General features: G+C 37.1%; 5 protein-coding genes across 8 annotated transcripts in view; 4 read left to right on the top strand and 1 right to left on the bottom strand.

Annotated features, from left to right (window-relative positions):
* Window positions 1-15,730: 15,730 nt before the first annotated feature.
* snama (something that sticks like glue) lies at window positions 15,731-55,550 on the bottom strand. Of its 2 annotated transcripts, XM_089244944.1 has the most exons (16): window positions 55,348-55,539; window positions 52,090-52,461; window positions 42,335-42,422; window positions 41,075-41,108; window positions 40,737-40,775; window positions 40,499-40,587; window positions 38,483-38,585; window positions 37,695-37,813; window positions 36,825-36,994; window positions 32,972-33,326; window positions 30,871-31,114; window positions 24,208-24,262; window positions 22,354-22,438; window positions 21,919-22,241; window positions 19,791-19,938; window positions 15,731-19,351 (listed from the first exon to the last, which is right to left on the bottom strand). In XM_089244944.1, exons 2-16 carry the CDS (start codon window positions 52,253-52,255, stop codon window positions 15,856-15,858), a joined length of 5,514 nt encoding a protein of 1,837 aa, XP_089101070.1. In that variant the 5' UTR covers window positions 52,256-52,461; window positions 55,348-55,539; the 3' UTR covers window positions 15,731-15,855. The 2 variants fall into 2 exon arrangements, with proteins under 2 accessions (XP_089101070.1, XP_089101071.1); XM_089244945.1 differs by lacking the exons at window positions 37,695-37,813; window positions 38,483-38,585 and having other exon boundaries at window positions 55,348-55,550.
* Window positions 55,551-70,915: 15,365 nt separating this feature from the next.
* LOC149077198 (retinol dehydrogenase 7-like) lies at window positions 70,916-92,801 on the top strand. 3 transcript variants are annotated; one of them, XM_089244941.1, is made up of 5 exons: window positions 70,916-71,353; window positions 79,712-79,924; window positions 80,116-80,298; window positions 80,749-80,881; window positions 83,164-83,755. In XM_089244941.1, the coding sequence occupies exons 1-5, from the start codon at window positions 71,137-71,139 to the stop codon at window positions 83,516-83,518; spliced, it is 1,101 nt and encodes a 366-aa protein (XP_089101067.1). In that variant the 5' UTR covers window positions 70,916-71,136; the 3' UTR covers window positions 83,519-83,755. The 3 variants fall into 3 exon arrangements, with proteins under 3 accessions (XP_089101067.1, XP_089101068.1, XP_089101069.1); XM_089244942.1 differs by lacking the exon at window positions 83,164-83,755 and adding an exon at window positions 89,339-91,159 and having other exon boundaries at window positions 70,958-71,353; XM_089244943.1 differs by lacking the exon at window positions 83,164-83,755 and adding an exon at window positions 92,374-92,801 and having other exon boundaries at window positions 71,021-71,353.
* Window positions 92,802-109,538: 16,737 nt separating this feature from the next.
* Window positions 109,539-124,565, top strand: LOC149077197 (retinol dehydrogenase 5-like). The gene is made up of 5 exons (XM_089244940.1): window positions 109,539-109,853; window positions 117,248-117,460; window positions 117,583-117,765; window positions 118,756-118,888; window positions 124,161-124,565. Exons 1-5 carry the CDS (start codon window positions 109,637-109,639, stop codon window positions 124,498-124,500), a joined length of 1,086 nt encoding a protein of 361 aa, XP_089101066.1. The 5' UTR covers window positions 109,539-109,636; the 3' UTR covers window positions 124,501-124,565.
* A 4,489-nt stretch (window positions 124,566-129,054) lies between these two features.
* On the top strand, window positions 129,055-136,110 carry LOC149077196 (short-chain dehydrogenase/reductase family 9C member 7-like). The gene is made up of 5 exons (XM_089244939.1): window positions 129,055-129,324; window positions 132,566-132,778; window positions 132,901-133,083; window positions 134,879-135,011; window positions 135,124-136,110. Exons 1-5 carry the CDS (start codon window positions 129,117-129,119, stop codon window positions 135,470-135,472), a joined length of 1,086 nt encoding a protein of 361 aa, XP_089101065.1. The 5' UTR covers window positions 129,055-129,116; the 3' UTR covers window positions 135,473-136,110.
* Window positions 136,111-144,108: 7,998 nt separating this feature from the next.
* LOC149077195 (17-beta-hydroxysteroid dehydrogenase type 6-like) overlaps window positions 144,109-144,179 on the top strand; it is an 8,832-nt gene continuing 8,761 nt past the window's right edge. Inside the window, exon 1 of the mRNA XM_089242714.1 lies at window positions 144,109-144,179. This exon is cut by the window's right edge and continues 241 nt beyond it. The gene's annotated coding sequence lies outside the window, so the exon portion shown is untranslated.

Genomic DNA, 144,179 nt, shown 5'->3' with positions numbered 1-144,179 from the left:
GGACATTGATACACTCAAGTCAAAAAAAGTAGTACGTGAATTTTTAGGTGGTGCGTTCTATGCGACAGAGTTATTTCGTCACCGTTCGTGTCCAATGCTTTTTGTTAAAATTCTCAATTTTTTTATGCCCCTTTAAAATTTTCTTCGTATATTTCTGTGTTCTGTAAAAATGTCATTTTAAAAAAAATTGACTCATCGTTACAACGACAGAGAGAGAAAAAAACTTGAACATTTTGGGTGAAGCTTGGTGATTACCGCGAATGTAAACGATCCGCAAGATTCGATACGCTTAAGGAGATGGAAACAAGGGACACCGCACAGGTAAAGAAGTGGTACAACGTTTCAAAATTGTCGCTGTGGTCGTCGAGTGCTCATAGTGACGGATAGTGAGGTCCAGGGTCCGAACCCCACGATCGGCTGAAGTTGGTTTTCTGTGGTTATACCAACTTTGGTGCGTGAATGCGAACCGGTCTTCCAGTTAAAAAGTCTCGTCAGGGGAGAGCAACAGGCCTACAAATGGTACGAATATTCGATCATTGCACTTCACTCTCTTCACTTTTGAATTATAGATGGCAGCAATCAGCGCCGCAACTAGGGAGGGAGCAGGCGGCTCTCGTGTTCCGGGCGCTAGACCCGAGGAGGCGCAAGTTCCATTCTGAAACCTCTTCTTTAACATTACAAGGGGGGGGGGGTGTCAAAATGCGCGCTTGCCCCGGGTGACCAATGTTAGTTGCGGCCCTGGCCGCAATCAGAGGTGCCGACATGAAAAAAAACATTGAAAGGCAAGGGCGTAGCGGGGGAGGGGGGGCTTGGGGGTCTGGTTTCCCCCCCCTCCCGAAATGTGAGAAAATGACCGAAAAAAGGGAAAAAGATGGCCCGATCTGTTGTTATATCACTTTGGTTCCCCCCGGAACGAAATTTCTGGCTACGCCCCTGTTTGAAGGGCTGAAACTTACTGATCATCCTTTATATAAGGGACTCAAGTGCGTGCACGGGAGGAGGAAGGGGAAGGTGCAATGCATTGTTTTTTTCAGAAATTTTTGGGGATTGATCAAATTGCCTCAACCGTTAAGCTCCGGTTCCTATGCCAAGAGTGAAACATCAGACACTATAAAACATACGCACTCAGACTGTTAGATACGCACACTTACACTTCCGGCCACACTTACACTTACACATCAGATAGTAAATTGCCCATCGCAATATGGGCAATTTACTATCTGATGAGTTTTACTATCTCTGAGTTTTCTCGGTTTGAAAGGAAGGAAAGAAAAAAAGAGTGACGTCACACTAACTTCGCGCGGAGATCTTCTGCTATAGATGGTGTTGCCTCAACCCCCACAACCTATAGGACCCTACACTAAACCCTAAAAGCTTCTACCGCCTTACTGGACCATTCCATCGCCCTCTGGGGGTGATATTGCCCACTTTGGGAAACACCTGGTCCAATATCACCCAGATTGTGACTAAAGATATAGTCCTCCTACCACGAGATGAGATTTGGCTACGGCACGTCATGTCACGTCAAACGATTCCATTTTATCCTAGAAGGACATGCCAATCATGAAAGCTCAGTCACTGATGAACTTTTCTCGATTCTTTTACCAAAACAAAATTGAATAAAATCATCCGACGTGACGTGACATGACGCAGCGAAAATTCATCTCGTGGTCGGCGGACTATATATGTATTGTCACAAGCATATCATAACAAGTAACTTTGTAGATAACGAAATTGTAATTGAGAAATACACAAAACAATATCCCAAAAGCTCTCCAATTTCGATTGATTTCGATCCCCACCAATATGCACCATCATATTCAGTCAAACTCGGTTATAACGATATCAAAGATTCTGCGGAATTTATTTTGTCGTTGTAACCAAAGTGTCTCGTTACAATCAAGATTTGCAAGATATTTTAAGGATAGAAAAAATATTCAGATGCAATCAAATAGCGTGAACGAAGTTGTTTTATACTTAAAATGACCATATTTGATCAAGGAAAACGCGAAAATTGAGCCAATTGATACGAGACATCACTTACTAATACGAACTTCTCTCTAAAAACGTTGCCAATTTTTGACCAAATCGCCAATTATTTCTTATGAATAATTTTTGGTGAGAAATACAGTGCTACAGCAAATTTGCAGTGATGTAAAATTTAGTCCACGGGGAAACAAAAGTTGGGCACAGCTAGGTCCGTCTTAACGATATCCAAGACCTCTGCGAGAAAAATGATTTTTCTAGGAGTCCTACCCCTGGCTAGAAAAGAACGGCTACCCGATTTGCATTCTCACTGTCGAAAATTTGACCGGATCCCATTTTCGTTAGTCCCCCTCTGCATTTGCGAGCAGGTGGGCCCCATGTGTTGAGACAGAATTGAAAACACGGCATGTATGCCAGATTAATATTGATATAGTCACAATTACCATAATAAAATCGATAAAAATTGTGTATCATCCTCGACTTTAGTAAGGGTTATCAATTAGAGTAAGGTTCGTTGAAAAAGAAAGGACTCTTTTTTTCAAACGAGAAGTCAAAAAGGTCGAAATTAGTAAATTTTTCGTAGAAGTGTCATATCATCACTCAATGCGATGAATAATGCGGAATAACGACGAAAAATGCGCCGTTATATCCGAGGTCACTGCGTTTTCATTGACGTTACAAGTGAAGTTCGTTAATATGATTTTCTATAGGAATTAGTCTTTGAATGCTCCCTCCGGGAAACCCCCGTATGGCGAATATAATTCGGGGTAAGTAACTCATAAGAATTAGTAGGACACTTCAATTATTGACGTTTTCACTAGTGTCATTACAACCGAGGTCGTTATAACCGAGTTCAACTGTACGTCTTTACAGAATCAAGACAACGATCTACTGACATAAAAAAACATACTAATAATCCAACAATAGCAACCCAACTGGCACTCACCGTGGCGTTCAACTGCAACAAAGGCATCAGTGCGGACGCCAATCTCCAACCGTGGGTCGTGCTGAAAGAGGAAGGCATGTAGAAGTCTCCGGTCCCGATCACGAGCACATTCTTCACCTTGGACTTTATTTCCTTTATCTGTAACATAAATACACAAATTTTCGTCACCTAAGACCGAGAGGGGGGTTTCTTCAGGCTTATTATTAATTATATCAATTTGAATAATCACGCAAAAAATTTTTTTTTAGCCAAATGAAAAGATAGGTTTAGCCAACGTCTAGCGATATTAACAGATGGACAGCCGCTACATTCGGCCTGCAAATTCGATCTTCTACTTTGCTAAATGTTCGATGCTTGTGTCCGGTTCCGATGAATCGTCCCAATCAGGGGTTCTCAATCTTATAATAAGATTATAATGATTAGTTATTATAATCTCATACTGACCTCCAAGTATGATACAATGGAGCAAGCACGGATTCTTGAATTGTGATTTGCGACGACTCTCTAGACAGAGCAATGGGATTCAAACTGGGCCACATGGCCTCCGAGAGTAAGAAAGAGAACAATTGCTTATATGGCGGGGCTCAGGGGGCACTGTCAAGCGACAAGTGTCTATGCGGCGCAGCTTCCGCCCTCTCACATGTAGGGTGCATAATAAGACAGTCTTGGTTTCGGTACAGCACAGTTTAATTCTGCTCTAGATTCAGATCTCGCCTACCGGTGCTGGGACCGATCAAATGAGCTTAGTTTTCATCAGCGAGGATCCTTCTGGTGGATCGCTTATGGTATCTGCTTGTCTCATTCTGTATTCTGTATAGTCTTGTAATTGCGGTCTGGTCCATGTGGGGCCCCTCAGGTGGCTCTGCTTGGCTAGCGCTCTATTCATTCAGCTTAGCACTTGGCAGCCGGCACTGGACTCGGCCAAAGGGACTTCTTTCCATGAGTTTCCATCTATGAAGAGACCCCCCCCCCCCCAGGTGGGACCTCTGTGGACTCTGCTTGTTTCGCTCAATACCTTGTTTAAGTGATCGTGCCGTGGCCGTGACCACGTTATGAAATCAGTATGGAGGGGGCCCACCGAAGGTTCTCTGGTTGGGCAGACGTCACAAGTGGAGTTCCTCTAGGAAGTGTCCTTGGCCACATATTTTTTTCACTTTTTATCGATAAACTCGATCAGGGTATCGATGGGATTACTAGCAAATTCGCAGATGATGTGAAGCTAATGGGGGTAATCGGGAATGAAAGCGATAGGGAGTTGCTCCAGACCAACTTAAACAGGAATGCAGCATGGGCAAATGAATGGAGCATGACGTTTAGTTTTGATAAGTGCATGGTCGCTCATTTTGGTTCGAACAACCCACGGTTCTCTTACGAGTTGAGTGGTGTCACTATCCCGGATGCAACTGGGGTCACCGATTTGGGAGTTCTCATTGACGAGCGACTTAGGTTTTCTGAACATTGTTCAGCGGTGGTCAAAAAATCGAATAGAATGCTTGGTCTCATTTTCAAAAAGGTCTCTTCGCGTTCTCCTAAAGTCATTCTTCCGCTTTTTCGAGGATTAGTTTTTTCCAGTTCGTCCCGGACTGGAGTATGCTATAAGGTTTTGGAGACCATACCTACAGAGGGACATGGACTTGGTTGAAGGGGTGCAGAGAAGAGCTACGCGTGTCCTTATTGGCACACAGGGCTTGAGTTATGAAGAGAGACTTCATTTTTTGAATATGTTCACATTGGATGAACGCAGGTGTCGAGGAGATAATGATCGAAGTGTTCAAAATTTTCAATGGGATGGATAGGACGGACCATGAACTTTTAGTACACCGCCAATCGACTACTTTTACAAGGGGACACCAGGGAAAATGCAAGGTTATGGTGTCGCAGGGAATTTTTCTCGAATAGGGTTGTTAATAAATGGAATAGTTTACCCCCGGAGGTAGTAAATTGTAACACAATTGACACGTTTAAAAAGAAGTACGATAAACATGTTGGGGTAAATCGAGAAGCTATCCATTCTTAGAATAAGACAACCATAAGTATTCTTTATGGACATCGTGTAATATTTTATCATGTGTATATATTGTTTATAATTTGTGTTAATTGCATTTTTAATTGGGTTGCTGTATTTTTGAAATATATAACATCCATATTTTTATGGGCATCTTTTTATCAGCCACCTCGTTGGGCATTTTGCCTGTTGTGGCGTTGTATTTGTATTTGTAAGGATAGTAAGATAGTCCGGACCTAAATGCGGGACGGTTTTTTTCCAAAGCGGGAGATGTGGTCACGACCATTTTGTTCGGTATGCAATGGTGTGTGGCTTTTTACTAAAAAATAAGATTTGTTACAGGGTCAACTAGGCTAAAACCCTGTCAGCCTCCCGCCAGGGTCAACTTTAAGGTTAAGGGGCGGCCACTGCTCTAGATCGCTCTTTTGGTAATTCCCTGTTTTTGTCGTTCATTGACTTAGCCCCTCGTCTCTGCGTAGAGAGCGAGGGACGAGATCAGTGAGTGACTAAGAAAGTGCTCAAGCATGTGAGTGAAGTAGTCTACTTGTACACAGGGAAAGTTTTTTGGAAAAGACTAGAGAGAAAAAAAAATAGATAACTTTTTCCAACTAAATAGCCGAAAAAAAAGACCAGATCTAGTTGGAAAATAACTGAGTTGGCAACACTGCCAGGGGTGCTGTTCTAGATCAGTGTTTCTCAACCGCCTGGCCGGGGCCCGGTGCCGGGGCCTAACATCAGTCAAACCGGCCCCTGAATAATTTACTGTCTCATTTTCCCCATTTATTTCCCATTAGTCGTGTGTATGGCCGGGCCTCTCCCCCCCCTCCAAGGCCGAAAAACGTGCCTTCGCAGGGCAGACTTTTTCTTGGAGCCCCCCTGGAAAGGTTATGTCCGAAAAGGAAGGGTTTGTCCCTCCCCTCATTTTTTTTCAATGGTTCGTTTTGGAAGTGTCTCTCTCTTACAGATTATTTCAAACAAGAAACTCAAAATTTCTAAGAAATAAGCAAAATAAGAGAACTTTTTTTCTTTGTGGGGCCCCAATTCATCTCGGTGCCCGGGGGCATCATCCCGGTTGCCCCACTCATAGCTCCCACAAGGGTGGGGCCGACAAGGCTGGGCACCCGGGACAGTTGCCATCATTTTATTTTCACACTATAAATTAATTACAGAGGGGGTTACCGTGAAAAGGCTGGAATGAGGGCCAGTCAAAGGTCCTAGGAGCCCTCCTCCAGTATGTGGGGGCCATGGCCCTATTCTATTTACGGGCCTGCTTCCCCCAACAAAAGATAAACAAACCAGGCCACGGGCAACAGTTGAGAACCACTCTTCTAAACCACATAAGTTACCCGCGGCGCATTGCCAGACCACTTATGGACTCGCAACACATTCCCAGACGCCTAAAGTGACCCATGGCACATTCCCATATCCCTTTAATATCCCGCGGCACATTCCCGGATCCCTTTGTTAGCCCGTGACATGTTTTCAAACCAATGAAGTTGCCAGCATTCTTCAAGAAAAAGGTTGAGCACCCTTGGTCTAAAACTATTTAAAGTTAATGAAACGTTGATAATCAAGTAAGTATATAATAAGCATGATGATGTATATAAGAGGTAGTTTATGACCTAAAAACCGTCAGAATAGGCTCCATAATAAATGCAATTATGCCCTAAAAAAAAATTATAATATACTGTAAAAACCTAAAAGTATGCTTTTATAAATGGGCTGGCCATATTACTTCAAAAAAATTACGAAATTTACTGGAAATCGCCAATTATTGTCAATGATGATGCCAAAGGTACAGAAAATTTGCCAACAGTTGTCAAAAAAAAATCGCTAGTCGTTAACCAAAAACGGTGTCAAAAATACGTAAAATCGCCAATTGCGGGAAATGAAGCTAGGGAAAAACAGAGTTTGGAGGGGGGGGGGGGAATCTCCCTTCTTGTTATGCTGAAATATGCAAAATAATGCTCCAAAACATGAAAATATGTCTTAAATTCTGAAAATCATGAAAAATGCCCTAAAAATTATTGAAAATCAAGAAAAGAAAAGCTCTATTGCGTAAAAATATCGAAATATGCAAAATGCATAAAATTAAGCAAAGTAATAAATATCTTGGCCCCACGGGCCCCATATCAAGGAACAGGACCCCTATGCTGGGATCTTTGACGTTTCTCCCCTCCCCGCAAGCCAGACTTTTCACGGGAGCCCTCCTATAGTGAATTTATAATGTGAAAACACGAAAAGTTATGGTAATTGTCCCGTGCCCCGGGGCTGAAGCCCTGAAAGCCCCCACCCTTATGGGGGGAGGGGGAAGCCCATGCCTAGCCCTAGTGATGAAAGAGAGACTCACCTTCGTGACCATCCGAGCGATTCCTCCAAAGCAAGGTGCATGTTCGGTCTCGTGAGGACACAGCTCTCCGTTCGGTCCAGTTTTGAAGTAATTCGAATGCAAGTCACCGAGATGGATGATGTTGAGTTCGACTCCCGGCGGTGACGACGACCACGAATTGGACTCGGCTCCACCTCCTGTCGCATTGAGTGTTGACGGCGACGACGACGAATTGGACTCGGCTCCACCTCCTGTCGCATTGAGTGCTGACGGCGACGACGACGAATTGGACTCGGCTCCACCTCCTGTCGCATTGAGTGGTGATGACGACGACGACGAAGACGGCAACTTCTGGCTCGCGACCAATGGCACCAGTAACAGCAGGTACCACCGGGCTAACATCGTTGTCGATGGTGTCAAATTAGAAGAAAATATATATAAGAGAGTTCTTATCGCAACCTTTTTTTTCCGAATATTTGATGTATTATATCTCGGCGAGAAAGAGGGGAGTACACAGTATTAAAGTGAACGATTCACACACGCACAAACACACACACTCTATGTGAAGATGCAATACTGGACAATATTGAGATTCGAATGATAACCTTTTTCAATTAGAACCCCTACGAGTACGAGATTATTTGCTCGTGCGGCGCGTGAGCGATTATTTATTTGTTTCCTATCACGGCCGTCAATGACGGCGAAATCAAAAGAAATAATAATTCGGTTGAAAAACCGTATATATGCGGACCTGTCAAGAAAATTGAAATATATAGCCACGTTATTTTTAGTCAGCACCAGAAGTTTATTTACGGGGGAAGATGAATATATTAAGTTCGGAGGGTTAGACTGAGACGTCAAGAAAAGTAGTAGAATAGGAGAAGGGCGGCATGGGAGTAGGCATGGGAGTGACCAAAATAGTGACCTAGAAAGCATGGGGAGTAACCAACAGTTTGCAATCAATCAATGAATTGAATGATCAACGACCAGGTCAGTGAGTGATCAAAAGAGTGACCTAGAAAGTGCGTAAGCATGGGAATGACAAATAAGTCACCTAAAGAGTTTGAAAGCATGGGACTGATCGAAAGAGTGACGTAGAGAGAGTGTGTGTGCAAGCATGGGGGAGTGACCAAAAGAATTTATAAGCATGAGAGTAACCAAGAGAATGTGCAAGAACGGGAGTGATCAAGATAGGGGCCTAGAGGGCAAAGTTACAGGTCAGTGAACAGCCGCTGTGGTGGTCGAATGGTCATTGTGACGGACTTGTGTTGCGAGGTCTCGGGTTCGAACCCCACCGTCACCACCAGGGCCGCAACTAGGGGGGAGCAAGCGGGTCTCGTGCCCCGGGAGCTGGACCAGAGGGGGCAAAAATTTTGTTCTCAAACTTCTCCTTCAACATTACTAGGGGGCGCCGAAATGCGCACTTGCTGCCGCCGGGGAAGTCATCTAGTTGCGGCCCTGGTTGCCACAGTGGTGGTCGGCTGAAGTTGGTTTTCTGTGGTTCCCAATTTCAAGGCACGAATGCGAGCTGATCTCCCCTTTAAAAAGTCTCGCCACAGAGAGCAACAGACCTACAAACAGTACAAATGTAATTCAATCATAACACATCACTCACTTCACTTCTGAAATATACAAATACAAATACAACGCCCAACAGGCAAATTGCCCAACGAGGTGGCTGACCTAAGAACATCATGGATCCCCGAGCCATTTTTTGGAGGCCCTACCTACTACTGCTACACCACACATGCCCCCCCCCCCCCGCGGAACCCCCCAACGAACCCCCAACGAATCGGTACATGCGGGAATGTGCGTGTACGTGTAGTGCAACCTGACGTAAGTTTGTTTCTGTGTAATGCTTGTTATCTGTAGTGCTGTCATCTGCCCCCTGTTTTTCTAACTATGAGTGAAGTGTTATGATTGAATGATTTACCGTTGTAGGACTGTTGCTCTCTGTGGCGAGACTTTTTAACGGGGAGATCGGCTCGCATTTGCGCCTTGAAGTTGGGAACCACATAAAACCAACTTCAGCCGACCACCACTGTGGGGTTCGAACCCGGATCCTCGCATCACGAGTCCGGCACTATAACCACTCGACCACCACAGCGGCCATAGATGGTGACACTGAAAAATCAGAACACAACACTACATACACACTCAGACTGTTAGGTACACACACAGTTACACTTCCGGCACAACTCATTAGATAGTAAATCGGCCATAGATGGTGATAGACCTGAGTTGTTCTCGGTTTGAAAGAAAGAAAGGTCAGTGAACGGCCAGAAGTCGTCGTCATCTAACGTGTTTTTAAACATATGGGAGTAGGGGGAGTGACTTGCGGAGTTTGAAAGCATGTAAGTGACTAAAAAGATTTTTCAAGCACAATGATCAAAAGAGTGCCCTGAACAGCAAGGGTGTAGGTTTACCAAAAGAGGGACCAAGGGCACGGGGTGTTTCGTGTAATCCTGGGGATCCGCATGATCAAACGCCAACGTAACCCTTAAAAATCCTGGAACCCGGAGAGCGTTCAAAGAAGAAAACTTTTTTTTCTGGTTACTAATACTCTTCTTCTTTTAAAGAGATAGTATCTCTTTAAAAGAATCAGCAGATTGAAAGAATAGCATAAATCAGGGAAAGAAGCGTTGTCCGTTAGTTTATGCTGTTTTTTTTCCTGAATTTCCCTCGATTTTTGAATTCAAATATTTCTGCGATTATTGCATTTAGAAACGTAATTTTTTTTTCTAAGTTTCTAATTGAGTTTTAGGGGATAGGGTGCTCGTATATAGAAAAAGTTAATTTTTTTTTTATAACCATACAACCTCTTGCAACATGAATGACGTATCTGAGTTCTACACGTTGTTTGGATACTTTCTCTAATTGGAAGTATGTCTCTAGAGAATAAACAGTTTGTCAATAAAATACGGCAAGGGGAAATTGGCTAATCATCCTAAATATATAGTATATGAAAGAAACATCACTCAACTAGAACTGCTGCCACCTATGAAATAAAATATACAACTGTTGTGCTTCTTCAATTGAAATGATCGATTTTTGATTTATTCGCCGCATAAAGATCAATATAGCATGATGTTGATAAATATTTTTCAAGCAATAATATCAGTTGAATCGTCAAGTTTGCTTACAAATTTTGACAGTTGATGCTATTATAATCAAAAGATATATGGACCTCAATAGATATTTCTTGCACATCTTACTAATGTTAATTCAACCCAGAGACATGATTCGAATTTAAAAAATGCTCAAAGTGTGTTAAAAAATTACTGTTTTGAAAGCCAAAATACAATGTTCCACAAAATGAAAAAATCTAAATTTTTATACGGTCCCAACAGCTATAACATAGCTATTCTAACTAGTTGACCTGTCTTTTCTGGCCAACATAAAAAAAATCCACGTTTCTAAGTGCAATATTCGCTGAGATATTCGAATTCGTAAAGTTGGGAAAGAACAGCATAAGTGAGGGAAAGGGGCGTTGCGTCAGTTAGTTTATGCTGTTCTTTCATAACTTTTCTCCAATTTTTGAATCTAAATATCTCAGCGAATATTGAAGAAAGAAATAGAAGCATTGGAATTTTTTCTGTTGGTTTTAGAAGTGACAGGGCAACAACTTTTTAATTGGAAGTTAGAGGACAGTGGGAACATATAAAAATTTAGATTTTGTGACACACCGTATTTTCGCTGTCAAAACTAGTACAAATTTCTGAACGAATTTTGAACAATTTTTAAACTGGAATCACACGTCTACGACGAACGGTTGATGTGATGAAGGCAGCATAAGCACTTGCAGGACACCCTGTAATTATGTCATATCTAAAGAAATCCAACAGATTTTGTCATTTTAATTGTCAAAACTCTAATTTACACACCCATTTTCAGGACTAAAATCCAACAATATACCAAATTTCGCGGGCCGCAATTTCTGAAGTTTTTGAAACCCCGGTATAGCGAAATCGCGTAATGCGAAACCGCGTAAGGCGAGAGATACCTCTATTTTGAAAAAATAGATGTCAATGCCCTCCTCACCCTACAAAATATATTAAATCAGGGTATGAAGAGGGATCCAGAACATTTTTGGTGCCTCGAGATTGTTGAGGCGCATCGGGTCCTGCGTCTGGTAAGGACGGTTTTTACTATGAAAATATCCCTAAAATGTTTTAAAATATCCTTTTTTATATTTATTTTCGTACGTAATATGGATCCGCGCGAAAACCTCCCGAATTTTCATTCTCAAAAGTTGGCAGCTATATGACTTAACCGTACACACACGCGCGCGACCATATTTTACAACTGAAAGATATCTTTTTATACACCAGGGTCGGTACTGCGAGGGGGGGGGGCAGGGGCGTACGTAAGATTGACATTTGGATGGGGACAAAAGCTTTCTTACCGAGGATTTTTGTTACCATCAAAAAGCATTTGAAGGGTGGTAAATTAACAGAAATTGGTTTATATAGCATATAAAGGGTATTTCTTTCGATATTTAAATTTTTCACCGAAATGTTTTCTATTTTTTGGTCGACTTGGTGAGGGGGCCCTGCGCACGCCTCTGCTTGGGGGTTTAATTGCTCTGGGCAGCAAAAGTTGGGGGTGGGGCGACTTTAGTGGAAGCAGAATACCGTTATAAAATCAAATTTTAAATGAAGCAGCAAAATCATGTGTTCATCCTCCCCCACAAAAATCCATGCTGCAGTCTTTTCCCTTCATACCTGGTTTTTAACGTAATCCAGGGGTTTTCAAACTTTTACCTTTGCAAACTTTCACAAGCTTCCAAAATATTCATGTATCCATTTAGCCTCCAACATTTTCTCGCCTTCCCATCCCATATGCTATTTCTGAAGTTTGCCTGTAAGGGGCTCAAAAAAGTATTAAAAATAAACAAACTATTATAACTGAAGTAATTAAAAATTGTTAGTTCTTGGACCTTTCTGCAAGAAACTTTGGTGCTTTTCTGTTTGAAAACCAACTTGAATACAAATACATAATTCAAACACAGAGAAAATCAAATTAGACTGGTCATAAATTAATTCAAATATCATTTATTTTCATTATATTTTACATGGATATTCATATTCACACATAATAATTGAGCACGTCGTGTAGGCAATTTTGTAACATATAACTACATAGGATTCACATTATCACCGATGAACCCACTGCTACGCTACAAGAACAGAAACACAAGTGTTGTATTTTATTAGCATAATTATTTTTTTCAAACTTTGAATGAACTAGCATGAGAATGATGGCAATTAATAAGTCTCCACATAAATTTAGTTTTTAATACATATTTTCTAGATAGTTTATGAGAAGGAAACAATCGTAATGACGTAAGAAAAACTAGTCTATTCCCATTCTTGCATGAAGTCAATCACAATAACTAGAGATGTCATGAAAGGAAGCTGTGAACCTCGTGCAGAAAAGTGAAATATCAATATATGGTGCCAATATTTGGATATTACAAAAAAAAAATCTGATAAGATTTTATTTGTTCTAAAAAAAGTAATAAGTAGTAAAAAGTAAGTGTAATTATTTCACTGATCTGTGAAATTAAATAATAATAGTTCGAATAATTAGAAGTCCTAGTACATGTTACCCTCCAAATCCGAGTTGAAAGAGTAAAAAAAGAATAATAAAAATAAAAAAAAACCTTGGTTGGAGGAGCCAAAAATAGGTCCCACACGGGTAGAAATTTTTGTCTCAAGTCGCCCCTCTGCAAATGATGATAAAAATGTCGTAAGTGAATACACAGTCTCTACTGAGTCAGTCTTTGCTGAGGTGAATCAACCAAAACAATGATAAAAACTAATAATATAAAGTTCTATGAATATTGATGCAACAATATTATTTTAAGATTACTGTCATGTTTTAGAATTAATATTCAACAATCTATAATGAGGAGCGACTTCTACAGCACATATTAACACAGAATAATTTCAGTACTTCGAATACCACATTGTGAAAGTTAAGGGTTACCAAATTGTGAAACCTGCAAATAGACAAGACAGGCTGCTGAATCACTTGAAGATTTGAGATTTCGGAAAAAACTTTTCTCATCTTGCATGTATAAACGATATGTTTCTGACTATTTGTGCAGTTTAACACATTGACCACCATGTGATTCCTAAATGAGATGCACGTTTTCATTTCAACGACTACCTTCCTACACGTGAGCTGACAGCATGAATGAAAATTATGAAAAAAAGAGTGGGTCTCTGACAGAAAAAGTTTTTTTCCCTTATGGTAATAGTTGAAGCATTAAAGTTTTAGCAACATATTGTTCATGATATTTTAGAAATTTGTCAGAGTACCTTATTACAATATGGGGATTTTTTTTTCCGCACAAAAAAAAAAAAAATGTTAAGCACACGAAGGATTCTATGTGCCCATCTAAATGCCCATATTTTATAAACTTATTCACCATGAAAAAAATGGTGCTTTTCTTGGCTACTCTTATCCATAAACAATAAACCGGTAAAAATAAAATTTCATCAGCAAAAAAAAATGTGATCTAGAAAATATAATATTACTTGCATGTAAAAAACATCATCAAACTAGAACTCCTGCTGACACCTATTAAATAAAAAACACAACTGTTATAATTCTTCGGTGACCAGTTTTCAAATTTATGTGGCGAAAGAAAAAATCAATATGGAATGATATTCATAAATATTTTTTGAGCAATAATATAAATTGAATTATCAAGTTTGCCACCAAACTTTTAACAGTTGTTGTTTGTTTGTTGTAAAATAACACAAATAAAACCCACACAGAGCAATCAGCCCTCCTTGGGTTTATGTGATTGTAGTCAAAGAGGATCCAGACTGGAATCAAAGTGTTTCTGGTCTAGATCCTCTTCAACAATCAAATTATGTTATCAAATCAGGATCTCAAAATCTCATCCGGATTAAACTTTGTATTTTTCTACACAACAAATAAGCAACTATTCAAATTTCAAAGCAAATTCTTTAATTTAACTAATATTATTGCTCATAAAATATTTATTTAATATCGTAGCATATTCTTTTTTTTTATGAGGTACATAAATCGAAAACTGGTAACTGATCAAAAGAATCATAACAGTTGTTTTTTATTTCATGTCCCAGTTTAATGATGGTTCATATATGTAATATAATACTGTACTGTTTAGTTATTTTCAATATTTTCTAACACGCATATTTTTGCTGATAAAATTTTATTTTTTCCAGAATTTTTTCACGCCAAATAATGATATTACTGATGTCATAAAGCAATAGTTTTTATGGATATGGTACAGCTGTAGATTTTCTGTCTGCGAACGCACATATAAGATCCCTCTTTTTTGAAAGTTTCACACATGTATCATTTCAGAAACTGAAATAGTAATTAGAAGCTGCAGATCTTCCTGTATATGAACAGTGCAAAAAACATACAACAATCAAATTATGTTACCAAATCAGGATCTCAAAATCTCTGCTCATACTAAATGGAACTGGGTCAAGTTCACCGAATTCATTTACACTGGCACTCTTAAGATTCCCCCCCCCCCCAAATATCCCTTTCAGACCCTGTATGCACAAACGAGGGGTTGTTTTTCTTTTTTCTCAATGTATATATTCTTTTAATCTCAGGGTGTTCAGCCTTGATTTAAGGATTATGGATGTTTTATCATTGAAGTCATAGCTGAACCAAGAGTTCAGCTCTGAAACACTGTTTGTGCATATTGTGTTTGAAAGGGTTACATACACCTCCTAGAAATGATACCAGGTATAAACTGTGAGGCATTTTCCCCCATGTTGGATAAGTCACAGTCAAGTCGCATTGTGAACATTAGGGTTGGTCAAGCTGTAGTGATACAGGCACACGCCATTCAAACATTGTTAAAACACATGTATGCCAAAGAGACTAAGAATGGTAAATAGCACATAGGAAAAGCACCAAGTAGCAGATTTTGACCAATTCACACCCATGAGAGAGAGGCAACCAAAGTTCAATGATCAGAGAATGCTCTGGATATTCTTTCAGTAATATGTCACGAATTCACAGAATAATCTTAACAAAACTTTCATCATACTTGTGATATATTACAACAATCATAATGCATTCTTGCCTCATGTATCACCACAACCCAACTAACTACAATCTCCATGCAACTAAAATCTCCTACTGTAGCCTTGCTTATCCAACGAGAAGGAAAAACTGCATGCAATATAAAATACTATTCTTCTAAGAAATTATGTCTCCTCATTTCGCTCTTTGCAAAAATCTCATTCGAACAGTTTTCAAAACTATTCCCTAAGCACATGACAGCTTAATAAAATTGTTGTATATTTCCTCTATACAGTGAAATCATTATAAATTCACTTTTCTTTCTCACAAAAATAACTGACATACATTCATATGGATACCGTTTGTAGCCCGAATTTACTAAAAAATATTTACAATATTTATGAACTTTTACATTTTTTTTTTACAATTATAAATCAATATTTGATCAAATATCGTCAATATGTTGAGTCAGACAAAACAAGAAAAACACTAACGTATTATATAGTCAATAATATACATTCACATATCCCTCTCAAATGGATGAATTCAAGATTTTTGCTTTGCTTTGTGACTTTTTTTCTTCTTATGTTTGTGCTTATGTTTCTTGTGTTTCTTGTGCTTAGACTTCTTATGTTTCTTGCGTTCGGTTTCTGTAACCTTTGATTTTCCCTTAGTATCCGACTCTGATGAGTCGCTGTCGCTGCTGGAAGAAGACGAGCTTGAGCTGCTACTACTGCTGCTGCTGCTGGTCTTTTCCACCACTTTGCGCCGTTTCTCTTTTTTGGGAGCAACAGCTACAACAGCTGATGAAGCTAGGCTTTTCTCGGTTTGCTCTACTTTGATTTTCTTACGTGGGGATTTTGGTGGTTCAACAGCTCCCCTCTTCAATTTCTTCCTATCGTTATCACTATACTCATCGTAATCAGGAACAAAGTGAGACTCGTCATGAGGAACGACTACTTTAGAATGAGATCTGATCATTTCTTTGGAAGTCTCACTCTTCAAAGATGCTTTTCTTTCTTCCTGTTTAGAAGTTTTTTGAGATGAAGACTTATGACTAAGGCGTTCCCGTAAATCAAAAGAACTACTACCGCCACTAGCATGATCTTTTTTATCTCTGTGATCTGAAGAATCAGTACGTCTCTTTCTAGATTGGTGATGGCGATTCTCTGTTGAATCGTAGCTATGTGAGCGTGATCGTCGCCGAACACTTCGGTCACTGGCTCCATGACTATCACGACTAACTACACGACGCCTGTCATTATTTTGTACCTGATCTGATGAATGCTTGCCAACTCTTTCTTTCGGAGATCTATCTCTTTCAACTCTTCTTCTGTCTTTTGATTCTGGTAACTTCTCGGCCACGACTATACTTTCCTGCTTTTTATTATCTCTTGATGACTTTTGTTCATGGCGAGATGATTCTTTTGTATCATCAGATTTCTTTTCAGTTCTAGATCGCAAGTGTTTTGTCTGAGTTTCTTGAACATCTTGTTTTTTGGACCAGTTTTCTATTACAACTGTTCTATGTAATGATTGAGATTGCTTCTGTTCAACAGACTCTGGATTATGGAATTTTGAACGGTCTAGTTTCACTCTTTTTGATAAGTGGCTATCTTTCGAACTGTTTTTCTGTTCATCCTTTGCTAGCACTGATCGTTTCTCTTTGTCGGTCATTACAATGACTTGCAAGGATGAAGACGTTGAACTAACTTCTCCAACAGATTCGGATGCCTCTTTTAGCTTGGCATTACTCACAGACTTGACCTGAGGAGATAACGATCTTGTGTTGGACCTAGAAGATGGTCTATCATCTTTATCGGATGAAGATGATGTAGACTTATCTCTACTGGATGAGATAACAATGGCAGTCTTGAGCGGCTTGTGTAACAACACATTCTCAGCTCGTTGTATTATATCGGATGATAAGGCAGCCTTTTCTTCTTTTGGTACAATCACTGAACTTTTTTTGTAATGCTTTGTAGTGATTTCGTCATCATATTCTTCCCGCTCCCACTTGGAAATCTCAGGCACAGATACGTGCAATTCATCCTCTCGACCAATTTTTTCATTTTCTTCATCCAATTCAGCAGACTCATCGTTTGCATATAGCTGCAAATGGTTGTCTTCATAAGCACCCAAAACCAACTCTTCTTCAGAAGGTTTGTCATGCAGCAACAGCTCTGCATTCTCTGTTGTTGCTTCTACCACTGCATCATCATCATTTGGATTTGTAGTATCATCCAAAATTCTACTGTCTCTTATAACATACCCAGGTGAGCCTTCGGTAACAACTTTTTCATTCTCCTCTGGTTGCATACCTTGAACTTGGTTATCTACAGGGTCAGCAATTACATTTTCATCTTGTTTGATAACCAATGGAATTCCATCAGTTTTCTCCGCTTCAGACGGAGCAACAGTTTCAGTCTGAAGTTTTGTGTTCTCTATCATCAATCGTTTTGCCTTTTTTGAGCTTTTTTCTTTCTTCTTCCCCTCTTCTCCAGTTTTCGTCTTGATTTTCTTTTTCTTCGTTTTAACTTTGACAGTAGCATCAGCTTCGGCTCCGTCAGGCTTCTCTTTTTTTGCCAGTTTCTTCTTTTTCACTGTAGGATCAGCAGTTTTATGCTTTTTATGCTTGTGCTTTTTCTCCTTTGGTTTGTCGACTTGCCTTTGTTCTTCGCTGACTTTCTTGTCTAGATTATTGCTTTCTGCCCCAACTTCAACACTTACTGGATTCTTAGTAGTGGGAATTCCACTCTCAGGATGGACAGATATTGTCTTGGATTCTTGCTTTTTGCTCTCTTTAGAATGGTGATGGTGGTGATGATGGTGTTTTTTATGTTTGGATGTTTTTTCTTCTTTCTTTTTAGGCTGTGATTCTTCTTTTATTTCTTTAACTCGAGTCTCAGACTCTTGCAGCTTGGGAAGTTCTTTTATTTCTTTCCTTTGTATATCTCTAGCTGTTCTATACCTTGGTTTGTAATCTCTGGATCTATCTCCAACCCACCCTGGGATTCGATGAGTTACCTCTTCGCTTCGCCTATGGTACTCCCTCTGATATTCCCTAGGATCAGTGTGAACACGGACGCACCTCTGTTCTCGATCATATCTTGGATGAATATACGTTTTAGTCTGGTGATGATGCTGATAAATGTCAAAATAAGTATATTGTTCACTGTATTGATAGCGTTGCCTTTCTTGAGGATAATGATCCATTGGATGTGGAACAGCTGCGGTCTGAACTGTATGTATAGATTGAGGAACTTGAGTTGCTGGGTGAGGAACTCTCATAACTGGTAATGGCATTGAAGGTTGCTGTACTTGAGCAGAAGTTACTGGATAGGGTTCTGAGTAAGAGCTGGTTATCTGTTGCATCCCATATTCACGTCTAACAGGGTATGGGGCTCTGTGAATGCGATTTTGATAATTGCGAGGCGATGGAGAATGAGGAGCTGAATGAGTTCTAGAGGAAGAGATGTGCTCACGTGGAGATGAATGCTGCCTCTCTCTGGAATCCATTCTGTGATGCTCATGAGAATCAGGTCTAAGACGCTCCCGAGAATCAGTTCTGCGATGTTCACGAGCATCAATTCTGAGACGCTCATGATAATCAATTCTGTGACGTTCTCGAGAATCTGCTCTGCGTCTTTCCCTGGAATCTGTCCGGCGTCTATCTCGAGATAGGCTTCTCCTCCTTTCTCTGGATCTTGATCTAGACATACTTCTAGATCTTGACAATGATCTTGAATATGACCTTGATTTGGATCTTGAACGGGATCTCGAGCGGGAAAAAGAAGATGTACGAGAGCGGCTAGAGAACGGAGTTCGTGACCTGGATTTTGAACGTGTAATGCTTCTCGAAACTGATCGGCTCCATGACTTTGACCTGTAAGACCTAGAATGTGATGATCGAGAAGAAGATCTCGATGACTTTTTACGTACTGAGCTCCGACTACTACTTCTAGAAGACCGTTCTCCTCTCTGCTCTCTGTCTCTTTCAGCTAGTTTTCTTTGGAACTCTTCCATTTTGTCATCTATACTCCTGAAAAATAGAGAAACATTAATATCTCTAAAATAAATTTTGATTATGTGTATTTTATGTGCCACAAAAACAAACGTCTTGCATAATGTTGACCCTACATTGAATAGAAATTTTTTTGATTTCAATTTAACCCCTTTACATAGACTTTTGACATTAAATTTTGTATCTCCTCATCTGTACTTTGTATAATTAGCAGAGAGGTTCATTACATTCACATTGCCATTTGGGGCACTCTGTACAAAATACAGAGAACTGGATAGAATTTATTCCACTGGTGTTCAGACAAAATATTTTGTCTGTGATCATAAATAGGTGAATATGTGTAATTTTTTCTAATTTAAAAATAACAAATCTGAACAGAATATCAATGGAAAATATTGCAATGTAAACAGTACATCAAGAAAAATGCACATCATTAGTAACATAAATAATGACTCACTTTTCCTCTGTTTTGATAACTTCTGGCTTGAAACCCTGGTTAGAATAAGGTGCATCTACAAGAGAAGACGGAGGCGTTGGCAAAAGAGGATCAACACCTGGTGGTGGAGGCTGTGGAGGAATATGAGACGTATCTACTGGTGATGCACCTGAAATGAAAATATCATTAGATTATATCACAGATTATATAAACAAGAAACAAAACAATGCTGACTCAAATATTTCTGGATTTTGTTTTCAAGAGAATCGTTAACCGTGGATCATATTTAAATTTTAAAATCATATAGATAAGCATATGGTAAATAATATTATGGTCACAGTTGTAGAAATCAGTAAAACTATTGATTTCTTTTCATCACCAATTTCAATTTGATCAATGCGGGTAGCTGCCAACTTTTGAAAATGCAAATTCGGGAGATTTTTGTGTGGACCCTTATTTTATGCTAAAAACCACTCCCTAATAAATACAAAAGGGATTTTTCCAAATAAAATATGGATTTTACACACATGGAAGTTAAACCCTTAGTACAGCGGAGAAAATGTTTCTTTTTTTTAAAATAAGTCCAGACTTGTTTCACCGTGGGAATAAAATCCCTATGCACAAAAACAAGTGAAATTGGGGGCAGAAACATCAAAATGGTGATCTAAAAAAATAAATATTATGTTCACAATCATAAACGATGTGAACAAACATTATGCGCGAATGACTCCAAAATCATCTGAAAATGAAGGGGGAAAAAGCATCAATTTTTGAAGAACACTGACTTTTTGTGACACTTGCTTGATGTTTTTTTTTTCTTTTCACATGAGTGATGTCAGTCTTTCCACCATGACCAATGTTTATGTCTGTAGCACAACTTGTACAAAAAGGAAAAGTCAGCCCTTTTCTGGAACGTGTAATTAAAGGAAATTCATCGGGGAATATCTTTAAAATTGATTAAATATGTTTTTGCTTATCAGTATTCATGTTTTGTTCTATCGCACGTCATAACTTTAACAAAAGAAATTTTTACCATATGTGCATCACTATAATCTTCAATTATTATCCAGGACTATTGGCTATTTCCTGCACAATAAGACAAACAACATTCTTGTTACCATCAGAGGGTTTGTAAAATTTCCTTAAAAGAGAATTTCCCCATTTACGATGCGTGACGTCATTTCGAAAGGGGAAAAAAACAGGCAAAAGATTTCATGCCCACAAGAAATTCCTTAGGGATTATTTTCAGAAGCAGGGATTTTTTTTAGTGAAGTAGGGAATTTTTGGGGACAATTAGGATTTTTTTGTGATTTTCGTAAAAATTCAGGAGATTTAAGAAGTTTTCAGGAGGTCAAGGGAAGAAGCTAAAATTCGGGAGATGTGGCAGCCATGAATCTGGCATGCTTCAGTTGCAATACAGGGTGTCTGGATCAAATTTTCCTATCGTAATTAGTCCCTACACTTTATGGGAAGTTAAAAGCAATGAGAAAAAAACATAAATCGGAAACAACACTCAAAAGGTTTTAAAAAAACCCAATGGCTTTCCATATGTACTCCTTTTGTTTCCCTGGGCTCAATAACCTTATCAGCGAGCACCACACATTGATTTTGAGATTGTTTCTTTCCACCTAAAAAATTACACGGGATTTTCTGAGACATGAATTCAGCAATTGTGCTTATCAACCCTGTTGGATACTTGAAATTTTGTCTCATCTGAAAAAATTATTCTGGTGAAGACATCGGGTTCATCATAGATGAGAGACAGCTAAAATTTCCATAGAACAATTCGCGATTTCTCCCATGTGGTGACACCATTTTTTAATTTGTTTGCTGTAGAAATGGCAGTATACTGACTAAGGCTTTCAGAAATAAAGGAACAATACTATGAGTAATTACAAATACAAAGGTCTCCCTCCCTTTGCAATTTTGAGATTTCAATTCCCCCCCCCCCCCCGGAAAATCAGTTTTCAGTAATCAGAGGAGGCCTCGATTCCGTTCACCATGGATTATCGAGACTATACTGTGAAAGCTAGGAATTACATGTAATCTGCTTTAATGGATTGAGGAACTTCACAAATAATTTCAAAATTTTTCTTCCTTGGAATAATTATATATTATAGCTCCCAATCATAAGTACAAACTTTCTCACCAGGAGGAGGAGGTTGAGGTGGAAATGGTTGAGGATTTGACATAAGATGAGAACGTGTATCTGGAGGCACAGACGCTGAAGCAACTGGAAGCATGGGTGGCGACGATGATGGAGTATGCCTGCTGCTTGGTTGCTGAGTAGGTGCGGCTACATAATGAGGTGGAACTTCAAGAGTAGACGAAGAAGTTTGCATATTGGATGGCTGGGAACGAGGTGGGGGAGTCGATCTGTAACAAGACTGAGAGTCCACATTTCCCAGTGATGAATAATGCATATCCCTGCCATTTTCTCGATCAGACGCATAGTCACGATAACTGCGTTGGCTACAAAGAAAACCAGACATTTTGAAAATGATATCAAGTCACAAAAATACATGGCTAAGCTTTAGTTCATTAATAGCTTTGGATTTTGTATATAATTGATAATTTTTTATACCCCGATCTCATTTTGCTGGATCTGTCATCATGTCTTCGATCATATCTTCCATGGTAGTCATGTCTATCTCGATAATCAGAGCGTTCTGGAAAGACAGAAGAGTAAGACTTGAAAGACACACACACACACACACACACACACACAATTAATTTTAAGTACAAGCAAGCAATATTAAGTTTAATATTTTATCATTTTGAAATGAATGAAGGTGATTTCACATGTGTGAAAATCCATTTCAACCTGTGTTATCAGGTTATACAGTGAAATTCTTATATAAGCCTACCCCAGGACCGGACAAATCCCAGGTGCCAGGTCGCAACTAAAATTGGCACGATGCTTAAAATTGTTTTTCTGTGCTTACTAAATTACACGCTGAGAGCAGCACAAAATGTTTGGAATTTCGACCAGAATATCTCAACATGGAAGAGAATTACTATGCCTTGAAAAAGTCAAAAGCAGCATTATTTTGAAGCCTTTTTCTTTGAATAAAATGTTTTTGGAGCATCGATTTTTTTTTTTTTTTTTGTCTGTTTAGTCCTGCCCTACTCAAGGAGAAAAATATATGTATCATTATAAAGGTCTTACCGTTACACTATGAAAAGTGCATTGAAATCAGCGAATACTATAAAATAGGATTTTCACTGCATACAAGTTTTTTTTCCTCTCATGATATTAATGTGGATAAATTTATATTGATGATATCAAAAATGTAAGGCAAGCGACAATAGGTATGAATTGAGTTGATATTCGCCTGCCAAATGACAGTATCTCAATAATCCAAGGTGAACAGGACCGCGCAAGACCACCCGATTGAAAACTCATATTTTCTGGAAAATAATAGGAAACATCTTTTGGGAGGGAGTTTCTTAGTTGATTTTATGGGTATAAATGGCAAAAAATTAAGAAAGTAGGACCGTTCTCTAGAATTAAGCCCCATCTCTCAGCTCCATTTGAAGAAATATAATTGTCCTAACTTGTTTTCTTTGGAGCTATGTATTTGTACTCTCTTATCAGTTTTGTTCTTAATTCAATAGCCGAATTATTTACAGCAGTGATTTTCAAACTTTTGCCACTCGTGACTCTCTTCCCTTATCATCATTAATCCACAGCTCCCCAAAATAGAAGGAACCACTTCATAGCACACATCAACATTGACAGCTTACAGCAACACCTCTAACAAAGGTTGGCGATGCCCCCTAAGAGCCATAACGCACACTTTGAGAAACACTGCTTTACAGAGTTAGCAGGACCCATGTCCTCTTTAAAGAGAGGCTGATTGGTGCTCTAGCCCTGGCAGCCTGATATGAATTAGTTTTGGTTGTTTTCTTTTACACTGTAAATATACAAGAAGAGCCTGGGAAAATTCTGTCCCAGGGGTCCACTGAAGGCTTAACCCTCTGGCTGCTCATCCCGCGGTTTCCACGGGCAACTCAAATGTAGCAAAATCTGATCATCCCGCGATTTCTGCGGGCATGTGTTTTTCTTCCTTTATTGAGAAGCGCAACCCGTTTTTTCCCCGTTTAACCACTGAAATAAATTATATACAGTATTAGACGTTTCATTTACGTTTTGGCCAACAGATGTCGTTAGTTGTCCACTAAATTGCGGCATTTGAAGGCACGTGGTATTACCGCTCAAACTTCACTTTTTGAGTGAAAAAAATTACACAATTTTTGAAGCAATTTCGGTCCACAAATTGAGCGGTCAGAGGGTAAATCTGGCGATCAAGGCTCCCTTCAAACAAACTAATTGCATTCAGAAGGGAAAAAATTGGCAAAATGATATCAAACTCCTTCTCACCAAAAAACAGTTTTGAGATAAAAATTATAAAATGATAAAAATTACTTCACTCACCATGATGAGAACCTGAATGCATATACATCTGGCGAGGGGGTGGCAATGGTAAGCGCTATAAAAAAAAGTAAAGGAAAAAGTTAATCATAATTATACAAAGTGAAAATATTTTTTGTTCTTCTTGTTTCTGCTGTTCAACCTTGTGATGGAATAATCATTGTTGAATGGAATGAGAAAATAAAAAATCTTTGGAATTGTTTACCAAACTGCATATATCAGAACCTGAAATAAAGTTTAACACCTAGTCATTCTGATTTCTGGTGTTTCCAAGAGTGTTTTTTAGTGTTTATCAGTTTAAGTGTGGGGGAAACAGAATTAGCTTTATTAGTATTTGTTTTGGCAAGGCAGACATCAAACCCCAACTCCCACTTTTTTATAACTTGAGTAAAAAAAACTTCCTTAAAGAAATAAATGAAAATAATACCCACTGAGACTAGTGCTTGGAATAAACTATCATTGATAACTGATTCCAAGATTCTAGACCATCCCAAAATAGAGATTACTCTTGAAACTGAAATGCTAATTAGAAAACTATTCTAATTTTTTCCCCCAGTTTTTTTCCATTCACACCATTTTTCCATGCAACTCTTGCTTCATGTTGCAAGTAAATATTTTGCCACTGTATATGAATGGTTTAACTTTCTAAAACCCTTTTTAACAACAGTACATGCAATATTCTATGAAAAATACCAGAGAAATAAGCTGAGTTGTAACTTTTTGTCATGACATATATGTGATGAAAAGAAGGAACAATGTAAAAATGAGCGATTTATTTCATGCTTATTTTGGAAAAATGTAATTTAACAAAACAGCACAGTACATATCAGAATTACAGCAATTTGTTTCCAATACAATCTGAAATTAAAACAATCAGTTTGATAACTATTTTCAGTGCAAATGCATGCCAACTTTCACACCACTGCAGATTTGTGAAAAAGAGTGAATAAGAGATCTCAAACGTAGTTCCCACACAATTTAGTCCACATTTAAGAAGACTTTTCAAAAACTTTGAAATATATATACATCTTTAAGATAGACAAAAGGGAAGAGAACCTTAACCTTTTTGATGTTATATAGCTTAAGATACATATCTCACAATACAAAATGAGAGATAAAAATTGTGTCAGAGAGGCAGACATCAAACGATTGATTTTCAAGATATTCATTACTCCAGTTAGAACTAAAACATGGAGCATTTCATGATGATTCTACTAAAATTCAATTTATTTGTGCTTTCTTATGAAATCATGTATCATACCTAAGAACTATTACTGTCCATTCCAATCAAAAATTTAAAAAAATTATCACTGTACAGTTGATAATTTCAGCAATGGGTCATTCTCATAAAACTGGACAAAATCATACACAGTTTGCATGAAATATAAGTACAGAACTTTTGTCATTATTATCATTATTTTGTAATTTTCTACTTTTACTTCTGTCTCCAATGTTTATTATTTCTATTTATGTTTTCCATCAATAGATTTTTAAACTCACCTCACCAAGTGTCTCCAGACCACTTTTCATCCTCCAGTACAAAAATATATTTAAATTTTCAATAATATATAGCTTTAGGACTAGTATACTTTCATATTCTTTTATAATAATTTTAAATCCTTTCCATCAATATAATGTATAGCTAAGCCGAAGCGAGTACAAATAAAAAAAAAAAATTCCAGATATTATGACACTTTATTTCATACATTTTTTTTATTTACGACCCTTATAAATATTGGCTCTGCTGCCCTGGTAAATTAGGGCATAAACATTTTTGTTTTTTTTATTGGGCTGAGAAAAAGCCGTCTCACTCCCTCTACCATCCCATCAGAGGAGCCTATTCACTGAGGTTAAGGAAGGCATCAATAGCCTCAGTGTCTTCACGACATAGCGTGTGAAATAAGGAAGGCAGGACTGTCTCTATAGTGGAGTATATGGTAACGGATATGTCAGGTTTGCAAGAGGACCTGAAGACCAGAGGTTATACCTTCCCGAGTTCATCTCAGCATAATATCCAGCAAAGGTTTATTTCATTGTTTTATGTATAATTTTTTTATTTTATTCCAAAAATTAAGGTAGAGGACAAATTTTTTCTGTAGAGGACAGCGAGTCCGCTGACCTCTCCAGGTACCTCACCAAAAAAAAAAACTGGACTGAGAAAAAGCCACCTTAGCTCCTTTTTTTGCAGAAAATGTAGAGAAAAACAGCTATTAGCAGTGTTGTTCAAAAGCAACATCAATTGAAAAAATTTAACAAACTGGACATAATCAGGGAAAAACAAGAGTATTTTGATCACATCTTTCTTCAGACTTACTTTTTCTCCTTCTAAACTGTATGAGAATAAAACATTTTCATTTCACAATATCAAGTGGTGCAGAAGCTTGATTCATTTGCGATGAAAAGCACATGAACAAGTTATAAATCTGTTGTCCCTCCATAGTCAAAGAAAGAAGAGACAGACAAAAAGAGAAAAAAAATAAGAGTGCAAGTGATAATTAAAATTTTTGAGAGTAACAAAAGTGCTTGCCATATTGAAAATAGAACACCAAAAGAGATTGAAAAAATTTTTGAATGTCGAGAATAAATATCAAGTTGGTTCTGAAATAAGCAAATCCCTTGACAGTTTACATACCTCTTAACCTCCTTATGTATACAGTTGATTTAATTATTATTTTTCTACTATATTTTGTTTTTAAAGCAAGTGAATAAGTCCAAGTACTTTCGGGGATTTTTTAGTTGACATTCATTTTTGAGAATTTTTTTGTCCACTTTCATTAGAATGACCCATATAGAGTATAATTTTTAAGGACTTCAATCATTTTTACCGATCTGACCTGAGATTTACCTTTCTACTGGTTGAAGCGTAAGCAGAATAACAAAACATCACAATGACTATCTTACGCACAATCAAATCAGACACCAGAAACAGTGACCAATGTTAATTGACCATCATGTACATACATATTTACAAATCGCACAAACCCTTCATAAAGAAAGAGTGAGTGGAGAAGAAGAAACAAACCCAAGTTTACCAAGTGAGCAGTATATTTTATCAGTCACTGCTCATCACTTTGAAGACATCCAGTGGAGAAAAAAATTTGAAAAAGTAACTAAAGATATAAACAACTATGAAAATATAACACACTGTTTGGACAGACAATAATAGCAAGATAAAGTTTTATCCTATTTACGTAAAGCTTCAATAATCCAGTATCATAGGATACCAAACATATCACAAAATCAAAATAGATTTTTGTGAAAAATCACAAGCATTTACAAATAACTACAAATTTAAATGAACATCCATATAAACATATGATTTTTTTCCATGAACTTTTTTTTCCTGTAAAAATGTAGAAACTATAGCATGTTTCCTGAATCCATTTTTAATATTCTCGCTCAACCAAATGATAATCACAATCAATATCAAACAACAGCAGATTTATAATGCAGTATTGATATACAGAACTGACCCATCTTTATATATACTACCACAACTATAACAAACTTAAAATTCAATTTTAATCGATCAAAGATCAACATACATGAACAATTATTGGAAGTGAAATCATGAAAAGTTCACAAAAGATATGTAGCACAACAGAACTATATATATACAGCTCTTAACTTAAACAGAATTTAGCAATAGAAATTTCAACATTAATAACACTACATAACAGCAATGTTTCGATCTTTGACATGGCTATAATATTTCCAATTCTGATTTTTTTTAACATACAAAATTTCGGATGGTGTATTAGCAGAGGTGGTGAATTGGAAGTATGCTAACGATATGCGGCCTGCAATGTAACGATGTGCAATTCCCAATAAAATAAAAAATGTATTAAATATGTGTATGACAAATTTAACTATCATTTTCAAAGCATACTTTCTTAAAACTGCATTAATTACATTATTTTATAACTATTTTACATTATTTCTGATGACAGAAACCAACTTATTTTCTCATCACACACATTGCTTTATATAAAAAGAGATTACTCAATTTAAAAATATCTACAGTTTTTCTGTGCGAGTTAGACTAGTAGGAGCGATAGATTTCAAGTAAAAGGATTTAGTAAAGGCAATACTTTGATAGATATCACTTATCACCTATTGTCTTGAAAAATTACTGAGTTTATATTTATTTAATTTCGGCCTCAACCTCTTCAATCCCTGCATTGCCTATAGGAGAAACTACTACTTAACCATATACACATTCTCTGTGGCATTTCTAATGAATCTGTGCATATTGGAACATTTGTTGTGAGTGCACATGTGGCCCTGACCCCCGCCCCTAACATATTTATGTTGTCAGAGTTGTGCTTGTTTGTGTTCTGCTGGTGCTGACATCCAATTGTCATATTTTCTTTCATAAAAGTGAAGATAGTAAATGTTTGAATTTCAATGTTATGTAAGTATCATGTTGAAGGACTGGATGCTCTATGTCGTCAGACTTTTTAAATAGCAAACTGACTCACATTCCTGCCTCAAAATTGGAAAACTGCAAAAAACCAACTTCAGCCAAACACCACCTGCTTCCAATGGGGGTTGGAACTTAAATCCTCACAATGAAAGTCAAGCACATTTTTTACCGCACTTTTTAAAAAAAGTTATATCAACCTAAATGAACTGCCCACAGAGACGTCAAAATTGGTTCTACATGCTGTAAACATTTGGTAGTAGATTTTTCATACTAATTTGTCAGCAGAAACAAATTTTAGGCAGTCTCATAGTTTTACAGTTAAAAATAATCGTGAAAAATGAAATATTCAAAATAACCTTGAGGGCTGCGGAGGTTAAGCATGGGCGGAGATGTGGGGGGGGGGGGAGCGCAATACCTTCCCAGCATCAAAGGTAAAACCGACTGATCTAATGTATTTGTGTATATATGAATTGACATCATCATCATGTCCTCCAGCAAATCATCGTGCCCCCCCCACCCCAGACATTCTCAAGAATATTTGTTAGATTCACTGTCATTTGATTGAATAATTGTTTTGAAATTTTTAATTACCTTTTTTTATATTCAACTTTACCTGAACATGAAATTTGAAATGATTAAGAGTAATAAATTTGAGAGGGAGAGAGAGGAGCTTGTTAGAATTATATGAACATAGTCCCACTTGAGCTGGTGAGAAACAATCAGCTAATAAAAACTACAAACCACACTTGCACTTTGTTCATATTGGTACAAACTCTGATGAATTGGTACATGTTGGAATGTGCCCATGTTTTGAACTGGTCAAAGTCTGTTTCTGTGTAATGCTTGTTATGTGTAGTGCTACCATCAATTTTTCTAACTGTGAGTAAAGTGTAATGACTGGAGATTTTACTATTGTGGGGCTGTTGATCTCTGTGGTGAGACTTTTAACAGGAAGATCGGATTGAACTAATAAAAACTGCTGGATACAATTAGAAGCTGCCAAAGTAGTTGAAAAATAAAAACAAAAGGAAAAGTTGGAAGAACAGAACCATGGAATTGTTGACCCAGAAACATTAAAAAAACGTGTGTATTGTGTAAAAATATTACATATTTTTACATATGTAATATTTTAAAAAACTCAGTACAAAACTTAGCTCTGGCATTTTGTTAAATCACAAAATACCTGGAGATGACAGGAAAAAAAGAGACAAAAATACAGGCAGATTTAAGAAAGATCCTGGAGGATTTTGCAGGCTATGAACAAATGTAAATGAAAAACAAATATACATACTGTTTAGTCTCGATAGGACATGGGTAAACATTCTGTTTCTAAATGAAACTGTTCGATTTCGAACTCTCAAATTTAAAGTGATTATGACTTATGAACAAGTTCCATCTCCACGTCTGAGAGTGGCTGAACATGTAAAAACATATAACTAATGTATTAAGATGATTCAAAGAACTATCCAGACAAATTGGAGTCAAATAAATGGCACAACAAATATCATTATTGTTGTTCAATATGTACAAACTAGAACTAGAAATAAAAATAAATTTCCTCATGAATCATAAAAAAAGTAATGAAGATCAGATGGAAAACTTTTTGCTACCAAAGGCAAATTTAATAAATCATATATAAAGGTATACCACTTGATGAAATTGGAATCTTTAGAAAAAGGCTTAGAACACAAATGGAAAAAGTGTTTTCTTTAAATTTTATTTTTCACTCAAAATTAACAGAAAATTATATTTCCTCTGATTTTTTGACCAGCAAACCTTCATTATATTTACAGAATATAAGACTAGATAACTTCTCAGAAGGAGCCAATGAAAAAAGGCAAATAAATAGATATAATAATAATAAATAATATTATTTATTCTTCCCATAAGACTAGATATCTCACTTTTTTTTCATAGACTGTAATAAAAATATGTATTAAAAATGAAATATAGTCAGGTATAAATTACAGGCAATACAAAACATACACTGAATTCATCTCAATATATACACTAAAATATTTTTTTTGTATAACTTTACAGCTGAAGAAAGGAAATGATTACAAAGAGATGATATTAGTCAACAAAATAACATGACATCATCTCACATACTTTATGAATCTTAATTTGCAACTCTTATCACAAGTTCTTACAGTGATGTGTTTTGGCATACACGATGAGTCACACAATACACACGAGAGTGTGAACACAAATGAATAAAAGCACAAAGAAAGAAAACCTACTCCAGGAAATTTCACTTTTCTCGTATTTGTAATAGTCTCAATGATACTAATATGTCTAGGCTCTGAGGGTTCCGGATTTCTATAACGATGATGGTCATATGAATCACGAATATGTCGAGAACTTTGTTGCGCAATGTTATGGTCATCATACTGATGGCTACCAATTGTCTTTATAGGGAGATATTCCGCATTGTCATCCACTGGTTCATCTGCCAAGGGAGTTCCTGGACGGACACTTTCTTGCCTGGAAATAATGCAAACATTAAAATTAAATTTTTTTTTAGCAATGTTTGTCAACATGTGTAAAGATTAGAACATAAATGATTCACCCTTTGGTGAAGGGGATCATGATTTTGTTTATTACTGCACTGAAAGTATCAGGGTATAAAAACATTTTCTTTCCTTTCGACCACATTATTCAAGCAATAAAAAAGCAAATTTACAATTGCAACAAAACTTTTGCTCAAAATAAGAAATCACAGCAGTTATACTACTTAACATACAATTTTAGAACCTGCACTTGCATTGAGAAATGCAGTATGTAAAATAATTTTCATTAAAAAAAACATTTTTGATATATTGAGAAAAACAGGACCCAAAATTATCAATGATTATTACCTCAAGACAGTCAAATATCTGTTTGCTGAACTGTTTTTACCAAGCACTCCAAATAGATATTAATCCTTAACCAAACACCTTCTAACAATAACAAATTTTTGGACTGGATTAAAGTAAATGTTTACATCTTCCTCACTCGCTTAATAGTGTCTTAGAAGAAGTAATCTGAACAGGGCAACAAGGTTTGGTTTTCATCAAAAACCTGTGTCAAATTTTGATATCTTCAAAGTCTCACAGTAACAGAAGAAAACAATTGAGATAAAGACGAAAGAAAGTAGGTCACTAATAGAAATTTTAAAAATTTCAAGTGGGATAGACAGAAGATGAAATAGTTTCGGACATCAAATCTATTTTTTTTAACATAGTTCCTGCTAGTGTTAATGCATTTGTCATATTTCTGCATCCATGTTTTAAAATCTTGATGGTAGAAATGTTGGTTATGTTAATGAAACAGCTCAAATCATCTTCCTCACTCGCTTAATAGTGTCTTCTGAAGTAATCTGAACAGGGCAACCAGGTTTGGTTTTCATCAAAAACCTGTGTCTCACTCCATCGAATATATGTGGTTGTAAACCTTAGTTGCACAATCATTTATTTATTTCTTATTGCAGGAAAGTCAATTTATGGGAAATCAGACCATAGTAATAAATCAGTCTTCTTTTTCAAACATCTCACACTCCAGTCTATGGCCTCGTGGCAAAATTTATCATGCTACACTCGAATCATGAGACAAAAGTGAAAAACTAGACATTTTAAAGGGCATGCAATAATTCAACAAGAGTTTCCTGGTTTTCCTGAAGTGAATCAAAACAAGTAAAATGTAAGACAAAAGGTCTAGGACCAACAGTCTTAAACTGATTCTATATAGGCTAGCTTAAGCTTCTATATTTTCCATCAGGATTCAAACCAGAAGTTTTTGTATTAAACCAGTATTTCTATGGTCTGCAAGGATCAACACGTGGTCTTTGGGCAGATTCAAAAATGCAGTTTCAATTGGAATAAAATAAAATGAAAATTATTTGATTGCATGTCAGAAATATCTATGGTTGAAACAAAAAATTAGAATCATATACTATAAGTTGGTATGTTGAACTGTCTCAAACATTTTACTACTACTTCACCAAGCACCAACTCTGGCCATATCACTATATTGCAATTTACTGCCATTAATGAGATGGGTTGGAAATGAAGGTGCTGTTCATTGGTGATCTCCCCAAGTTCGTTAGGGAAAATATCTTATCTATTTCCTCCCTCGGGTTCGAACCCAGCACAGTGACAGCAACCTCCATGGTGGTAGACAAGCATCTTACCACCACACCACTCAGGCGTTTCCAACATCTTACTGGTCCTCGGTTCAGAAAGGTTGGGAAACACTTTATTAAACCATTTACCAGCCAAGCAGCACAAACACATCAATATACATAATAAATATATGACAACAAAAATTTGATGCTATTAATATTCAAAATAAAAAATAACTTACTCTTCTGAAGGCTCTTTTTTCACTATAGCTGGAGGCGGGTCCATACTTGCGAAGGTGTTTTGAGGAATCTCTGTAGAAGACTCCTCACGTTCTTGTTTAATTTCAGGAACTGAATTCTCAGCTGAGGAGGCAGGTTGACTTTCTACAGTGGAATCAGGTGAGGGTTGTGGGGATTCGATTCTGGTTTCCTGAGATGCAAAAAGCCTTTTTGCATGAGTATAACCAGTTTCATTCTTGAAGTTTGACACAGCAGTTCTGAGAAATCTATTTGGTATCACAGTATCCGGGGAAATATCTAACTCATGACAAACTGGGCACTCATGGTTATCAGAATCGAGAAGAGCTTGCCTGACACCTATTTTAAAAAAAAAGAAATCATTTTAGAGTGATTAATAAAATACTCTATTCTGTTTGCTCCCAAATGAGAGAAAGAACTATGGGTACTTCATTAAGAAAAGAATATAAGAACATATTGCTGAGGTGGCATTCGTATAGAAATTTGGTAAAACAAGAATTACTAAAACGAGCTAGTAAAAGTTTAAAAAAGAATAGTAAACATTCCCATTCGGGAGCTTTTGCCAAATCAGTTTTGCGAATGGCACATTTACCAATATCAATCAGAAAAAGTGTCAAATTAAATTCTTTATAAATTTTTTACACATTAAATAGTTAACTTATTACTACTTAACACTCATTATACAGTAGACTCCCACTAATGTGGCACATATAACACAAGGATGTGCCGTGTTCCAAAATCATAGGATTACTGGAAGTTAGTTGAAAAAACCATTTGAAAATAATGTAACGTAGACATGTAGTGTGTCTTCCCTTGTCTACTCTAGAAAAAACTAGAGATGGGATGAATATTCGGCCACTATTGGTATTCAGCCCTTTTGCCAAATATTTGGTTCGGCCGAATAATGCTGAGGTATTCAACCGAATATCTGTATGGATCTAAGCACAACAAACTAACTAAGCACTTTAAAATTTTGGCAGTAGATAAAATAGAGTTGTTATATACATATATGCGGTAGCGTACACAGGATTACTTTTTAGTTTAAAAAACAGTGTTATCTCAGCTCAGAAGAAAGGGGTATCCACCCCCCCCACAAGATACAAAAAAAATTTAATTTTTAAATCATAAAAAATTTTGAGAGAGAGAGACTTCTTGATATGTATATATTTTTACATTCTCTACTATATCCACAAATAAGAGGATAGCATATGGTATTTCAGATTTCAAAAATAATTTGAAAATGAGTGTTTTTAGATTTAGCTTGTAGACCACCTGGTAATCATTAATTTAAAAAAATCACAACAGGAGTGACTTGAAACACTCATTAGAAAAGTTATTATTTTTCTTGTTTTTGGCGCTGATGCAAGTCTAAGTTGTGTCTTTATTCTCTTCAGTTTCAAGCATTTTTGAACGTTTGATCTTGATTCCAGACGTGCTAACTTTTGGAATCCAGAAATCCTGAGATTCTCCCGAAAGGGGTACCCCCCCCCTCCGGCACCCATAGACTTGATCAAAAAAAAATAAAATTAATCATTCAAGAAAAAGTTCAGCCCCCCCCCCCAGGCAGATTATGCTTTGCCCCTGAGCAGAATATAATTGCATATCAGTTTTTTCATGCAGAATAGAGAAATCACATCTACATACTGTTCATAAAACATAAGTGTTTCTTGCTATCAGTGATTGATAACTTAGGTATATAAACTCTTAAAAGCTTTATGTATAGCTTAGAGTTTTATATTTTCTTTCTGAAGACACATTTAATCAGAGGAAACAATTAAAAACCTCAAAATACAAAGCTGCTGACGAAAAAACTTGTTTACCGCACGGCTGTTAATGGAATACAATAACAATTTTACAGGAATTTTGGCAACCAAGGTCTTACCCCCTGATAAATGATGACAGATAAACGCTATGTAAACAAAGTCGCGTCTTTGCCAGCTGCTTCAATGCAGTCATCAAGACTTGTTTATGGCTGCTCGATGGAAATGGCCACAGCTGTCGCCTGGGTGTTTTCCCTCATGACCATGGCAGCATTGACGTCACAACATGAAAGCTTGAGTAAAATCTAATTTTCTGCCAAAATCTGGAGAAATTGTAACAAATCCGGAGAGCAAGAGGAAGGATGAAAAATCCGGAGTCTCCCGCCTAAATCCGGAGAGTTGGCAGGTCTGTGCTTCTTTTACCAAAATTTACCATTTCATATTTAAGATGATAAATGTTTCCTTTTGAGTTTGCTCTTGATCATCATCTCAGTTTGATTCAACATACTTTGAGATAACTTCTTTTGCTGGACCATTCTTAGAATATTTATTAGAAAGTCTGAGAAATTTAATAGTGATTAAAAACTATAGACTTAAGTTATTTTTTTAACTTAAACTACAGAAATAAAAACTATGAAACAATGATTAAACTATTAGAAACTTAAATAGAATGATTCTATTTTCACAAAAAATTCAATCCGAGTACATCTGTTTTCACTCCCTGTTTCTCACTGATTTGTGATTGCTCCATGTATTTCATTTTCCAGCATCTTTAACAGATGTTCAGTCTTTCATTTTGCTTACAAGTTTTCTATTATTAGTTTTCTGTGTGTATGTGTATAAATATACATACATTCAACCTTATGAAATGGAATAATTGGTATGAAATTAATTTTACAAAAGATCCTTTCTTAACTCCTTGAAAAATAAGAAATTTTCCAATAAAAACCTAAGGCAATAGTTAGTTTAAGACTAAGTAAAAACATATGGAGAATTTAAGCTCTGTGCATTAGCTGAAAATTAATTAGAAGAAAAAAGAATCAGATTAATTGAAAGAAATTTAAAAAAAAAACTGAGTTTGAAAGTATAAATCTAAATTAATATTTCTTAAACTTCTGACATCCACCAATGAGCTACTTAAAAATTTAATGAATTAGAGAAAAAAAGTACTACTGAAAAGTTCAATAATTTTTTTTTATTTCTGCTTTTGAATTTATGATCAATGTTATGATAATTTTTAATCCTGAAAGAATTACTGTTGGATAAAAATATTCTGGGTTTTTTTTCGCAATTCATCTCTTATTTTAATCCTCAAACAAACAAAAATGACTTCTATAAAATATATTTGCACAGCACAACATAAAACTTAAAATTTTCATCACAATTCAAAAGCTTAAACCAGAGAGCATAATTAAAAATTCATGACTAACAGAAGACCTACCAAAGGATATCTTTACAGAATTAATCAACCAAGTTACACTCAACTGCATTTGTCACAACATTTGTGAATCCAATGATCACTTCCTATTTACATGTTCTAAATGGTTAATTTTTTCAGAAATCCATTTAGAAAATGTAGGAACTTATGATAATCCAGATATTTGACTATATATTACTCACTTATTGATTTTTCTCTGGGGTTTTTTTTAATCAAGAATTCAAATTATTTATGACAAAACGTAATAGATTTTAATCTCTAGTGTCCATATTTTGTCTCTCGATTTGCAAAAGATATTTTATCGACAGATTTACTGATGGATCTTTTAAGGATGTAGTTGTTTTTGATTGATTTACATTGTTTTTGTTTTGACTATTAAATTCTAAGACTGTTTTTGTATTACGTATGTTTGTTTTGCATCTTTCGCTTTTGCCCTGATCTCCTTGTTGAGAATTATGTCTAGCCGATTCTTTGACATTATTTTTAAAAGCTGTAGCTCTAAAGAGTGCCTGAAGCTCATGGCAAGCATAGAGGATATATATATATGTGTGTGTGTGTGTGTGTGTTGATCTGTATTAAAAACATAATTTCGACATTTGATTTCTATATTAAAAAGAATCAACTCAAAGAATTACATACACTCATCACAGAAGCTATTTCCACAGCAAGGAATAAGCACAGCATCTTGTAGAAGGCTTTTACAAAACATGCATAATAGTTCACTGGGAATTTCTGCCTCAGGTGGTGCAGGAGTTTCAGCTTCCTGAAGAAAAGGAGGCTTCTCTTTCTTGACTTCTTTGTATGCTTGGCTGTGAGGAAGAAAGAAAAAAAATGAAAATTTTACGATACATACGCCAATGTTACACCAAACTTTGAGAATAATTTTGTGCACTAAAGCACAACAAAAATACTATATCTCAGCAACTTTTTTAATTTTTTGTTTTACTTCTGTGAAAGAAAGTTAAATGAAGAAACGCATTTGATTTTCCAGTTAATTTATATTCAATTTTTTTTCTCACTCAAGAATATACAAGTACTTATATAAATAAGGTAAAAAAGACAAAAATAATGAACAATCAAAACCGCTTTTAGAGACCAAACGATAGAAAGAAAAATTTAATTATGCAAATGTAAAGAGTAAGAAAATGCATAAAAAAATGCAATATTGCACAATAAAACAAGAGGAAGCAAAAATTCAAATTTATGGATTTATTCTGGAGAAAGCGTATAGGCTATGAATGTCAATCTATATCAATCTTGATATAACTAACCAACGACTGAGCACAACTGATCATCTGGATGATTTACAACTAATCAATCTTGGCACAATAAAATAAAGTTTTTAATAATTTTAACTCTATTGTCACATTATTTTTGAAAGAAAATCGATCATAAATCTGACTAAATAATAACATTGAAAGAATAATCACATTTAATCAAGGATTTTTTTCTTGTTTTAATAAACTGAAAAAAAAAAATAAATAAATAAACCAAACAAACAAAACTTACTGGTCGATTATTGGTACAGCAAATGCTCCAGAACTTGTAAGAAGAGCCCCTTTATGCTCAGGACCATCCACTGGTACCATAAAACTACGAGGTATTCCAGTGCTACGTTTTACATCCATCTGTGGTATGACATTAGAAGAATTTTGAGTCAGAAGATGAGAAAGAGTTTTAATTTCGAATCAATCTCAACAAAATTAAAAGTTTATACATTTTAAAATCGGGGCATAGTAGCCAAGGTTGATAAAGCATCTATCTGTTTTTCCTAACAGCCCAAGGTTTCGCGAGTTAAAAATTAGCCTAGCCCTTGCCAGAACCTTTCCTGATACGAAGGTACAACTTCTGTATAAGAAAAACAGACGGTGCTAAAATAACTGCACATTGCCATATGTGGCTACAACGAAAATGTCTCAACTCAGAGTTTGACATAGTAAACTCTTGGCGAGACATGGGAAAGAAAAATCATTCAGAATTGACTTGGTCCCTCTCCTATCAGCCTCCATGAGCATGAAATGACAGAAGTGGGACAGAAGTCATAATTAACAAAAAATCATATAAAAAAAATATTTTTTTTAATTTATTGAAAATGTCATTCAACCGAAGAGATTTATATTGGAAATCTGCTGTTGCTTAAGAATAAAGTTTGTTGCCCGGCAATGGTGTCATAACGACTTGACTGCCAGGTACAATTTCATTTTTACGCAAACTTATACAAATTTAATTGGAGAGTTTTTAACTGTTCAGCAGAAACCAAAATATTCAATAATATAATGAATTATTAGAGATCTTACAGTATTAGTTGGACAGTTTTTAATCCAATGACCTTGTTTACCACATCTATAGCATACATATGTTGGGGGTAATGGTCCTGTCATACTGCGGCTCTTCACATATCTAATTTAAAAAAATAAAAATAATGGAAAAAAAATTATGGTGAGATAACATTGTTTAGATATTGAAGAATCAATGGTGTAATTTCAAGAGCGCTGATTTATTTATTTGATGGAAAAATAATTTCTCAGTCGTTTTGAGTAAAATAGAACAAATGTTTGACCATTTTTATATGCAATAATTTACCGACAGAATAATCGGGTTGTGAAATTTGTGCATATAAATCTAAATATTTGAATATTTCTGAATTTCACCATTTAAATTTCTTTTTCAACTGTAAACACTTCACTACAAAAGTTTTTCAAAAAATAAGAAAAAACAATGTAGGTTATGTTTAAACATGTGTGAATAGCACTAATGCAGGGCTCCCACTCCAAAAATTAGAAAAAGTTGGACGGGGGTAGGGGGTGTACCCCTCTTAGACAACGTAATTATAGCATACCTTGTTATTACAAAATCCTTGAATTTTTTTTTCAATTGCACTATCCTGTAAGATTGGCTCGAGTCAAAGCAAACAGACAGAAATGACTTGGTAACAAAAACAATTTTTGGCTAAAATAGGGTACTAGCAACCACAGATAATTTTTTTCTGTTTCCCTTCACAATATATACATATTATTATTATTATTATTTATTTTTGGAGTCTTTCACAGTCCAGTCCATCAACTCTCTTTGACAATACACACAGAAAATTATGAAGACATGCAAGTTTTTTTTAAGAATGATACTCTTTTGAGGCCACTTCCAAGACTACAGTGCAAAATATGTAAATTACAAGGTCCAATATAAATAAGTCAAGGTGGTCCAGATAGTTTTACTGGATTGTCCATCCATTTTCAAAAGGATTTGTTTAAATTTTAAAACTCAATGCCAGTATAATTGTTTTTCACAAATGAAGCACTTTTTTTTTTCTTTTTCAAATTCAAATTTCCTTTATTTAAGATTTTTAAACACAGTTTCAAAACATTTAGGGGCTAAGCAAGCTTGTGAGCCCACATTTTATTTCTAGCTCTTTGCTGAGCATTGTAAATATTGTTTATGCCTCTATATGTCCTAAAAATACATAAGAAAATTGAATGTTATTGGGTATCACCCGAGTCACAAAACCTAGAATAGGCAACTGCTTTGTAATGCAGACTATTGTTTCACCTATACCCAAATGTGCATCATAATTTTGAATGGTGTTACTGCCCAAGACCACAAAAGTAAGTACAAAATTATTATTTTTTCAACCAGATAGAATTTTTCAATCACTACTCCACTTGAACGCTCAAACAGAGCAAATGAAAAATTAATAAACCAGTAAATGGTCCACATACACCCCCCCCCCACCACAAATAACTTCAAAAACAATACCATTTCTGCTTTGGCATAATCATTAATTGCAATCTACTAAATTTGTATTATTTGGCATTATATTGATGATTCCCTCCTCAATTAAAATCAATTATATGAATTTTGTTGATAAATTTTGATTAAAAAAAAGTAGGTTAACAAACTTAAAAATATGATTGTATATTGCATAGATGTTGTGTATATGTACATATTTAATATTTGTGTGTAATTAAAAAAAAAAAAAAAGTAGGGCAAAACACAGAAAGTAGGACATTTCACCAAAAAGTAAGAAAAGTAGGATGAGTGGGAGCCCTGCTACTACAGATGTGCCAACTTTTGAAATCCAGAGATTCTCGCGGGGGGGGGGGGGGGGGGGGGGGGCCCAACACGCATACTCAATCAAAAAAAAATTGCGAATTATTATTTTTTTTAAATCAATTAAGAAAAAGTTACGTTACGGAGTATCCAGCCTAAATCAGGAGAGTTGGCAGGTCTGCTATTATAATAAACAGCACATGCTAAGCCTGCAACAGCTGACATGTAAAAATGAAACACAAGCGATATCAATAGTAGCTACATACTTAGATGGGTCATATTCTTGACTCGACTGGTTTATCATGGCTTTCACCTTGTCATCTTCAGATACATTGGCATTAACAAGGTCTGAGCCCTGTAGTGAAATGATAAAAAAACATCATACATTCATAAAAAGTAATTTTTCTTTCTAAAATCAATCTTATTCAAGGAAAAGCATGAAGAAAAAAAAAAGATCTTAAATTTATAAGTCACATATTTAACAGAAATACAAAACACACTTACCTTAACCAATTTATCAAAATGCATTTGTCCAGAATCATCCTATGTTAAGAAGTAGAGAGAAAAATAATCATCTCAATTAAAATGAGAGCTTAGGATAAAAAAAAAACTATCAATGTATGAAGCATCATATCAGGAATTAAGCTCAAATTGTCCACAAGCACATGCGACCAAATATTTATGAATACATAATTTGAAGACCTACATGATATTTTGGGGACAAATCATATTCAAAATATTAATGAAGATGCTTTATTGTGAACATAAAAAATTTGGAAATCTCTGCTCTAAGATGCCCGTGAAAAATCGTTAACTTATAGTAAAACAGAAACATTACTTACATCATCCAGTGGTAGTGGTAAGTCTGGCTTGTCCCTGTGAGTATTAAATAAAAATTAATGCTATATATGCTGAAGACATATAAATAGCAGTATACAGTCAACGCTCGTTATAATGGCCTCCCATTATAGCGACCATTCCATTATAACAACCAGTAGGTCCTTGTTTTTAGTCCGAAATATTTCACTATAACAACTATCACAGTTTTCTTTTTGATATAACATCTGTTTTTGACAGGATGATTGGGGAAGGGTTTATAACAAGCGTCAACTATATTTGTGTGAAGAATCAGTTAAGTTACAAAGAAAATGTAAATCAGATTCTTTCTAGCAGCATTACAAAGTTCACTAACTCTTTTTTTTTTATTTTTTTAGAATTACTAAAATATACAGCAATACCCATAAGTTACAACTTTCACTGAAAGGTTGAAATGAATTGAGAGTTGCAGACCAGTGCAGTGTCATAAACTGTCATCATTCTGCAAAATAGCAGATGAAATATAATTCTTGTGATTACATTTCTACGTCATGATAAAGTTTCCATGTTTTACAGTTTCTTCAACTTATACTGCAGGTATCCAGTGGTTTTCAAAGTGGACATGGCCAATTTTCATTAGGGAAGTCAGGGTAACCCCCAAAGCAGAATAAACCGAAATCTGCAACGTACGTCGCAGAACAATCAGTGGCACTGCAGAACAATCTGGAAGAATTTTAATGAAAAGTGTAGAAAACACTATCATGGTAATTTTTACTGCAGAGCGTTTCCAGTCAGACAAGGGATCGTTGCAGAACAATGCAAAACATGCACACAATGATGCACACCTGATCAGTGCTTTGAGGTGTTCCCTTCCTTTATTATTCAAGAAAACTGCGGATAAGTGATCAGAACAAGATAGTCATGGTTTGCAGAAGCTTTGAAATCACTACTCTCTCAAAAACCAAAACCATGTTTGTTACACATGGTATTTCTGATTGGCTAAACAATTACTACTTCATTATCATTCAATGATTTTTACTATCTTCAGCAGTAATCATGTGATTACGCTTGAATTTGATGAACATGAACATCTGTTTTCCACAGAAAAATCATACAAGTTTGTGCTGGTTGTAGTATTACTGTATTTATAAATATTTTTAATTCTGTATGGAATTATAGTTTTTGATAATTTTTATTGAATAAATAACACTTATAATTTAATGGAATTAACTTCAATATTGCATTTATAAATTTGTTAATAATATAACAATCTATGTTACACTCACCAATTTTTTTTATTTCCAGAAACCACAGGAACTCGAGCAACAATAACAGAGGTATTCTTCGGAACCAGAGTATCATCATTTTCATAAACTGCAAACAATATAGGAAAGAGTCAGTGACTAAAAACTAAATATATCTTGTCCAAATTAGTTAAAATTTATCAACTTAATTACGAAGTACAACAAGGCTATTTTAAAGGCCAGATCACAATCATAAATTGCTTGTCATCACGAGAGGCTTATAGTACCTCGCCGGTGATTTGGAATAAATAATTCCAACTTGACATCAAGTGTTACAAAACACAACTGAAAATAAAAAAAATTCATTTTTGTCTTATGTTCCATAATTAGAGCTGAGTTAAAGCTAAGCTTCATAATGATAGGCAAAGTTAATTCTGAACTGTGGTATTTATTCGTTGAACTATACAATGAAGTCAATTTTAGATTAAACTAAAAACTCTCATGATTTTTTCAAAGAAGAGTTAAAAAATTTTTGTTGAGGAAGATAAAATAACAAATAATTCAAACCATTTGACGCATCTAGAGCAATTCAATCAGGTCTTCCACGCATATTACAAGGGGAATCATGAGAGATGATGACGCATAACAGCATCAAATGGTTCTGGTAATGTTCTAGAGCTGTGGTCTTCAACCTTTCTTGAGTCGCAAGCACTGGCTACGCATCAAATGAAGAACACTTCTTATGGCAACGAAGACATGCATATGTCTGAAATCTGCATAACTAATTCTTGAATGTAATTTTTACAGGGTGTTTAATTGAAACATTGATAACGAGCACAAAATCTGACACTAGCATTGAGCACTCTTGGGGCTTCATGGAGCACAACAGTGCTTGCAAACAAGTTGAAGATGACTGTTATAGCAAAATTTTGTGGTGCAGGGATTTTTAAGAACATGGATATATCAAAATTGAACAGGTCGAGGACAGCTTGTCTATAGACCAGTGTTTTTAATGACTTATGTGAGGACTACCCCTGGTAAAATATCAGGGGCTTCCTCTGCTATGTTAAAATTACTCACTATATGTTTATTTAATTCAATTTACACTATGTTCTAAATCAGACATGGACTCCTTAGTAACCTCCACTAACACCCAAGAATCATTTTCAGAAAACCACTAATCTTTAGAAGCCAACTATATTTGTATAGGTTTGCATTAGGGTTCATACTAATCATAGAATATATATAGGCCTCGCTATTCTTATATCCATTCAAAGTTGAATTCACAAACCACAGGTACAAAACTAATTAGCTTTTAAGAGTACATAAATTGTGGGAAAATGAATCCTTTTTATGTTACCATACTGTTCTGTAAACCATAGGTTACGACCCCAACAAAAACACTGAATTATTTTAAAGTAACTTCTTTGTATCTGCAACCCTGCTAACACATAAAAACATTGAACATAAAGTTCAGCCCATTTTTCAGCGTTACTCTTAATAGAGAGGAAAAAATAGACTTTCCCCATTTATAAATTTTTTTTCCCCTCTTTTTATATCAAGCAATAAAATATCAATGCCAGCTTCAATTGATATGCAATGAAACAAGAAAAGTGACTTTCCTCCCCTGAGAAAAATCTAAATCAGTGCAATACATATGTGGAAAAAATCTAGGTGCCAAACTAGGTGTGGAAAAATATTTTAAGAGCAGCAAGCATTTCGTTTGCGAGAACCAGTAATCACGCAGACAATTTTAGGTACCAATACCATTTTTCCAATCGTCATAGCGACCTGAGATCTGGAAAGCCCTGATCTAAATTACACCTGAAAAATAAGGTACTTTAGCAATCTAGAGTAAAAAATACCAAAACCTGTGACGTATGTCAGAGAACAATCTCAGGAAAGAATTTAACCCCTTTAGGTACAGTCTTTTCGCAACAAATATGGATGATGAGCAGTTTAACTAACATGACAGCATCAGCACATGAAACAAGCACGATTTTGACAACATAAATACATCCAAGCCACACATACACTCAGACCATATACTTCGACATGCATCGAATTGTTCGAAATTCAGCTGAGGAATGTGTGTGCAAGGTGCATGTGTACAGTTAAGTAGTCACCTCACTGTCTTCTCAGTACCTCCTTGTTTTGTGACTTCTGGTGATGGCATAGCTTCACCACGGTGTAACTGATCCACGTGCCTGAAGACAGAACCCGGTTTTTCAAGATGCACCATGGATCTAGGCATAGTACCAACAACAGTTTCTTTAATCCAACCTCCTGGTGTCCTCTGCCAAAGTTCCTGGCCCACACTTCATCTCCAGGATGAAAACTTGTTGCGGGACTAGGATCATCTGAAACTGGTATACAGTTTCCCTCTGATCAAATCAAGTCCAAATGAGATCTCAACTGCCTTCTATATATGGCCATCGCTGGAGAAACACCTGAAGAAGCAAGAGGTGTTCTGCCTAAGTACGAAGAGTACTCTTTCCAACCTCTTTTTGAAAGAACCAAACTTTTGCAAACCCAACCTTGGCAGTTCTCACTGATTGTTCAGCCAATCCATTTGAGTTTGGATGATGGGAGGCTGTTCAAATATGTACAATACCACAACTATGCAAAAACAAAGAAAATTCTTCACTAGTGAATGACGGTCCATTGTCAGACACTATGCTTTTTGGAAGCCTAAAATAAGAAAACAAGTTAGGCAATACAGAAACATTATCAGCTGAAGAAGTTGAGGGCACAGTAATCGCTTCTATCCACTTCCAAGCTGCATCTATAACAAGGAGAAGTGTATGGCCTTCCACTGGACCAGCATGTTTTATATGTATTCTGTCCCATGGAACTCTGGTCACTGGCCAAGGAACATGCAGGAGGCATAGATACATTTTCAAACTCTATTTCCACGTAATATCACACCTTGGTCTACGAAGAGTTCATGTCGGCTGAGCCAAAATGGATGTAACTCTTCTCAGACAGCCTTTGGCCAACAATGCCGGATGTATTTCTTGACCTCAAACAAAATATGATTTTCATCGATAATAGCAGCGATTCAGTGAGAAGTTAATGAACTGTCATCAAACTGTCTCAATAGCAATACCACATCTGTTGGCACAAGTCCTTCATTATCCTTGATATCCATAGGTAGACGGCTGAATGTATCTGAATCACCAAGTTGTGAACCTTTCCTGTACAGAGTATTTTGTATGAGTACGCCAACAAAATGAATGCCTAGTGTTGGATATGTGCAGCTGCAACAGCAGGAACTGGTTTTGTTTTTGACAACAAACTGAGCAGGGGTCGATGATCTGTAACCAACAAATATTTTCTGAAGCGCATCACTATAAAGACTAGAGCCAAGGTTTCTCTCTCAATTTGACTATAGTTCTTTCCAGCCCTACACAAGGATGTAGAAGCAAAAGCAATATGCCTTTTTCCTTTTGTCTGATGAAACAATACAGTCCATCCCCAAAGCAGAATGTTTAGCACTGTTCTGCGACGAGCCCTCGGCTGACTGGAAATGTTCTGCGGTAAAAATCCCCATACATATAATAGTGTTTTTGCACTTTTTCTTAGAATTCTTCCAAATTGTTCTGCAGTAGCGATAATTGTTCTGCGACGCACGTCGCAGATTTCGGCACATTCTGCTTTGGGGCAGTCCATATCCACAAGGGCTAGCATAGCATGCTTAGATAACTGGCTTATTCTCCTCAAAGTACAAAAGATCAGATGAACTTTGTAACACACCTTTAGCTCTTTGGAAAGCCTTCTCCTTCAGGCTGGTCCATTTCCATGATTGTTGTTGCTGTAAGAGCTTGTAAAGTAGTGCTGGCTTAGTTGATATGTTTGGTAAGAACTTGAAATAGTTAGGTGGTCAATCCAAGGATGGATCTAAGCTCATTCACATCTTTAGGAGATGGAGCTTTTCAATCACTTCCATCTTAGATGCAACTGGATGCAAACCTTCTTTATCAGCACGATGGCCTAAATGCTCCACAGAGGATAGGGGAAAATGACACTTTGCAGGATGCAACTTTGCTCCAGTGTCTTTCAATCTGGTCAGAACTTGATCTAGATGCAACAAATGTTCTGCTCTTGTAGTGCCCGTCACTAAAAGATCATCCAGGTAAACAGATACTCCAGCCTGGTTTTGAAGTATTTTCTCCACTTCTTGCTGAAAAATTGCAGGTGCTGAAGTGACTACAAATGGCAACCTATTGTATAGCAAAAGGTGTCTTTACAGGTATTAATTACAATGAGCTGTCAGAATTCCTTGTCCAACTCCAGCTGGCAAAAAGCATCTTGTAAATCCAGTTTTGAGAAACTTTCACCCCCTCCCCCGACACAATTAAACAAATAAATCTTCAATATTTGGCAAGGGATACTGATGATACCGATTTAAACGAAATGATCCAGTTCTTTCTCCACTTTTTCTTTTAATGTGTATGACACTGGTCTCACTTTGAAAAACTTGGGAGAAACATCAGAACGTACCTTAAGGGGAACTTTCACTCCCTTGACATGACCCAGTCCAGGAGAAAAAATGTCACTATGTTTCCGCTGCAACATTTCCAATGTGCTAGGTACTGACTTGACTTGGTTTACACTTCCAGCTGACTGCTCAAGAAAAGACAATAGACCTAAAGGCCTGATCCAATTTCGACTAGTAGAGGTAGCTTCGCAATGTGTGATTGATCCATGGAGACCTTCACTTGCATTACCCCAAGTTCTTGACAGGATGTTTCGTAAATGACTGCAGTCGAATTTCAGTTTTTGTAGCTTCAGAAAAACGTTTTGTACTTACAGTACACTGCTACAGGCATTAATGAAAATGGTGCTTCAGAGTCGACGTCCATGGTGATTTCTTTCCCTTTGATATAGCAATATATTTGAAACGGTGGTGGAGCCTGTCCCACAGGATCGAGATGAAGCAAACTGTAATTTCTCATGACCTCAGTAGGAGAACAGTCCCACTCTGGATGACTGTTTGCAGTTTGTTAACTTCTGGGGAATTATTTTTTGATTTCGATCGACATGCCAGATTGTCTTTCAACTGAAGTAAGTTGAGTTTTTGAACCGGCAGGCATTAGACAAATGTTGCAGGTCTCCACAATGGTAGCAGCTTTTGCTCAAACACTTCTTGATGTCAAAACTATGGATGCGTCGGACGTTGGTTTCTATATATGAGTCGATGAAAAACCTCGGATCCATTGTCTGGTTTCTTCCTGGGAGGTCTTTGCATCTGAATTTGGTGAACATTTTCCATTGTTGGTTACCCAAGTCCAGCATCTCTCTCCACCATTTCCATCAAAACTGCTATTTCCGTTGCGAGAGCGAGCGTTAAATTAACCTCAGACAACAACCTCTGCTGTATAGATTCATCTTGTATGCTGCAAACGATACAGCCACAGAGCATGACACACAACATTATGCCAAAATTGCAAAATTCTGCTAGACGTCATAATTTTGCAACTGGAAACCGACTCACCCACTCATCTCATGGGACTGTTAAACTTGAATCTTTCTATGATATCGGACGGTACTGAATCGAAGTGCTAATTCAATGCTTGAATCAGTCCATTCAACGTCTTCGATGTGGGCGAATAGACCTACAAAGTTCATCCATTGATTCACCAACGAATATCCAGAATATCACACGTTTTAATCATCATTTCTGACATTGCTGTTTGCAATGAAAAATTGCTTTAAACGTTCTGTACATCGAGTCCATGACTCCAGCGCCAGATCGAAACTAGTCACGTTGCCAAAATTCATCATCAGGAGAGAAACCTAAGCAGATTGTTAAGTCACTGGACGAGAGGGAGCAAAAAAAAAACAAAAAAAAACAGGGGAAAACATCCCAACTCGTCGCCAATGTAGAATAATCACTTAGAAGTTCTCTAATTGAACATTTAATTAGCACAAAAACATTGCTATCTCGACATCACTCACTATCCTGTAAAACATGCTTCTTGGAGATCAAGGTCCTGTTGCCATCTGTTAGTCACTTTTTGAGTTAGCCATATTTACAACAGTTGTATCACGTTCTTTTAAAGCAATCCTGAGCTCAGCACAATTCTGACAACATAAATACATTAAGGGGCCACACATACACACATTCTTCCTATGTGATTTTGGATTGTTATTGTATTTCTGAATTACCCTTTCATTTTGTCAATGTGTTTCGAATCACCTACACATTACTGTATAATGTACTGTACTTTTTTATCGTCAAACCATAGTGAAAAAAAAAAAAAGATTAACCCCAGAGAAAAAAACCTTTATAGATGGAACACATTATCTAGATTAATGTTCCCATAGTGAATAACATTCTTTTTCAGGAAGGGAAAGAAAAAACCATGGAAACAATATTATCTGTAAGTACACTATATGGTGTTGCTTTAAGAAAGAGGTGGATGGGATACTGAGAGGTATTCCCCCCCCCCTTTAAAAATGATACATAAATTAAGTTGAATCACTTGCTGGATCCAACTATTTCCTCTAAAATTCCTTGCATTGAAATGTTTTCTCAGTATAACTAACATCCCACATATAAATTTATCTGGAGGATATACTGAGCTGACTGGCAAGTGTATGCATATTAAATTGTCCAAATTATGCCTCATTTTTTCAGCGGGAAGAATGACTTTTTTCCATGGTATTGACATTGTGACAACAATTCTACACTTACATGAATCAGTGTATCGATTTGAGTAAATGAAATTGGCTAACAGTTCTGAAAGAGGTTAAATGAACTACGGTGGATTATCGATAATCTGACTGTGAAATAGTCCGACGTTTTTTCTTTGAGCACAGAAGAAAACCATGTCACTGCACGTTTATGCATAGAAGTTTATTTAATTTACATAGGCTTTTTCAATCAACTTCCAGTAATCCAGCTATTTCAGTTTTCCAGCCCACCCTGGTTTGATATGTACCAGATTAGCAAGTTGGGTGCGGTAGCCCAGGTCGATAAGATACTCACCTAAAGTACCAACAGATGTTTAGAGGTGTCACAAGTTCGATACCCGGTTCGTCCTTGTAAGAAAACTTTCCTGACACAAGGGTACAACAGAAATGGCAACATGACCACAGAATAAATTGTTACCGCAGGGAGTACCCCATCAAGGGGTTAACACAACAACCTTTCGATGAGTATAAAAACAAACCCGCCGCTCGGAATCAGTAATAAATTGTAGGTCCCAGTCTAATTAGCCCTCATGGGCAGAAAATGACAGTGGTGCAACAGAAATGATTAGCAAGTCTACAACATTTCGAACATTGAACTAAAGTTTCCTGAATACAATAAACTTGGGCTTTTAAGACTGTATTAAGTGATCTGTATATATATAATTTAGTTTTTTTTTAAATGTTATATCCAAAACATCTAATCCCATATTTTATTAAGAAAGGTGAAATGAGTACGAGATTAATCAGTTTCCCAAAGTTCCAAAGTTGGCTGCGCGTGGGGGGGGGGGGGGGGCTTAGACCTATCGCATAGGATCTTATGGGCTGGCTTAGGTTCAAGGGAGATGAGGGAAAAGCATTCTGAAGACAGAGATGATGTAACAAAAAGTTTGAAAACTATGATTTAAATCACTGTTTCCTAAAATGGTAGATGGAAGTTATGGGCATAACACAGGATCCTATGAGTTAGGGGGAGGATGGGTGATGAGGAAAAAAAAAAGAATTCTGAAGGGGGGGGGGCAGCAATGTTTGGGAACCTCTGATCAAAACTTAAGAACTTTTCGATACAAGGTTTAAGCCTAAGGTCTTGAACCAAGTGTCGCAAATTATTGAAAGCTTTCACTAATTCTGAATTTTTTTTTTCTAAATCCCGAATTTTCGCTTATTTTGCAAGTTCTTTCCTGAATTATGGATTTCTATTCATCTTGGACTTATTTCTTGCCCAAGTACTGAATTTTTATAATTTTGAAATCCCACTCATTCTGGAATTATTTCTTTCTAAAATTCTAGATTTTTGTGCATTCTGCAATAACACTATGCTATTTCGGATGCAGACTTGTCCATAAAAATACTGTATATAAATTTATAGCTCAAGAGGACCCCAAAAATATCAGGAATGAAAATCAACGAGATCGTTGAAATGCCTCTGAAACCAGTGGTGCAACAAATGAATTCAAAACTGTATTACAAGTAGGTTCACATGACTCATCTCAGGAACTCTTATGACCCACAGGTTAAGAATCCCTAATTTAGATAAATTTCACCAAACAAATCAGGATATTGTCCAAATGATTTTTTCTTGATATATATATAAAGCAGCTTATCATATCCCTCATTTTAATTAAGAAAGGCAAGTGAATCAAGAGATCATTCATCTAAAGCAGTGTTTTTTTTCCAAAGTGTTCAATTTTTATTTTAAAAAAAGTGTGTTAGCTTTCATTGAATAAATACAATGTATCAGAATACATGTGACTTAGCTGTGAAGTCCCAATTTCCTACAGCACTAACTAGCACAAACTTCCATGGGTCAATCTAGCCCAACAGACAATTACATTGCTTACTAAATTATAACACTTTACCTCCATGATACAGGAACTGGATAAAGGCATTCGGAAAAATCTCCAGCTGACTTTTCATAGGTCTGCAAACAAACCGAACAAGGCTGTGCCTATTATTGTTCATCACATACGACTCGATCTTTTATGGACATTTAACTCTTTTACACAGCTGGTTCCCCCCTCAAAGTAGATTCGTTAAAGTTTTGACTACTCTTTTTTCTCTTCACTCTTCCATGCGACTTTGACTTGTTTTTCAGGTTTTCATATCTGACAAGACCTTCCATTTTCTTCCTCATCCTTCACAAATCCAAAACGTACCCATACTACCTATCTGGGCCCATCTTAGAATTTAAAGAGTTAGATTGAAAGATTTATGTAAATGTGTTTTATCCCAAACAAATGGATTGCCAGATATTTTCTTCCCAAGTTAAAAAATGTATCCAAGCTATTAGTAAAGTTTTACTTTGCTGAAATATAGTCTACATTTTCATGGCTGGCCAAGTCCTATGGCAGATAAGTACTGAACACGAAACAAGCATGACTCGACAACATAAAATGCACTAAGGCAACACAAACACTCAGAACACACATTCTGACAGGCATGTGTCGATTCGTTAGAAATTCTGTAGAGAAATGTGTATGAGGTGTGTGTACGGTTTTAGTAGTAGGTACTCCATACACATATATATATCCATAGTACCCTAAGATTTGGTAATGTTACTCCCCTGCAACACTTCCGCCCCCCACAATATTGAGACAAACCTCTCATGAATTTCGTATAACAATTAATCGCCGATTCTTTCCCATAATGAGAAAAGTTTCTTTGAAGATTATAGTATAGTACAGCCAAAACATGCAAGATATATTATTCTATTAGCATCTTTTCAAAGCGTATTACACCAATTAAGTTCTTTTCTCCTCGCCATTCCACTGAGGCAATACGTAACTATACCTTGAACACAAATCTTTGGATTCAGAGATCACATTTTTTAGTAAAACATGATTAAATATAAAAAGAAATAGTGTCCGAATAACTACACAAATAATCAGATTAAATTCAATTCAAATACTCATCAAGCTCATAACACGATTCACACACGCACACTCTAACAAACCATAAAAATGAGCAATAACATCTACACAACGATTTCCCTCACAGTTTATTAAATAAAAAGTAAAAAGTTTATTATGGAATGAAAGTAAAGTAAAAGAAGAACAAAATGTAATGTTGTCTACAAACATTATTTTTCTTCTATATCTCACCTTCTTTAGTTTGAGCATTAGTTATTTGTAGGTCAAAATCTGAACTTTTCCCGATTTTCTTCTGTTGCATGATACATTTTTTCAACTCTGTGACTGATATATGAAGTCCGTCAAAGGTGACTGTATCAAAGTTCAAATTACTTTTGAATTTATAATGAACAGACATCGTTTTTACAGTTCAAGTGCAATTATTTAAGTGTCACAAACACATATTTTGTTGAATATCTCCACATCTCTATCACATTGTCTAATCCAATTTTGATTACTCAGCTCTTTCATAAATCAAGGCAGCTTCCTCACACAGGTGTATTATCAGTTCGTTGACAATGAACATGATTAATACTGGATCATTATAAAGAGAACCATACAAGCCTGAAAAAAAACAAACAAAATTCATTTAAATACAGCAATAGACTATGATGAGCAAATATTCACAGCTATTTACAATTTGAAACAAAATAATAATTACTAAATATGATCAATCTGTACTAATTATTGTAAGGGGTGTTGTTCAAATGTTCCGACATTCAAAATTATGACACCATTAAGAAATTTTGCAATCCTCTGTTATACATGATCCTTCAAAGAATTTAAATCTCTGAAATGTTCAATAATCACAGAATTTATAGTTCACTACTAACAATGAAAGTTTGCACCATTTTAAATTTTATTTGGTTAATCCTAATAGAAATGTTTAGCTCAAAATCAATCTTCAGTTTTACATCATATAATTAGAGCCGATTTCCAGGGATAATTTTAGAAATATCAACAAGTGACACTCACACTGATTGTGGAATATTCCACTTACATTTTCTTGGTGATCCTTTTAATATTTCATTTACAGTGAAGCCCACTTATGTTTCCTCATACCTTTTCCTACTTGGTAACTTTAATTTTAATATACTGTGGATGTGCACACGGAGCTGGACATTTGTTTGCTGTACAGCGGAACAAGTGATGTCACTACAGTGTGTCGAATATTTGTGCATACGTGCATTAGTGACAAGTAGCTGGTCAAGAATTAATGAATTAGGATTCCACAAGGGTGGGGGGTGACAGGACTTCAGCCTGGGGACCCAGAATGATTATTAATCATTGTTTTTGCATGGTATATAGAAGGTTTCAGCCTAGGAGCCCTCTGCTACAGGTTGTGGGGGGGGGGGGGGGGTTGGTGGTGGCGTGGTGCGAGCTAGAGACACTAGAATATACCTTCAAAGACACCTTAGCACGAGCTATCATAATCATTGATTCATTTTCAATGGCTTGCATTTGGAGGGAGAAGGGTCATGATGCGCTTGCTGCAAGGGATAATGGATCAGTGAGCAAAACAGACACATCAGCACCCGGAGCGAACCAAAATGACAAAATAAAAGCAAAATCAAACAACACTAATTATAGCATGGATGCAATAATTATTTCATTTATTTTCAAAAAGTACCATAAGCTCAATCAAATCTGCCATGCATCAAATAAACGTCTAGTGTCACGAGACTCCAAAAGATCTGGTAAGGAGTGTGGTGCCACTGCAAGCCTTACACCGAATAAACATCTTTCTCCATCTACATATGCTCTCCTCCTTTTTTAAAAAAACAACCCTCCCCCCAATTTTTTTCTATGCCGATTATACTGATCCAATCTCCAGCCTAGAAAGTTTGTTTCTATCTGTTGGGACTCTAGTTTACCCACTTAAAATAGGAAATACTGAAAGACACACTTAAAGAAAACTGCAAAATTGTATGTCATCCATAGACCCCCCAATAAAGCATGTAGAAAATTTTAGGTGTGCATACCAATTTTCTAGTCTGCCTGACTGACGAGTGGAATCAACTATACTGTAATTTTCTAAAGAGTGTTTTTGTATTCAACGTCATTGGTGTGAATTTGTCTCTGCTTCTTCAGTGGTTATTTTATGTCACCATAAAAATGAGACTGAAATAACCAGTACTGCAACTAGTGGGAGGGCAGGCCATTGGGTAGGAACACCAAAAATACATAGTGCTGGCCATACCCAGCGATAGACAAATTACCGGCATCAGGGCAACTAAAAAATTGGTGTCGTGGCAAAAATTCTCTACATGTGCTTGCTAAATAGGAGTTTAGGGGCTACACCAAATTTTCTCATTTCATTATGTCGTCTTTTGACATGGGGAAAGTAAAAGGAAAAACATTATTTGGTACTGTTTTTCTTGAGAAAAATACTGTGCTTGGCTCCAAAGGAATTGGTATTTTATTTTATTTAATCTCCTATATACTCTGAGAATATTGTTCATTTTTCTAGTAACTTTTTTAGTTTTAACAGCCATAATGTTATACTTTTTAGACAATGTTTTTCTTTGAAAAGAAAAACTGTCAGAAACAATGGCTTTTTCACTCCTGGCAACTACGCCCCATGCTTTCTGATGTTTTTCTCGCCAATGAAAACATCGCCTGATTAGATAGACTATAGCTATTACATTTTCATAAGAAGTTATTACATAAAGTGGACTTTAGACTAATTTATCAACAACAGTGAAATGAATTTAATGTTTTTTTAAAAATGATCGCCGCCTGGCAGTCGAGTGGTTAGCGAACTAGCTTCTCACTGTGCAAGTCTGGGTTCGAATCCAGATTCGGGCATGGATGTCTACTAACACTAACAAATTCCCTGGACGGATAATGCTGATCCCTTGAAAATACGTGAAGATCACGTTATTATTATTATCATCTTGAAATCAGTTGCCATAAGTTTGGCGAGTATTTGCTCACTTAGCATTTAATGCATGATATAAAAGTTTATAAAGCGTATTGAAACTATAATCACGGTTAGTACACGCAATCAAATTACAAAAAATACATTAAAAAAGCACAAACGATTCATCGAAGAAAATGGCACACAGAGCGCCAACTAGCCAAATTTAAATCGACCCAATCAGCAGTAAACCCATCACTGCTGCATGAACACGCCAACACCTTCACGAATACATGATATCGCAATTGGAAATGTCTCAATTAAAACTTACATTTCCTCCACACAAAAAAAAAACTAGGCATCTATATCTAATTATAGCGAAATCGATTCAGTGGGTGACGCTAACATTGAAAAGATCTCTAACGGTCTCGAACCATTTGTACATTTTAAACCATCGATAGCCTTTGAATCGAGTAATAAACACAGAGGCATCGGAAAGATTGGATTCAATTATTAAATGTTACTGTTTCAACTGAACGTAATTATGATATAATCTGAAACATATGATAAGGCTTACGATCAAAACTCACCTTTGAAAAGGTCTTAATTTCATTTCGACGCTTTTTTCCTCATTAAAAAGTTCTTTTAACTTGAAATAATTCAAAAGTTTAGGAAGCCGTCTATTTTTCGACGAAGATCAGACGATGATACAGTTAGGATAAACACTGTGATCCTAATTACGTTTACACGAAGCACACTTCACAACAAACATGGCCGCTTATGAGGAAAAACACAACGACGCATGCGCGTTATATATGTTAGCGTTGCCGTATTCTAGTATTCAAATATATTACAAACAACACATGGAAAATATATGAGCCTTTTTGAATAGACGTCATAATTGTCATCAGCATCACTTTGAGGGACAAGCACAGGATGATCCCCCTCATAGAAATCAGTGTTAAAATCGCCAATTTTACCGCTAATGACCATATGACCCGCATTTCCCGGGACAGTCCCGGTTTTCTTTGTTTTTCTTGCCGTCCCGGTTTTTCCCGTCTTTTACATGATGCCTACTTGGATTTTTATTCTTCATTGAAGTCAAAGATTGAAATTATTTTTCAACTCATCAATTAGATTATGATAATTATAACTATAAATAAGAACATTAATCTCTCACATTTGTCTTGTTGAACGTTTTATTTCGTGGAATTCATTTTCATACACTGCAATTTTTAGTAACGCTTCGTTTCCCACCATCGCGATTTTTTACGTAATTTCAGCAATATTTGGCAACTTTGTGCATTTTTGGCGTTGTTCTTAGCAATAATTGGCGATGTCCCTTATTTTCCCGTATTTCTCTCGAGGAAATATGTTCAGCCCAGTTTTACCGTAGAAATGCGGAAATTTGGTGGACTCTTCCACCACATCAATAATTTTAAAAATAATTAATTGAATTAATAATTTTAAAATTCTCGATTTTTGAATTATTAATTTTGCTTACAGGTGCAAAGCCCAGAAAATTAAATATAAAATAATTAGCCAGAGCTATACTTTTGAGTTGGATATCCACGCAATAACATTGATTTCGAATTTTTATTTATATCTTCTCAAGTACAAAAATGAAAATTAATGTCTCCATGTTGTCTTATAATATCCAACTGCATTATCCATGGTCGGAATTAAGTGGGGGGGGCGGTCATGCCCCCTGACCCCCCCCCCCCCCGTATCTTTGCCCATAGCTCCGCCCCTTCGAACTCTTCAGCGTCGAATGTAAAGCCGACTGATATAATATATTTGCGCATGTGTGAATTGAAATCATCATCATCATCATGCCCACCCAACAATTATCTCGCCCCCCCCCAGACTTTCAAGTCTATTTCCACCTACTCATTTCAATCTATTTTAATGCATTTAATTTAGATTTGTTTCTTTCATGAGTGGCGCAGGAAGTCGCCATATTGGTTACCTTGTTTACGGTTTGTATGTCCCTCTCAAGAAAGGGGGATACAGCACGTGATCCAAAAAGCCTCATTGAAAAAATTTGAAAACTTTGTTACACTGATGTGACCACATGACATGAACTTTACGAGACACATTTCCTTAAGAGCCGTTTAATTATAAGAACTCAAAATTTATTTTTCAGAAATTCATTCTGACCACTCTAAGCCATATATGCTAAATCTATGGCTTGCGGACCAAATGTGTTGGTCCAGGGTTATCTGATGTGGCCTGCAACTTCAAGCCTAATTTTGCATGAATGAAGCAAGTGTCAAGTATTTACAGTAATTATTATTATAAGTGACCCGTGGCACAAACAATTCCAGAGCTTTTAAGTGACTCGCGACACAGTTCCAGAACAATTAAGTGGTCTGTGGCACATTAAGAGATTTCTTCAGTGACATGTGGAACAGTTTTAGAGCAATTAAGCGGCCATAAGTGCAGTTCTGCATCACTCAAGTTACCCACGGCACATCCCCAGATTACTTAAGTGATCCGCGACATGATTACGGATCACTTGAGTGACGTGTGGCACAGTTAAATAGTGCAACACATTCTGGAGCACTTAAGCCGCATGGACACATTTCCAGATTACTTGAAGGATCCGCGGAACATTTAAGTCCCCAGTTCACATGTGCAAGTATTGAGGTAGCATTGGGAGTTCTAGCACCCACTTGACGACTTTTTTCTGCTCATTCTGCTCTGGAGTTCTAGGGACCGTGAGCTGCCTCGATATTCCATTCTTGTTCAAAAAATCGTCAAATTCACGACTGATGTATTCCCCTCCATTGTCGCTTCGTAGAGTAGCGATTTTAACTCCATGGAAATTTTCAACAGTCCTTTTGAACTCAATAAATTTCTCGAGGACTTGACATTTGGATTTCATAGGCTTCACTACTGCATACCTTGAGTAGTCGTCAACAAAAGTGACAATATACCTTGACCCTCCTTTAGATGTAGGCAAGATAGGTCCTGTGACATCACTATGAATGAGCTGAAGTGGCCTCGATGCACGTTTGGTCTCTCCTTTAGGGAAAGGAATTTTTCTCATCTTTCCAAGGACACAAGTAGAGCAAATATTTCCATCTTCTATTGCTTCTGCACAACTGTTGACAGTGTCATCCTGCTTCATGAGCTTCTTCACTGCATTCAAATGAAAATGTCCTAAGCGTCGGTGGATAAGATCCTCATGCCTTGAGATATGCGCTTTATAAGTCCTCGCTTCTTCAACCTTATAAAGTCTCCCACTTCTATATGCAGTAAGGATTACTCTATTTCTTTCATTAGGGTCCTTGACGATGGCCTTGCCTCCTTGAAATGAAACAGTCATTCCCATCTCCTCGATTCTTCCCACTGAAAGGAGGTTACTGTCGAGCTCTGGTACGTACAGAACGTCGGCTAGATAGAATGTTTCTTTACCACAGGATTTAACAGGCTTCAAAACAACGTCACCTTTTCCAACCACTTCCATTTTTTCGGAATTAGCTATTTCCACTTCGGACTTCACAGTTGTCAAGTTGAGAAACTTATATTTTTGTGAACACATGTGCTCCGTTGCACCACTGTCTAGATACCAAGCAGTCAGTGTTCGATTCGCGTTCTGCGAAACCTTATCGGCCCGATGGGACGTGTTCTTCGACGGGCAGTTTCTGGCTATGTGTCCCCAAACACCACAGGAAAAACACCGAATTCTTCTCTCATTATTTCTGGAGTATCTCCCTGATTGTACGCGAGTTTTTCCTATATCGTCAGTTTTAAGAGCTCTATCGCCCACAGCTACGCGATTCGTTTGCGTATAGTCACGCAGTAACTTCTTCTCTTCCACAATCAGACGCGATTTTACCATTTTTGTGAACAGTTCGTTCTCATCGCGCTCCAAGTTCAGTATCAGACCTTCGTACTCTTTGGGTAGACCCATTAACATCACAAGAGCGACTTCCCTGTCGGTGAAACCATATCCACAGGACGCTACCTTTCGATGTAAGTCCATCAATCTTCCCAAGTATGCACTTACGCATTCGTCAGGCCTCATCGACACATTAAAAAAGTCTCTAAGAAGCTGCAGTGCGTGTAATAATCCGAACTTCGTGTGAATGTCCCTCAAGGATGCCCAAGCGTCCCTCGCTCTCGCACAGTCCGCGATATCGTCTAAAAAGTCATCTTCGACCACTAAAAACAGAAACGTGAGGGCCCTTTCATTGGTTTTCCTCTCGTCCTCCCTCAGTTCTGGTTCGTATCCGGGTTCTATGGCATCCCAGCAGTCTTTCTGCACCAGTGCGGCGCGCGTTCGTATACTCCACGCGTTGTAATTGTCCCTATTGAGCTTTGGAATCTTCAATTCCTCCATCTCTGTTAGGCTTAGTTCCGCGCGTGTAGAATTTTTTTTTCGATCCTTTGTGAAATTAGATTTAACTTATCTACTTCCCACTTACCGATGAAACGCCTATCCAGGAGCCTTCGTGCTGATAACGTGTTGCGAAACAACGGGGTGGGTGGACTGGATACATCGTGTAAGTGAAATACACTAATCGCACAAGGAAACGCACGTCCTTCATCATCACACTTTATTTACGGGAAACATTCCACTTAACATGTTGCCAAAGGGAGAACAACAATACTCTTCATGCTTTTGGCATAACCAGCCATTATAAAGGCTTCACATTTATATCGTAATACCATGTCCCCTCCCCCCAAGCTGAGATCTTTATTGGATCTCCCGAGTCAGACTTGTGTGAAAAACAAAAACAGGTGAGACTCATCTTAGGGGCCCTGGATAGAAGCTCTGTCAGACGCACCCAGTTTTGGGGGTCATACAGGGGCCCCAGTTGAATAGGAGCTTCCACAATATGATCTGGCAGAATATGATTTATGAGAATAAATATGTTAATTAATAGGCGGTGCTAAGCCTTCTTTCATTTCACCCTGGGAATATGATGAGAGGGAATACTGTTGTGAGACGGCAGCAGGATCACACTTTTTTTTTGGATAAATATTCAGAAATTTGTTTAATATAACCATCACATGAATAAGAGCCCCATTCAAGAACTCTGACATATGCTTTAACTGAAATAATCATGATGCTACTCATTGAATCATGGGGTGCTCATCTGTGTTGTCGATGAATATCTCCTCAGTACGAAATCAAGTATCTAATTCTCAATGGTTTAAGTGAGCACCACGACCCCTGCAAGGGTAAGGCTGGCAGGGCACTAAGGCACGAAAGCTCTGGACAAATCTCATTATTATTATTTTACCCTATAAACTCAATACAGTGGAGACCCCAACAAACATCTCAATCTGGGGGATGGGCCCATAATGAGCACAGAGATACTCTCAGGAAAAGAATGATTATAATTCCTGTACATGAAATGTGCCCTTCTACTTTTCTTTTTTCCAGATGGCGGCACATTGTCTTTTATTTCACCTGCACTGGCTTGTTTCTCTGCCCACAGAATTTCGATACACTCCTTTCCAAAATTTTAAGGAATAATTTTGTGAAAACAGGTTTTTTTTTTTCTCAAACAGAGAAATAACTGTGTTTGAAAAAATTATCTAAAACTTGAAGCAGGGGGTCGTCATTTCAACTTTTCTAGGGGAGGGGCAAAGAACATGTATGAAATGGTATATAATATATAAAATACACTAGAAATGATATATATATATCATTTCTAGTGTATTTTCTAAAGCCAGGATGGCAACGCCCCCCCCCTTCCCCGAACCCCGTAAATGACGGGCCTGACTTGAAGGAGTATTTTCACTGCTCAACAGAATCTGGAGAAATAAAATTGAATTTCGATGCGTGAATCACACATACACACAACAACACATCTAGATACGTATTGGCGAACATTGCTGATGATGCTTCCGTGTATACAGAGTTTTTGCTGAGCAGGAAAAAAAAAATTCCCCATATTGTATAAGGCAGCATGATATTTTTTATTCCACACAGATATCGAAATTCTGTGCTCAGAGAAACAATAGGTCTGCACAGGCGAAATTATAGAGAATGTGCGTACTATCTGCAAAATAAAAAGGATCCTTGTTACTACAGAAATAAAACTTTTTATTCAGCTAAGCAAGATTTTTTAAGCAGGCTGATGATTAGTATTTCTTATATTTCATATATGAATGACAGCAGGAGTTCTTATGTGTACGATATTATTTATTCATTATTTACGCACTCAATATGCGAAAAGAAGCGTTGAATAGGGTTACCAGAAATTCTTAAACTTGGACATGAGGATGCATGCGCTCTCATCTTTGGCTATGTTTCTTACATAGAGATGGCGTTCCTTTACTAGAGATAGTGCCACTACACCAACAATGAACAACAATTGCTTTCCAAAAAAAGAGAACCTCAATTGTCGTGCTTTTGAATGAAGGGTTAATAATAAATAAATTAATTATCAAGCATTGATGCAGTTTCACTCATGAGCACGGTAGCCCAGATCGATAAGATACTCGGCTAAATTAAATTATGTTTAGAGGTACCGTGCGTTCGATAGCCGGTTTGCCCATGTCAGAAACTTTTCTGGCGAGGATGTATGACAGAAACGGCGCCATGATCATGGAAACAGATTGCCTCCCGCAGAGAATCTTACAAAGAGGGGTTAGCGCACCAACCTCTCCGTGAGTATAAAATGCCGTTCAGAATCGACAATAAATTGTAGGTCATGATCTAATTCATCTTCGTGTGCAGAAAAAGACAGTGGTGTGACAAAGATGATAAAAGTTTCACTCATTTTGTTTGTTTCTGAACTGAGGAAATATATATTGCTTGATTCTTTGATAAACTATTCCAGAGTCGTCTTAACGCATGAGCCTGCCAAGCACGGCCCGGTGGGCCTTCTCTGGACCCTGTGTGCCAGAGAAATCCCACCGGGCCGTGCTGTAAGATCATGGGATCCATTGCTATGATAAACTGCAGGTGCCAACTTGGGCAAATGTCTTGTTTTTCCATGTGGAAATTCGGGTAATTGGCAAGGCCTACATAATCTTCCAAGGCGGATTCCGTACGCAGCATTGCTTGCGTACTCCATCGATCACTTCCATGCTTGCGTACACTTTTGGGCACTCACAAGTTCACACAATTTATAAGTCACTCTCACATTTTCGCACACTCTCTAGGTCATTCTTTTGGCCATTCACATGCTTTCACGCTTTTTCAGACACTCACATTCTTGCACACTGCTTCAGTCACCCATATGCTTGCACACAGTTTCAATGACCTATATGATTGCACACAATTTCAATGACCTATATGATTGTCATACCTCACTCTTTCAATCATTGACATGCTTGCACACTCTTTCAATCATTCACATACTTGCACACGCTCTAGGTCACTCTTTCTGTCTTTCATACGCTTTACGTCACTCTTTCTGTCTTTCATACGCTTTACGTCACTCTTTCTGTCTTTCATACGCTTTACGTCACTCTTTTGGTCTTCACATGCTTGCGCACGATTCAGGTCACTCTTATGTTCATTCATTGCTTGCCCACTCTTTTTTTTACTCACATGCTTGCAAACTCTCTAAGTCACTCACTGACCTAGTCTTTCGCTCTCTGGGCAGAAGCGGATTCGTGGTTATAAAATTTTGCCGCCCTTCTCCCATTATGTACTAATTTTCTTATCCACTCATTCACTAAAATTTGACGCCCCCCCCCCCCCCGAACTTTTCGCCTGGGCTATAGCCCGCCAAGTCCCCCTCCCCGTGAATACGTCACTGCAACCTACCCGTATGACAAGGAGTCTTCCCCAACCCGATTTGAAGTTTCAATACAGACAAATTTGTGACTTGATAAATTATAGTTTTCAAGAGAGTGCATTATGTTTCATGTCGTGATTCAAAATAGCCTTGAAAAACCAGAAATACGAAAAAAAAAACAAACATGTTTTCAATTGATTTTATACGAGTAATTACTTATCATTAATAATATCGACCATTTCAAATTTCCTCGAGCAATCGAAAAAAAAGAGGAAAAAAGAAACAAACTGTGTTTGGCCTGAACGCAAAAACAAATTTGAAATGAATTATCGATCTCGGCTGAATGTTTCCTCTTCCCTTGTACAGATTTTCCCCTTAATGAATTATTAATGGAGGAGATACACAGAGCAGGGTGATTCAAAATTATAATTCAAAATTTATATGCAGGGTGATTCAAAATTAATGACAGAAATAAAACATTCTCGCGTGTGTTTTGTGACTGCTGTAAAGGAGGAGGATTCCAGATTCCTTATTGTGTATGTTACTGTCAAAGCCCGAAACTAGCCAATTCACGATGAGGCTGGCCATTTCGTGAATTGGCCAATTTCGTTAAATATTGACCCGGCCAATGCCTGAATTTCGAACAGTGGCCGGCCAGTTCGTGAATTGGCCAATTTCGTTAAATATTGACCCGGCCAATGCCTGAATTTCGGACAGTGGCCGGTGATCCCTGGTCAAAGTCCGGTAACAAAAGAAAAGATTCGATCATCATCATCATCAAGTCTTTTTGCTTATTTCTTCGTGATAATTATGTCGACGTTAGTTATAGCAACCCACCTAACCGTATGTGTATAGTCACGATGCGGTAATCATTTTTTTCTCCAAAATTTGGTAGGAAAAACTACATGTTCATATACACTGAAGAGCCAAAAAAACTGGTACACCTGCCTAATATCGTGTGGGGCCCCTGCGAGCCCGCAGAAGTGCCGCAACACGACGGGGCATGGACTCGACTAATGTCTGAAGTAGTGCTGGAGGTAATTGACACCATGAATCCTGCAGGGATGTCCATAAATCCGTAGGAGTAAGAGGGGGGGTGGAGATCTCTTCTGAACAGCACGTTGCAAGGCATCCCAGATATGTTCAATAATGTTCATGTCTGGGGATTTTGGTGGCCAGTGGAAGTGTCTAAAGTCAGAAGAGTGTTCCTGGAGCCACTTTGTAGCAATTCTGGAGGTGTGGGGTGTCGCATTGTCCTGCTGAAATTGTCCAAGTCCGTCGGAATGCACAATGGACATGAATGGGTGCAGGTGATCAGACAGGATGCTTACGTACCTGTCACCTGTCAGAGTCGAATCTAGACGTATCAGGGGTCCCATATCACGCCAACTGCACACGCCCCATACGATCACAGAGCCTCCACCAGCTTGAACAGTCCCCTGTTGACATGTAGGATCAATGGATTCACGAGATTGTCTCCATACCCGTACACGTCCATCAGCTCGAAGCAATTGGAACCGAGACTCGTCAGACCAGGCAACGTGTTTCCAGTCCTCAACAGTCCAATGTCGGTTTTGTCGGGCCCAGGCGAGGCGTAAAGCTTTGTGTCGTGCAGTCATCAAGGGTACACGAGTGGGCCTTCGGCTCCGAAAGCCCATATAGATGATGTTTCGTTGAATGCTTCGCACGCTGACACTTGTTGATGGCCCAGAATTGAAATCTGCAGCAATTTGCGGAAGGGTTGCACGTCTGTCACGTTTAATGATTCTCGTCAGTCCCGTTCTTGCATGATCTTTTTCCGGCCGCAGCGATGTCATAGATTTAATTTTTTACCGAATTCCCGATATTCACGGTACACTCGTGAAATGGTCGTACGTGAAAATCCAAATTTCATCGCTACCTCGGAGATGCTATGTCCCATCTCTCGTGCGCCGACTATAACACCACGTTCAAAGTCACTTAAATCTTGATAACCTGCAATTGCAGCAGCAATAACCGATCTAACAACTATGTCAGACACTTGTTGTGTTATATAGGCGTTGCCGACCGCAGCACCTCACTCTGATTGGTTCCATATCCCTTTATTTGCATACGCATGCCTGTACCAGTTTTTTTTACTCTTCAGTTTATTATATTTACAGTGTTTTCTCTAAACTTGACTTTCTTTCCTCTCGTCACGTGGAGCTAATCCAATACAGCTGCTATATATATAGACATGTATCAGATGTTGGCAATTTTAAAAAAAATGGATTTGGCTCCTACCGGCCCGTCTTACATCAGCACATCGAGCTTTGGCCAGGAATCTCCCGGGCACTTCGTGAAATGGCCAGTCAAAGTCCGAATCATTTCTGAAGTTCGGACTGCAGAAACGAATGGCCGCCCCCGTTACGAATCGGCCGCATTTTAGGCTTTAGTAACACATACATGAAATATCGTTGTTTGTTATTTTCACATAAATTAACAAATTTCCGGATACACCCATCCGCCGGGAACGCTTCGATATCTCTCTGAGATTGGAAGCGGGATGTGTTCGGTCCCTCAACGTTCAGAGGGGTAATTAAGGGGTAAAGGCGCACACAAATTTAGCGAAAAAAATAAAAAATATTTTTGTATTTTTCGATGTTCAAATACTACGAAATTATCTGCATCTAACTGTGCTAAAGTTTTTGTTCTTACCCCCCCCCCCCCCACCGTACTAGACATATTTTTAAAATATTTTAATATAAACTGCTGACAGACATTATACACATGCTAATTTTTTCCGCAAAAACTCTCTTTCCTCTAAACTAAGTTTCTGTTAGATAAGGAAGGAACGTTTTTTCGAACAAAACTCATCCAAATGTCTTGAAACTTTGTGTGTCTCTCAACACTATGGTGTTACATACTTTAAGGAGAGGATTTTTTATTTAAAAAAATATTTTATGACATAAAATATGGGAAGATTCTAGTGGATTTTTGAAAAATTTGCATGTTAAAATTCGAAAAAAAAGTAACCAACAATTAAAATCCTAAATGCTCGAGTTTAGTTCTATAAAAATATCTATAATATTTGAGAACAAAAAAAAAATTGAGTATCTAAGAGGCCTTTCACACGAAGCGGATGCGGACGCGGGTCCGGAAGAAGTTTTAACAATTGGAATATACTGAGCCTTTCAGACGAGCCGAAATTTCTCCGCACCTGGAATGCAAATTCGTCCGCATCTTTGGTAACTTGTTAAAGATGATTTTGCACGGAATTTTTTAAATTATCTATATATATGCCATAAATACCCTTAAAAACACCATATGAAGGTCCGTGTTCATCAATAGGATGTACCAAAACCTCCTAGATACTACTCTAGGAGGCTTTGGATGGCTATCCCTCCGTTTCCTTCTCATATATAGCAACTTTAACTGCCTTTTGTCCATACTTTACAATTTTATACAATAAAACCTGCTAACAACGGCCACTGACGGGACCAAAATTATAAGCCGTTCTGTTCATTACGGATATTTAATTGACTAAATGTTTCAATAATTTTTAAATTTAATTAAAAAAAAGTAATTTTTTTCTTTTAAATATTTGAAATTATTTAAAAAATATAAATATTTAAAATTATTTTAAATATTTATTAGTTTTTAAATTTTTAATCTTTTAATTTTTTTAAACTTTAAAAAAAATACTTTTATTGAACAATGTTATTCACGTACGGTGTTCACTCAGAGCCGGATTACGACGTTTGAAGGCCCTAAGCACTTGAATATTTTTGGGGGTTCCCCCGATATCTACAAGTTTATTTTACTTGATATTCAGTCCATAAACTGAAAAAAATGAAATTTTATGTTTCAGAAGTGACTAATCTAAGGATGGGACTTCACTCTAAAAGGTTTATGAAAGTTATTTTATAAAACTTGAAAAAAGCAACCAATTAATTTATCGATTGCATTCGAGCAAATGCAACCGATCAGCTTACTGGTTGAATTTTTAAAAGAATTATTGTAAAATTTTTTTAGTGTAATCCGGACTTAAAGCCGAGATTACATTATAAAGTATTATAAAAGATCTTTTATAAAAGTTGAAAATTCAACCTATAGGCGCAGCAAATGCAACCGGTGATCCTATTGCTTGAATTTTTCACGTTTTATCAAAGAGCTTTTACAAAACTTTTAAAGTGTAATCCCGGCCAAAGGCTGGTATTACCCTATGAAACTTTGATTAAAAATTCTTTTATAAAACTTGAAAAATGTAACCAATAAACACATCTATTACATTTGAGCGAACTTGACTGATCGGCCTATTGGTTGCATTTTTCAAGTTTTATAAACGAACTTTTATCAAACTTTTCTAGTGTAATCTCGGCCTACGACAGAATTGTGATGTGAACATTTCTAAGCGCAGACATTTTGAAAGTCTCCACCCCTCCCCTTTTTTTCTACTTGCAAATGCTTTGATATCTTCTAAAAAATTTTTTTTGGAACATCGAATGTTTTGGATGTTTTTGATTGGATTTTCCGAACATTGGATGTTTTTGGAGTTTTTCTTTCATATTTTTCTGAAAACACAGATTATTTTTTCAAAATCTTTTAAAAATATTTTAAGACATTTTCCCCCATCGACTACTTGTGAGGATCGGAATGTTTCTGATAACAATAACCAAATGATAACTACATCCGAAAAAAATACTGGTTTGCAAGTACTACGGTGACCATACATCCCGTTTGGTCGAACGGAACGTATGGTAAACGGATGTTGGTAAAATGGGACAATTCTGTTCTATATTACAATGATTAGTTCCGAAAAATAATAACTTCTTACTGTATTCTAAAACAGGAATTTTGTTTCCACTTTGATTTAAAATTCTTAATTTTTGTTGTTGTGACACAAAATTGTGACGCGTTAGAATGAAACTATCAAATGTACATCCCGAATTACGATATTTTTTTATTATGCAGATAGATTCCTTGATAAAGTCTCTCAAAAAAAGAAATTTGAATCTGGTTAACTGAAAGAAACTGATCAAGGAAAGGGTGTTTATTCGCAACATTTCGCAATAAGAAAGCCATTGCAAAAGCAACTCCACACGTACATGGATCAAACAGAATCTTACGGACTGATTGCGCATTAAGTACGGCAATATTTGTCATCAAGTGAGGCTGGAAAAATCCCCCATCCTCCTACAGTCTTGCAGCCTGATAATGATAACTTACAGGGAAAAAAACTGGTTAAACCTTAGCCTCAGAATGCGCAAAACAAACTTCCGACGTAAAAAAAATTTGATAACGTTATCCGAAGTCCCGATAACTATCAAACGAATTTTTTTCCATGTTGTGGGAAAATATTGGACCGTTCTGTTCTGTGCTAAAGTGGTAACAATACCAGAATGATAACATTATCCGTGATTCTAATACGTGGTCTCGAATGTAAAGCAATTTTAGAATCGATATGATTCGAAATGAAATAAAAAGCTTACAGAATGCTAGAATATGCAAAAAAACTTCTACGTCTTGATTCTTTTTTTTTTAATAAACAAATCACAAAAACACAGACATATAATACAAATACAAACATACACATAGGCAAACATAAAAACACATAAATACCAACACTTTGTGATCTCAAGGGACTTAATATGTCCTTCCAGCAGGTCTAAAGGGGGGGGGGGTTATAATTACATGATAGATTAGACATGTTATATTGTATCTATATTTATCTATTTACGATTACGATTTTTTCAAATTTGAATATTATGCAGTATTTTTGAATTTGGGATTATGCGGAAAAAATTAACTTTTCCACAGGACTTGCAACAGGTAAAGCAGCGGATAGGTTTTGCGGTCGACTCAATTACCCGATCAATGTGGTATTTCAAGTAGCTTTAGATCAGAGGCCATATTGGCACAGTTGTGGCATAAGTTTTTCTGAAAAACACCGTCTCTAATGATCATGTGGGAGATGACAGCTTATCAGTGTTGCCAACTGAAGCTTGGAGAATTTACCTTCTACACTATGTTGATATACGTAAAATATGTAAATTAATTACAGCAGCCACACGGGAACTTTATCTTTTTTTTTTACCATTCATTTTGAATTACACTGTATTTGTTCTTCGAACATTGCAAAACAAAATATGCTTCACAAATGCAGAGATTTAGAATGTGTGTCGATCTTCCCACTGAAAAGTCTCGCCACGAAGAGCAACAAGCCTGCAATGGTACACATATTCAATCATTACACTGCACTTACTTCACTTCTGAAATATAGATGGCAGCACTGAAAAAACAGACAAAATTTTATATACGCACTCAGACTGTTAGATACAAACACTCACAGTTCCCGCACAGCTCACTCGGTAATAAATTGCATATGGTAATAGGCTGGAGTTGTGTGTGCTCGGTTTGAAAGAAGGAAAGAGATTTAGTATGACACTGATAGAATTCCAGGTTTGCGTGAGCTCTCACAGCTTGTTTTTGATTGAAAGTTGAAATTTTCCGGCTGCTATTTGATTGTGGTGTTCTAACCTAATTCCCTTAACTGTTTCCACCCACTAATACGGTGAGCATCTTTAGAGGTGGCATCACGCTACAGTGTCTTTACGGAGTAAGCTCTCACAATGTCGTGATTAGCAGTGGGTGAAACATCATGGGAGAATGAGATGACCACCACCAAACACCCTAGAAATTTTCAGTCATTTTAAAGTTCTTTATTCAGACATTACATCGTCTTGCTCATGCGCGTTTCTGTGCTCAACTCTTACGACAAACGAATCAATTGAAAAATTTATTATCTTTCTCCTTTGTTTAAATTGTATTTCGATTTGGATCAATCCTTTTGTACCATACGAAAAAGTTATCTTTTTCATTCATGAAATACATTACTAAACCATAAGTGCACCTTGTAAACGTTCATCTGGAGAATTCCCAACAAGTTGATGCATGTCGGAAAGTTTTGTATCATGTGTGGCTTTAACGTATTAATGATGTCAGAGTTGCGTGCGAGAAGTGCTTTAGTGCGGAAGTGAGAGAGAGTTGCAGATGCCAGAATTCCATGAAGTACGCTAATGATCTTAATTTTCTCAGCGCTATTTTGTTCAAACTGAGATAATCGACAAAAGGAAAAAAATATATTATTCGGCGCAAAGTTGGTGGATTGTAATTTTTCCACTTTTGGTTTATGGAAATTTCTGTTCACTCTTCCCATTTTATATTTTTTTCCCATCATATATCTGAAAATAATATCACTGTACTATATTTTTTAAACCTATTCATTGTAACAACCAGTATGGGACATCTGTCTCCTTGGTTGCCAATAACATCATATAACATGTATTCACACAAATTTTAAAATAAATTTGAATTGAAAAAAAAAATTTGAAAAATAATGGAATTTTGTTGAGCACCTATATCCCAAACTTACCGCTCATCCAAACTTTCCACCCTGGGTCAGGGTGGTCCCGAAAAGTTTCTTACGAGACTGAAAGTGCAACAGCCTAAAACTCACTTTGATTTCAGGTGCCGCCGTATTTTTTAAGTCAACGTGGTCCCGATAGAAACGAGATTGAAATATCAAATATCTCGTGGCAGCATCCAACAGAACCGTGACGTACCGATTTGGAATAACAGCTCTCCATGATAAACCAGATTATCATATTGCCTACTTCTAAATCATTCATGCACCTCGCAAACATTTCCCTGGGTAATTTCTAACGAATTGGTACGTGTTGGAATGTGCGTGTACGTACTGTGAACTTAACGTGAAGTTTGATACTGTGTAATGCTTGTTATGTGTAGTGTGTGAGTGTGCTGCCATCTGCCATCAATTTCTGTAGCTATGAGTGAAGTGCAGTGATTGAATAATTACACCGTTGTGGGCCTGTTTATTTCTTTGGCGAGACTTTTTGAAGGGGAGATCGGTTCCCATTCGCATCTCGAAGTTGGGAACCACAGAAAACTAACTTCCACCGACCACCACTGTAGCGACGGTGGGGTTCGAACACTATGTCCACTCGACCACCACAGCGTTTATTATACTAAAAAACATCAGTAAATGTGCACACAATTTGGTGGAATACGAATAAAAATAAATCATCAGCGGCGAGAGATGAGAATTAACACACTCTGTCACGATATTATTTCAAAACTTTTTCCTAAACACAGCACGTCACTTTCATATAGAAACCCCTGTTTATTTGTCACCAGTTTTAAGTCACAATGATGGTCCTAGCATCTCGCAATCACGTGTCGTCACCAGCTACCGATACGAGCACGCAACACACACACACACACGCACGCATGCAGGTGTATTCAAACGTTATCGTAATCATTTAACCCATATCCATTCTACGAGAAACAACTGATAAAAATTCTGTCACAGCCGAATCGACGTTCATGAAGGGACCAAAGGTCAAATCACTATCGGCAAAAATTATTCGGAAAATAATAACTAATTTTTTATCTTCTTTTTTTTTTCTCGAAATAATTTCGTATCATATCATTGGATGACAGCTTTGAACTGATTCCACCACGGACTTTACTAAGGGGGAAAAGAAACCATTCTCATTATTATCTTTGACGTTGGGAAATAACTAGGTGAGGGGAAAAGTAGGAAAAAGAAAGCCACAGAGCAAGAGGAAGTCGAGCCGGGACTATATACTAAAAAATCTCTCCATCTAAGCTTTTGAAGCCCGACCTGAGATGAAGAACAGCTTGTTTGTCTTGTTGTACTGCCTGTCGTGGCCGGCATTGCTTAGGATACTGCATGCCGTGCTGCCGCAATGTGCATCATGCGCGTTCAGTTTCACTGGAAGTTGTTTACTCGGAGCGATAATCGCTTATTATTTCTATCCGATATTCAAGAGGAGTTATTTTGATGGACAAGTGTTGCCACACAACAAGGCTGTCTTCATTACAGGTAAGATCTTAATGTGCATGTCACGGTAAAGGCTCGAGGATTAGTAAATACTAAGTTTTACAGAAGCTAGGTTCACATCCATATTTTTATGGGCATCTTTTTATCAGCCACCTCGTTGGGCATTTTGCCTGTTGTGGCGTTGTATTTGTATTTGTATTTGTAAAGAAATGTTTATTGAGCATCATTATTATTAATTAACAGTTAATAAAATTTTTCAAGCGTGATTCGAGGCGTGCATAAAAAACTTGTAATGATATTAAGTAATAATATAATATGATAATAAATATTTCATATCAAGTAGTGATAAGTTTGTGATGTTTAATTAATAACAGTTTCATAAAAACGCGTTCTGTTCACTGGTGGAACGAACAGAATGACCTTTTACCGATTGGTTTTGGCAATTCGTTTAGTAAAAATAAGAATGCTAATGAGCATTTTATGATGCATAATCAGCGATTCTCTTTGGTAAATTCTGGGTCGTACAGGCGTTTTTCGGACTGTAATAAATCCGCTTATTATGCAGGAGTACCGATAGTTTCGGTAAGTTTGATAAATATTTATCACATTGTACACTATTTTATCTGCGATTATGCATCATTCCCAAATTAAATTGGTAAGCTAGATTAATTTGAAATAATCATATGCAGATACATTGACGTATGCACAGGGGAGAAGATTTTGGGTTCTAATCCCCCAAGCCGAGATTATAATTTTATTTTGTAGGGCAAAACGTAAACCCCCCCTCGAAAAAATTCTGCGTACTCCCATTGAATTTACTTATTCTGCGTGCGTGCAGATATATAATAACCTTTGCTTAACTACTTATCAGTTTTGGGTGCATTACGTGACGAGTGTACTAAATGTCTTTTACGACTAAAATTAAATTAAAATAAGAGTAAAGAAGACGAAAACCTACATAAAAATTATCATTAGTGCAGTTGCGCTGGCTTTCTTCATACATACCCAGGGCTGCAGCAGGGGGGGCGGGGAGTAGCTGGATCTGATGCCTCGAGTGCTGGACCGTGGGGAAGGGGAAGCAAATTTCATCCTTTAAATGCTCCTTCAACATTGCAAGGTTATGCCCAAAATGCGTGCTTGCCAAGCATCTAGTTAGCCCTGTACGTATCAGCATAACCAATATTAACGATCAAATTCCTCATTTTTGACTGAAATTTATGCATTTGACATATTCATCGATTTTATCGTATTTATTAATATGAGCTGGGAGTTATATATAAATAATAGTATGTGTATGATAAATTTCCGGTTTATGAACAAAATTTAAACCTACCAGAATGTGGCTGGCGATTATGTGTTATTACCGAATTAAAAAACCATAATATTCAAACCCGTATCATACTCAGAGAAATTTAGTCTTTTGAAAAAAAAGAACTTTTAACTTATATACATTTCTTTGAAAAAGTTGATTTTGTGATTCACATTAATATTGATTGGAGCTAAGATGGATTAAACAATATCTTCAAATCAGGTAATTACGTAAATGACAATTTGAGAATTCAAATGATTCTATAGAAGAAATCTGAGTAATATGATATTGCAAAAGTTTCACTGAATCTTTATTAATTAAATTTTTAATTCGACTTAACATTTATAAAACTTATCATCCCAAGATGATAAGTCATAAACAATGACCATCCCAAGATGGTCTCTCTGGTTAGTAGTGCCGTACACAGAAAATAGCAATACCTATTACGTACTTCCTTAGAGCTTTCGATGTGGTGAAAAATACCGATGTAAAAATATACTACTACGCAATGTAGAAAAAAACTTTAAGAGGACCATGTTTCAACCCTTCATGCGGCAATGACGAGATATCTCGCCTCCATAAAATCCTCTTATTTTAGCATTGACATGCTCAGATAGTTTGAAAAAATTTCTCAATAGAAAACTTTTCCCTATATCCCTTAGTTTGCACCTGCTGAGAATGGGAAGGAAGCCTACTTCGTTAAAAAAGTATGGCATTTTTAAGGGGGTTTAGTGATTATGGCTTAAAGGGTTAACCGAATATCGTGAATCAAGTAACCAATTACAGTTTCTTGCGGTGACTAAACAAATAAAAGGGCATTTTCTAGTGGTACTAACAATGCCGATTTAAAAAGATGGCAACAACAGCATAAATTTGATGACATGTGATGTTAATGTTGCCTCTAGATATAACGATAATCCCTCTAAAACGATATTTCTTCTTGTTCCACCGAGTATCATTGTATTGAGGTTTCACTGCATATAATTCGAAATGGCTGACAATTATTGAATCATTCATTACAATCACACAAATTTCCATGTTTTTGAAATCATCGTGAAAATAATAATATATGTATATTTTATTAATGAATTTCAAAAAAGAAATTAATACATTCTAAAAATAAGTCATAAATTTTGAAAATAAATTTGAATCTGAAAATTGAAATAATGAATCGAAAAAAAAAGAAATGGTGAATCTAATAAATGAGCTACACAGTTTAAAATGAATTAATCAATTTTTAACCCTTCATCTACCACATTCTGAAAAGAAAAATAAGAAGAAAGAAATAATAAATTAATATAAAAATATAAGTATAATGATATAATAATAATTAACTATCATGTAAATTATTTGGTTGGCCATTTTAGTTCTATTTAAAGACAAACAAAAAAATACTGTTTTTCAAACAATTATTTAGTACAAAACAAATTATCTAACCTGGTACCTTAAAGTACCGTCAGTAGGTAAAGATTAAGTGAATTAATTGATTTCAAAAATTGAATTATCAATATCAGTAGCAAATTAATCAATTTCAAAAATTGAATTATCAATTTCAAAAATTGAATTATCAATTTCAAAAATTGAATTATCAATTTCAAAAATTGAATTATCAATTTCAAAAATTGAATTATCAATTTCAAAAATTGAATTATCAATTTTAGTAGTAGTTTAATGAATTTAATGAAAATTTTAAATGAATAGAATATAATGCAATTAAAAAAATTTATAACCTCAACTTATTTTCATGATATAATTTTCTCCCTTATTTGAGTGACAACGGAAATAAATTAAATTTTTTATTGTTTTTCCTCTGGATTATTACGATGTTTTGATTGTATTCTGGCCTATTTCATTGAATTGTCTCCTTCCTCGATGAGACAAGAAACTGGTGACACATGGGTAACGATGTCAAATTTGAGATTCCATAAGCCTCTGACGAATGACTTATTTCCTTTCTGCTAAAAAAAGAAAAATTTCTTCGTTGCTTTTCCTTTCATAACAATAAAATAGTTAGGAGTGAGGAAAAAAAGAGTGTCATAATGATCATTTGGTTTCAGAGCACGTGATTTTCGGCCTCCATTTCGTAAAGATATCTTCTTCTACGCATTGTCTTCTTCGTCTTTTTTTTTTACTTTATAAATGCTTATATTGTGCAACCTTCTTCTTTGGGTCGTAGAAGAAAAAGGACAATAGGAAAATACCGGAAATGCAGAAAATATTAAATGGTTGCCGGCTGTTGTAGGAAAGATGTTTATGTTAAAAAATCATGTATATATTTGATGTTACATGCATGTTCCTGTATTAGGAAACGAAACGAAGCATGATTGAAAACATACAATGAGGATTTGAAAAGTTTCTTACGCTTCTATTTCCTTTTAAAACACTTCTCATTATTTATTTATTTAAAAATACAAACTACACGCAAAAGCCCAGTTACGGTTTGCATATATGAATATAAGATAAAGATAAAAACATATGTATATACAAGATAAAAATTTAAATATATACATCATCATTATTACTGCATCTTAGAAATCGGTAGAGTGGAGAATTTTTCAAAACATTAGAACTTAATGGAGGAACATAAAAAGATTACGGCATCTAAGATTGATTCATAGGCGATAAAAAGTAATAAGATTTAGAATATCAGGTGCATCAATATCAAAGTAAAGAATTTTTACAAAAAATCTAGAAAGGGCCCGGAGACGGCGCGCGAGTACCATGATAATCATAACTGAACGATGAGCGAAGTATTTCGTTTGGTAAGTAATGATTACGTGACTGATGTTTCTTAAAATACATACAGCGTAAAAACCTGTTTTGAACACGTTCAATTTTAACTATATTAAATAAGCAATGTGAATTCTGAATTATGCTACAGTATTCCAAAACAGATCGAACATAGGAATTGAAAAGTAACGATAGTTTCAACATTGTGGAAAAGCTTACTATTACGAATTACAAAACCAAGACCGCTGGATGCTTTAGACACAATATAATTAATATGTTGGTTAAATGAAAAAGAACTATGAAATATTACACCTAAATCCTTCACACAATCAACACTTAGAAGTAATTGACCATCAATACTGTAATCATATATAAGTGGGGAATGTCTCCTACTGGTAATAAATTTACACTTATCAATGTTTAAATATAAATTATTATTTACGCACCATAAATTAAGTTTGTTAATAGATTCTTGTCATTTAGCAGCGTCATCGACATAATTAATAACGTGAAAATTTTTTACATCATCAGCAAACATTAAGCATGTAGTATCAATACACAATCAGGTAAATCATTTATAAATAAAATAAAAAGTAAGGGACCCAAAATCGACCCCTGGGGAACACCAGAATAACATGCATAACAAGAGAATTTACAACCATTAACAAGTACTCTCTGAGATCTCCCAGTAAGGTATGACTCAATCCACTTGAGCAGATGTCCAGAAAAGCCCCAACCCCTGATCTTCTGAAAAAGAATAACATGATTGATTGAATCGAAAGCCTTTGAGAAATCAGTATAAACAACATCAATTTGCTGCATATTATCTATAGTTTGTGCTATAACTTGAGGAAATTCGACTAAATTGGTTAATGAAGATCTGTTGGCAATAAAATCATGTTGGCAATAAAATCATGCTGACAATGAAAAAACGAGGAACGAACGTGGCTATAAATTCTTTCACGGATGATAAGTTCAAATACCTTACAAATGGAATTAATTTCAACTATATGACGATAATTTAAAACATCAGATTTATCACCATTTTTGAAGACAGGCAACACTGAGCAAGTCTTCCAAATTGTAGGAAAGACACTTGAACTACTAATAGAGATATTAAAATGATAGACAGAGGGACAGCTAAATATGAGCCGCTTATTACAAATAAGTTTCCCAAAAACATCAGTAATTTTCAGCAGGAATAGACGAAAAATTAAGGTGAACGTACAGAGGTATGGGCATATAAGAGACTTCATTCTTATCAGATTTGTGAGCGCATTTGATGGGCATGCAAATGACAACTTTGGCTATATACCAGACCGAAATCAGCATAATGTGAATTCATGATACCCTTGTACAAGAATCATTGTACACGACATTTTTAATTAGCGAGTTCACTAATATCTCAGGAGAATAATGTTGAGTATAAACATGGAAACTCTGCAGTGCTCACGGTTGAATGTGTTCGGTATAGATGGTGGGAATATAGGAACTTTGAAAGAGGAAGAAGTTTTCCTACTTTTTCACTGCAGGTTTGAGATTCAGATTGGAATTACTAATATCTTGCGCTATCCTAAAGTGGGAATCTTAGTCCTAACTACTATTTGAAATTTTTATTTTTCCAGTAAAATAGACTTGAAGTGGTAATTGAATTTCGCAGCACCCTAAAAAGCCATGCACCTGAGTTGGAAATCATTTAACTCGGTTGTAAAGGGTCTACAGGTCTAAATTCATGGGACTAACTTCAAGAGGTAATATAAGACTCCTAAACAAGCATTTTCGGTCATAAAATGTGCGGTTGAATCGTAATAGCAAATGCGGTAGACGGTGCTCTTAGAACAGTAATTCCCAACATGGGTGTTAACGCCCCCTTGGGGGCGATGTAATGTCCCAGGGGGACGGTAGAAGCTACAAGCATAAGATAGGATCCTATGGGTTAGATTGCGTTGGGCGGCGATGGGAGAAAAAAAAATTCCGAAGAAGGGGCGATGGGACAAAAAAGGTTGGGAGACTGTTTTACCGATGGATTTGCTGCGATATCAGCTATCAACCATTCGAAGGTGCATATACATCTTCGAATTGGATTGTAGTTAGTTTTTAATTAGTGCAAGGACCATCAAGGTTATGCTGCGCCAAGCAAGGATCAACCACAGTACAATGACTTGTGGTGGAATTTGCGTTACCCAAGTTGCACCATGAGAAGGTCTACCGCATTAAAATACCCTGCACTCTCGAATGGTTGATTGCACTTATTAAAGAAAATCCGTCAGAAATATATACAGTATTTGCTTTTGGTAAAGTGCTGTTGTGGTCTCTCTAAACACACTCTCTTCCGCCTTTGCTATTGCAATACAACTGCACATTTTATGATCGGAAATGCTTGTTTAGGAGTCATATCACCTCTTAAAGTTTGCCCATGAATTCAGAATAATCCTGTGTATTACCATTACAAAAACTTCGGCCGGGCGCCAAATGTGGCCTGCCAAAGGGGTTTCATTCGGTCCGTGAAAGGTGTTCCGCTAGAAAAGTATCAATGCACACAACACGATAAATACCTTTTTATTCTAGCGCATGACCACATTTCCTTCTTAAAAGACGGAAAATTGGGATCCATATGGGACGTTGCCAATCACCGCAAAAAACTGCCAAAGGCAAGTGAAGTTGTCAATGACACTAAAAAATAAATAAAATGCAAAGTTGTGAATTACAGTCAAAATAATTGTCAAAGGTAAATAAAGTAGCAAACTATCACTAAAATTGCTGTAAAATCGCCAATGACGGGAAATAGAGCGCGACTGCAAGTTGCAATGGGTAAAAACGTAATTTACAAAACAAGTACATGTTTGACAAATATGTGAAATGAATAATTTTATATGACTATAACCATGACTATAACTTTATATGACTATAACCTATATTATTTCCATGAAGATTATGATAATTATGACTCTGTCATAATTATCATAATCTTCATGGAAATAATCTTAATTCTTGATTTCAAAAATTTCAGATAGCCTCTTTGAAAATAAGGGAAAAACGGGACATTTGACGGTCAAAATTACGGGAATGTCGCGTAAAATACAGGAAAACAGGTCACCTATATTCAACAAAGACCCTCCTCCAAAACCTTGTGCCTGTTTGAAATTACATATAGGGACTATATTTCAACTTACATTTGGTGCCTGTTTCACACAAATTTGACTTCATCTTCTTATATTACGTCACAAACAAGGATAAAATACTAAATTTTTTTTATCTATGTATTTATATTGGGTGATGAAGTAGATTTATCATTACATTATAGTAATTTTTAGTTTGTTGTCACCGTTATTACTTGAAAATACGATTTGTTTTTCATAGTATTTGAATGCTTCTAATATTTGCTATAAAAAATAAATTTCAGCGCAATCCTAATAAACCTTGAACTCTTTACTTTAAATGCTACAAGAAAGTCAGTAAAATGGCTATAATATACGGTTGATAAATATGAACCGTTACTATTGTTTCTTCAGTAATGTCGCAACCTAAAATTGCTTATAAAAGCGTATTTTTCCTCAAGCAACGATGGCAAATTCGCTAAGCAATCGTTGAGTAATTGTTTAATTGGTGTTGTTTTCTGGGGTTTTTCTGTCCGCTGAAATAAAGTGAAACCGATTTAGGATGGTCCATGTTTTTCCTGTTCCTTTTTTTTTTCTGAATAAAACCCCTTCATTAAACGTCTTTAATGGACCCCAAGTGCATAAAAATTATGGTTAAAAAAAAGTATTTGCGTCATTTTGAGATAGCAGCTCCGACCATGTTGCCACGCGTGTCCATCGATAGTCTGAAGGTTTATGAAAAATGTCGATAGATCGTTTGAAATGATGAAATTTATCTAATGGCTGTAATTTTGATAAGGAATTTCCTGGTGTTGATGTTTCGTAAACATTTCGTTGTTTTTATGAAATCCGGCCGAGGTGTGTAGTCAGTATAAATACAGTGAAGTATCCGTCAAAAACATACCACAGTTATTTCAGGACTGGCACACTGAAACTTTAGTTCTTACGTAAAGCTGTGGGACATCTCTATGAATATTATATATTTCAACTCAATCCTTCTTGTATGTTTTTAACCCTTTAAGCGGCATTGATGAGATATCTCGCCTCCTTGAAAGACCCGTATTTTATCATGGACAAGCCCAGATATTTTGTAAAGTTGATTTCTCAATAGTACACTTTCCCTATACCACTTAGTTTGCACCTGCTGAAAATCGGAATAAATCATACTTAATTTTAAAAGCCATGGCTAATTGAAAGGGGTTTAGGGATATCTTCTGTGCCGCTTAAAGGGTAAGGATATATCGTCTCTCTGAATTCATTCAGGTTGTGACACTGGATTCGGACATGAACTGGCAAAGCGATTGGATTCCAAAGGCTTCATCGTGTTCGCGAGCTGCTTGTTTCCAGAAGGGGAAGGAGCCAAGAAGCTCAGAGAGATTTCTTCCGATCGGCTGCACGTGCTTGGACTGGATGTTGGCAAGGATGAAAGCGTCAGCAAAGCTCTGGAGTACGTCAAGAGCAACTTGGGAAACGCAGGTTAGTCAGTTTCTGCCCGGTCACTACGATTCAGATTACTATTTTCTAAACGATACGATTTCTAAAACTATTAGTTCTGTTGCCGACCAACTTTAATTGAAATAAAAGATTGTAATGCGTTTCATAAAGTTACCTTGTTTATAGATGTCCCACCCGATTCCACACTTAATCATTTTCTTTGGTTTCATTAGAACTATGGGCGCTGGTGAATAACGCAGGTATCTTGAAAGGATTTGACATCGCACTGACAAAGACCGAATACTTCAGTGACGTATTGAACATCAATACTTTGGGACATGTCCGGACCACCAAGGCTTTCTTACCTTTGCTCATCAAGTCGACAGGACGCGTCGTGAATGTCACCAGTCTTGCAAGTATGTATGAGATCACCCAATTACACGCGTGGTCAATATAGTCCCAGTAAAAATGCACTAATGAGCAAATTCAGGTTTTATTTGAAAATAACACTGCTAAAAAAAAAACATGTTCTTGAGGAAATTTTAATGGTTTTAGGGTATATTGGGGCTCCTGATTTCAAAACTGATGTTTTGCCGAATTTGCCCTAGTTTTTGAGATAATGCATACTTCTTTCAACAATGCTATTTGTATGCTGCTTATGTATTACCATTGAAATTTAATTTTCACTTTATCTTAAAAACTACAGCCAACCTGACAAAACCAATACCAGATTCGAAATCAGCGCATCAAAATCATCAAAAAAAATCATTAAAATATCTGTGAGCAAAATCAGTGAAAAGCAGTGTATCAATTATTCTTGTGTTATAAGTATATTCACCCGTTATTTTTTTATGTTTCATGCACAGGTAGGTCTTGCCTCCCACACATGGCTGCATACAGTATGAGCAAATACGCCGCCAGGGCATTCAGCGAAACCCTCCGGCAAGAAATGCATCCATGGGGTGTCAAAGTCATAGAGATTGAACCCGAAGGATTCAGGCAAGTAATCTCGAATTTTTTCCAGAGTTAACGATAGCCAGTAAAAATAGCATGTATGCAATAAGTACATGTTTTAAAATGTTTTATCTCTCTGTAGATTACATTATCACGCGGAATCATTGTAGTTTATCACTGATCTGATACTATTATATGTTCATGGTTTCATGTTTTATCATTTCACGAAGCTTGCTTACGTTCCAGTATATCACCTATGCATTATATCCTACCAATACCATTCTATAATTACTAACAAATTACAATATTAACAGCTTTTGTGTGTGCGTGTTTTTTTTTTCGCTGCTTTTCCTCTGTGCTGTTATCGTCAAAAATGCTTTGAGGTTATGTGTCTTTTTTGCATAGTTGATTATTTTGACTAGAGGGCTAGACCAAAAACCTAAAGATTGTTATAATAAAGAACATTCGTATACACGTTTTCAATAAAATCTCATTGACGTAAATACACAAATTTCAATAATAACACCATATACCAATAATCATCAGGCCACCTCAGTATATCAGGATTGGATTGGATTTATTGTCGCAAGGACCAATTTGGTCAAACTGCGCCAAACAAATGCTTAGTATATCAGAAACGCTTAGCTTCGGTCTTTAATGATCACTGGATGTTGTTCATACTAACATAATGGGGCGAATGAGTACAAACTATTAATCCTTACTGAATGTTAGTCTAACGCAACCGACGATTGTTTTTAATAGGATGACAATGCACAGGGCCACAGAAATGCAGATGTTACCCAGTGGTGCAAAAAACTCGGATACAGAACGATTACTCCGATTGGATCTTGCCTTGATTTCGACATAATCGAGACGAATTCAACAATCCGAGTTCAGTATTTGAAATTTTTTTTTATGACTCGTGCAAATCGAATGACAACTATTTGAGCTGCTAAGCTCTTACGTGTTGATAAGAACTGCAAGATACCACAGTTGGAACCACGTGCTGCCCTTTCCGATTCATCCCGTAACTGCTAGATTTGGTTTAGATTGGGTCTCTCAAAGAATAATGAGATTGGGAGAGATATACAGACGGTTTTATTCTCAGCTCAATATATCAAGGAAACAGATATTTTCTGGATATAATGCCGAGATGAACTCAGAAAGAAAAGTCATCTGGATTCTGCCGGGACTCGAACCCAGACCCTCTCGCAAACAGGGCAAGCATGTTGCCATTCACGCCACCGGAGAAATGACCTTGCCTTCCTTATATCACGCACTGTAGCGCGAAGCGCTGAAATAGGGACATTAGTAGTCTCTTCTAACTTCAGCAAAATGCCCTAGAAAATGTCTGTTTCTTTGATACTTCTACTTCAGCACCTCACGCCACAGTGCGTGAAATAAGGAAGGCAGGACATTGTGTTTTCAGTGACAGATGGCAGCTTGCTTACCAGGTTTGCAAGAGGGTTTGGGTTCGAGTCCTGGCGGGGATTATATGACTTTTCATTACGACTTCACCTCGGCATAATACCCAGAAAATATGTTTCTTTAATAATGCAATTGTTTGGGATATTCAATTTATCTATCGTGAGTTATGGTAATACACACACACACAATATGGCTGTAAAAAACGAAACTTAATCAAATGTCCGAGACCGTATTAGCAGAAAATGCCTCAGACACACTGCTCATATAGTAAGGGATTCAAACAATTATTGTTAAATGTGGAATTCGTTTTAGAAGGCGACCATAAATTATGTTTGTTACTCATCGTCGAAGTCAGTAGCTTCCAAAGAGCACGTTTTGCCACGCAACGAGGTAAATATCATTCCGGAATAGTAGAAAAGAAGAATGGTGAAATGTTTTTTTGAGCTGTTTGTCTATCGGGATTTAGAACATACACTCAACGTTTCACTAGAAGTTTGAGGTTGGTCACCTTGAGGAATTAATAGTTCCAGCAGAACGTCGGTGTTCATACAAAATGTCAAGGAAAAACTGCGCTTTTCAGGAACCAAAAAAAAAAAAAAAGCAGTAAACTTTTGGCATAAAAAAAAAATTGAGAATTTTGGTATATTCATGACATTTTGTATGAACACTGACGATGAGTTTCTTGGCGATCTACAACTTTCACTTTACAATGACACACAAACTCCTGAAGATGCCCATCATTCAAGAGATGTATAATCTCAATTACGGGGGCCAAAAAGCTCGAAAATCTTCCACTATTCTGTTAACGATGGCATGACACACTTCAGAATTGGGGAAAAAACTTAAATTTCTTTTATAGATTCCCCCCGCCTATGAAATATTTCGATTCTCACCATTAGGACGCAGATTGCCGAAGAAACCGTCATTTTATCCGGCTACGAAAAGATGATGCAAGAGTTAGACGAAGAGACAAAAGCCAGTTACGGAAACTTTTACTTCGAAGAGTTCAGGAAACAGTTGCACAAAACCATCACATTGTACTCGCCAAGAGTCTATAAAGTCCTGGACAGCCTGGAAGACGCCGTGTGTCTCGTCGAGCCCTGCAGCATCTACAAACCTTGCAGGAGTCCCATCTATGGATTATGCATCTTCGTAGACGTCAACCTACCGGTTCCTATCCATGATTTCATTATTTGGCTGCACAGGTTGAAGAATGGTTTCCCGATTCCCGAAGAAGCAGAATGTAAATTATGACTTGCCTCATAAATTTAACTCTTTATTGTACATACAAAAAAAAATTGCTTGTTTTATGTCCTGACTTGTGGTGTGCATACCGTCAATAAACCGTTGATGGTTTTGCGTAATCGTTGTTTGCTGTTTCTCAGAAGCTTTTGATGCTTGCGTAGATCCCAAATTAAAACTGTACTGCTTGAAGCGTTTTTTTCCATGCAATATGTGCAATATATTTTCAATAAACCCATGCATATCTGTTCTGTGTGCTTTTTCTTTTGTGATACCATGTCATTTTCGAAAGGAGAGAACTGAGAAATATTTTCAGTCAATACATCTATTGATACTATAACCACCGAGGATTTTTTTACTCAGAAAAACTTCGTTCTGTTGCTACAGGACAATTCAGTAAGTACTCCTTGATCAACTTAACTTGCCCGTAAAAATTTAACTTCCGTTGCTGACCTATCCTAAAAAAGGAGGACTCAAAAGTCATAATCACTGCATAGTCAAACATTAAAAATGAGATAAAGGGGATATTTTCATCCCGTAGTCAGCAAAAGTGGCGCTATAAATCTGCGGTTGCAATGTAAAGGTAGAGACTGGAATACTTTGGCAACCAAAAGTTTCAGCAATGAAGAGGCACGTGGAATATACGAAAGTCATTTTCAGAAAATTGGCCAACACTGATTGGCTTCTGAGCTCTCCAAATAATGGCTGCTGCCTTGCCATACGAATAATTCATTCGCTGCTGCCTTTACATACAAATAGAGTTCGCCCTAAAAAAATTTACTCACTGCTCTGCTGCATTTCCAATAATACACTCAATACTCCCTGGCCATACAAATAACTCACTCGCTCCTCCCTTGTCCTACAAATAATTTACTCCCTGATCCTTTGCCCTACAAATACACTCGTTGCTGCCTTGCTTCACAAGCTACTTCACCATTACTCGCTCCTCTCTTGTCCTACGAAAGATAATTTACTTGTTACTTCTATGCCCTTCGATTAATTTAATGGCTGTTCCCTTACCCATCAAATAATTTACTCGCTGCCTCCTGGCCTCACAAATAATTTACTTGCCGCTTCCTTGCCCTACAAATAGGTTACTCGCTGCTGCCTCGCCCCCACAAATTATTTACTTGCTGCTTCCTTGCCTGTATCCTGTGCATATAATATGGCAAGTGTAAGATAACAGATGAGATGGCACGCCCCCCCCCCTCCAATTGCTTTTAAAATATACCTTCATCCTAATATGTGTACGTTCATCCCTTCTTAACAAAACCCCGAAAAACCCCATCTCGTTTGTAATCACCACAAAATTTGTTAATCGCGACAGTACCCGATTGTCCGGGGAAAACATGTAAAAATTTTGTATGTCCTTATATTTGCTTCTTTTTTCTTTTTTGTCTCAAAATGAAATATTCCGGACTCTACCTCGAAGCTGGGCTAGAAGAGATCTCGGCAACGGGATAAGTCCAGTGGCAAAGTTCTGGCGTTCATTCATTCATTTGTCCCTTGCCGTGGAAATAATTTGCTCACTCTGCTCCTATGTCCTTCAAATAGTTTAATGGCTGTTCCCATCAAATAGTTTAATGGCTGTTCCCATCAAATAATTTACTCGCTGCTTCCTTGTCCCGCAAATAATTTACTTTCTGCTGCTGCCTTGCCATACAAATAACTCATTCGCTGCTTCCCCACACTTCAGGTAATACAGTCGCTGCTGCCTTGCCCTACAAATAGTTCACTCACTGCTGCCTTGCCCTACAAATAGTTCACTCACTGCTCCTTTGCCCTATTAAAAATTTACTCACTGCTCCTCTGCATTTCGAATAGTAGGATCGCCACTCCCCTTCGCCATACAAATAATTTATCTGCCTTGCCTCTGAAATAATTTACGTACTGCTCCCTTGCCCTACAAATGATTTGATCATTGGAAATAAACTAATGGCTGTTCCCTTGCCCTTCAAATAATTTAATAGCTGAGTAAATTATTTACTCACTGCTTCCTTGTCCTACAAATAATTCACTCGCTACTCCTTTGCCCTACAAATAACTTACTCGCTGCTTTGTTCTTCAAATAACTTACTCGAAGCTCCCTTGCCCTTCAACTACTCCCTGCTACCTTGCCCTGCATATTATTTACTCGTGATTTCCTTGCCCTTCAACTACTCCCTGTTACCTTGCCCTACAGATAATTTACAATTGCTCCATCCCTTGTGTGTGTCCATTACTCGCTTGTCTCTTATCCTACAAATGATTTACTTGCTGCGCCTTTGACCTTTAAATAATTTACTCATTCTTCTTTTGTTCTTTAAGTGATTTATTCACCACAGCCTTGCTTTAAAAATAATTGACTCTCCTTAACCCGAATCCTCGTTCACCAGTGAAACACTTACCAGTACTGCTCCTCCCTTCTTCCGATTCTCTCATTTACGGTCGTCTCGTAGCCATCGGCGGATCTCTTTTCCTAACGGTTGTATACCGTTGGGTTTTTTATCCTATAAACACCCTTTTGACTTTGTGTACCCCCCCCCCCCCAAATGTATTTTGATTCAAAATTTCTTTTGTACCAAAATACATTTGAATATACTTGATACAAAAGAAATTTTATCAATTATCAAAGAAAAGATTGGCATATGCTCTTCGCAGTAGTTAGTAAGTTGTCAGATAGCGTCTGAGGGCTAGGAAACGATGTAAAAGTTGTACGTGGTAATGTTTCTTGATCTTCCTTCGCCCTTGGAGAACTGCTGACCATACTTTTTTCTCGCAAAATCCCTTGTTCAGCAGCAGGACCCTTTCTACCTTTAAACCCATTTTTTGATTAAATTTATGGTGAGCAAAAATTTCATAAATAAGGTCTCAGGACCCCCCCCCCCCTCCCGGACTCAGTGAGAGTTCTTGAGGAGAAGAGAACATAATGCACATAAGAAGTCTTCAAAACCGTGGACTCTCTATGAAAATGATGTTTTGAGCCACGATTTGATCTTTTAGTTTTTCGAGGGACACACATTATGCTGGGCTTATACGTTAAGGAGTTCTTGATTCTATGCAGGGCCATCTTAATAGCATCAGGGACTGCCACGAGGGTAGAAACACCTACCTACCAATTTACTTACTTATTCTCAAAAATATAGTGTCAGACCTAATTTTCATTACCCCCACCTGCGCACAAGAGGCCTCCTGGGCTATGTCCAGTCAAGCCCAGGAGGTAAGTTTTGAGAGAGCACTGGTTCTAGGGGTGGCAGGTCTTCTAGATTTAGAAAGTAATCACTTCTTACAGAGCGAGGGCGTCTTAATTAACACATAGGCCTAACCGGGGAACGTCAGGCGTCCCGACTGAGTATTTAGTTTTGCTGCGCTTTCCCAACTTTCCTCTGATATTTAAATTCAAATAACTGCGAATATTCCACTTGGGAATAATTCGGTTTTTATGTACAGGGGTATCCGAATAAAAAAATTACTATTTTTATTTCGATAGCTATACAACCCCTTACAACACGAATGACGTACTTGAGTTCTACACGTTATTTGGGCACTTTTTCTCACTGGAAGTATGCCTCTAGGATCAAAGGTTCACCAGTAAAATGTTCACCGGCTAGGGAAATTGAGTATTCACCCTGTATATAAGACGTATATATGTCACCACCATCCTATTTCTCAAGCCTCATCGCCATTAGAAATCCGTATGGTACGGTCCCCTAACAAGACACTTTCCTGATTGTTGTGTAAAAACTGTGTGAAACCTCCAGCTGAGAAAAAAAAATTAGCATACACTTATCTGAATCGATTCGAATAGGTTACACGAAAATGCAGTGTATTACTACAGTCGAATCCCGTTATAACGAATGCCAAGAGACCGGAGGAATCACTTCGTTAAAACGAAATTTCGTTATAAAGGAATTCCAGGTTACCTAGCATTGTTCCTATGTAAACTTATTTGGGGAATTAGAAAAGTGTTCGTTAAAACGAGATTTTTCGCTGTAACGGTATTCGACTGTATAAGTAAATACTCAATGGGAAACGAAACTTTAAGGATTTCACATAAAGGAAAAATTGGGAACTAAATGAAAATTTAAAAAAATTTTAAGCAATATTTAGTTTGCTGTAAAAAAATAAGTAAAATAAATAAAATTAAAAAATTAATGTTTTTTTTTTCTTCAAGAGCTCGAAAGAATTGGACGGTATAGTAAAATGAATATTGCACCCTAAAGCCTCCTTTGAAAATTTTCTTCGACCGTTTACTTGACGCGAACGAGATATATCGCCATAGCCTGGCTGGAATAAACATATGTAAGCCACCTTAGATGATGTCGCTTGAGGTAACCACAGGCTGTGGTAATATATTTACTGATTCTTATTAATTGGTACATATATTGCCGCCACAGAGAATGCGGAAATTTTGTCTAAGTGAATATAAAAGAGATAGTGAAAGAAATGTGGTGTTGCGTGCGTGCCAAGAATGCGTGTGGTTGTAATCGGTGACATTACCCCCCCCCCCCATTTCTGAAATGTTGCTGAAAACATTACTTTTGGCGACATTTAATGGGATGAAATTTATACATCGCCCAAATTTATAGCCAAAAATTCATCAGGAAAGAAGTTTATTTCGTATAAATTTTTCATTCATTTCATTTCTGTTAGTGATATTAAATGCGAATATAGCTTTTAGCTTATTTGAAAAAAAAAAAAGCCCCGAAATTTACCCCCCTCCATATCATTATCAGGGTATGTTTGCAAGACTAACGCCCTATTTACACATGGAACGCTCAAATCAGTCTCGATTAGCCCGAGAAAATGAAATTTTCAAATATATCTCAAATTGCCCGCTTTTGCTACTAAAAGCACTCCAAAGCCTAGGGGACTAATGAAAAAAGGAGCAGTATTTAATTTCTTACCTTCTCACGATCTCGATATTGGCCAATACTGCGTAGTGAGGGCATAGATAAGACATTTATTAAAAACTTAACGATTTAATAGTGTATATAAAGACAGGAGGGGTATTTTGTCACAACCACAGTGAACGATCAAATAAAAACAAGCTGGTTATTGCAACGTACGAAAGAAGCATGGAACGGAGTGCGTCCTCTGTATGTGAAAGGGTGCACTATGAATATAAAGGAACATTTCAGAATCGCGATACTGGTGCAGCGAGGCAATAAGCTCGTGAAGTCCCACGGTATCGCTCAAAACATTATAAAACATGTATAAAAAAACGAGCGGCAGAGTGCAATTGTTAAATCTGCAATAAAAAACCTATTAGATATGACAACAGTTCACTACTCATCACCTCTCGCGCTTCTTGGCAATATCTATGGGAAAACTTTTTTTCCCTTCCGTTTCCTTTCTTTCCTCCCGCTTCTCTGTTTCTAGAAACTAATTATTTCTCTCTCTCTCTTTTTGTCTGTGCTGTACTTGATCATGTATTGATTGAATGACGTCACTCTAACTTTCTGGGATTGCGGGATTTTTATATTTATTCTTGGTTTCTTTCTGTTGGCGTTCAAAATATTTATATTTACATTTTTTTTGAGTGACTCATAATAATTCCGCCAAATTTTTTTACATTTATTTGCGCATTTAAATGAGTAGAATAAATGGCAATATTTTCAAAACATTTGAAGACGTGACTTTGAGACCCTGTCCTTGTTAGCTGCGCATCCCGAATGTTGTCCAAAATTATCGTTTTCACAAGGAATAAAAGCTATTTATATGATTTACTAGCTAAATCGCCATAATCAACAATAAATCCAGAACTATTTACAAATATTTCGTGACATTATTGATAGTTTGCTTGAACGGAATCCCTTAGCCCGTCGTTGTTTTTTTTTTTATCACGTGTAGGACAAATCTAAGCGACCCTGACCTGGTCACTTCGAAATTCGACAGTGAAATCAGCGAAGTTCCAGAAGATGTCAAAGTCCTTCACGGAGAAGATTATCTCAGGCAGTTCAGGTCAAAAATCCGTACTGCATCGAGCCTTTGTTCACCGAGAATCTTCAAGGTACCGGAAGCCATGGAAGACGCCGTTTGTCTCCTGGAACCTTGTCACGTCTATAATCCTGCCAGAAACGCGTTTGCTGGCTTTCTCGTCTTCGTGATCAGGTTCTCACACTCATCAGTTATTGATCAAGTAGTTCGCATTTACAAATGGCTTTACAGTCATCCATCACCTGCCAAAAGGTCTCGGCAATAATTGTTCTTAAAGCGGTCGTATTACGATCACTGTGAACGGGGGAATTTTGATCAAATATATAAAAAATTCGTTGATTTTTTTCATTTTGTACAAATTTTTTTTGTGAATAAATCTATTGAAAAAAAAAATGTTTTAGATTCCAATTGACGTTCGAATTGTTTTCCTGAATCAATCCTGAATCCTGAATCAATGGAATGTTTGATACATTAGCAGAAGCTTTCGTAAAGCCAACAAAATGCTATGGAATGATTGTTAACCCTTAGGGGTCGTTCAAGTATTACGTAAGCAAATTTTTAGCCATTTTTGTCTCCCCCCCCCCTTGTCAGCAAAATTTCGTCATCAACTCTGCCCCTCTGAATCATATTTTTATACAGGGGTGGTTGATGACGTAAGCATTATCCAAACCCCCTCCCACCCCCTTGTCATCCAAAGTCAGCAAATCGGAAACTCCCTCCCCCCCCCATCGATGATGACGTAATACTTGAACGGCCCCTTGCAGTGGTAATCCGCTCAAAACACCGACCCCGAGCCCACATACCGTTGTGTTTTCTTCTGTTAATATAATGTTCCTGATAACATGCTTTCCTTTCTCCCGTCCAGTCAATTAACTGCCGTTGCCGCAATGGTGGTCGGCTGAAGTTGGTTTTCTATGGTGACCAACTACGAGGCACGAATGTGAGCTGGTCTTCCCGTTGAAAAGCCTCGCCTCAAAGAGCGATAGGCCTACAACGTTACAATCATTACACTTCACTCATAGTTATAAAAATTGACGGCAGATGGCAAGCACAACAAGCATTGCACGGAAACAAACTTCATATTAAATTTACAACACGTACATGCACAGCAGCTTCCAGCATGGCCCTGGTCTTCTTCGACCACCTGCTAAAATCTCTTCATTGAGACAGAGCAGGCCATGATCTGGTTAGGAGGTCAGTCAACTGCGATCAAGTGAGAGGAGTCAGCTTCTGATAACAGAATTGGGGAGAGTAAGGATGTTTTTCCTTTCCCTAAGAGGGTGTATACGATTATGCCTACAGCATAAATAACAGAAAACTATTGTTTTTTCCCTTGTTTATTGTTATTGCTATTTTGTGTTAGGGGAGCATTTATCAACTCGTAATTGAAAAAAAAAGTATTCTTCTTGAAAATAGATGAAAATTTCTAGAAAGTATAGTGATTTCTACTGTGGCAGTTGTAATGCTGATTAGGAAAATTTTAAAAACCTCTCAAAGAGTCAAGTTCTACTTTGCCATTTATCATACAAGGAGATTCAGTAAAACATATTTCAGAAATTACTTTCCAAATTTATAAAAAATAATTTGTAAAAGTTCATAATTTGTAATGTTTTGTTCAATGTTTTGTTCAATAATTTGAATTAATTGAATTAATTATTGTTAATGTTTCGTTCAATAATTTGTAAAAAATTCTTAGATTTCTTCATGTCAATAAATGCCACGCTATGTCATAATGCAATATGGCACATCAAGTGCCAACTGAATTAATGAATTGTTGCCATTTATGTAATACATAGTTGTTACACTTCTGGCATGACGCATCGAAACCAACGGCTAAAGTCCTTGACGCATCATGATATCATATAAGGACGTCGAGAATTTATATTCGTATTGCTGCTTTTCAGAGATGACGTGTTCATCTCCTACAAACCGATTCGAAGTTTCTGTACATTTTTGAAATTATATTTTTTGGTTGTAGTTGCCCATTTTCTTGGTTCCACTTGAACGATTGCACCCAGAAAATACCACTACAGTATTTCTATTGTTGGCAAAAGCAGCGTTAAGGCCATTTCGGAAAGAAGTAATGTTGATAGGTTAAAGAGTGAAACTTGCGCTCCCTTTGGTCCAGCGCTAGGCACCATACCCCCACCCCCAGTTGTGGCTTCGGCAGCAACCAACCGTTGCAGTTTGGATAAGTTGTCGCAATCCAGTGAGCACTTCCTCTCCCAAAGGGCAAATATTTGTTTATCCCCACCCTCACCCCATTCTTTCTGGGCTCTGAGGCTCAAATTTCATGTGAACATGCGCTGAAAATAAATATCATTTGCGACCCAAGGTTACATGGCAAAAGTTTTTATTTTTCTGTATTTACGTGAGTACTATCAACCCTTTTCTTTTGGCGATAGGGTTCTTGGCCATTCCGTGCATGTGTGGGTATTTTTTCTCATATGCCGTATCGAGGTGGGCCAAGGAAAAATTGAGTATTGTAAGCCCATACTGAGTTGGCCTCTGTGACCTTGATGCGCGAAGGGAGGGTTCATTTTCCAAGAAGGGGGAAACGGGAGGAAAAAGGGAAGAAAAAAACTCGATAAAATAGCGCAAAAGACGCGAACGGAAAATACCAACCTGCTTCTTTTCCGTGCGACCTTTTTTCCGAAAGAAGATAAATGGAATCGCCCATCGCGTGACGTTTTATGACGTAACTAGAGACCAACTCAGCATGGGTGTACAATATATGTTTGCTTATTCCATACACTAACTTTCCCCTATTATAACCACCAACTAATACTTCCAATATAGCCAAAATTAACTAACCGTGTCAACTACTACTACTACTACATCCTTGGTGGCTTGTGCATGCGATTTCGATTGATAAATGAAGGTGTATTTACATGTGTGCATAAATAATTCACATAATCTATGATGTTGAAACTTTTTCCGGCATACAGGACTGGTCTTATAGCAGATGGTATAAGACAACGTGAATACGACTCAATTATTAACGAACTTGACGGTGAGACAAAGTTCTTCTTCGGAGAAAGGTATTTCGAAGAACTTAAGAAACGAACCGTGGAAGTCGAGAACCACTGCAGTTCGAGAGTATACAAGGTCATTGATGACTTGGATGACGCCGTATGTCTCTCACAACCCTGCGAGGTGTACATGCCCTGCGAAAACCAACTGCACGGGGTCGTTTTATTCGCGGCAAAGCTGGTGCCTTCATTCGTCATTGACGTCGCGATGAGATGGTACAAATGGAAAAATAATTTTCCGGTTCCCAAGGAGGCCAGAAAATAGGTTGTCACAATTCAGTCGAATCATTTTTCTCATGTACTCCAAGCGTGTGAATGCCCAATAAAACATTATAAATCCTTTTATCATTTATCTGATATTATTACTATCATTTTATCACATGAGAGCTTATTATACCGAGATAAGCTTGAAACTGATTTCGAGTAGCTATGTCTACTAACCACGATCCAAACTCGGAACTCTCTACCTTTAAGACACAATTGCTATTGAGTTCAAGATCTGTCGAACCGAAGGTTGATGTTCGATCGGTTGATGCTTTTTATTTTTTCATAAGGACTACCATGAGGTATATCGCACATCAATTGCTCTGCGTTAATGTCATAGAAAACATTTATTCAATCCCGCCCCGGCTCCCTAACGATCAGGGATGAGATGTTTCGTCCAAACGTAAATGTAAGAATTTAATTCCAGCTCTCCCTGGTTTTTTTACACTTTTCTCATCATCGCGAAGTGTTATTGTATCCCTATGAATGGAAGTTGTTTTTTCCTCTCCTTGTTCTTTTTATAATTTTTTTTTTTTTTTGGTGATTTCCTGCACAAATATGATGTACCTTTCAATTATATGCATATGTAAGAGAGAAAAAGAACACATAGGGAAAGTTAAAGAAGAAAAATCTGCTGTACTCTATTATCTACTTATAGGCTGTGCACACTGTTTTCCCCTTCTATTTATTAATTTATTTCTTCTTCCGTTTTGTAACATGCGAACAAAGAAACCATTTTTTTTTCAGAATTATCACCGATACTTCAAATAAAAATTGTACAAATTTGTAGCCAAAAACCTGTACGTGAGGGGATTTAGTACCATTGCGAGCTCAAATCATCGCCTATTCACAATTTGCACTCTGTCTCTCGATTATAGTGTATTCTCAACCGCTGATGATTATGATTATGACTGATCACTATTTAGCTTATTTATGTTCTAAATCAGTGTTTCCTAAAGTTGGTGATAGAATGGTCCAAGGGGGTGATAGAAGCTATCGGTATAACATAGGACCATATGAGTACACTTGAGTTGAGGGACGATGAGAGGAAAAAATTTCTGAAGAAGGAAGCGATGGAACCAAGAGTTTGGGAAACTATGTTTTTATTTATCGAACTAATGTTTCTCAATTATCACTTACTCAAGCACCCCACCGTGACACACTGAGAAAATAGAAACCCCCAGCACTATACGTGTGTGTGATACTTTACCAGAGAAAAATGACGATATATCAAAGAATCTCTTTTGAATGGAGAAAATTATCACACACACAGCCCAAATAAGATACACCAATTGCATTACATATTGTATTTCTCGCCTGTTATGCAATTTAAAATCCATCAGCTGAGGACACCTGTGTGTTCCAGATCAGTGTTCTTCAACCTTCTTCACAACTGTAGACCGATGAAAAGAGTTTAACAATTTCAGGAACTGGAAAAATTATAAATGGGAAAAAATCACAGACCTCCTGATTGCCGACGGAAATAAAAACGAAATAGAGCTCTGGTATAATATTTAAATTATATCTAAAGTTATATATATATATATATACTAGGGGGGCTCTGCCCCCCTGCCGCCTTTGGCGGCCAACCCCCCCCCCCCACTTCTCTCCCGGACATATCTTGTTTATTTCGTCCCACTTCATCAGCGTGCTATGGAAAAGGGGAAAGGGACGTGTGAAAGCACCAGCCTACTAAAGAAGCGAATTTTAATGAAAATAATAATAAAGCAACAAAAAACAAATGAGATTCATCAAGTACCCCCAGAAAACTTCCCCATGGGGGTCCCCAGATTCAATTCGCTGAATTTCAGTGGGGCCCCACACTGGATATATCTTGGGCTACCGATGTGTTGCAAATTTTACAATGTTAAACCACAAAAATCAATGAGATACATTCAGGGGCACCGAATTACAACCTGCCAACATTTCCATGAAGCCCTGACCTGCAAGCTTGTCGGACACCCCCCTGTGAGAATTTTTCATTTTTATCAATTTTACAACGAATAAAATCCAGGGCCCCACATACAGTAGCGGGGACACAATACGCAGATTTTTAGTGGGGCCCCAGACTGGCTATATCTCGGGTTTCGGCTGTGGCAAATTCTACAACAGAAAAGAATGAGATTCATCCAGGGCCCCCAAAATCAAACCTGTAAACATGGGGCCCCCCGACTTGGAAGCTTGTCGGTCATCCCCCGGAGCGAGTGCCATGAAAAATTTTCATTTGTATTCGTTTTGCCAACGAATAAAATCCAGGGCCCCCAACAAATTACCCGGGACACCAATTCGTATACTTTTGGTGGGGCCCCAGACTGGCTTTATCTCGGGTTTCGGCTGTTGCAAATTCTAAAACAGAAAAGAATGAGATTCATCCAGGGCCCCCAAAACGAAACCTGTAAACATAGGGCCCCCAAAACGAAACCTGTAAACATAGGGCCCCCGACTTGGAAGCTTGTCGGTCATCCCCCGGAGCGAGTGCCATGAAAAATTTTCATTTGTATTCGTTTTACCAACGAATAAAATCCAGGGCCCCCAAAATGAAACCTGTAAACATGGGGCCCCCGACTTGGAAGCTTGTCGGTCATCCCCCGGAGCGAGTGCCATGAAAAATTTTCATTTGTATTCGTTTTACCAACGAATAAAATCCAGGGCCCCCAAAATGAAACCTGTAAACATGGGGCCCCCGACTTGGAAGCTTGTCGGTCATCCCCCGGAGCGAGTGCAATGAAAAATTTCCATTTGTATTCGTTTTACCAACGAATAAAATCCAGGGCCCCCAACCAATTACCCGGGACACCAATTCGCATACTTTTGGTGGGGCCCCAGACTGGATATATCTTTTGCTTCCGCTATCGAAATTTTTCAACGTTAAAGCAGCAAGAAAACAATGAGATCCATCAAGGGCCCCTGGAAATGAAAACTTTTTACTTATACGTGAAATCTTCCCCGGGTACCCCGACCTTGTGTTGGGAGCACTGCTGTTGTGTGTGTATATCACACATATATATACCTCTCGGCATGGACCTCCCCCCCCCCCCACAAAGGAAGGGCTGACAGGGGCCACAACGATTCTTTTCACTTTTTGATTTTTCACACTATAAATTAATCACAGGGGGGCCCCTGAAAAGCTGGTTTGGGGGTTCGAAATCTAAATTCCAGCCTAAGGGCTCTGCTGTAGGATGTAGGAGCCTCTTGGTACATGCACATAACATGGTCCCGATGGGTCAAATGGGTCCCGATATGTGAATATCGACCCAATATCGATATATGATATATGATATCATATCGATATATGAATGTGAATATCGATATATCAATCGAACCCACTTCCGTAACAGAGTTTCCGTCACTCGGTTGCTTAGCAACAGGCCCTTTTCGAGTTTGTTTGTGATTTTATATTATAGAATAGATATATGCAGTGGCTATACGAAGTGGTTGAATTTTTGTCTTGGAAGGCAGGTACTTTTTTACGGACCGGCCCCGGTTCGTGGATCAGGGGTTAAAGAACACTGTTTTAGATATGTCTTCTCTTCCACAAATGATTACATTTTTATCCTCCATAAGAGATGGTTTCGCTACAATTTCCGCATTGAAAGCTGTCTAATGCTTGGATATATGACTTGAAACGCAACGTAGCTGGTGGGTATGACTTTAGAGTAGGTATTGAGGACTTGTAGGTATTGGGGACTTAGGAGATTTGACCCTTTTATCGCGTGATGTTAGGCCATGGTGGGATGGGTCAGATCAAGGGCGTAGCAAGGGGGGAGAGGGAGTTGTGGGTCTGGTCCCCCCCCCCCCCGAAATGTGAGAAAATGACCGAAAAAAGGGAAAAAGATGGCCAAATTCATTGTTCTGCCACTTTGGTCCCCCCCCCCCCGAACAAAATTTCTGGCTACGCCCCTGGGTCAGATGGACATGAAGGAAAAATTGGGGGTGGGGGCTGAAAGTTGCTGGTCATCCCATACATACGAGACGCAAGCGCGTACGCAAGATAGGGAAAGTGAACTGTATTTTTTTTCCAGAAATTATTGGGAGGGCTCATCCCCCCTTACAACATTCATTGGAAAGGAGAGCTCAAAGTGCCTCAGCCTCTAAGTTCCGTTGCCTATGGGATGAATACATAAACCATATCAAGAAAAATGATCGAAAGAACAAAAAAAAAATCGTAGAAATGTGTCGTGACGTTTCTCACTATACGAGTATTTTTATTTTATATTTTTCATCTACATTTATACAGGGTGACGTGACATGTTCTGCCAAACGAAAGAGGGTGATAGACGGGCCAAAGCGGAACATGAAACACCCCACCAACCCTGGTGGATAAAATGCGGATTATGGAAAAAATGCGCGAGGTCTGGATAAACCAAAATTTGTGAAATTTCTAAAAGACACGCAAACTAAGCACATGGGCCATTTCCAAAAAACATTCCACTTTTTTGAAACGAATGATTCAAAGTTGAATTTTCAAAGTGAAATTGATCCTAAATTACAGCCAATGACTTGAAGTTTAATATTTCATAAATATTTTATGACTGAAAGTCATGGATTTTGTCCACTCTGTTACGAAAACAAATATCACTGTGAAAAAATGAATAATGTTATTTCTGGTGTTATTTACTGATAAAAGAAGACTGCTGAGGAAAGCGATAAGGGATAGTAAAAAGGAAGTTGAATCTCTAGGTTGGCAGATAACATTGGCTCTGACCCAAAATCATTTTTTCGATACGTCAATAATGGATGTAAGGGGACAGTTGGCCCCCCTCTCGATAGGAGGCTCTAGGGTAGAGAGCAATGTAGGCATGTGTAGTGCTTTCAATGACTTTTTCGCGTCGGTTTTTAATGGAGCTAATGATATTCGATATACGGATGTTGCATGGGGTAATAAAACCCTCAACGATATTCAAGTAGAAGACGTGGAGGTCCTGAATCTTCTAAGAAATGTATGTGCAAGCAAAGCACCAGGACCAGATGATATCTATCCCAGGGTCCTCAGGGAATGTGCTAATGAATTGTTGGGGCCAGTCACACAGATATACTGGAGTTGTGTTGCTGAGGGTATCATCCCAAGAGATTGGAAACTTGCTAACGTTGTTCCGATATTTAAGAAGGGTAGTAGAGAAGCTGTGTCCAATTATCGTCCAGTGAGTTTGACGAATTCCCTCTCGAAAATTTTGGAAATTATCATCAAAAGGCAGTTTGTGAACTGGATAGACGAGAATAATGTATTGTCGGATAATCAGCATTGGTTCAGGAAGGGGAAGTCATGTGTAACTAACCTCCTTTGCTTCTATGATCACGTGACGAAGGCTTTGGGTAAGGGCAAAAATGTAGATGTTGTTTACCTTGATTTCCAGAAGGCATTCGATCGTGTCCAACATGGTAAACTCTTGAAGCGTTTACACGAGATTGGAATTTGGTGCAACTTGCTGAATTGGATAGAATCGGGGTTAAGAGATAGGTCCCATGGGGGTCTAATGGGGGTAATCGGGAATGAAAGCGATAGGGAGTTGCTCCAGACCAACTTAAACAGGATTGCAGCATGGGCAATTGAATGGAGCATGACGTTTAGCGTTGATAAGTGCATGGTCGCTCATTTTGGTTTGAACAACCCACAGTTCTCTTACGAGTTGAATGGTGTCACTATCCCGGATGCAACTAGGGTCACCGATTTGGGAATTCTCATTGACGAGCAACTTAGGTTTTCTGAACATTGTTCAGCGGTGGCCAAAAAATCGAATAGAATGCTTGGTCTCATTTTGAAAAAGGTCTCTTCGCGTTCTCCTAAAGTCATTCTTCCGCTTTTTCGAGGCTTAGTTCGTCCTGGACTGGAGTATGCTGTAAGGTTTTGGAGACCATACCTACAGAGGGACATAGACTTGGTTGAAGGGGTGCAGAGAAGAGATACGCGTGTCCTTATTGGCACACAGGACTTGAGTTATGAAGAGAGACCTCATTTTTTGAATATGTTTACATTGGATGAACGCAGGTGTCGAGGAGATATGATCGAAGTGTTCAAAATTTTCAATGGGATGGATAGGATGGACCATGAACTTTTAGTACACCGACAATCGACTGCTTTTACAAGGGGACACCAGTATCGATTGGTGAGGGACAATTCAAGGCTATGGTGTCGCAGGGAATTTTTCTCTAACAGGGTTGTTGATAAATGGAATAGCTTACCCCCGGAGGTAGTAAATTGTAACACAATTGACACGTTTAAAAAGAAATACGATAAACATGTTGGGGTAAATCGAGAAGCTATCCATACTTAGAATAAGACAACCATAAGTATTCTTTATGGGCGTTGTATAATATTTTATCATGTGTATATATTAAGGAAACAGTTATTTTCCGGATATTATGCTGAGGTGAGCTCGGAAAGAAAAGTCATCACGTCTCCGCCGGGACTCGAACCCAGGCCCTCTTGCATACCGGGCCTGGGTTCGAGTCCCGGCGGAGACGTGATGACTTTTCTTTCCGAGCTCACCTCAGCATAATATCCGGAAAATAACTGTTTCCTTGATATGTCTGGCTGAGAAAAAAGCCATCTATATCTCTCTATGTGTATATATTGTTTATAATTTGTGTTAATTGCATTTTTAATTGGGTTGCTGTATTTTTTAAATATATGACATCCATATTTTTATGGGCATCTTTTTATCAGCCACCTCGTTGGGCATTTTGCCTGTTGTGGCGTTGTATTTGTATTTGTATGTCTTAAAATAATGAAATAAGCTTATTTCCTACACACCTATGCTGAAAAAAAACCAGTTTTTAAAAAATCTTGACTTTTTTTTCTGTCATTTTGATGGGCTTTTTATGATTTTTCGTGGCCGTGAATTTAACGATCTGTATTATTTACTTTTGTATTTAACTGAAAAAATAAAATGGAGAATGTTTTAAACGGTTCAAAATGAACAGATAACTTATTAAATTTAACTTAAAACTTCAGAACCTCGTAACTACGAAGACTTTACTGTAAATCATAGTTTTCATTCGTTGCGTTGCTTGAGTTTTTGGAAGATGTAACAGAGTGGAAAAATCAGCCTAAATTATTATTTTTTCATTATAAATTTAAATGTGATTGATGAAAACTTTTTATTATATTTTGAAGCATATCTACATGTACTATCACTTAATGCTAATATAGATAAAAAAAAAATTTATTATTTATTATAATGGACTAACAAACGTAAACTAACGTGACAGACGTGGACTAACTAACGTAAGAGATTGCACATCCGACAGAGAAAAATCTGGTACTGAAGACAAAACGTGAATATTAAGAAGTTTTGCGAAAGTCATACTCAAAATTTTTGATCAAGCATTAAAAGTGAACCTTTCGAGGAGTTCAAAAGTGCTATCAGATTTAATCTAGTATAAAAATATATTTCCCAAATGACCGTAACAGAGTGGACATTTTAAAATGGGAAAAATTTCGGGACACGAATAAAAAAATAGTTTTTCATAAGAAAACAATTTTTTTTTCAAAATTTTATTGCCAGTTTTGTTCATCTATGGCACATATATAAAATGTGATTCCAAGTTTTTTGAAAAAAAAATCTAGATTTGCACCAAGTCTCTTTGTTTAACACTTTTTTGAAACTGGAACAGCCAAATTTTGAGGTTTTGCTACAAACAATTATTAAAAAAAAAGTACCATCTGAAACAAATTATGACAGAGAATTAAATGAAGAGAACTAGAAAAAAAAATTAAAATTACTACCAGAGTGATCTGAAATTTTGTAAAAAAAATTATTAAGTCTCGTAAACAGTTTGTACTTTTTTTGGGAATGAACCACATATGTGAAAAGAACAGAAAAAATCCTGTAAGGCGACACCAATTTCATTGAAATATTCGGATTTAATGGTGAGCTACAAGCGCTGAAAGATTGGTAAAGTTCAAAATCGAATTGTCGCCTACATTTTTATCCACCAATTACGCGAACACCCTTCTAGATACTATCGGTGAAATTTACCAAAAACATCCATTGCATCAGTTTTAGAGAGTTTACAATAAACCGTATCAGTACTCTGGCTCAGTAGAAATTTTGCTTTTTGTTCACAATACATCACTGAAATCAGAGTTTGTCGAAGCAGATATTCGACGGAAATTCGGAATTGGCGGATAGGAAACAGGTATTTTCAGATATAGCGGATAGGAAACAGATATTTTCAGATATAGCGGATAGGAAACAGATATTTTCAGATATAGCGGATAGGAAACAGATATTTTCAGATATAGCGGATAGGAAACAGATATTTTCAGATATAGCGGATAGGAAACAGATAATCAAGGAAACAGATATTTTCTGAAATTTATGCTGGGGGGAACTCGGAAACGAAAGTCACCTGGAGACCAGATGACCAAGCTGCTAATGCCTCTACTTTAGCACCTCATAATGCGTTGAATAAGGAAGGCAGGGTCGTGTGTCCAGTGGTGTAGATGCTTTCTCGGGTTCAAATCCAGGCAAAAACATTAGAAACAATTTCTTTACCTACCGAGCCTGGACGACCACCGATTGATGGCACCTCATTTCCCACCAAACTCCACTGGTTGGAAATTACCATATTGCGGTAAAGTAGTGGTGTGGATGGGAGCATACTTGCCCGGAATGCAAGAGGCCCTGGGTTCCAGTCCCGGTGGAGACAAGTTTTCTTTCCGAGTTCACCTCGGCATAAAATCCAGAAAATATCTGTTTCCTTGATATATTGGGATGAGAAAAAGCCACCCATCTTTACCTCAATCATAAATATATAATCACTGATATTACATTTGATGTTACGGACTACATCAGACGGCTCCAGCGGGAAATAGATTGATCATGCATGTTTTAAAAATCAGATCAATATCATGAAGCTATATAATCCAGCCAAAAAAAAAAAAAATCGATCATTTCCCAACCTCAATTTGCATTTTCATCTAAAATTCATATTATATTGATGATTTCCAGAATATTTAAATTGAACAGGATCATCCTGTAGTCACCATTTACTACTCATGATAATGACTAGAAACGACTGCTATTGGAAAGTTCCATCATTCGTAACGATTTATTGCGATGGAATCGGTTCGGAGAAAGGCTAATTACCAATCAATATGGTTATGGCCTGCTTCTAAAAATAAAAGAAAGTATGATCATATATATATCTGTATCAAATGTCGCGGAAGGTACAGATTGTTTCCGAAATGCATGGCTGTGATTGCTCAGTAATTCACTGATATAAAATGATCTTTAGTAAAAATTAATCCAATCACGTCAAGTTGCCATTAAAACGGAAATAAAACAGAACTCAATCGACAAATCATGTACACTGATACGTATCTCGCCTACTTTGAAACTGTCTGGTTCGTCTCTCCGCCTCGTATTGCCTTTGAAAATGCATAGTCGAGTTTTACTGGTCATAGGTAGCTATGAGAGAAAAACATGAATAGATACTTCGTATATATCCAGTGAAAGTTATTGAATATCTTACTGACCGCCAGAGAAAGATTTCGACCCGGATAGTAATTTCAAGTTCAACAAAATGGACGACGACTGGAAAACAGGGAGCCAATTCCCTCCTATAGACGTTTTCAACGACGACGAAGACAAGAAAAATGTGTTTTTTCGAAAAACTTACCCCGTTCCAGATTCGAGAAAGAAGTTGATGCTGTTCAGGACCGCCTACGATAGGATTTCTTTGGCCCTTGCTGTCTTCGGGTTACCGTCGTTCCGGCTGACACACAGCAAGAGAGAAGGTACAGAAAAAATTTGCTGGAAATTCATATGTGCCTTTTTCCAGTGCCTGTCACTCACGTTCATCGGCTTCAACGCCTTCGTGTACTGGCAAATGGGATCTGGTCGATCATCGAACAGGGTAGCTCTGAGGATTTGCGAAGAAGGTTTCAATTTTGCCTTGAGGTGTGTCCTCCTCAAACGAGCTGATGCCATGTTCATTGCCGTGAAGAAATTGATGTCTTTCTATTCGCATGTCAGTGGGCAGACGGAAGTCGATGATCTGAGGAAGAAGCTCCGCTATATGTTCTGCGTGCTCATAGTCGTCGTCGCCCTACAGTTGTCGAGTTCGGTTGCCGTTGCGTGCGCAGCTTTCCAGGATGAAAGTGTCCACAACTGGATATCGTTCAGACAAGATCTCGTTAACGTCACCACCTTACCATCCGAAGTGATACCAACCACGATGCTGATTCTAGCGGTAACGAAATACGCCGTGCTGAATCTTTGCGGGACGCTCTACGCCGTTTATTACGCCACTACTTGCTACTTGATGTTTCAAAACGTCGACGGACTGTGGAAATATGCAAAGGCGCAAGTTCAAGCCGGTGAAGACAAGGAATATGAGCACTTGATAAGACGACTTAACACTCTGGAAAACCTGACGAAATCCACCGACGACCAGTTCTCGTTTCCAATGTCCCTCGTGTTGGTTACTGCTTTGTACACGGCAATGGACGCTCTGTACGACTTATTTTTCGAGAACACTTTCAGCGAAATCGGAAAGGTTCTCAGATCGTTCTTTTTTCTGCTCGGTTGTTCGATTTTTTGCACAGCGACCGGATTTGCTTCGTTCGTGCCGAGGTCCACGCAAGAGCTGTTGCAAACGTCTTACGACCTGCCTTTTTTCCGACAGGCTTTCCGCAAGAGATTGCTGCTTATACTGCGCGTTCAGCACTCAGAGATCTACCTGACCATGTGGCAGGTGGTCAACCTCGACGCAGGTTTCATTTTGACAGCCATGGGGACGATGGCTTCGTCTTTCGCCATCCTTGCTAGTCTCTGAACTGATACTAGCACAAAATGTTTTTCCTGCAATACACTGTGTAATAACTCTCCGCACTAAAAGGACTTTGGATTCAGGAGGCACCCAGACAACATCGCCTTACGGGGATAATGGCCACTGCCCTTACGGACATGGGTACCTCTGGAACACCTTTTATTCAATAAATATTCAAATATATGTAAAAAATAAAAATAAATCTCCAAAATTACGTAAAATGGCGATCGATCAAATATTAATACTTGTATAACGATTCATTAAAATCACGTCACTAACTGCATTTCGTATACAGAAACGCTTTAAATTTATTCATCATTTTGTGTGGGCGAGTAGAAAATAAAGAGGAAATAAGGAGACACGAGAGAAAAATACGTTTTGTAAGACAAACTACTTTTGCTTAGAGTGAAAAAGTAACAAAAATACTAAATGGTGGTGAAAGACGTAAAAAGAAGCAAAGCCTCTGAGCAAGGGAAAATTCGCACACAAAGTGAAAACATGATCATACGGACATGAGAAAGGGAAAAATGATACATTCCAACACCCCCATTTCATTCGACCCCCGAATGAACATAACATTTCCTAATTTTTCATTGTAAAGTACTTTTGTGAATATTCTTCGATAGAATTTTAGTTTGTAACGGCTGTATTCTCATTGATGGTCTGGCAATGATCTCAAAGAATGGAGATGACTGACCCGTATAGACTGAGTTGTATACAAGTTTGAAGCACAGTTTCAAGTCGCCCTCAAGGTGACGCCATTCCAATGAGTGGATCCCCAGACCACTCAGTCTTTCTTCGTACCGACGGTAACGCAGACCACTGAGCTGCTTGGTGAATGATTTCTGGACCCTTTTCGATGAATTTTATGTCTTTGACTTTTTCTACGGACACCATATTTGCGAACAATACTCCAGGATGGGTCGTATAGATACTGTAAATGCGTGCACGAGTGTACCACAATCACATTTATGATAGGCCTTTCGTAGAGCATACGAAGTGCGTCTCACTTTACACACTGTATTTGAATAACGTAGGTCGAAATTTTCGGTGTTGCAAATGGTAATTCCCAAGTCGGTGTAAGAGGTGAACTTCTGGAGCTTTTCACCACCCATCATTTAGCTTGAATTCATTCGGTGTCCCTCTATATGCATGAAACCATTTTTATTAACTGATATTGGAAGACGATTGACTATCTCGTTCAATTTTTGTAAAAAAAAAAATAATTACTTTTCTTTTTAAATATTACCACGTATGCGGGACTCCTTCAAGTGCGGGGCCCTGTCTGGCTGCACCTGTCACACACTCCTGAGGGCGACTCTGGTCAATTTAATGGAATACTAAATATGCATGTTTAATACGTACCGTGGTTGTTTGCAGTGCGTTGGTTGTGGTTCCCAACTTCGAGGTGCGAATGCAAGCCGATCTCCTCGTAAAAAAGTCTCACCGCAGAGAGCAACAGGCCTAAAACGATAAAATCTTCAAACATTACATTTCACTCGTAGTTCAAAAAATATGTGGTAGATGGCAGCACTACAACATGTATTGTTGTGGATATACAAGAAGCAGATTGGATATGCAGTGGATATCAAGATTGAAGCAGAAACAAGCTTCACGTTAGGTTCACAACACGGACACGGACATTCCAACATGTACTAATTCGTTAGACTTCGTCGGCCGCCTGGCAGTCGAGCGGTTAGGGAACTACCTTCTCACTGTGCAGGTCTGGGTTCGAATCCCGGTTCGGGCATGGATGTTTACTAACACTAACAAATTCCCTGGACGGATCATGCTGATCCCTTGGGAATACGTGAGGATCACATTATTATTGAAAAAAAAAAAAGTTCCGTAGAGGAATATGGACGAGGTACATGTGTTGTTTAATAGTGATTTAGTAGTAGTAGTGCGTTGGTTGTTATGGTTGTTTATGGTGCAAAAATAAAATCAAAACATCATCTACCCCGCCCTGTGGGAACCATGACGTTAGTTTATGACCTCTTGGGACAGTCATTGGTTAGCTACACACACACAACGCAGTCCAATGCCTTTTCTCTGTGGTTCCCAACTTCAAGGCACGAACGCGAGCCGATCTCCCCTTTAAAAAGTCTCGCCACAGAGAGCAACAGACCTACAAAGAGTACAAATGTAATTCAATCATTTCATCACTCATCTCACTTCTGAAATATAGATGGCGGCAATGAAAAATCAAACACAACACTACATAAGCACTCAGACTTTTATGTACATACACAGTTACACTTCCGGCACAACTCACTAGGCAATAAAAATTGCCCATAGATGGTGATAGACCTGAGTTGTGCTCGGTTTGAAAGGGAAAAAAAAAGTCCAATGCCTGAGCGGGACATGTGAAGCATATGGAGAAACAAAAATTTCTAATTTTCCTCCGCTTTTCTAACGCGGGCGTCGTTGATCTGAAACGAAATCCTTCACGTCTAATGCTATCCGGTCAAAGCAAAGTTAACGAATGGTATTAACCAATATCGCAGATCACTTATTTCCGTCTAAATGGGGCTTTAGTTTCTGATGATAACTAATAATGACAGTTAGAAAATTTTAAAGAGATCAAGTCTTTTGAAGGTCTCAATGCTTAGAATATACGAGTTTTATAGATTATGGCCTCTGAAATTTTCACTAATAAACAGTTAAAATAGGCACATTTATGGCACGAAAATTTCAAAAAAGGCATTTCTACGAAAAATGAGTTTGAAAATAGGTAAAAAAAAATCATTTATATTATGGCATTTTGCCTGAACTTCCGTGCTCTATACATAACGATACCGAACCAAGAAAAAATATCTTCGTAGAGGAGTTATCTTTAAATCGACAGTCAAAATTATCATCACGGGTCATCAAATTTCTGCGATGTTTGGTCAGAACATGATATCTCCAAAAAATGTCTTTTTGATCTAAAAGTAAGTCTTGCTAATTATAACTAATTAGAAGTGAGGTAAATGTCCGAATACGCGCGTACGGCTAAACAACATGTTGATGTATGTTATTTTCATTTACATTTGTGTACATACTTTATTTTTGATTTTTAAATGACAATGAAAATGCTTATATCGCAAAACTGTGATTTCGGAGTTATCATGTTCTGACCAAACACCACAGATTTATGCTGCTGTAGGCAACTTTTCTAAATTGACGTTTCCAGTATCTGCAAAAAATGCGCTTTTGAGTATTTATTCAATGCAAAATATTTTAATTCGTTAGCTAATAAAATAAATTCGGTTAGATGTGTATTGCTCCTGTAAAGGGGTTTATCGCAATGCATTTTGGTGTATCGCACAAAAAAGTAGCAATACCGAACACTTTCGGTGATTAGGTGATGCCCAACACCGATATTATTAAGGAAACATTTAGTTTTTCTGATATTATGCTGAGGTGAACTCGGAAAGAAAAGTCATCTTGTCTCCGCCGGGACTCGAGCCTAGGTCCTCTTGCATATCGGGCAAGATGTCCCGGCGGAGACAAGATGACTTTTCTTTCCGCGTTCACCTCAGCATGATATGCAGAAAATAAATGTTTCCTTGATATCTTGGGCTGAGGAAAAGCCATCTATCTCTCTCTAAACTGATATTATTATTAGGCGTCCTCGGAAGAACTCAAACATGTGACATGAGTTTAAAAATATACTGAAGGATATTTCGAGTGAAAAATAATGAAAGTTGTAACGATTTTTTCAAAATCCTCCTAAAAAATATTGTTATAGAGGGCTTTATCATAGTAAAGGATATCGTTGTATCAAGCGAAGTTTAACATTACAAGACTATAGGCTGTTCCAAACAATATTTGAAAAATAACGTTGTAGAAGGATTTATAACTATATCGAGTATCGTTGTAGCGAGGTTTCACTGTATATGTATCTGTTTTGTGGGCATTGTTTTTTAAATTGAGCATAAGGATTTTTTGTGACATTGAAAACCATTATTTTGACACGAACTCTGAAATGTGCTTCTCCTGTCATACAGCCCCTATTCGGCGGTCACCTCCGCAGACGGCCATTTTTTTTGCAGAACGCCGAGTGGCCGTCTTGGAAGAGTTTCACTGTATTCTAATATGAACTGTTGGCAGGCATTGTATATGCTAATGTTTCCCATTAAAATTTTTTTTTCGAATACCGCTTGTTCGAATGTCTTGAAACTTTGTGTCTTTCAACACTAAGGTGTTGAGGTGTTACATGCTTTAACGAGAACATTTCTTATTAAAATGATTTAAAGTAATTTTATGTGACACAAAATAGAAGTAAATTTCAGTGATTTTTGAAAAAGCTGCATGTTGTTAAAGTAAAAATTCGAAAAAAAAAAACCCAACGCTTAAAATCCTAAATGCTCTCATTAAATTGTATAAAAATGTTCGTAGAATTTGAGGGGAAAAAATGAATGCTTAAAGTGAACAGAAAGTTTTAAAATGTTCCTTAAAGGAAGATTTTTCCCATAAGAAAGCATGGCAGGCCAATATCGTGCACCCATCTCTCTTAAATTCAAAGCAAATTACGGAGCATGTCTGTAGTGAGCAGGGCAAATATGTGTGGACATTAAATATTTATATGTAATTTATAGTTACTCAATAGTGTTATTAAAATTATCTACAGGGTGGGTGTTTCAAAATTCTCTCACATCATAGTTTGCGGGTTTTTTATAATGAATACATGAACCCTTTGAGAGAAAATAATGGATTAGGCTTATGAAATGAATCATTACCTTTAATAAAAGTTTAAAAAAACAACTTTAAATTTACTGTAAATCTTGAAAACGTTGCCCTTTTTCCCGGAAACATAGGCACATTTTTTTTACCAGATTGCTTGAGACTTTACAAAGTCTGCGAGAATTAATGTGTGAATTGCAATAATGATGTTAGTCTTGACTTCATCAATCGTAAGTGGATTATTGCAGTATGTCATATTTTTAAGATACCTAAAATTTTGGTATTGGTACAGCTACAAAAACTCTCACATTGTTCATGGACAGCCCTTAGACGATAAAGGAAAATTGTGTTTGATGCGCCTACATCACCCCGTTGGATTGTGTGGAGGGAGGTCTATCTTTTCCGATTTCACTGTTGATGCCAAAGTACACACACTCTTTTACTCAGTTCATGTCACTGATGAACAACGATGAATGTCAATCCTGATTTCAACAGAATAGTGCCACATATATGTCAAAAGAAAATTTTCATGTTTTTACTGAATTTTTTGTCGATCGTGTCATTACCCGCGGATTGGGCTGTTTCTTTCACCTTACGTGTAACCCCTAGGACTTTTTTCTTTGGAGCTATCTTAAAAATGTGACAGCCTACAATGATCCCCATACGACTAATGAAAACTCAAGACTAACATCATTAATGCAATTCAGACATTAACTCTCGTAGACTTCGTAAAGTCCTGAGCAATCTGGTAAAAAAAATGTACCCATGTGTCCGTGAAAAAAAGCCAATGTTTTCAACATTTATAGTAAATCCGAAGTTGTTTTAAACTTTTATTAAAGGTGATGTTCCAATTCTTAAGTACAATCCCATTTATCAGTTAAAATATATATAATATTGTTCATATTCATTTATATATACAAAAACATTCGTAAACTATGATTTTATTTTTACTGCAAGCTGTAATTGGGTTTAAACCTGTAGTTTTGTTTTATAAATAAATAAATAAATAAATAAATGTGCGAGAATTTTTAAACACCCTGTATATCCTCGAATTCAAGTTAATTCCTTTTAAAAATAAGGCACAAAATGAGACTTTTCTATCAAAACGACGGGAAGGCGGAAAATGTGAAAAGTTCGGGATGTATGGTCAGTCATATCTCTTGTCTTGGAAAAATACAGGGAAAAGCTTTTATTTTTTATTCTGAATTTTATGTCACTATATATATATATATATATATATATTTATGTATGGAAAATTGCTTAAAAAATGCAAATGCTATTGAATCCCAAAGTAGTAAATATGATTATCTTATTGTACGTGGTGAGAGTACGGAATTATCAAGCACGTGGAGCGAGATAACAAGGAAAAACTCACATTATATCTTCGCCAACACAAACACACAGTTTATCATTTTTCCCCCATTAAAAATGATCAAGAGCTCGAAAGATCAAAGATGAATTCACTCTGAAAATGGCCGTCGTTCCGGTTACGTTTCTGTATATTTCCTTGTGGGTTTGTGCTCTATTTGTACTTCGAACTGTTTTGCCAGCTTGTATATCATGCATTTACAACGACATATCAGTCTTTTTACTAAGCACGTGGTTATGCTTTGCCTTTTACCCGTTCTTCAAGAAGATGTACTTCGATGAAAGAGTTCGATCTCAAAATAGAGCCGTGCTAATTACTGGTAAGTCAAGATTTCGTAAAATTCATGGTTAACGGCTGTGTTCACCCATGGAGGAAAGAATAACAGGAGGTGACATCAGGAACGAAAATTGAAGCCGTTGTGGCAACCATATGGGCTGACAAGTAAGCCCGAACAAACCGCTGTTTTCCCTATACTTAACATGGGTTTTGCCGGATCGAATTCTTTTAAAATATTAATAACTAAATAAATTTAAGCACCATGACTGTTTAATGCATCTTCAGGTAATCTACATGATCCAATAAAGGGGAAAAATAAAATCTTATCCTTATATAAGGGGTTGTTATATTTTTAATTTATTTTTGAAAAAGGGGAAGATCACTTTTCACTCTCGACTCGTCATAAGTTTTTAGTTCAGTGACTTCAATTTATTTTAAAAATTTGATGCATCACATTAATGTCAATGGCAATATGATTAATTAAAATAATATGAAGCTGCAATAAAATGCAATTTCATAATTTTTTTCTTTTAACTGTTTATCTTGCCTTTTTGCTTCGTTCATCATTATCATAGATTCGGGACATTTCGAAAGTGTTTCAGGCCCGTGGGTGCTCGTCTTAAGCTTTACAAGAGGATTTTTTTTTTCAGAACTGATTTCTGAATCAGTTCTGAGGTGCTCGAGCACTTTCTGACAGGGCCGTAGCTAGGATTTTTGGCTACCGGGGCAAAAAGCATTTTGCCGCCCCCGTGCCTCAAACAAGATACGGGGGTGGGGGGCAAAGGTGGAGTCGACTGATCTAATGTATATATGATCTGACATCATCATCATCGTGCCCCCCCCCAGCAATAATGACCTTGCCCCCCCCCCCCCCAGACTTTCAAGTCAATCTCCGCCTATGGCCTCAAAGTACTGGAAGTGCTCGAGCGTCCTCCGCTACTGTGTATTTATGGTTTTGCTGCCTGTAGGCTGTACAAAGTTCGCCACCCTTCTTCCGTTCCACTCTAATATTCTTGAGTACGTATTACTGAAATATATGCCACCCATCCGAACTTTCCGCTATGTAGATGTATTGAGAAAAAAATATTAAAAAATAAAAAACTTTTTTTACGGCCGCGATAAGTCATCTCTCTCTGGCCTATAGTATTTAGAAAAATAATCTGGGCTGTTTTTTTCCTCTTCATTTTGTGCCAATTACTTTGCTTTTAAAGTGGTATGTGTACGAAAATTTGACAAAAAAGTTTCGAATTGAATTTGAAATCTAAAATTGTGTCTGTGTTCGAGTTTTTGCCTGGAATGGAGAAATATTTCTACAATATTTTAATATATACAGCTGAAAAGCGTTATATATGCTAATGTTTTGCATATATAATGTTTTTCGCAAAAAAAGGCAGATTTTTTTTCAAACACCGCTTGTTCAAGTGTTTTTAAACATTGTATTTCCGTCAGCACTGAGGTAATACATGTTTTGGCATAATATTTTTAAAATTAAAATGCCGAGAAGAAATTTTGTGGCACAAGATATGGGTAAATTTTGGTTATTTTTGCAAAAGGTTCCATGTTGTTGAAGTTAATATTCGAAAACAAATAACAACTAAAATTGTAAAAGCTCCCGTTCAATTGTATAAATATATCCAAAGAATTTGAGAAAAAGAAATCGAGTTCCTAAAGTGAATAGTAAATTGTTAAATGATTTTTAAAAACGGGGATGTTTCTCATAGGAAAGCATGGGAAGCCACGGTTTGTTTGGGCTTACTTGGTCCCTTTAATAGAGCGATCACTGGCTTCATCTGGCAACCCAGATTCCCCGTGCTTTCTCAACGGAGGCGCTGGTCGCGTCACCTCCTGTTATTCCTTCCTCCATGGTGTTCACCGACAGAGTTTACCTGCAATCGCAGGTTAAAGGATTAACGATCGTGAACGTATTGGTAAAATATTCGGGATCTTAACCCATCCGTGCCGATCTCTAATCCTTTAACCTGCCATTGCAGTTAAACCCTGTCGATGAATAAGGCCGTTAGAGTTTGGGATTGCAGCGATGTCGATTGTAATCATTGGGTATTATTGGACATCATTTTCATCAGGCCAGATATTTAACTGATGTAGCTATATACAATAAGGACTGCTACTACTGCATAACCATGCTGCACCGCGTAGACATTCCTCCGCGGAATTTCTAACGAATCGGTACATATCGGAACGGAACGTGTTCTGTGTGTATGTGTATGGATAACCCTAAAGTTTTTATAAAATTATTTCCTTGATTAATTATAAATTTTCATCAATTAAGAAACTATTTCTTTCAAAAATTTTGGAGTTATTTCTGTGTCAATTGCCATACATTAGATCAGTCGGCTTCGTCATTGACGCTGAAGTTGGAGGGGGCATCTCTGCCCATGTCAATGGCTCTGGGACTAGTTCTGAGTTTAATTATATAAATGTTTTCTAAAAGTAATTATAAAATATTTTTTTCTAAAAGTAATTGTGTGTAAGATATTTTTGAAAATTAATTACAGGTTGTTTTTTTTTTTTTTGTATGTAATCGTAAAATAATTTCTATACGCATTTTAAGTATTTTCTTACACGTTAGTTTAAGATAGAATTTTAACGGTTTCTTTACTTTTGATGTTTTATGAAATTTTTTTACTGGAATTACACTAGACGAAATTTGGAGGCCGGTGTTTTCACATAAAATTTTAAATTTTACTGATTCTGGAATTACTTCTTTCATTAGTTTTGAAATTAGTTTTAAAACTATTTCTTGCATTAGTTTTAAAATTATTTTTTCATTATTTTCTTTCATTGTTTTCTATCATTATTTTAATTATTTTCCTTCATTATTTTAATTATTTTCCTTCATTATTTTAATTATTTTCTTTCATTATTTTCATTACTTTCTTTCATTATTTTCATTGCTGTCTTACTTTCATTCATTATTTTCATTATTTCTTTCATTATTTTCAGAATTATTTCTTTCATTAAATCAATTTTCTGTTCTATTTTTCCATTATAAATTATTTCTTCCATTAATTGCAAATTATTAATTTTTAAATTGCATCTTTCGTCAATTTTTAATTTCATCTTCCATCAATTTTATAATTATTACATTTTTATAAATTTCGAAATTTTATCTGCAGCATTAAATTTTATTTTGTTTCGGTTTTGTATTCGCTAGAAAATAATTGTGCTGCCATCTAGATTTTTATAGACGAGCTTCCCAGTCGCTATATTTGTATTATGACGTGTGATGGATATAAGGAAACGTTCGGGATTTGCAACGGGCATTATAATACAGAATGATAAAAAAATCGCGCAACTCTCGTTATGAAATATTTTATTTTTAGACGCTCTAAAGAAATAAATCTAAAAACTATCCCTTTAATAGTATTGTCTGGTTCGACTCTGTCGAGAGTCGAACCAGACTATACTACTCCCTTTCAGACAACAGATTTAATTTATTGGAATTTTCAAGATATTTTTACATTGTTGATACTCAAAAAATGCTTTGGAAACCATAAATGCCACCAAATTTTTATTTCTGTTCATTTATTTATTTAATATTATTTTTTGCAGAAATAATTCGCTTCGTTCAAATTTTTTCATCCAAGATAATGCAGGGTATATTCATATTCACACGTCATTTTTTTATGATTTTATTACTAACATTTATGCAGTGAATCCCACTTTTCCCGGAATCTCTTTCTCCCGGAAGTAATCTTAAAATCCCCCCTGAAAGTTCAGCATTCAGTACTGCCCTGTGATGAAAGTCCCAAAGTATATATTCACCATATTTCTGACAAAAAACTTATACAATCATTTAAAGCAGTTAGTGCAAGCAAATTTTCCAGAAAAAAAAAACCACATTTTCGAATTTTTCAATTCTCAAACACTGTGAAATTTTCTGCGTCTGACTGCGTTCAAGTTTTTGCTTTCTACCCCTGTATTAGAAATATTTTCAAGATGTTTTAATATAAACTGCTGGCAGGCATTATATGCCTGCCCCCCTGTATTTGCCAATGTTTCCCACTGAAATGCTATTTTCTAAACACCAAATTTTCTATTAGATAAGGGACATTTTTTTTCGAACACCACATGTTCAAATGTCTTGAAAATTTGTGTCTCTCAACCATAAGGCGTCACATCTACTCGTGGATTTCTTTATTAAAATTATTTAAAAAGTTTTATGGCACAAAATGTCGGTAAATTTTGGTGATTTTTGAAAAAAAATGCATGTTGCTGAAGTTAAAATTCAAGAAAGAAAAAAAAACCAAACAATTAAAATCCTAAATGCTCGTGATAAATTGTATAAAAATTATTCATAGTATTTGGGGGAAAAAATTGGGTGCCTAAAGTGAATAGAAACTTTTTAAGCATCCCTTAAAGCAGCGGTTCTCAACCGGTTGTGCACTCCCCAGGGGCTCCGCGGCCACTCGAGGAAAATAAAAAAAAAACCAGTAAAATTTTAAAAATAGTTATAAATATTTTTAAATAGTAAAAATAAATCAGTAACTTTGATGAACTATTTAAAAAGTTGACCTACGGGGCTCTGCCATAGAATTTTTTTACTTAAAAGGGCTCCGCGCGCGAGTCAAAAAAGGTTGAGAACCGCTGCCTTAAAAGAAGGAGATTTTTCCAATAGGGAAGCATGGGAAGCCAAGATCGCGCACCAAACCCCTTAAGTCAGGGCTCAACTCCCTGAGGTCATAAAATATAATTCCGCAGTGAGAAAAGCAACTCACACGTATATGCATACAGTTTGAAAGGAATTAAGTTTTTCTAACGAAGCAACATTTATGGATACAAAAACAACATTTGTGACAAAATATCACAACATATGATCATAATGTAAATCTCTTTTCGTGAATAGAAGTGCAAATTCTTTTTGTTGTATTTGTAGCTATTTTTTGTTAGGCCGTGATTACACCTAAACGTGTTACTACTACTAAACCACACATGCACCTCATCCACATTCCTCCGCGGAACTGCTAACGAATTGGTGCATGTTGCAATGTGCATGTACATATTGTGAATCTAACATGTAGTTTGTTTCTGTGTAATGCTTATTATAGTTCTGTCATCTATTTTTCGAACTCAGAGTGAAGTGTAATGATTGAATAATTGTAATGTTGTAGAGGTCTGTTGCTCTCTGTGGCGAGACTTTTTAACGGGAGATCAGCTCTCGCATTCGCGCTTTGAAGTTGGGAACCACTGAAAACCAAATTCAGCTGACCACAACTGTGGCAACGGCTGGGATTACACTATAAATGTTTTATAAAAGTTATTTTATAAACTTTGAAAAATGCAACCAATAAGCGTTTATAAAACTTTTATAGTGTAATCCCAACTTTAAAACACTTTCCTTTTTGTTGAAATTCAAAAAGGACCTTCAATCAGAGATTGAAAATCTGACTGAAGGTCCTTTTTGAATTTCAACACCAGAATTTTTTTTCAGTGCACCAAATTCTAGTGTTGCTTTCACTATATTAGCGCAAAGCCTGTTAGATGCAAATAATTAATCTGACAAGAACACAGAATCAAATTTATGAAGGTTATTTTCATCAATGAACGCTCTCAGCCAACGATGATAAAATAAATGTTTAGCTTAATCGGGGGTTTTCGATTCCTGAACAACACAAATGCGACAAGCGGTAAATTTAAATTTCTTCTAGTCTCTGTGTGAGCGGTCTCATATGACGAATCCATCTGTTATTCCAGCTCTCCTACACTCCTTGAAGGCGAGTTCTTCGCTTCATGCTTTTCTTGCTGGCCTAGTAAAGGCGGATGTTCAATTCTCCTCCAGTCCCCATTATTTCCGTGAATACGACTTTTGAATCATCTGACAATACTGGGTGCATTCGTAAAAGTTGCGTAACGAAACCATTTAAACGCTCATATCTCAGGAGATATTCAGATAACATCGGCGTTTTTGATATCTGATTAAAACAAATTTAATGATACCATTCTGGTTTTCATATAGGCGTAAGGCTCGTGGCCCGCTTTCGAAATGAAATTATTTTAAAGCTATATCTCGAGAGGTTCGCAACGCAAATAGAAGTCAATCGTGTCGTCTGATAGACATTTATGAGGCAAATTCAATGATGCTACTTTGGTTTTAATACCTTTTGGTCTGGCCACCAGTCCCGCGGCCCGCTGTTGTAATGAAATCGTTTAACGCCATATCTCAAGAGGCCCGCAACGCAAAATACATCCAATCTTATCGCCTGATACACATTTTTGAGATAAATCCAATGATGCTATTTTGGTTTTAATACCTCTCCCGGTCTAGGCACCAGACACGCGGCCCACTTTTGTAACGATATTATTTTACTGTATATCTGGAGAGGTTCGCAACGCAAATAGAAGACAATGATGTTATCTGATAGAAATTTTTGACAAAAATCCAATGATATTACTCTGGTTTAAATAATTTCTCTTCAGGTCTTGGCACCAGATTCGCGGCTCTCATTCGTAACGAAATTGTTTTACGCCATACTTCGAGAAGTTCGCAACTCAAATACACAAAATTGATATGAATGAAATCAATAGACTTAATGGATACTATACCAAGGGGAACGGGGAAAAAAAAGCGTCGTTTCTCTCCACCGGGAATCGAACCCTTGACCTCTTCCGATTGGTTCGATTCCAGGAAAGGGAGAAACGACGCTTTTTTCTTGTTCGCCTCTGCATAATCCCAGAATGCTTATTGATTTCATGTTTCTTAGGCGAGCGAAAAGTCATCTCTTGATATCGTTTATTAGCTATCATAAAAACAAATTCGATGATACCAATTTCATTATGTCAATACCTACCTTGCAAAAGTAGAACGTATTCACGTCAAAACTTTGTGAACCTTCAAACTTGTGACCGTGTCTATGAAGCACATGTCACAGCCTACCGTGATTATTTTGAAAATAGGATTGTAATCGGAATATTGGTGTAATTTTTCGTGTAGAAAAATTAGAAAAATCCTCATCAAACTTCTCAATAACGATTGCGAATGAAAGAGTTGAAAAATATTGCTTAATAATGCATAAATAAAAGTCTTTGCCCCTGGCTAAAAAACCAACTTGACCACACAATGAACCAGACACTGCCAAGAGCATCAGTATGCATGAAAATGTAAAAAAAAATTACTTTTCATTTAGAAGAGTACATTGCTGCCATTTATTAAAAAAATGCATTAAATATTTAAAAAATTAAATATTTCATGGTGGATTTCGTGACTTTTGGATCACTCTGTAGAATTGTTGCAGCAACATATGGTCATTATAACGAGCATCGATCGTAGGGTGGGGAGCTTAAAATGCATGAGGAAGCCAAATTTTAATTTTCCAACAGATATATAGAAATTAGATATTATATTAAATTTTTCCCAGATTTGAGAAGATAAAGATCCGTCAAGATCTCTGTATCAGCTTCTTTTCTCCACTTTTTCAGGTTGTGACAGTGGGTTCGGACACGAGCTGGCCAAGAGACTCTCATCCAAAGGCTTCCAAGTGTTTGCAGCATGTCTCTCTGATACCTCAGATGGCGCCTCGACACTGAAAGAAATCTGTAAAGGGAAGCTGCACGTGATTAAAATGGACGTCCGGAAAGACGAAGACGTCAACAACGCACTCTCTTACGTCAAGAGCAACATCGGGGATTCAAGTAAATACGATAATGATGATAAATAACTAAATTAATTTTACTTTCATGACACTCATTATAATTACTTATCCTTTCATTTCATAAATATTTTTCATTTTTAATCGTCTTTATTTTTTCTCAAGGGCTCTGGGCCGTTGTTAACAATGCTGGTATCTATAGAGGATTCGATGTAGCACTCACAAAAATCGATGATTTCGAAGATACTTTGGAGACGAACACGATCGGCCCGGTTCGTGTCACGAAGGCTTTCCTTCCTCTACTCATGGAATCTGAAGGCCGTGTCGTCACAGTCACTAGCATTTCAAGTAAAACTGATTCCATCTGATCATTTCACATTAATGCATTAATTTAATTAGTTTCTAAATGATGATATTGCATTAGAGCAGAGTGTTTCCCAAAGTGGGCAACATTTAATTTATTTTACAGTTTGAATAATACCGAAACACACACACACACACACACACACACACACACACACACACACACACACGGGTTTTACATTGGCTCACTTTTATAAAACTTCTTGTTTGATCTTATGCTAGACAGTAACAAATAATATATACTGAGATTTATAAGGTACGGGAATCCCTCACTATACGTGGTTTTGTTTTACGTGATTTTGAAAAGTTAATTTCATAAATTGCTATCCGCAAAATTTGGTCTGTAGTTTGATTTTAATCCTGAGAAAATGGGCTTCCAAACCAGAAGTATGACACAATTGAAATAACAAAATCCGTTGGATTTGTTGATGTAGATGAGACAAATATGGAAAAAAAGCTCATACATCTCACCATATCTCATCAATGAGCATCTGGTTTTTTGGTGACGCATCGACAATGCCATCAATGTTCACGAACTGGCTGGTCCCGTCGCGAATTGGCAAGAGTAGCAACCCTTGCGGCCGTACGGGTTGCCACTCTAGGTGGGGGCACCAAATCCGAGTTAAAAGAGCGAAAAAAAAAGCGTAGGCGGGGCAGTCAAAAATAAGTCCCACAGGAACAGATATTTTTGTCTAGCCGCCACTGAGGAGCAGTCACAGAAAAAATACGGGATGTTGTGACGTCCCGTATATTTTTCCTTTTGTAAGATTCCAATTTACTCAGCTGATAAAAACTCGTTATTTGGAGAAGTATTCCCTGCAATGGCAATCGATAGCAGGAACCACTGTTTTGAAAATGGGAAAATTCAGAACCAACTATAAATGAAAAATATAGTTAGCACACACTTATGTAATTAGGACGATTTTAATAATTTCACTATTAAATGATTAAAATATATATTATTTATGTTTTCAGGTTGGCTTTCAGGTCCACACTGTGGAGCTTATACCATGAGTAAATTTGCAGCGAAAGCATTTTGCGAAACCCTCAGACAAGAAATGAGACCTTTCGGTGTGAAGGTGATCCAGATTGAACCAGAAACATTTCGGTGAGAATCTTTGAATGAATGCAATTTTTTTACTGTCTAATCAACGTAGAAACAGTCTTCTAGGCCAGTGGTTCTCAATCTGGAGCTATCCCCTCCCTGTGCTCCTGGAATATTCTGGGGGGGGGGGGGCACGGGTTCAAATCATATAAAAGGGGAGCCATGACAAGTGGTGAGGGCAGGGGGCACAGGAAGATGTGAAGAAATATAGCTTCCAAGTGAAATGTGTTGGGGAAAATATGCTTATATATACATATTCCCCAGCAGAACTGTCTATGGAACCTTGGCCATCTTAACTCGAGTCCCCATGTGGTTATGGCTCGGGGTTCTCATGCCCATAGGGAACCTAAGTGATCTGGTAATATGATTTTTGAGTGTATGTCAGCTGTTACGATCATATCTACTGTAGATAAGTAGCCTATAGGGCCCCAGAACACAAAACCACCGCAAGGAAGTAACTCAATGAACTCTGGCCCAGGACCTATGAACCGGGATTCATGTGTCGGAAGGGGCGATTCATTGTGTATGCTCCTTGGACCGCCCCGTGTGTGGGTCTCTGCGTTTTACACAGACCTATTTTCCTATATACATAGTTCGAATCATGGGAAAATTATCACAACCCCTCCCCCATTTTGGATCCGTTCCTGGCCCAGGCTAACAGAGATCGATATTATTTATACAATTTTGTTCATTACGACCAGGGCTGGGATTTTTATGCCCTAAAAACTTCTATAAAAATGCATTTACGCCCTTAAAAACCGTAAACATGCTTTATAAAACGAAAAATATGTTTTGAAAATTGTTCACATTCCTATCTCAGATAACTACAAAATAATATGAAAATGAGAAGAGTTGATGCAGTATAAACTATATTTTGAACCATTACTTATTGTATGAACAAATACTGTAAGTAATATTCTTCGTTTTACTAACCTTTACGAGTTTACGAGTATCAGAAAATCAATAACAAAGCTTTCAATTTATTTATTCTTTTACAGTTAATGTGCCAAGCACACGCACAGAAATTTTTTTAATGTAAAAACCGATAAAAAGGAAACGATTTTTTTCTCGTCATTGAAGACCTCGTTAACCGAGTTAGCAAAACAATATTGTTTGATCTGTGCAGAACACTTTTTCTAACCCTATTCAAAGAGAAACGAATTTTCTCAGTTTCTGTGAAGTTCTTTGCTTCACTTTAGGTATGTTCAAAATTCGATTTCATAAGAATTTTTCATAATCGATATAGAAATTATTTGCAGTTACTATAAGGGTAAATTCCGAGGAATTTGAAAATAGTGAGGCCCTATGGTTTTTATCTGGACCTGGTCGAACTTGATCAGATGCAGTGAGGTAATCTCATACGAGAGCCGAAATTTCCCAAAAATATTTTCCTTTTTTTGGGTACGTTTTCCCTAGGGTGACCATACGTCCCGTATTTCCCTTGACAGTCCCGGTATTTTCTCTTTTTTTGGCCGTCCCGACTTTTTGGCAAAAGTGTCCCGGTTTTTCCCGTATTTCACACGAAGCCTACTTGAATTTTTATTCTTTATTAAAGTCGAAGATTAAAATTATTTTTCAACTCAAATTATTTTATGATAGTTACAACTATATATGGGATATTAATCTCCCGCATTTGCCTTGGTAAACGTTTTTTTTTCCGTGGAATACATTTTAATCCACTGCAATTTGCAGTAATGCATCATTTCCCGCCATTGTGATTTTTCCGTAATTTCAACAATATTTAGCAACTTTGTTTGGTTTTGGCGTCGTTTATGGCGATAATTGGCGAAGTCCCGTATTTTCCCGTATTTGAAATCCCGATGTCCTGTATTTCTCTCGAGGAAATATGGTCAGCCTAGTTTTCCCCCACTAATTCGGTATCAACGTGCTGCCATCTATAGGTAAAAATATATAACCAATAATTCGGCTTTAGAAAAGCATTGCACAAAATTAAACAAAATAATAATTCTTTTTAATCGACAAAACTCTCAAAATTTCTCCCAAACGCTGAACCCCCCCCCCCCCCACCGCGGACCAATTTTAGTCACTTTTTCCCACGAGTAACCATCGCCGATTCAGGTGATTAATCTGTTTACAGCCAGAAAACAAGAGTCGTTGACGGGCTAGTGTTTTATGCTCCAAAAATTCAATGTCATTGCTGATTGATTGGGAAACCTGAATTTCAGGATACTTTACCAATCAGCAACGACGTTTAATTTTAAATATATATTTCAAATTCGTTGACGATTTTTTCAGAATACAGTTTATTGCAAGGGCAAGAGCGTAGTGGGATATAGCTGGGACGCGTAATTACAATCCCTACTATCTTAGTAACACGGGATGCATTAGCACGCCGGTGATTGGTTACTGTGAGCAAGACGTCACGAGAGGCGGAGTTTTGGGCGAAACTGAATTTCAAAGTTCATTGACGAAAAATGAAAGCATATTTTATGGAATCAGTGAATGATTCGTGAGCCGTTATTATTGTCTTCTCGATACACGTGAACCGCATTTGATTAAATTTGAATAAAAGTGGAAACATTTTTTAGTAAATCAATAAATGACAGCAAAGATGGGGGAAAAAAACTTGTATAGGTTTCAGACCGAATGTGGAACACACAACCTTCGGTACGCGAGTCTCGTAATATAACCATTACTCCAACGGTGGATGTCGGATTCCAGCACAATCAAATGTATCTATTGTTAAACGTCACCACTAAATATTTCACCAGGAGTGACGTAATAGTTCATCACTCGTTTCGGCCAATCACGATGGATATACCCATCCTTCGGGAACGCTTCGATATCTCTACGAGATGGGAGGCGGAGTGTGTCCGGTCTTCAAAGGTCAAAGGCCAATCACGATGTGCTAAGTTCCTATAATGTAGCTAGAAATGTAGAGATTGTTTATAAGCAGCCGGGACACGGGGCACAAATTTGAGGAATGATTAATTGCGAAAATTCTTAAATCAATCATTCAAATTATAATCATTCTTAAATTAATAAATCAATTAAGATGTCACTAAATTACTTGAGTTGGTAGCCCGTGGGTTTCGTGGAGCAGTTCCAATGTGGCCCGCGAGTCTAAAAGGTTGTAGACTCCTGTGCTAAGTAATATAATACTGTGTGTGCGTGCGTGCGCGTGTACGTGCGATATTTTTTGCTGATAAAATTTTGTTTGTAGCCGTTCGTTGGTTACAGACAAAAGTAACTAAGAAAAGTACCATTTTCTCATGTCGAATGTGTTTACAAAATATGAACGTTTAGAGTCTGGGAATGGCTGAGATTCCTAGACCTGGAATGAGGACGCATCCTCCCGCAGCTTTGGCTATTTTCCTTGCATAAGTTTACAACAATGGCGCCACTAACAAAAAAAAACACAATAAAGGTTTTCTAACCAAAACAGAACCACTTTTAAGGTGCATACATTTTTATACAGTGCTTTTCAGTGAAGGGTATGCATTTATTTATTATCAAGCATTGAGTTGTTGTTTCTGAATTGAAGAAGAAGAATTGCCTGATTCTTTAATAAACTACTCCAGGGCCATCTTAACGCCACGCCGTCGCAGGGTCTTCTCGGGTACATAGGGGGCACTCCACGATAATAGGATTAAGTACTATTCAGGTGCCCCTTGGACAAATGCCTCGTTTTTCCACGCGGAAATTCGAGCAATAGACAAAGGCCACGTAATTTTAGAGCTCTCAGATGAGGGCTTTTCTCGCCCGGATTTATAGTTTCCTAGCCTGTGGGAGAGATATACAAATTTTGCCTCCCTTCACCCATTCTAGTCTGGTTTTCTAGACTACTTATACCTCCAAATTAGCCTTCCTGGACCCGCTTAGCCCCCTCCAACATCATAAGTATGCCTCTATGTCTAAGTCACTCTTTCGGTCTTTCACATGCTTTCCAGATTCCGGGATATTTAAGGGTTTCGTGGCATTTAATCATGTGAAATACCAAAAAGGCAGCTATGGATCCCCCAGTTGGAAACCCGTGCCCTAGAAAGCGAGTAATCAGGTCAGTGAGTAGTCAGGAGTAGTGACTTAGAGCGCGTGCAAGAACATGAATAAAAAAAAGAGTGGCCAAGAGAGTGAAGGCATATATCAATGAGTGACCAAGAAAGTGTGCAAGCATGTAAGACACCAAAAGAGCTGAATAGACAGAGAAGCCTGTTTACAACAGTGGGACCAAGAGGGCTATACCCCAGGATGGCAAATTTGAGAAGTGAGTGGACAAAAAAATTAGACGAGATTAAGAAAAGGTAAAGGGTAGAAAAATTGTGTAGTCCACAGGTAGCAATTTCTGATTGCGAAGGTAACTTTTCATAGGACAGTCGACGCCGCTTATCACGGATAATGTTATCATTCAGGTATTGTTATCACATCTGCAAGGAACTGACCGTGACGTTATCCTTTTTAGCATAATATGGTCGTTGGCACAAAGTTGATTCGTCCAACGGGGACCCGAACTCATGGCCTAAGATTAAGTGTTTCATGCGGTAGAGCATGAAACTCTTAATCTATCGTAAGTCGTACATGGATAGAGACTGATCTAGCCGGGCCAATGCCTTCTAGATAGCTTAGTAGTATCTAGGTCAGGAATCTTTAGCCCGTTGCTCGCGAGAACCATCATGCTCCCTGAAGCACATAGAGTGTTCGATGCTCGTACTCGATTTCGTGCTCACGAGTGCTCGATCAACGTCCCAATTAAATATGTTGAACAAACTGCATTCAAGGATTGAAATCATTCTGATTTCATTCACACGTATGTCAAACTTGCCGTAATGGTGCTCTTCTTTTCATGATGGGTACAGGCAGTGCTCGCGACTGAAAAAAGGGTTGGAAGGTCTCTGATCTAGGTGTATAACGGAGTATCTAGGGGACCGGGCCCGTTTTAGTTCCACCGTGGCCTACGTCTCCTGAGATGAACCAGCTTATATCTCTTGGGGGGGGCAGAGGGGGGGGAGGTTGGTCTGGGGGAGCGCACATTTTAGAATAGAATAAAAAAATGAAACAATTCAACATTTTGCAATCACACACACACAATTATGTGGGAAAGAAAAACATTTGTCCCGTTTCAACAATTCCGTTTAACGTACGCCCCGTCCAACCAAACGGGATGTATGGTTAGCGGACTTGCGCACAGGACTTTTTTCGGATAGTTGTTATTCGGTTGTTGTTATCATAAACCCAAAAGTCCCGGTATGATTGCATTTAGCTGCATTGGACTGTATTATCACCAACGAAAATTTTAATTTCAGTTTTCTGTTAACAGGACACCTATTTGTTCAGACGTTGTTGTAAGTGGTTTTGATGCCTGCGTGAATGACCTCGATGAGAACACTCGAAGCCGATACAATGAGCTATACTTCGATAAGCTCAGGAGAAACTTGAAGAAAATCATCGATTGCGCATCGTCTCGCGTTTACATAGTGATAGACGCTCTGGAAGACGCAGTCAGTTTATTGGAACCGAACAATGTCTACAAACCCAGGAGGAATCTATTCTTCACCATACTACTATTCTTCCTCGAGAATATTCCTAAACCTTTCTTCGAGTCATTAATACAATTTGGCAGGTACATAGGCTATCTACCAACCCCAAGAAAAATGTGAAGTTTTTGACTTTGTGTGTATTTGTATTTTATGTTTGATTATGCAAATAAATGTATACCACTTACTGTGTATGCTTTGTATGAATAAGTTTGCCTCGGAAGCTTCAACACACCATATATAGTGGCGGATTTACTGTTTTGCTGCCTGTGGGAAACACTCATTTTGCCGCCCCCTTCTTCCATTCTATTCTAATTTTCTTGAATCACTCATTTCTTGAATTGGCCACCCTGTACCCAGTTGGGAACTACATCTGTAAATACACCAGTGGTCTCTAAGTAACTCGTCACGTCACTCTTTTGGTAATTCATATGGTTGCACACCGTTTTGGTTACTGACATGCTTGCACACTGTTTTCGTTACTCACATGCTTACACATGTTTTAATTATCCACACATGCTCGCATACTCTCTAGGTCACTTTTTTTGGCCATTCGTATGCTTGCACGTTTTGGTGACTCTTACTCACACACACTTCCTAGGTATATAGTATATCATGTTGTACGATCTATCATGTTTACCAACGACGCGACGCGTGGGTATTATGCATAATCGCCGGTAAAAGTGATAAATTTAGGGAAATTTATCGAACTTACCAAAATGCTTAGCTATATTATGCATAATAACCGGTTGTTACGTATAATAATCGGATTTAGCACATTTACCGTAATATAAATAATGAAGACTCGATAATCTGGCACACTCTGTGCTGGATCACTGGCTTTACCAAAATCGCCAGATAGCAGGAAGTTAATAGAAGAAGGATGTTCAAATAATATTAACATCTGTCCACTGACATGCAGAGACACGTTTTTCTCTTCTATGGGTTCGAAGAAAAACCCCCTTGAAACTCCGGATTACTGGTCAAGTCGGACTAGCACACAGCTAGATTATCGAGAGTCTACTTTAATGAGTCAAATCGATTTGGGCCACTCGAAGGAATTCAATGCAAATGTTTTGGTGACTGATCTTCCTTTTCTATTCCTATTCTGAGCATGTCCAATTATGTATAGATCTATACACCGTATATCACAGTTTTGGTGTCTTTATATAAATATCAATATTGCATGAACTCATGTTAAACCCCAGTCATGTATCGCCAAAAGGACCAGGCAACTCTTAACTCCTGAACGATCAGGGACGAGATAACTCGTCCTACCACAAATGGAAGAAATTTATATTCCAGCTCTCCCAAGTTTTTTCTAATGCGAAGCTTCATTAACAGAAGTTGTTTAAACCTTATTCCGTTTTTTTTTATACTCCTAAAATGTTTTTAAATCTTGTTTAGTGATTTTTCATGATTTCGTGGCATTAATTTTATGAGGTCATGATCACCACTTATTCGTGGTGTAATTTGTTATCAATACCTCACCAAGATCCTCGATGGATCCAGGATGACTCCTCAGACTCCTCTCTAGTAAGATTAATAGGTTCTTGTAAAAATTCAGGAATAGTATTTTTAGATGGCAATTCAAGTGGCTCAATGATGACTCATACTTTTCAACCGATTTTTCAGTTTCAGTCAAATATGCTTCAGTGTCATAAAAGGAAATATCCATCGATGGCCATTAAATATGCTGAAATATTCAGCAAGTTTCATCCTATTTCTGGCCTTGGTCAACAACAAAAGCAACAATCACATCACAGCACTTCATCCTGAGGCTTGCACAGTAAAAGCAGTAAAATTATGTTGCAGTTTTCTTTTCGCCAGGCAGTGTATAAATGAGCTTGCAGTTCCTCGAACTGTGACTTTGTGCCATACAATATAAATTGAGGAGTTTATTTTCAAAAAGAACATTTCCACTTTTGCTAAATTTACAGAAGTGAAAAACGATGCGTTTGCAAAATAGAAATAGAAAATAGCCCAACAGGTAGAATATAGGAATGACAGAAGAATATTTATAAACGCTATTGTCACGAATAATGTCTCACAAGAACTTGAAATGAGCAGGGGATGAAACAATCTGCAAGACGTCTCAGATTTATTCACGGAACAGCAATTTTCACAGTTATTTACAGGTAGCGAGTTCACGATATATGCTAATCTGAGAGCGGCTTTCAAACAAGAGTTCTCGCAAGGAGGATAAAGTCCAACAAACAGACGCCTCTCTTGTGATGGCATCACTTTTTATAGGTACGGTAGAAGTTTCGAGAAAATGTATATTTTCGAGAGAATTCTATCTCAGTACCAAATTAGTGGCGCCACTTGACGGCCAGAAAATTAACCTACCAAAAGAATCTGGATGTTTCGCGTTGCCCCTTCACATTTCTGTTTCGGCAACAGGACATTACCGACTTAGAGGAGTTTTTCACGAAATACGCTACACAATTTACACAATCTTCGTAACACTATGTTTCTTTGTTTCTTGTGATCAACATTCAAGAATTTTCCCTCATTTGAATTTTGTAAATGTTCCGTTTTGAATGAAAATTAGTGGAAATGTTACCTTTTGATTGAAAATTAGTGGAAATGTTACCTTTTGATTGAAAATTAGTAGAAATGTTACCTTTTGATTGAAATTTAAGCTGGTCAATTCTGAAAAATTGGAAATTTCTACGTTACTTGTTAGACGGTTATACCTAGCCCAGGAAGGTATTCTTACTGCATGGGCTGAGATACGGGCTGGGACGTCCCCCAGCGTCAAAGATGGAGTCGATTGATCTAATGTATATATGAATTAACATAGTCATCACCATCGGGGCGCCCCCCTCCCAGACTTCCAAGTCTATCTCCGCCTATGCCTTACTGCCCTCTCATCATTAACATAAGAAACACGATTATTCTACAGTAGAAACTCCATAACCGACACTCCCATTTAGCGAACACCCCCACTGACAGACACAATTTTGAATTACATCGACTTGGATCAATGTATCCTACTATCCGTCACTCGTCGTTAGCGGACAGAATTTTCGGTCACCTGGTTGGCCGTTATCGAGAGATGAAAAATATCTAAATGAATAAAAAAGGTGGATAAGTTCCATTTTGATCAGGGCCGTCATTTCAACTTTTTCCAGGGGAGGGCAAAGAACATGTACTCAATGTATTTATAATTTTATATTCAAAATGGAACCATTTTTAGTGTATTTTCAAAATCCAGGGGAGGGAATTGCCCCAAATGACGGGCCTGCTTTTGATCGAAACGACTAACATTTCATTGTAATTTCTACAAAAGAATATACCCATTTGAATAATCCCGATTGCATAATCCGACAGAGCTTATCTCAAAGATTCATAAACCGTTAAAAAAGGCATTTCGGGGAAAAAAAGTGGAAATGTTCCCTTTTGAAAATAAGCTCCTCAATTAAATTGTTTAAAAGTAAAATCGGACATTTCATTTATTTTACTTAAGAACGGTGGTACGAGCGGGGACAAAGATTTAGAAATGTACGGAAGTTTGGTGGCCTTTGATTCATGGTAGTGAACATTTTAATTTAATTTCATAAATAGGTATGCAACGTTATACATAGGTGCATAGGTGACAGTGCGCATTGCATTTTACTGGCGAACCGTTGGTCCTAGAGGTTAAAATTAGAAAAGGTATCTAAATAACGTGTAAAACTCAAGTTTGTGTCATTCATGTTGCAAGGGGGTGTATAGTTATTATAATTAAAAAATAACTTTCTATTTAACTTTCTTACCCAATTAGAAAGTTGTTAACCTGTCTCTCCTGAGGCCAAAAAAAAATTCCATGTTTCTAAGTGCAATATTCACTGAGATATTTGAATTTAAAAATCAAAGGAAAGTTGGAAATCGCAACAAAACTAAATAATTAGCCGGGACATCTGAGGGCCCCCGGTTAGGCCTATGTGTTAATTAATACGCCCTACGCCGTATTTAATAATGGTAAAAATATCATTATATGGGGGAAACCGTTTCATCCGCATTTAATGCTGCTTTTTTTTTTCAAACTTTCCTCCGTTTTTCAAATTCGAATATATCACTGAATATTTCACTTAAATACGGGGAAATTTTTTAGTTGGCATCAGGAGAGATAGGGCAAAAGCTTTATTACTGGGTTTTGGGGGGGGACGGTATAAAAAGTTAATTTTTTTTTAAATTTCAATAACTATACAACCCCTTGCGACATGAATGATATATCTGAGTACTAGACGTTATTTGGAAACTTTTTTCCTAATTGAAAAATTGCCTCTAGGATCAACGGTTTGCTAGTAGAAAGTCATACGTCCTGTTTCTTATGCACCCTGTGTAATACCTATACAATGCATGATAAGTAAAAGTGATTATTTTTGTAACGGAATAGGGGGTTTCTTTCCTGAAGGAAAGAAGCATTAACGCTTGCCTTAAACAATCGAATATTTTGTATGAATTCCGTTCGCGGAATTGATCGAAATCTTACTGTTAAGGAAAAGTCCGCGCAAGATAAATTCAAACAGAACTCTATATGATATCGAAAGCAGGCAACATATCAAACGCTTCAGGTTGATTTTCTGAGTGTAATTCTTTTTCAAGGACATGGGAAAATGTAGACAACGGAAATGGCAACACTTTTTTTTCCCCATCAATTGGAATCAGGAAAATTATATAATGGTGTTTTCCCTCTCACTTTCTGATCCTAATTTAGTAGAAGACGTTCAGACATAATCGCGTAGTTTGAAATGTTGTTCCAATTTCTGTATATTTTCGCGTGGGTCGCCGTTTCAACGCTATGTTACACACATGCTGTGGCTCACGTGCTTGTGACATGTTACGCTGTAGCTTCAACGTTTTTTGTGACTGCAATAATAGCGTATACTCTGTACCCATGCTTCAAAGAAATATTCAATGTTCGAGTGAAAAGTTTTGGAAAAGCAGTGTTTGTTACGGGTAAGTTGTGAATTCCCATTACGTTTTCGAATGTTCTTCCAACCGTATACACGCTATCTGTTTGTTAGTGTTCAGTTCAATTAAACTGAAAATTTTAAACTATTATGAACAATAATTAGTACATGTAGTTAACTTACATGTAGTTCTCGAGAAAACTACGAAACCCGTATATCCGGGAACATTCCCATATTTTACTGTAATTTTGGCCGTCCCGACTATTTATTTACAAAAATGTCCTGGTTTACCTCGTGTTTTTTTTCAATGAAGCTCACTAAAATTTAAAATATAGTAACTGGAATTGTAGATAGATATAATTTCCATAACTTTATCAACTACATTGTGATAATAATGACTAGGGTTAAAGGATTTTTATGCTCTAGAAACTTGTAAAAAATGCTCTATAAAAAAAGCATTTGTGCTCTTAAAAAAACTAAATATGCCCTATAAAAAATATGTCCTAAAAAATTTTCCATTCCTATCTCGAATAACATTAGTTTTAGCAAAATAATATGGTAGTGAGAAGTGATGGTGTAGTCTTCACTATTTTGAACCATTGTTTATTACATGAACAAAAACTCTGCGTTAACTATTCTCATCGAACCAAAATTTTCCTTTTAAGTTTCCTCCCCACAAATTCAGAATTACTCTGTGCTGCTATCTATAGGTGAAAATACCTAGCCAAATACTGTATTTAGCTTTAGAAAAGTATTGCACAAAATTTTTAAAAAAAAGTTTAAATAATTAATTTTTATAAGATAAAAATTCAAAATTTCCCGCAAACGCTAAAAGCCCTCCCCACCACGAGTTACCATCACCGTCACCTCCTAGGGATAGTCCTTCACACGGTGCTCGTGACGTCAGTAAGTTTTTCGTGAAGTGGCCAGCCTGTTATGAATTAGCAAAATTTTTTTTCCGAAAACACATTTTCGAATTTTGCAATTTTCAAATACTATGTTTGTGTGAAATTTTCTTCTTCTAACTATTTTATCTGAACTAGAAATATTTGTAAAATATTTTAATATAAACTGTTGGTAGGCATAATACATGTTAATGTTTTCAACTAAAATGCTTTTTTCTCAAAGCCAAGTTTCTTGTTAGATAACGAAAAATTTTTCAAGCATCACTCATTCAAATGTATTGAAATTATGTCTCTCAACACTATAGTGATACATACTTTAACACATGAATTTTTTATTAAAATTATTTATAAAACATTTTTATATGGCACAAAATATATGTAAATATAAGTGATTTTGAAAAATTTGCATGTTGTTGAAGTTAAAATTTGAGAAAAAAACCAATTATTAAAATCCTGAATGCTCGTGTTAAATTGTATAAAAATATCCAATAATATTTAAAAAAAACCGAGTCCTTATAAAGTGAATAGAAAATTTATAAATTTTCATTAAAGGAAGGAGATTTTTCCTATAGGAAAGCATGGGAAGCCAAGATCGTGAACTTTAAGAAGTCACCAACGAATAAGCATAAGTATAAAATACACAAACTTCTAATGCATTTTCGACACACAGTGGGTGCCGTAATGCATTAAAAGTTTTGTATTTTTCGTATATTTTGCTTTATTCGTTAGTGACTTAATATTCTTGGGTGAAGCTGATCTACTTTATCCATCGATGAGTCCCCCTTACGGCAAATTTTTAAATTGTTTAAAAATAAAAACGACCATTCACGCAAACCATTTTAATGGATAGTTCTTATTACCGACCATTTTAAAATCAGAAATTTAATTGTAACTATTAGCTTCTACGTACAGTAAAAGTCCGTTTATTACGAGTAATTTACGAGCGATCGTCTACAGCAGGCATCTTCAACCCGTTGCTCGCGAGCACCACGGTGCTCTCTGAAATACACGGAGGGAAATACACACATGATCGCGAGCACTCGATCAACGTTACATAATTACACCCCCCCCCCCCACCTCGTGCAATTTGCATTCAAGGATTGAAATCGTCCTGCTTTCATGCATTCGTATGTCAAACTTGCTGCAAGGGTTCCGCTTCTTTTGATGATGGGTATAGGCAGTGCTCGTGACTGGAAAAAGGTTGAAGAACATGTCCACAGCGCTAATGTTAAACACACAAAAATATTCGCTTACAAGCAAGTTATTTTATGAATGAAAATCAGAACACGTTCGCTATGACGACAACGAAAACACTCGAAAAGCGTTATCTTTTCCTCCTTTCTTCAAGAATGGAACATATAATGGACCGGGAAGAGTGGCATTTTCTTAATATCTTCACCCCTATTCATATGTATTTATAAACGGGACATGTCAGTACCTCCTAATAGATAAGAGGACCACCCACATGCTGGTATCTTATCTTCTTGTTACCTATATAGGAGTTGGAAAAGCACAAAGTTCTATCTGTAGGGTGAAGTAGTGCACGACCTATGGTTTTGACATCGTTGTTATTTCCTTGGGAAAATCTTTCCCTCTCTCCTTTCTTGGAATCTTCCAAAACTGAGCACAGGGCAAACAGATCTTAATCATTTTCTCTGTCGTAAGTTGTTGTTCTCTGCCAGATCTTGCGACTTCTTTTTAAACGAGAAAATTGTACGAGTGAGATAGACTCAGACATATTTAAACTTTTTTTGCTATGGAAGGAGAAAAGAAAAGTTTAGAAATCGAAACAAACTTCAGATTTTATTCAAATGTGAAAAAATAAGTAAAATCTCGAGAAATTCGGGCTTCTATCGTCAATTTTGTTTTTCTTGTTATACGATCAGAATTGTTTATGCATAAAGAATAAACCCTGGATGCATGTTTCAGCAGAAGTATTTAAAAATAAAAGGATAAAGGAAAGGTAAACGTATCTAGTTTGTTCCCCCCCCCCCCATTTATATGTTTCTACAGTACAAGAAACTAGAATTCGTTTCTAATGAGAAGTCCCTTACAACAGCAATCGTCCCTCTGATTGTGAACTGTCGTTATAACGGACTTTTACTTTACAATGATAATCTATTCTTTTAAGCCGGAGCAATGGTCCAATAGGCTCCGCGGACCATAGGTTGAGAAACACTACAATAGACAGTTATATCACTACATTTCCACCATTAAAATATTTCAATCCCATAATAATACGGGAGCGAAGTCCAGAAAAACGAAATGCTTGCAAAAATCATGTTTGTACACATACTCTTATCTTTAACGTGTACTAATGGAGTAATTATCATGTTAAATATCTCAAGCAGTCAGAAATTTCATGTTTACTATTTCATGAAGGTTGCGACACAGGGTTCGGACACGAACTGGCCAAGAGACTAGCATCTAAAGGCTTTAAAGTGTTCGCAACAGTGTTCTCCGATACCTCAGATGGTGCCTTAACGTTGAAGGAAATGTATAAAGGGAAGCTGCACGTGATTAAAATGGACGTCCGAAATGACGCAGAGATCAAGAAGGCCGTCGCTTACGTCAAGAGCAACACCGGTGATTCAAGTAAGTGATTCAGACTAATCCGTGTTGAGATTTCAATCATTTTAAGCTTCAAATAATTGATTTTTTTTTCCATTCTCGAGTATGTACGTTAATATTGTTCTCTCCTTATTTCGTTTTGCAAGGGTTATGGGCCATAGTGAACAACGCTGGTATCTTCAAGGGTCTCGACCTTTTACTAACGAAAACCGAAGATTACACTGATTGTTGGGAGACGAACACGATGGGTGTGGTTCGTGTCACGAAAGCTTTCCTACCACTACTCATGGAATCAAAAGGCCGTGTCATTACAGTGACCAGCTTGGCAAGTACGTCAGTTTCCATTGGAAAAAAAATGTATACAGGGTGTCCCACAGATTTAGAATTATTTAAAAAAAAACCATGAAAAAAATCAGCAAATTGACTTACTGAGTTGAGGTTTGCACCCTTAGACTTGTCGAAGAGTCTGATTTTTTTTCAGCACAAGAAAATAAAATAATCGAAATTCTCGCCGATAGCTGGCTCTATTTGGTGCCACGAAAACATAATACAATCGACGCTCGTAAAAATAACCATCCGTTATGACTACCGTTTGGACAGGTCCCAAGTTCTTTTTCCTATTTCCGCCATGTTATTTTTATTCAATGATTCGGATGTTTTGGCTTTCGACATCGATTCATTAGTTAACTTCTTTCAAGGGACAGAGCGGGGGCCATGTTTGGTATTTGCATTAGTTAACTTCCGCCAAAACTTATCATTTGAGATCTAAATATATAGAGCTCCGTTCACCTAAGACTGAAATGTCGAATGAATAACTTTCAGAATGAAAACATAAATTCGCTTTGCTCTATATTCTTCCATTGAGAAATTGAGTAAAATGGCGAGAAATCAACCACTTCTTCGAGTGAGTGCAGTGCGCCTTGCTATGCTTCTCCCTGTTTCCAGTGAGGCACTATTTAACCACAGGGTGACAACGCTTTAAGTTTTCTTATCCAAGTATCAAAGGTCAAGGTCAAACACACTCAACGACGGATTTTTTCCTCCATTCCTTTGCAAAAAAAAATAGGGGCTGAGCTGAGCCGAGTTCGGTCACTGTAATGGTTTGAATGATATTTACCGGTAGAACCATAGCAAGGCGCACTGCACTCACTCGAGGAAGTGGTTGATTTTTCGCAATTTTACTCAATGGAAGAATATAGAGCAAAGCGAATTTATGTTTTCATTCTGAAAGTTATTCATTCGACATTTCTGTCTTAGATGAACGGAGCTCTATATCTTTAGATCTCAAATGATAAGTTTTGACGGAAGTTGACTAGAGGAATCGATGTCGAAAGCCAAAACAGCCGAATCATTGAATATTCCGAAGAGTACGTTATTCACCATAATGAAAAACTGTAATTCAAATTATGAAAGCAAAAAGAGTTTGGTTTCTTTCTTCGCGTAGTCGACACGAGAAGAGGGAAATTACAATAGCTGATAAAGCGGAGACGCTAAATTTTATCATTTATGGAATCGTTCGATATAACGACCTCCCCATGTAACGTCCGCTCTCCGTCGAACGAATAGGGCCGTTATAACGAGCGTCGACTCTACGTGTAAAACAATTCTGGATTACAGCAACTTCACCTACTGTGTTTTTTCTACCAGTTTCAGCATTAAATTTTTTCAAAAAACCTAATAATGCAACAAACCGTAATTCAATTCGCATTAACTATTTGTCTAGGAATAATTTGTTCATAAGCTAGTTTTCCCATCGTCTTTTAAAGGGATTAAATTTTCTTATTATCAGGAACGTCATCTATTGGCAAGAATTTGAACTTATATAATTTCTTGTATCAGAAAAAAATCCTATCATTCGATAAGTCTTAGTATATAAACATAGTGCACGCTGGGTCTCGATTCTGCGAGTCGACGCTGTTACGGATTGCTTTAACGACTCGCAGAATAGGAAACCAGCGTGCACTCCGTACCCTAAATCGCGAAGTTGAGCAAACCGCACCCCGGTACGTAAATTTGCTAATATTTTTCATGGGTTTTTTTTTTTCGTCCAAATTTATGGGACACAGTATTTCTTCGGATAGTAAAAGAACGTCTACTAAATAATTATGCCGTATGATTTTTCAGGTCGGTTGTCGACTCCACACGTCGGTCCTTACAGCATGAGTAAATTCGCAACGAGGGCATTCTGTGAAGTTCTCAGGCAAGAAATCCAGCCATGGGGTGTTAAAGTTATCGAGATCGAGCCGGATTTCTTCCGGTAAGGAGGGTCTTGTCTATTTCTATAGGTTGCATTGAATCTAAATTTTAAAATTTTCGAGTAGGCAATAGTAACTTATTATGCATCTGATGCGGCTTCGTTTTCATTTCAGGACGGCACTAACATCGGAAGATGCACTAACATCCAAATTCGATGATGATATCAAACTTATCGACGATGATATCAAAAAAAATTACGATGAGTTGTATTTTGAAGGGTTGAAGAAATATCTTAAGAAGACTATTAACATGAGGTCTGATCGAATATCCATAGTGATCAATGCTCTAGTAGACGCTGTCAGTCTATCGCAACCAAGGTTGGTCTACAAGCCATGCAGGAACATCTTGGCCGACTTATGGACGTTTATCTCGGAACGTATTCCTAAACCCCTGTTTGATGCCGAAATGCGACTAATGGACCACGCGCTGTCATTACCATCACCTAAAAAGAAATTTTTATAATATACATAACCTTCATAAAAATTGAAATAAAAAACTAAACGAAAAACTTCTTGGAAAAATCGTCATTTTTTTCAAGAAATTCTTCTTCATCGGCATCTTTAAAAAAAAAAAACGGTAAAACATATTTATAATAATTATTTATTATTCATCATAATTTAGTTTATATTTATTGAATATTACTGTATTGAAAATGTGAGTACAGTCAACCCTTGGTTCACGAACGCAATTCGTTCATGAAGTCCATTCGTAAACCGAAATGATTTTTCCCATAGGAATCGATGTGAACGGATTAATTTGTTTCTGGGACCCAGAAGATTTCTAGAGCCAATTTCAACAACCTTAGTTTACACTATAGTGCGTAACGTAAAATCAATTGAAATCATCATATTTGCATTAAAAAAATACTTCCCCTAGAGAGAAACAATTCTAACCTTATGAGATAGCAAGGTTATATTTCATACCAAGGCAGAGCCAGAACCATATGTTGTCTCATCAATTTCATCTATAAGTATTAAATTAAAAGTCAAAGCTCTCGAAATTCTGCCTTCAAAGCAATTTGGTTGTAATGCCTGCCCAATCGAATTCGTGGTTCTGTAAGTAATTTGCTGCCAAGTTTTTTCAATAAGCACTATGAGCGATACAAGGCATTAAAATTTTTCTAGAAGTGAATGAATATTTATTCTGTGTCAGATATTATTGCAAAACACCTCTGAAAAATACACCTCCGAATCTATAAATTTCTACAATTTGCAAACTTTTTTGCCGAAAACGAATATGGCTTCGTAAAAATCCGGGAAACCGTAAACGCTTTGTTAAACTTCTCAAAATTTATATACAGTAGTATTGATAAGTATAGATACACAGCCGCCATACTTTTAGATATTTCCAAAGCATTTGATAATGTGAACCATACCATCTGAAACTTGATTCCTCTGGAGTTAAAGGAAACACATTGAGCCGGTTCATCTTTTACCTACATAATCGTCAACATATGAGTTGAAGTACAAAATCAGTAAAGTGTATTACTATAAATACGAGAGTCCCTCAATGATAAAATTTAGCTCCCTTACTTTTCATAATTTTTGTAAATGATTTCTGCAAATTAAACAAACATTTTTGAAACCATGATAACATATGCTGATGAATCGGTACTATTGTACTCTTCAAACGACATTAATACATTAACAGCTCATCACAACCAAGAACTTCGTTTAATAAGAAAATGGTTTGTTGTAAATAATCTAAGCTAAATGTATTCATTTTAATTTAATTTACGCTGAAACTGATCTAACATGAAAAATTACACAGCCAAACCTGTCCTGTATACCCCGATTGCTCTTGTAGGAAAATATAAAAATACAAGATACATATATCTTGTAGCAAATTATAAATTGCTCTTATAGTAAAATGTAGTAATAAAATAAGTCGAAGTAGTTAAATACTTGGGTCTCTATATAAATCAGAATTTAAAATTGAAAACACGTGCTCATCAAATTTCAAAAGAAACTTAGTTTCATTGTGTATGAACGTTTTTTATTTTAAACACAAAGTTACAGCCAAGTTCTTGAATAATTTATACTTATGCACTGTTTTATTCTGCTATAAACTAAGGTATAATACTTTATAATCTGGGGTGGAGACTATAAGACATAACTGTAATGAGTAGTGTCAATTGAAAATAGATGTTTTAGAACCATGAATACTGTTGGTCTTTCTCATACTTGAATATACAGCACCTTAAACTTATTACCTTTTCGATGTAACGTTATATACCGAATTCTTCTGTATACCTGAATAAATCAATGTGCGCTGCAAATATTAGTATACCATTGCGACGACCAACAGAACTTTCTATTATACAGTCGAATCCCGTTTTAATGAATACCGTTATAGCAAAAATCTAGTTTTAACGAAACATTTCTAATCCTTAAATAAGTTTATATAGGAACAATGCATTGCAAATTTTGATATAAAGAAGTTAAAAATCCGTTATAACGAATTAAAAAAAAAGTTATTGAAATCAACAAACTTTCTTTTTCTTTCAAACCGAACACAACTCAGGTCTATTGCAATGGGCAATTTACTACCTAGTGTAATGTGCCGGAGGTGTGAGTGTATGTGTGTACCTAACAGTCTGAATGCGTATCTAGTGTTGTGTCAGATTTTTTCAGTGATGTCATCTACGTATCAAATAGTGAGTGAAGTGTAATTTTGAGTATTCGTACTGTTTGTAGGCCTGATGCTCTCTGTGGCGAAAATTTTAACGGAGTTGGGAACCACAGAAAACCAACTGCAGCCGACCACCGCTGTGGTGCCGGATGAGTTAGAACCCGGGACTTCGCGATGCGAGTCTATACACTATGACCACTGAACCACCACAGCGGCCACCAAAATAGTACAGAATGTTCACAAATGATCCCGCGAAATCTGTTTCAGACAATTAACTTGCTCAACGTTGGGGGAACAAGGGTTGTTCTTCTACGGATTGCGAAGTGAAAAAGAGTAGAGGGCGTGGAGAAACACAAATGAAATCTGTGGCAAGCTAGTGCTACACGTCAGGAATGTTAAATAATTCTTTTGTTTCAAAATGAGTGACCTCAGAAGAAATTGTTTCCGATTAAAGAAAACCTTAAGAAGATTATTTCTGAAGTTGGTGCTGGAGCAAATTTAAAAAAAAAAATTATCATTAAAATACGGCATATGTCTATCTACTCTTTCAGCATTTTTGGAAAATCGGACTAAGTTGAATTTCCAATTCAAACCACAGTTATACAATAGGATTTCGTAGATAAAAAAAGAGAGAGAGACAAGACTTTCTCGTTCATAGTTTCAAGATGTGATGTGAATGTAGCTGTCTTTACAGGACAATCGTTCAAGACACTTTCCAGAAGCATACATTGTTTCAAGACACTTTCCAGAAGCATACATTGTCTCAAGACACTTTCCAGAAACACACATTGTTTCAAGACACTTTCCAGAAGCATACATTGTTTCAAGACACTTTCCAGAAACATACATTGTTTCAAGACACTTTCCAGAAGCATACATTGTTTCAAGACACTTTCCAGAAGCATATTGTTTCAAGACACTTTCCAGAAACATACATTGTTTCAAGACACTTTCCAGAAACATACATTGTTTCAAGACACTCTCCAGAAACATACATTGTTTCAAGATACTTTCCAGAAGCTACATTGTTTCAAGACACTTTCCAGAAACACACATTGTTTCAAGACACTTTCCAGAAACACACATTGTTTGAAGAAACTTTCCAGAAACATACATTGTTTCAAGATACTTTCCAGAAGCATACATTGTTTCAAGACACTTTCCAGAAACACACATTGTTTCAAGAAACTTTCCAGAAACATACATTGTTTCAAGACATTCATTCAAGAAATATGCCAGTTACCAGCCCACTCATATAAGAAAAGACTTTTCAATTTGCATGCGAAATCTTTCAAGCATTGCACGCATTTGAGTACACGTATACTCTAGATGAATTTGTTGTTTCCTCAGCTTCCGCAATACTTGTACAAAAAAGAATGCTTTCTTCAAATATGTCAAGAAAATAAAACTTTTACAAAAAATTTCAATGTCTAATTGTGATTTGAGTTATTTTTGAAATGTAACCCTTCATTCTTTTTATTATCTAGAGAATGTAAATAAGTAATTTTTTCCTAGAATCGAATTCCGCTACATAAATTTTTTAACCAATGTCAAAATTCGCAAAATCAAAAATTTCTTTGTAACAAAATTTCGTTATAACGAAGTGATTTCTTCAGTTCCTTGGATTTCGTTATAACGGGACTCGACTGTACCACACTGTCGAAAAGAAAATTTCCGGAAACATTTTTATTATTTAGCTCCCAAACTTTACAATGAGAAACATTACATTACCATTAGAAATACAGAATATACCTACCGCGTCACAAAATTCAAGAAAGATATTTTAAAATTAAATCTTATCAATAGACAGGGACGGCTTAAGCGAGGGTGCAAAGGGTGAGGTGCACCCGGGTGAAAGGTTGTAAGGGGTGGCAATTCATTTTTAGAAAGACACAATTTGCGAAATATGCAGCCGGGAATGCTGTGGTTGACAGGCATTTGCGGCACGGGTCTGAGCATCTACAAAACTGGTTCAGAAATTAAAATTTTCTGCATTTCTTTAGACGAGCACCCACAGGTTCCTTAAAACCCACTGAAAGTTGAACATTTACTGCTGCCCTCCGATGGAAGCCCCACAAAGTTTATATTCACCATATATATTTCTAACTCAAAACTTACACAATCCTTCAACTCAGGGCATAACTCCGGTCAAAAGAAAAAAATTCTACCGTGAGAAAAAGCACCCCACACGTTGGTGTCACTAGGGTCTAAAAGGGTTATATAGGAGTGAATGAATGAACGCCAGGGGCTCTGCCACCGGACTTATCCCGTTGACGAGATCTATTCCAACCCAGCTTCGTGGCAGAGTCAGGAAGAAAGTGAGTGCACCTAACAGTCTGAGTGTGTAGCTAGTGTTGTGTCTGATATTTCAGTGCTGCCATCTATACTTCAAACGTCAAAAATTCCTAGCCTAGGAGCCCGGCTGAAGGTTGTGGGGGAAATGGGGCGCATGGTAATGATGGCTCATCAATAAGAGCTGCAAATGTGGATTGGATTGGATTTTAAATTTATTGGCGCAAAGACCAATTTGGTCAAACTGCGCCAAAACAAATGATATAAAAATTAGAAAAATTGTCGTTTTGTGCATGTCAAAAAATAAAAATGTGCATGATAAAAAAAGCAACGTGAAACGTAAAACAATGACATGAATTGTAAACAAACTAAAATTTGCCGTATAAACCAATGGCTTTGATGAATTTAAAAATGCGAGATGCATCGCAATGGTCACTTAAAATATCATGAAGTGAAAGATGACTATGACCAAAAACTGTCGTAAAACGATGACGATGATGTGAACAAGTAAAAGCATGGGCGATGGTCAATGGACTTTTACAATATGGACACTCAGGTTGACTCTCTGGTAGTAAAAGGTATTATTGTGTAGGGCGACTGTGTCCTATGCGCAACCGGGCGAGCTGCAAATGTGGGTCAAGTCATCTGCCATAAAATTAGGAAAATAACGTTGTCAATGATGTGTTCAGGCGTCCTTCTTTATTAGTTTTTGACTTGGGTTAGGAACCTTTAAAGGCTTAAAGGTGATCGAAAGGCTCTAGAATCTGGTAATCTTATACCTACATAACACAAAAATCCTCCATGTTGATTTCAAAAAAAAGGAAGCCGGATGGCAACACCACAAGAGTGCGAAACACAGATGAGTTTGAGAACACGAATCTGTCAGAACCGTACCTGTACTCAGAACTAGGGAGTTACCAGATTCGAAAACTGAGAAAATAGAACGTCTGCGTCCGCATCCCTATAACAAATTTTTCCCAATTTTCATAGCAAATGGTGGCATTAGACTGGTAAAAAAAAAACACAAACCAACACCACCACCAGGTTAAGGTCGGTTTAGGCCTCGTGTGCAGAAGAAAATATTGGTACCCCCTAAAATTATAAAAAAGTGTGAAGTTGAAGTTTTTCATGATGTGCGTGCATGGTGCCCCTCTCCCCGTTAATACCGTCTCTACCCAACACCACGATAATTTTTCCTCAAAAAACTACTTTACTATATTTTTCACATTAACCTGTAGCGATTGGTCAAAACGTGTAAACATGTGAGGAAGAAAAACCACACACACAAGCAAACGGTCATGTCAATGAAGAGATTTCAGAGTGAAAAAACAAATTCCCCGGAAAAAGAAGAAAAATAATAATTTTGGAAACCCGGAAAAGAGGACGAACGGGAGAATTTTCTAAAACTTAGGACGACGCTTGAAATGACAACAATGAGGACGTCTGGTAACTCTACTCACAACACAAGTTCCGGCATGCACCGATTCGTTAGTGATTCACCCAATTCTTGCAAGGTGCTTGTACGGTTACGTTGTAGTGGTAATTTACGGTTAACGTTTTGCGATAATTAATAATTTCCCTAGGAAAATTAAAGTATTAATTTTTAAAATAACATGGTTTTATTTATCAAGTGCCTAAAAAAGTAACAAAACATCATTTCAAAAAAGTTTTTGTTACACCGCATCAAAAATAATGAACTTCATCTACTCTAGTAATTACACAAATAGCAATAAAAATACAGATTACAATATACAAATACAACGCCACAACAGGCAAATTGCCCAACGAGGTGGCTGACTTAAGAACATCATGGATCCCCGAGCCATTTTTTGAGGCCCTACCTACTACTGCTACACCACAAATGCACCCCCCCCCGCGGAACCCCCCCAACGAATCAGTACATGCGGGAATGTGCGTGTACGTGTAGTGCAACCTGACGTAAAGTTTGTTTCTGTGTAATGTTTGTTATGTGTAGTGCTGCCATCTGCCACCAGTTTTTCTAACTATGAGTGAAGTGTTATGATTGAATAATTTATCGTTGTAGGACTGTTGCTCTCTGTGGCGAGACTTTTCAACGGGGAGATCGGCTCGCATTTGCGCCTTGAAGTTGGGAACCACAGAAAACCAACTTCAGCCGACCACCACTGTGGGGTTCGAACCCGGATCCTCGTATCGCGAGTCCGTCATTATAACCACTCGACCACCACAGCGGCCTGTCTTTAATATGATCAAAAATACAGATATTAATGCAGTACTTTGTAATAAATGATTGCACCGATGCATATTAATTATATATATATATATACTAAAATGCATCTAATGAAGAAAAGAGGTGTTGCTGAAGAAGAAAATCATACAATAAACAATAAAAGTCATATAGGCTCCTGCTGGAAGGACTCTACAGTCCCTTGGGGCTACATAGTGCATGTAATATATGTGTGTGTATTTTGTGTCGTTGTCTATGTGTAACTTATGTTTGTATTTGTATATTATATTATATATTTGTATATTATATTATATATTTGTATATTATATTATATATTTGTATATTATATTATATATTTGTATATTATATTATATATTTGTATATTATATTATATATTTGTATATTATATTATATATTTGTATATTGCATATTTGCATCTTGTAATTTGTTGTTTGTTCGTTTAAATAAATAAATAAAAAATTATAAAACCCTGTTCAACGGTCGGTCACCCCTCTTTTACAGACGAATATTTTTGCAATCAGCCAAAAAAAAGCCTCCTAATATCTATCGGAAGCATGAATTTGCAAATGTTTTCTATGTTTTGACTGCTTTTCGTATGTTAAAATAGCATGGGTTTTTGTACGCCTTTGAAATTTAACCAAATCTCAGACCACACTGAATAGGTTAACCCCCTAACGACCAGGGACGAGGTATCTCGTCCAAATGCAATTCGAATAAATTCACTCCAGCTCCCTGTTTTCCCATCATCGCGAAACTTCAATATAACTCCATGAACGAAATTTGTTTTTTACCCCTCCCCGTTCTTTTTTTACAAATGTTTATTGCTTTTCCTCCCTACCTACAGTAGACGCTCGATATAACGACCCTTTCATCCCGTCGAGAAAAAAGGTATTATATTAGGAGGGTAGTTATATAGCAAGTGAAAAACATATATACAATAGTCATTCTATGAAAACACATTTGGGATTTGTCTCAGGCGGCTGTTCCCCCTGCATCATGCGTAAAGCTGACTGATCTAATGTATTAGCGTATGTATGAATTAACATCATCATCATCTTGCCTCCTCCAGACTGTCAAGTCTATCTCCGCCTATGGGATCCTTATAACGGGCGTCGACTGCATAATGCATCTTTCTACTACATATTTATAATAGAGAGAGAAAGACCAAATATATATATAGGAGAGGGTGAGAAAGTTGAAAAGAGGGCGAAAGTGAAATTCACTACACTGATCTTTTCCCCCCTTCTATCTCTAACTGCGAACAAGGAAATCTGTTTTTTGAGTTATATCGCCGTTACTTTAAAATACAGACCATTCAAATTAGTTGCCAAAAGCATGTACGCACACAATAAGGTAAGGCCATAATTAATTAACTAATTAGTCATTCAAATCCGTGAAAATTCGAATAAGCAGTTTCGTGTATTAATTGAGAAACGGTAATACCAAACATGCTGTGCACGATAAAGGCCCAAGAAGACCTCCAATTTTCATACAAGGTCTTATTAAAGTAAATGGGGGGGGGGGGAATGATTTCCTTGTAAAAAAGTATTTTTCGTGTAAACATCTTCGTTATTTTTATCCAAGAAAAAAAAACGTACGTCACCTGTCATTGACATTGTCCAGTCATTTTTCCGTGAAACGTGTTTCACGTGTCAGATAAAAATCGCCAGTGAAGAAAAGATGTGCGCGAAGAATTCATTAAAGACGGGACACACACACACACATAATAATATACAATACATGGTCATTACCATGGACGCAATCACCAATAAAATAAGAGAGTATTTTTAATGAGTTATCGCATCAGAAGCACAACTTCTTACATTATGCTGTTGGGAAACAAGGAAATGGCATGATGGGAACGGTAATTTGTGCAACGACTTAAGGAATGGACGGAAAAGACCAACTAATTTACCTTTTTTTTTGTTTTTAAACACTCCCGATGTCTACTAGAGTCCATGACGCATTGACCGATGCGCAGTTTTTTTTTTTAATTTTTTTAAAGAAAGAGTGAAATTA

The sequence above is a fragment of the Pholcus phalangioides genome, unplaced genomic scaffold, assembly GCF_987345545.1.
Source record: "Pholcus phalangioides strain wild (caught in Gottingen) unplaced genomic scaffold, Ppha-v1.0 ptg000015l_1, whole genome shotgun sequence".
NCBI lineage: Eukaryota > Metazoa > Arthropoda > Arachnida > Araneae > Pholcidae > Pholcus > Pholcus phalangioides.
Note: the sequence above shows the minus strand (reverse complement) of the source record. Positions and strands in the feature narration are given on the sequence as shown.

Coding starts and splice junctions, on each gene's coding strand:
- snama (XM_089244944.1), bottom strand. CDS start 52,255: ATGTCTGTTCATTATAAATTCAAAAGTAATTTGAACTTTGATACAGTC. Junction 41,109..42,334: donor TCTGGAAATAAAAAAAATTG/GTGAGTGTAACA, acceptor TAATACTCACAG/GGACAAGCCAGACTTACCAC. Junction 33,327..36,824: donor AAATAGCTTCTGTGATGAGT/GTATGTAATTCT, acceptor TTTTTAAAATAG/GTGTCAGGCAAGCTCTTCTC.
- LOC149077198 (XM_089244941.1), top strand. CDS start 71,137: ATGAAGAACAGCTTGTTTGTCTTGTTGTACTGCCTGTCGTGGCCGGCA. Junction 71,354..79,711: donor CAAGGCTGTCTTCATTACAG/GTAAGATCTTAA, acceptor GAATTCATTCAG/GTTGTGACACTGGATTCGGA. Junction 80,882..83,163: donor ATTGAACCCGAAGGATTCAG/GCAAGTAATCTC, acceptor TCTCACCATTAG/GACGCAGATTGCCGAAGAAA.
- LOC149077197 (XM_089244940.1), top strand. CDS start 109,637: ATGGCCGTCGTTCCGGTTACGTTTCTGTATATTTCCTTGTGGGTTTGT. Junction 117,766..118,755: donor CACAGTCACTAGCATTTCAA/GTAAAACTGATT, acceptor TTATGTTTTCAG/GTTGGCTTTCAGGTCCACAC. Junction 118,889..124,160: donor ATTGAACCAGAAACATTTCG/GTGAGAATCTTT, acceptor TTCTGTTAACAG/GACACCTATTTGTTCAGACG.
- LOC149077196 (XM_089244939.1), top strand. CDS start 129,117: ATGTTGTTCCAATTTCTGTATATTTTCGCGTGGGTCGCCGTTTCAACG. Junction 132,779..132,900: donor GAGCAACACCGGTGATTCAA/GTAAGTGATTCA, acceptor TCGTTTTGCAAG/GGTTATGGGCCATAGTGAAC. Junction 135,012..135,123: donor ATCGAGCCGGATTTCTTCCG/GTAAGGAGGGTC, acceptor TTTTCATTTCAG/GACGGCACTAACATCGGAAG.